Consider the following 110050-nt stretch of genomic DNA (forward strand, 5'->3'; position numbering starts at 1 on the left):
TGGTTAACATAAATGTTTTTCTCTCTGCGTTCAGTGGACAAACTGGACGGGGACGTGTTAGACTGGCACAACAGCTTGAGGTGAGGGAAGTGGTTAGCTTCCACCACTGTAACTCCATCCATCCTTTAGCTATAACCACTTATCCTTGAGGGCTGACGGAAGCTGGAACCGAACCCTGCTGACATTGCCAGAGAGGCAGGGAACACCCTGGACAACTTTCACGTCAGTCGATGTCAGTTGATGAGTGGAGAAGAACTGCTGGACCAAAAGAAGGACTGTGGTTTCAATCCATGCCTTTCTATGTGGTGTTTGTATGTTGTCTAAGTTCTCCAGCGTCCTCTCACAATCCAAAGCCATGCAGTTCGATTAATATGTGACTCTCGCCCCATGGGATTTGTCTTGTGCTTTAAGTGTGATGGCATTTCCTCAGAGATGATCATCTAATATCCATTTAACATGTTTATTAGCAGAGAACCAAACAGACAAACAATTGCACCATTGTAATGGCTCTAGTGTTGTGGGATGTGGGAGTTGGGGAGCAATATAAAGCCAATTCATCCAAGAGCTGAGACCTTTTGCTTCTATTTGTTAAATACAAAGGACTCAGCATGTGAATGTGGAGAACATGAATTGGTTCTTTGGTGAATAAAACATCTTCATGAGAGCAGAGAATATCAATACAGACAGAAAACATACAGTATTGGTGTAATCATCACGTGCTGCAACCACCACGTGGAAACTACAGTTTTATTTTTTCTTGTGTTGCTTATCTGCTTATGTTTTTATTCTTTAAATGTACTTTTCAGTGTTTCAGTTTTATATTTTTTTTATATTTTTCTTTATGGAGTGTGTTGGTTTCGTGCAGTGTCAAACAGTCATGACTTCATCTGCCTATATGTGCCTGTATCAAGCGCTCGCATACACCTGCATGTTTGGATCCACTTCTAAATAGGTCTGAGTAGAACCACTGTTATCTTGTGGCGTGTGAATATTATAGATGTTGTTATATACAAGCAGCCTCAAATCTAAAGATCATTTCTGCATTTCTGAGTTATTCACAACACATACAATACGTCCTGCTGAGCTTTAGCTTGCCTCATTGTATAACTATGCATGCACATACACAATCACCACATCCAAACAAAACACACGTACACTTTAAAGTCACACAAAGACACAGGTCTCTATCAGACAGGATCTCAAAAACCTCCAGTGAATGAGACAGTTTACATGAGTCCTTCCTGTCTTCAGCCCTGCAGATATCACAGACTGAGACTCAGGAAGACTCTGATTAGTTTCAATGCATTTCCTCACTACATCATACCCTTCCCCACCCATCTCGCCCCTTCCACATCCTCATACACACTTTGTCCCAATCATATGCTTCTTTCTACTGATAACAATGCATAGAGAGTAGTAATGGTGCTCTGTGTTTTCATATTCGACCCCTACCCAGTTTCCTCCCCTTCCTCGGTCCCCCGCCTTTCATCCTGACATACTATATTTTCATCTTGTAACCGTGTAAGTCTACTCTGATGTGTGTGATTCTCTCTCTCTTCCTTTAACTGTGTGTGTACATGCAGACAGGAAGAGAGCATTAAGAATCTACATGATAGGCTCTCTATCTAATGTCCCGAATGAATCAAAGGCATCTTTATTCAATTTCACAAATGCTTTATTTGAATAAATTACTCTGAAACAGTTCTCTTTAAACATTTAACCTTGTCTAGGTTGTTTTTTGTGGTGTAAAGCTCCACTTAGGTAATAAAGACAAAGAGTGCATCCCGAGGACAGCGAATCCCTTTTAAGTGAAGGAAATTAGCTTGGTTCATATAGTCTGACAGACAATATTTATTTTCAGAGTGGGTCAATCGTTGGGCCATGCTAAAACTAAACAGTAGACCCTCTTTTCCCAGTAACAACCTTTCCCCTCCAGTGGAAGCTACTTATAGTGAACATCTAAGGAATTTGTAATGTATACAGGAGGATAGTGCTTGTAAATGACAGATCACAGTAAACATATACTATGTATGGTATTCTCTGTTTCTGTCTTACCTTATGCTGTATACTGATTTGTCTTTGGCTTACACAAGATACATTAGATAAACAGATTAAAGCTTAATATGCCAATAGTAAAGATTACAGTAACTGATCTTATGATACAGTGAGTAAGAGGTCAAAGGAGCATTTAGCTGTTGCTTTATGATTGACTCACCAAAAACAGCCACTAGGTTCTGCTTTTATGGTGTATTTTCCAAATACTTTACCTTGTTACGACAAAGCTCCTCCAGAGCTACTGAAGATGTTTTATATTTTAACAGTCATCACTGGCCTCCCATGATCAGTAGGCAGACTTTAATGAGTATAATTGGTGGAGTGCCGCTTTAAAGAACTATTTTACAAGTTGTTTCTGTTACTGACGTAATGAGTTAATGAAATAGTTAAAATGTGTAGTTGGCATATTAATGTAAAGATAGAAGAAGAGTAGAGAGGTTTCTTCTCTACTGACTTTAACACAGTCAGAATAAGAACCTTCAGCCAGTTCTGCTTTCTATGATTGTCTCTGCAGGAACTAGATTCATGAGTGAGTAAATACTGCAGCTCATTGCTTTATAAGGACATGCTGCCTCTATACTGTTTGACTTAGTCTGCCTTTTGCTTCTGTTTTTTAATCCCTGCCAAACAGTTAAAGACAACAAATATTTAAGATAAAACTACTCTTTTGTGTGTATTGCTGCACGATGGGGAGCTGCTTGGATGGTGGCAACACCGATAGTTGCTTACAACCATAACTTAGGGAGAGACTGTAAGAAAATGAAGTCAGCTCTGTGTGAAAGAAAGCAGATCCATCCTCACTGATTCCTCTGTTCTCTCTCTGTCCTCTGATGAGAGCAACTTTTGACTTTGTTTTAAACTCTAACATTAACCAGAACAAGGAAACCAAATGGAAATACTCTTAAGTTGAAATCGCACATGGTCCTCCTCTTTTTTTTTTTTTTTTTTTTTGCTGTGTTCATTATTATATAATCTTTTATTTATTTGTTACAACTATATGAATGACAGTCAGCCCCAAATCGGAAACGACTCGTAATAAAAAACAGATGGAAACCAATGTGATAAGTGGATCTGGGCTTTATTTCCTGTGGATTAGATAGTGCCTGGTGTGGACACATGAGGCCTAATGGTGCATTTAATTCAAACTTTAACAAAACTTTACCTTCCATTTAAAGGCCTCAGCCCTTTTTTTTACTATCCATTACATATACACAAACACACACACCATCAAGATTTAGAGTTAACAGAAATTCCAACAATACTCAAAAAGTAAACATGAGAAAGTTGGATTATTGGTCAACAGATACTAAGATGGGAAATGAAAGCTGGTTGATCCCTTTCCTCTTAATTCCCAATTCCAACTCTGATGCTTCCACGGAGGCATGTGATGACAAATTATCACAGAGTCTTCAAAGTAACCTCCAATCCCCCCCCCGGGCATCTAAGAACAGCAATCTAACACATGTGGGGCTGCAATTAGAGGTCTCTTCAGTCGCTTCCTTCCTGGGGTTCTATCTCCCCTCTCTCTGTTTCTGAAAGGACCCGGAGCTTCATGTCACTCCTCACAGAACAGCAGTGGGTCTCGACCCTTTGACTCTGTCAACACAGAGAAGTTGGTTCCAGCCTGGTGTCAGACTCTGTCTCCTACAGACACACTAGGCTTCTCTGTCCTTCATTAATGCAGCAGTGAATCCTTTATCTCTGCTCAGTATAGTCATAAACACCTGTGTTATATATCATATATCATCTTATGTAAAATACTAGATGTTTACATCCATAACCTACTAGAAACATAAACACACCGTCTATCCTGAATTTTTCAGTTCAATATAATTCAATTATATTTCATATCACAATAGAAGCTATATCAATCTTAAGGCACTTTGCAGTGTAATGTTTAGGACCATACAAATATAACTGTATATAGAATTATGTAGAAAATCCAACAACCTCACTTGAGCAAGTACCAGGTGACAGTAGAGTAGAAAAACTCCCTTTAGAGAAAGAAACCTCCAGCAGAACCAGACTCAGGGTGGACGACCATCTGCCTCGACAGGTTAGAGTGACACTGGGCAGGTCTGTAGGACCAGTAACTGGACTCTGGAGATATACAGCTCCAAGGCCGAGGATACAACTGCACTCTGATAACAAAGTGTTCTGCTGGGAAAATATGAAACTACGAGGTCTTTAAGATAAGATGGAGCTTGATTAAGATAAGATGGAGCTTGATTATTAAGTCGTTTATATGGGGAGAAGTTTTTTAAACTATATTCTGAATTTTACAGGGAGCCAATGGAGAGAAGATAATGTAGGAGAAATATGATCTCTCTTGCTAATTACAGTCTGGACTCTGGCTGCAGTATTTTGGATTAACTGGAGGCTTTTTTAAGGAGTTACTGGGACATCCTATTAATAATGAATTACAACAGTCCATAGACAGGATGCTCCTACTTTTACCAATATTCCACAGGTAAGAGGTTCTATAGACATTTATGTATGATGTAAAGAAGATATTCTGGTCAAAGATACTGACTACAACTACTACTTTTAATTTAGTTTTCTGCCACAGCCCTGGTGGCTCCTACTCCAGGGAAGAGCTCATGAACATCAGAGCTACTACCCCTGTTGGCCTTTTTCCAACTTTTCTAGCTTCTACCGTGGATTTACTGGCTATTTTGATTAAGGACGGTGGTAACAAAGTGAGGCTCCGCAGTAGAGGTAAACGCTCAGGTGTGCTGAAGACAGAGACTTTTCTATGTCCTTTGTTTTGTGCTTCACAGAAACATGGTTGTGTGATCTTACAACGGACTCTGCACTCCACCAGAGTTGATTTCGTCTCTACAGGGCAGACAGATGGGGCTTTCGAGTAAAACAAAAGGATAAGCACCACCATCAGTGGCCCTGCACTGGGTCAATCAGAACACATCATGGTGCACTTGATCAGAAATTAAAACTGCAAACCTGCTATGAGTACGTACCACTGAGGCTGTGGGGGACCTGTAAGACTGTTTAGACTGCGTAAACTGGGATGTTTTCAGGTGTGCACGAGTACAGGAACACTGTGACATCCTACATTAACTTCTGTAAGGACAGCGTCATCCCAATACGCACCAGGGTGACTTAGAACAATGATAAACCTTGGTTCACAGCTGAACTCAGACAGCTACGTTCAGAATGGTGAGAGAATGGAGCAGCAACTCTCAGCCAGCGACTCTGCCTCTGTCAGTAAAGAGGCAATCACCAACTACAAGCTTAGAGCCTCCCACTCCGTGAATGACTTGAGTCTGGCCAACAGCCTGAATGAATCTGACTGCCGCTTTCAAAGACAATGGGACATACCTGATACCCCTCTCTCTATCAAAGAGGGAGATGTGAGTAGACTGTTTAAATGGCTGAACACCCTCAAAAGCCGCAGGCATTGACTCTGTCTCCCCGTTTACCCTGAAGCACTTTGCCAACCAGCTGTCTCCGATGTTCACAGACATTTTTATCACCTCACTGGAGACCTGCCATGTGCCAGCCTGTTTTAAAACCTCAGCCATTATTACAGCTTCTAAAAACAGCTTCACATGTGGACACCAGTCTGTCAAACTCCTGAAGTTTGCAGATGACACCACTCTCATCAGCCTCATCTCTGATGGAGACGAGGCAGCTTACAGAAGTCAGATGGACCAACAGTCTCCAGACAGTAGAGATGATAGTGCATTTCAGGAAGGACCCAGTCCCCCCTCCCACCAATCATCCTCTGTTGAGTTGTTCCACTTCCTGGAAACCACCATCACCCAGGAACTCAAGTGGGAGCAGAACATCAGCTCCCCACCATGTAGGCTGAGCAGAGGTTGTACTTCCACCTCCCTGTGAGGATGATGGTGCACCTTTACTCTGCCATCATCAAATTGATTCTCACTTCCTCCATCTCCCCTCTGACAAGAGGCTCCTCACATTTAAGACATGCTTGTAAAATGTGACTGTATCCTTTAAAATGTTTTTAAAAAGACCAAAGACATGTTCACCTGATCTCAGTATAAAAACACTTGCTCCAATGTCATCTGCAAAATGTGGTAATCTTCGTCTGATACACTTAACAAATATAATCCATTTAATTCTAAACTTATCAAACTTACTTTAGTATAGCGCAAAAAATAATAAATAAGAGTGAAGTGTGTTATAGAATATTATATTTATCTGTTTTGTAGGCAGCAGAATGTACGTGATGTATGAAAAATGGATAAATGCTAAATTTGGCAAGGAAAATATTAAGGGCAGCGTTCTTATGATACTGTCAGTTTATGAATTACATTCAACCTAAATAATATATAATTGCCATTTTCATATTTCAAGAAAATATAACAGGTATGTATTTAACAACTGCAGCGAGTAACACATTCTCCATTTCCAGTCGTTAGTAGCACATTCATGAAATAAAACTATGAGTTCAAGGTGTTTTCTCTCATGTTTCAGTGTAATATTATAGCAACTGTTTAAACCATATAAAGTATGTTCATGACTTATACTATATTGTATTTGGTCAGCTCAGTCTGATTTGTTTACCAGTTGGCTGTCACATATGGTAATGCTGAACAATGTCTGTGAAACGTCATTAAAACAAGAGATTCTATTGCTGTCTGACTAGAACACGTTGCCCTGCAGTGACAACATACAGCAGTCGAGGCGGTCAAGGGGCTTTAACTATACCTTTTGTTTTTCAATTCTTGTGTTAGAACTGTGAGGAAGTTTATTTTTGACAGATTTAGTTTCAGTCACTTTGACAGGTCCCTTATGGTGGATATGACTTCAAGGGCAGAGAAGGGCACAAATGAGTATCACATCTCCTCACGTTTATGCTGGCATGCAGCACTACTCTGCGCGAATATCACTGATGCGTGTGCTCTTGTGTTTGACCCCTCTGTACTCTACCTCACTTTGTGAAACCAGATGATGATTAAGATCATAAGGTCTCCATTCCCCCTCATCATGTTCACTTCGACTTGACTTTTTTAACCACAAATCCCATGTTTGGGGTGAACTGCTGGTTGGCCTCTGACCACGACCGGTGAGCAGTACAAGAAGTCATCTGGTCAAGATTGGCTGAATGTGCAGTGAACCATAATACATTATTTTAAGCAAAAGGACCCTTTACAAGTATTGGTTTTGCATTTAAAATCTTCTTTTAGTAGACTAGTATTATCAGAAAATACATAATATTTTACAGCACATTTCATTCTTTTTGTGCATGCAAATGGACCCATTGTTGTTTTGTTGTGTATATGGCTGCAACTAATGATCATTTGAATCAATTAAACACCTATAAATTTCAAATAAGAAAAAAAAGCACCCTCGCAATATCAAAGTCCAAGATGACATCTTTGAATTTTTTCAGAGACATCAAAAAAGTTTATTTCCTTCTGACCAACGATCCAAAACAGAAATACATTCAGTTCAACATGATGTCAAACAAGAATGTTTTGCATGACTAAAAAAAACCAACTAATCTGTCATCTTAACTTGCAGCTGCAGTCAATCAACAGAAGTAAATGTAAAAATAGCATGAAATCGTGTTCAAATAAAACATAAATACTATCACAACTGTAAGTACTTATTTAACACCACTGGTTATTTTGCCTTTAACCGAGCAGAGCTGTCTTGACTGCACCATCACTTCTGCCGAGCAAATAAACCAAAAGTTAAGCATGAGGTCATCTGTGCTGCTCACTCATCAGCTGTTCCTGGTCTCTAATCAGACGTCTTCTGTGTGAACAAAGTTGGTCTACTTTATACAAACAAGGGAAGGTCCTTTTTAACGTGTCGACTTTCTCTGTGCTGATTGTAAATGTGGGTGTACGTGCGTATGTAAAGGTCACGTGTAATTTTCTACTGTGTCTGTGTGTGTAGATTTTCTTACAGCTGGTTTTCAGAGCCCCGAGAGGGGTCCCATTGTTAAAGGTTTCCTGTAGGAAACATTACAAAATGAAGGATCCTATACACCCATGTACACCCACAACACTCTTTTTTACTCTTACAATAAAAAAAAAAAAAAAAAGAACAAGTGTGTTGCTGACAGGCTAACAGCGATCTGATGTGACCAGTCAATTAAAGGTGAATATTGCTGTTTAATATGACAATAATACATTTTAACCTAATACTAGTTAGCATTAACATCACTTGTAGTCACTCGTACTGCCATTTAACCTTATTATTTCTTCATTTTAGTTAGAAATCGAACACGGCAGGCACACAGACAGGTGCACTGGAGGAAAACATCAACTGATACAGAAATGTGAAATAAATCTATGTCCCTTCTGCCCACCTGAGATCAGGTAAACCGGATGAAGATCCTAGAGACTGAAACATTGTAAATGAATAAGTAAGACATTGTGCAGGAGATTTGTCATGTTTCTTTGTTAGATATAAATCCCTGGAAGCTCACAAACCGTTTTGGAAACCCAACATTTACAGTCCTCTAATTCTAGTTTTGGTTTCTTCCAACATCTGATGGAAACATCTGGCTCTTTAGTTGCTAAGTGCTGTTCACCAGCTGGTCATTAACTTTTACTGTCTGGTAGGGTAAGGTAGGTAGTTTATGTAGAGTGAATTGTTTGAGCCTTTTTGCTCTGTAAAGCCAACGGAGCAGCAGATAGTAATTCTCTCTGTCTTCATCACTGTATGAGACTTCTTTTATAAAACTATTCATTATAGCCACAGTAAACAACTTTACTGAACTGAGCCCAATAATCCTGCAGTTTTAACTCTACAGTAGTTTTAAATTTTAATTATGGGGATAATAAATGTTAAACAAGTCAGTCATTATGTTACATTTCCTCTGTTATTGTGATGTTTTCTGTTGTGATTTCGAGACAACAGGCTTCATTCAGCCAAACGCACGTGATCAGAGACTTCTTTAGTTCATCAGCTGATCTGTGACCTAGATATGAGACTTTCAATACATGTATTCAGGTCTGTGAATTACTCTTCGGTCAGATGCATTATACGCTGCAGATGTATTACCTCATTGTTGTGTTTATTATCCATGTCACTGTGAATGGGGTGAAGGCAAAGCAGTTCCACTAATTGTGTCGAGTTGGAGCAGATGTTGAGGCACTGCGCTGCTTTCTTTCTTTTACCTCATTATCCTTTCTCTTTCAGTGTCTTTTTATGTTTAGTATTCTTCCTGTTGTTGGCTGTGTGTGTATGGCACACAGCCTTTAGTCCCATCAGGCCCTGGAGCGAGTATGTCCTTGTGCTGCTGTCATCATTGCAGTAGAAATTGCACTTAGCTTCTGTTTCACTTTTCAGGTTCACAACAGCCCAAAACGGAGAAACAATTTTAAAATTTGGAGGCGTGACCTTTTACTCTACAATTATTCCAATACATATGAGCCTTTTTTCCTATCTTGTTTCTTATTATTGTAACAAGCTGGGGGACAATTGGCTTCATTTTCCAGCCCTTTCTTATATGATCCCAAAATTGTGATTCTGCTTTTTCTCAGCCATCTAGTATTCACTGGGGCTTTTGAATATCACAAGCTATTAAATATAATCATATTTTCTCAGCCATTATTCTCTAGTGAGACACAGTGTAGCGGGCAATTGAAGGATTCTGTAATTCACTTACTGCAGTGCAATAGAAAGTGACTCCCCTAGTTGTCTCTAAGGGAGTGTGTTCTTCTGCATTTATATAGAGGGGGCACTAAGGGTCAGCCCTTTGCCTACTCCAGAGGCAGGAAATGGCTCCAATATGGGTCTGAGTGTGGCCTCCATTAAAGCTCTGGGGAGTGATTTAGACTCCTTGTCAGGACTAGAACTGCAGGTTCAGAGCACAGAAATGTACAAAGTGAAAAATACAGATGTTTTGTTTGGTCCATTTAAAACCAAAGACCTCTGGTAGGCTTCACAGGGATCCAAAGGTTTATTAATAGTGTCAGTGGGGGTAGCAGATGATGAGCTGATACATCAAGTAGAATTCACGTCAAATGTTTGTGTATTTGAAATATGTTTTTTGACAGCAGATAAAGCTTTAACTTTCTTTTTATAAGATTTTATTTGAATTCAATGTCTTAGTTTGATCAGGTTGACGCTGAGTGTAATGTTAAACCTTTTTGTTTTCAGTTACATGTGATGAGACTTCAGCATGATGACATTTACTTTGAGATTTTTTCCAGGCCTAACACCCTAATGCCTGTACTTCTTGTCATCTTGGACTGCGTGCAAATATGTTACCTAAATGGTCAGAGTGTCGGCCGGCTGTCTTGGCTGTGATGGTAGCAGAGATGACTGTTTACACAAAGCATATTTCCAACCATCCGAGGAATCATCTCTCCAAGGAATTTGTAGAGCCACACTCGAGGGCTCCTTAACATCACAAAAGAAGACAGTGTTTGTTCTTGAAGCCTGTTTGGGATGTGTTATGACTTTTGAAAAAGCATGGGGTTTAATCCGTTTATATATTCATAATATTGTACAAACACAGCTATTAAAAGCTTTACTAATGAGTTACTTCAATATACAAATGTTTGTGTGTATTGTTTGATATACAACAGTACAGTATATAATGCACTTTAATTTCCACTAACCTATTCAGTAATTGAATACTACCATTGAACAGCTAAGTGGAACTATAACAAAGTGTGGTAATGCAAACAATAAATTGGAAAATATGCATTTGAAAAATCTGAATATATATACACCATAAACACCACAACGTCAGAAGTAAAGTCTCAACTATCTTTGAACAGAAGGAGGACTCCAGGAGTCTCACAAAGCAGGATCAATGTGTGAACTTTTTCTTGTTTTAAACTAAGGTCTGCTGCCCCCATTTAAAAGATGCTGCAAACCAAACCTAGAGCAGCAGCTGTATTCATGTTTCAGCTCTAAGTAAAAAGTGTCTTGTCACCCTTTAGCTGGGAGAAAAACTTAATCAGTCTTCATTTAAGTGTGGATGAAATGAGATTTTTGATACAGCGAAACAAAGTGTTATGTAGTATAAATGTCAGTGCCTCTGATAAATAACAGTTGGAAAACAAACTGTGTAATATAATGTTGTGAATGTAATTGGATAAAAATTTACACTGTGAATGCAGTGGTCCATATACCTCAGGCATATTACACCCAGAACAACTTGAGATGCCTCAACCACAAATAATTTTATAAAAAAATAGAAAAATACATATTTGAGATGTATTTCTTACATGCTTTTTATGCACAGGAATGTTGGGCATGCATTTCTTTTCCAAATGCTCTCTGATACACATTTTTTTTTGCATGTTAATTGTTCGGTTATTATTACTGTATGATACGTTTTTAAAACAATCAATGTAGGATAGCTCATTATGTTATGTTGTAGTTAATATTCATATAACAGATATAGTGCTGTGAGGCAGTTTGCAATATGCATAGGAAAACAGTGTAGTGAGGCAATGTGGTTTAGGTGAGGATGCAGAAAGTCTTAACCATGGATTGAAACAAGCTTTTGACCAAGTCAACTTGTTAATATGCAGATGCAAATGCAATATGCAAGAGATGCAATCACTGTGTTCCTGCAAGTGAATAAGCTTCAACTCGGTAATGGACCGAGCTGAAAAATGTGATATCTGCAAATAAATCATTGTTTCAGCGTTATTCCTGGCTCTGGACTCGTGAGTAGATTTTCTTTGTACAATAAAGTCAAATTTGGTATGTGTCAAAATAAGAGAATTGCAGACTGAAGAACTGGTCTTAGGGAACTGTTGTTGGGTTATGTCTGTATAGTGTATTAATCATCAATAGACTGTAGTTCTTTCACATTATTGTTGATTGCTGCACCTTTAACCTCACTGAAACGCTGCTTCCTACTGCAATTACTTAATTTCCCCACAGGGGACAACAGTGTGATCTGATCTCAGATTAAATCCTCTTGTTCTTCATGTGCTGTTGCTGCCTGCGATCATCTATTTGCTACAAACTTTAATCCTTTAAGGGAGTGTGAATACTTAAAGGATTCACCATTCCGGTGCTTTAGACATTCAGGTTATTGGGATGTGTTTTCTTCAACAGAATCTGAAATAAACCTGGTTGAACGTGATGCTTTGTTTGTCCTACTGAAAAGGCGTGTCGCAAATTGTCTGCTTTACTCATTACCACTCAGGAAATCTTGCTGATAATGACCATACTCTGGCTAATGAAAAGATCAACTTTTAACCACGTGGATCAAATGGAAAATCATCTCATTAATTTAACGTCAAACCAATCTGGTTATAACATCTTACTTTTTGGGGGGGAAATTCAAAAGCAGAATCATATACAACAGTTGAACACCTTTCTATGAGCTACAAATGTGACTGAACCAATTATATAGGACCTGCATGCAGCATCGTATTTGTACAGAGCGAAAAAGAAGAAAGTTCATTACAGTACAGGCTACAACTGCAGAATAAGGTGAAAGCACAGGATATACTTCACACAAATTTATCCAAAATTTGTCTAATTAAACTACAGAATAAATTCATATTAGATCTGTTACTCTGGGAATGAGGCATCATACAAAATGTATGTTGCTGTGTGTGCAAAGTAATGAGTTCACAATGTTGACAAGACTACACTGACCATTGCAAGCATGACAACTACAATGTCAGCAACAGTGCAGCCAACCAAACCTGTTCACGTCCAATTCACATATGTTACTGTTTCTCTTTTCAAAGCATCAGCCAGATCACATGGAGATGGAGATGATTTGATATTTTCTTAAATGTTTGATGTAATTTTGCGCAAGACATGTTCTAATTTTGGAAGTAAAGCACAAGCATATTATACATTACAATACAAAAACTAGATGTTTGTATTTACGAAGCTAAATGTCTTAAGAACATTTAAGATGTATTTTTCTTGTGGTGTGACCTTTTCAATAGATGGCATTTTCACAGCAGGAAAGGCAACCAATAACATCAATAACAGCTTTGCTCACACATACATTTAATTGTTCCAGTTCCAGGGCCCAGGTTTTGTGCATGCTTAACCTTTTCATGTTATTAGTTACCTGTGCCTTTCTTGACATAACAAGGCATGACAAACTCCAGACCCGTGTTCATGGACTTTCCTTCCATTTTTCACAACTAGTCTTGTTCGATATCACAAAGTAAGTCAGACACAATAGCACAATTTATTTAGTGGAGGTGACGGAAAAAAGGACAATGCAGTCTTACTGCACAACACTTTTCTGTACAAACATAATCAGTAATATTGGTTCATTTGCAGTTTTTCAAGGTTAGGTTTTTCCAGACCTCTCTGAGAGGTTACCACAGATATTCTCTGTATTTAGTCTGTTTCAGTGTATTGTCTCTTTTCATGTTATCTAAGGCTGACTCTGAGATTAGGGCTGTGTAGGCACCACCGCATCTGTTGCAGCATTCCTTGTTCTTCTTCTGTCTGAATATAGTTCTTTGTGACTCTCACTGTAGGATTGGGGTAATTAGCATACTGAAGAATTTATTTATTGGTGGAAAAATCTAAATATCTAAAGAGATGAAAATGTTTGCACAATACAGCACACTGTATGCACATACCAAGTTACGTGTGCCACTTTATTTAACAGTGGTGTGATGTAAAATTATACTATATAGCAACAAGCTTTCCCTCTGATGAGTTTATTTAAAGTCTGTCTGTAGACAATTATACATGAATGACTGAATGGATTCAATTTTAGTGAAGTGGCCAAGTTTCCTTCCCACAGAGACACTACTTCCAAGCCACAGTCACGATAATAATCAAAATAACTGTTCCAACTTAAAAAACTATCGAACAAATTGATGAATAAATCATCATAATCATTAGCGTCACACAGTTAGGTTCTCTTTCTGAGCTCCAATGCATTTATTAATGGTAATGTCTCTTTCTCATATAAACATTCTAGTTAGTGTTAATCATTCAGATTCAGCATATCTGTCAAATCCTTGATATGTTTATGGCAAATATGAGGATGTTTCCAGTGCAAAGGAGAATACTGATTTTCTGAAAGAGGACATCCAGGTACAGAGTAGGAAGGAAAAGAAGAGGAATTGCAGCAGAGTAGTTTCTATTTCTCATACAAAGCCTGCCACCTTGTGCTGACCGTCTATACTGCACTTATCAGTGTCTTTTAATTTGAAAAATAACACTGTTCCTGAAGCACACCTAGCTTTCTAATAATATGTTTGTCAGCTAAACATGTAGGCCTACCTAAATGATAAAAATAAATGTGAATGTGTGGTAGGCTATATTAAATTCCAACAACGCTCAAAAAAGTCCTGGTTGACACTTGGACACAGTTTTACTTTTTTGCAAAAAGTCTGAGCAGCTTCCATTAATTTCAATCGATCAATCAATTATCCATTCAAATGCATAGTATGAATATAATATGTAATATAATAGCATTACTGCATTTATGTTGTCTGTTACAGTTATTTACGTATCTATTGTGTTTTGTTTAAAATTACTTAAATCATTAATTACATTTTTATGTTTAGTTCTTCTATACGTCATGTTTAAGGTTTACTCACACATAAGGATACTGTGAGGGCTGTTTCAAACTCTTCGGCCTGTGGTGAACTTTGAGGTATGCTTTGGATTACTGTCCCGTTGCAGAAGTCAACATTTTTTCAGTTTTACTTTCTTGGCCGACTGCTCAACATGTGCCTCCAGAATATGCTGATATTTAATGAAATCCATTCTGCCTTCTATCTTAGCAGTGGTTTCAGTGCCACTGGCTGCCACGCAACCTCATAGGAGAATATTCCACCCTATTTTAATATGGAAAAGGGGATTTACTTTGTGCTAACCCAAAACCTAAACAGTTACATTTAATGAATTCTTATTGTTGTGTCATTGATATCGTAATTTATGTTCTTTTCAAATTAAATGAACAAAATATACCATACCTATACCATACCTTGTTTAACTTAAAAGGGACAATGAAATATCCTTTTCACCCTTTGCATAACTAATAACTGCTCTTAGTTTCATGTGCATGTATACACTGTCAGCTCTGTACTATATAGAATCATATTACGCTTTACTATCATCTTAGTTTTTTATTTACTCTAATTTTATTTACATCTATACCTGGTTTTATTTATCTACGTATATGCTTTTTAATCGTGTCCCCTTTCTGCTACTTTTATGTCCATATCTATGATATTACTATTACAAGGTATAATTAGTTGCATACAAATTACATATTTATTATTAGTATTGTGTTTATTATGATTGTCTGGTGTTTATGTTGTACTTTCTGTCTTCCTTTAAGTTGTACTTGACAAATAAATCAGCTTCTGTTGCCTTGGGTGCGTGTGTAACGGTTAAATTTCCGAGGATATGTGAAAGCAACACACGTGGTGCGTTCACGGTTCAGTTCGGACCACAGCCGACGTCACCGCCACCATGTTGGATCAGGAAATGGGCAGAGTCGAAGCAGGAGTCCCGAGAACCGCCGAGCGTTAACGGCTGTCTGTCCTCGACCCGTCCGCTGTTTCCCCATTTTCACCTTTAATAGTCGGGTTACATGCTGCCAACATTTCTGACTGGTCCAGCTCGGCGCTTTTCTCCGGATCTGATCGTTTTGCAGCAGCAGCAGCAGCAGCTATGACTTCTCTCACGCAGAGGACCTCGGGCCTCGTCCAGCGGAGGACCGAGGCCATTCGCAGCGCCGCCGCCGACAAGGAGAGGGAGTCGGGCGAGGAGGAGGACGAGGCGCGCCGCGGGGAAGAGGACGACGACGACAAGGCGGACTCGAAGGAAACTAGGCTCACACTGATGGAGGAAGTGTTGCTGTTGGGCCTAAAGGACCGAGAGGTGTGTGTGTCGACTTTAATCCGACGAGCTGCTAACTTCTTCGTTAAAGCTGTGTGTACGTCAGCAGACGAGAAGCTAACTTCGTTTGTTTAACTTGTTTATTGGGGTAAAATAAAATAAATAATACAAAAAAAAAAAACACAAAGTGGATGTTTGCTGGATTCACAGTTTAATGTTAGTGAAGCTGCATGTCATGTTATTTAACCTAGTGTCCAATTATAATATAAACGTTATATTTTATCGCTGCATATTTGTGGTTATTCGTAAACGTGAATGGAAATAATTATCCAGCCTGTGTTACCTGGATAATTTCCGGAACGACTCGAGCAGACGTGCCACACGTCAGCTAAGTGAACATACGCTGCACCTTGTCTGATTGTTTGGTTTTCCTCCACCTCCTCCACCTCCTCCTCAGGGTTACACGTCTTTCTGGAACGACTGTATTTCTTCCGGGCTTCGAGGCTGCATGCTGGTCGAGCTGGCTCTGAGGGGGAGGCTACAGCTGGAGGCCTGCGGGGTGAGGAGGAAAGGCCTGCTCTCCAGGAAGGTGAGACCCACGCTGATGCGCTCGCCTCTTCTCGGGAACAACAAACAACATACAGGGCTGCGTGTAGTCTGCAAAACCGAACAGTGCAGTGGAGGACATTTGACACCCAGACATTATGATCCTATGACACAAGGATGCTTTTCAGCTGTAGGGACCCGTAGCATTCAAGGTAGTTCTGTTTGTGCAACAGAGAGCCAAAACAAAGTGCTGTCCATAAATGCATAACATGGTCAAATAAGATGAGATGAAATAGAATAACTGATCATGAGAATATAAATTAAAGTACAGAGTAAGGTCAAATGAAATATGAGAAGTCCCCTAATTCTTATTGTATTCTTAAAGTGATGGTGTACTCAATTTGTAATTCTAATTTGTTTGTGGTCTTTATCGTTAGTGAATCATTCTTAATCACTCTACTTTATGCTCCATGACTCTTCTTCTAGTTATTGACTGGGGAAGGGTTTGGGACATCTAGTTATTGATTTGCTTTGTAGACCTATCTTTGATTAGGATCATCGTCACCTGGTATTTCAATTGTATAAATATTTCTGTCTATAAGATTTTGTGTTGTTTAATTTGAGCTAGTGGAAGAAAGAAAGGCCCAAGAATGGAGCCTTGGGAAACACCACGTCATTTTTGTATGCTCATCATGTGTGTGTGCAATTTCTGGATACACAAAGTAGTCCCTGGAGTTCAGATGGGATTAAAACCAGCTAACCACTGTGCTACTTTTCCAGAATGTCAGGTAAAATGCTGCAGTGGAGCACTAACATAGAATATTACAACTGTATTTATGTAAAGCTGTTCGAGACGTTAGTAAGACAAAATTAATTCCTGACTGGAATTTAGAAAGGCGTTCAGCTGCTGAAAGACATCTAGACGTTTTCTTAAAAAGCACATAATGCACCAGAGTCTCTTGATCGTACATGATTTAGGTCTAGGTATAAATGAGACGCACTGTAAATCAACATCCTAGTTCAAATATGATTGCTTTTGTTTGCTAAGGTGATCTGCAAGTCAGATGCCCCGACGGGAGATGTGTTGCTGGATGAGGCCTTGAAACACATTAAAGAAACGCAGCCTGCAGAGACCGTCCAGAGCTGGATAGAGCTGCTGAGTGGTAAGATAAACCCTGCCCTGATCGATTTATTTTTTTCATAGCATTTGTTATTTCCATCACTATCTTTAGCTATAACCTTTCAGTCGGTTAGTCTGGACAGTAAGTGCAGAAGCTCTTTTGAGAATGGAACGGTTTTAGTAATTTTACAAGAACTAACGTCACCTGTGCAAATGTGAACGCCTGCAGCTTTTCTTGATTGTACATAATTGTAAACAGAATATCTTTGGGTGTTACTGGTGGTTGGATAAAACAAGATTTTTTACAATCTGATATGTAAAGATAATGAAAGTAACTGTTAGTTGAAGCTCTAGTAATATCTCAGTTGTCACTTTTATTTAATTTAGTGTATATTTTATTTTATTCTTACATTGCATTAAATGACACTAATTATCATATAAATATTAATTATCAAGAACAGTTTCGTAATAAGGTGAAACTTATTTTTTGTAAATTTTACATATAATTACCCAGTATTAGTCATTTTCTCCGACGTCTTCATAAAATTATACGACTAGTATTTTTAAAGTGATAAAATTAAAATAATACACACAGTAAGTGTTTAATGTCTTCAAATGCCTCTCGCGCTGTCCATTAGGGGAGACCTGGAACCCCCTGAAGCTGCACTACCAGCTGAGGAATGTTAGAGAACGTTTGGCAAAAAACCTTGTGGAGAAAGGCGTCCTCACCACAGAGAAACAGAACTTCCTGCTTTTTGACATGACCACACATCCGCTTACCAACAGCACCATTAAACAGGTAAGGCTTTACGTAAAATAGTTCAAAAAGGTGCTGGAAAGTTTTGACTGAGAAGTAAAAGCTTTACATTGCCAGCAGTATTTTTATTCTTAGTTTGGAATCATGAGGATTTATCTTTTTATGAGACAAGAGTCACACTCATCGTAATTGTATGCAAGTTCAACATGCAATGTAACATTTGTGAATCATGTTCAAGTTCACCAGGAATTACCAGGGGTGCATGTTTTTCCTGCTGCAGCACAGATAAGTGATCTGGCTTTGAAGAAAAAAAAATGTAACCCGACAAGTAGAAATTTCCATTTTAGATTTTTGTTTGATAATAGCTCCCTTTATCTTCACCAACCAATCCGAAATCCATGAGCTCATTAACCAAAAATAGAGATCTGGTTCTCATACAGGCAATCCAACTATTTGATGTATAAACTATGGACATAACTGTGTCTTAACTAATGTACAAAACATTAGTTACCTGTAAATATCACTTTGGGCAGTTCCCTCCACTACTAACAAAACCCTTTCTGCTTGTGTACTTTTTTTTCCTCTCATTTCTCTGCCTGCTGAGTGGGCTGAGCTCACCAGCTGCTGTCAATTAAATCCAGACGATCTGACAGAAAATGGAGCATTTCTGATATTTCTTTCAATACTTTTTATTAATAACTTTAAAATATCAACAGTAAAATTAAAGACAAGAAAATTTTAATTGTATTGAAATACAGATGAACTACAGTCTGAACTGTCGTCGAACACCTCACTAGAGCTGAAGTTCACAGCTCATGCTACATTCCGATATCACAGACAAAGCAAGTGTTAAATCTTCAACAAAGAAAATAAACAAGAAATACAAGTTTTCCAAGATTTCCCATTGAAAGTGGAACTGTCATTGTTCCTACTGAAACTCAGATGACATACACTCGTATCTTCCCGAATCAAGGCACAAGGTCGTGGACATTTGTGCTGCAGCTTCTCACTTTCAGAACCATAACAGCCCGAGTGTTGAGTTAACTGTAGATGTTCTGGTTGCTAACCTTTGGACAGAGCTATAGTCGTAGGTGGAGTCTTTCTTGATAAATCACGCTGCCTGTCGGCTAGGCTTCAGTATTTAATAGCGAACTGGGAAAGTGAATATGTTTTCACTTAGTTGAATGTATGTATGACTTAAAAATGACCCATGTGTGAATAATGGCTAAAAACATATATTCCTCTTGTTTCCTACAGCGCCTCGTCAAGAAGGTCCAGGACTCCGTTTTGGAGAAGTGGGTCAACGATCCTCACCGCATGGACAAGAGAGTTCTTGCTTTAATCCTTCTGGCCCATTCATCCGACGTTCTTGAGAATGCCTTCGCCCCTCTCCAAGACGATCAGTACGACCTGGCCATGAAGAGAGTCCACACTCTGCTAGAGCTGGAGCCGGAGAAAGAGAGCGCAAAGCCCAACGTCAATGAACTTATGTGGGCTGTAGTGGCTGCATTTACTAAATGAAAACACCTGATTGGTTGGACTGGATGATCTGGCTGTGGTCTGTGTTATTTAATTGGTTGAAGGACTTCACTTAATGAGACAGACTTCACTTTAATGAGACAATCTGTTTTGGTTGGGGAGTCTGTATGTCTATTCCGGATGACATTTTGGTGGTAGTCCATATTAAAACAGTGCAATCCAATTGGTGGTGGGGTTCACCAACATTTGATTGGTTTGAAAAGGTCTTCAAATGGAAAATGACCGGCTGCTATACTTCTTAACATCAACACTACGAACTGATGGGCTGTTGTTAATGTTGGGTGACGTCAAAGAACAAAGCAGGTAGCAGCAGTAGTCATGGTGAATATGAAGATTATGACTGGGGCCAAGTTTCCCTTCTACACTAAGGAAACCTCATCTCTTCATTACTACAAGATCTCAAGTCTTGGTCTCGTCTCCATATTGTCCCACAAGCTTATGCAAGGATAAAGGAAAGCAAATCACCCAGCTCTTTATGCTCCACGCACTCATGCAGGTTTCCTGCTTCCACCGAGTAAAGCCCACCTGTATTGGGAGTTCATATTTACGTTCATGTTGGAACACACTACTTGAATGTGTTACTGATTCATTCCGTCATCTTGTTGAGTTCACAGTTCTCCTTTCTTCTTCAATGCGTTTTTGGGGAGGAAAGAGAGGACTCTTTGTAGTCATTAACAGCGAGCTGGGTAATTTGGCCCTTAAAGACTCGCACCTAAATGAAGAAGCAAACCTTGAGTCTAACAAAACTTTTATCTTACTTTTCTGTTTCTGCAATGGTCTGTTCAATGTTTATAGAATGAGACTAGTCTTCCATTTCTCTTTATGTTGTTAATCAATGCTTGGAGTAGTCTGCCATTTATTGAATATTTTGCACACTTGGTAGCCCTGTTGATAGGCTAGTATTTATAGGGATTTTACATGGGTTAAGTAACCCGCTTGTGAAGATGAGATTGAAAATTATTAACCTTAACCATGGTGAACCATGGCCTTTAAATATTTTAAAGTAATTTTAAAAAAGTACACTCTTATTCTTCAGATAATATCTATTCGGATCTCTGTGACCAGCCTAAACAAGCTTTATGGCATGATCGTTAGCAGATTGTTATACAGAAGGCGGGGGCCATTCTTCTAAATTATGTTGAATTAATTTCCTTTTCTCACATAACACTAGTGATATCTGAGTTTGCAGGCAGATATGGTTTTATTTCAGTTTTAAGATAAATGCCTGTAAATGAGGGTGAGAGGAAATTCTTTTTATTTGTTGTGCAGAAGTTTCCTTGTGACTAATTCACAGACTTTACAGTAAATATTTTCTTTTGGAACTTCTTTCAGCTGAAGGAATTACCCATGAAAACTGTCATCAGAATATTCAGTGGATTACACCACTAGAGACCTGTGGGTAAATGACGAAATATTCTTTGTCATTAGGGTGAACCGATCCTTTACGCTTCCTTCTTTTAATTTGTCATGTCGTGTCACTATCAGATGTTATTTCTAACCAATAGGCCAATATGGGCGTGTTGTATTGGTTCATATATTCAGATGATGGGAGCGTTACCTGACAAGTCCTTTTTAATGACTGAAACTTAACCAAGATGCAGTTTACTGGAGCAAAAACTAGTTTCAAATATGCTTTGGTGCAGGTCTGGGAAAAATGTCTGTTTCCGTATATTTTTATGATTGTAAACATTCTGGTCAGATCAGTGTGATCTATTTACGAAGTCACCCGTTGTGTCATGGCATTATTATAATTTTTTTTTTTAACTACAATAAACCTGTAGGTGTGAAGGACTGTTGGGTTCCAGTTACAGCAGACAGACCATGCATGCAACTATCGGTGGAGGGCTGAGGTACTCGTGGTTGTAGCTGCAGAGAAAAGCTTGTATGTAATTATTAGTCATTTTATGTGTATGATCTAATGGAATTCAATGAAAGGGATCTTCTCTCCTATCCTCTATAATTCTGTATGCTTTTGTATTACCACACAAAATAAAATAAGGATCCTTTAAGTGCCTGAATTTAGCACTGTTTTGCTGTTGTCTTTTTTTTAATTTCATATATATTTGTGAATTAATTGAGATGTGAGAATTAATTTAACAATTACTGTCACCAGTTAATCAACTATTTTGGAAATGTTAGTTATAATTACAGCAAAAACACCAAATGTTTGATAGTTATAGATTCTATATCATGTTTCTCCTGTTAAGTCTTCTGCATTTTGCTTAGACATGTTTCTATTATTCCAGCTCTCCTCTTTGATCTAAATGTCAGTATGAGACGCCTATCTAAAACAGCTTCTGCAAAAACTGAACAGAATCATGTTCATGAAAGAGGATTTGATGTGGCACTGTTGTGTAGACAGATTTTGTTTTACTCTAAGATGACTCTGTGACTCTCAACTGCCATCTGTGTTTTACTTGCAAATCAAAGAAAATTAATTGATCTCTCTTGCAGTGACAGTGAACAAGGTCTCAGTCTTCACAACCCCCTCCCTTAAAGTCATTCATTGAAAACACAACTGTGCACCTACAGCTCTTTGATATTTACTAAAATAGAACCTCAGTAATAGGGAAAATGCTGATCCAGAACAGAGCTGCCAAAAGATCCAGACACTAGACTGACTGAATATCTTTTATTAACAAGTCTTTCAGAACTTCCCACAACGAAGACATTTTTAAAAGATATTTCAGTAGATAACTAACTGAATCATACATCTTGTCGGTTAAACTTAAACGTGACAGCCCTTAGAGAGCACACCATGAAAAACAATTCACATATACAGTAGTAAGAATAGACTACATGTGACAGTCAACACGTTCAGCAGAGTACTTCTGTTCATTTGATCCCCGTGGGTCCAGTCACCACATCGGTTACATATTCATGGATATGAATCTGAATCAGCATCCTACACGTCTGGGCTCCAGCTCTTGTACAGTACGTGACAGCAGTCCACTGACAGCTTATGTACAGCAACCATATGAAGGGACTTCCTTACGCTTATGTACATCCAGAGCCAACATTTTGGCAACAGTGGTGAGTCTTAAATCAAAACTCATCAGCTCTTACTGTGAATACCTTCTAGTGAAGCAAAATCTCGTTCATCTTGACGTACTTTGGCGTCGCGTCTCACTTGATTTGCGTAACAGTCTTGTAGTTCTTGATCAGTATTTCCAGCAGTTTGTATTTCCAGTAAAGTCTGTCTCCAGCTTGACGTAACTCATGCGCACATAGATCAATAGTGGCAGCAAAGTCTGTGGGCGAAAGAAACCCGTCAGGTGAGATGAGTTCAGTATCTAAGTCTAATACATGTTATAGTATATGAATTTAATTAAAAGCAGTTCAAGTTCATAGACACTCACCTTGGCTGGCCATTTTCAAAGTGCTCCTGTCTGTCTGGGACTGAGAAGAAAGATTGAAAGGCTCAGTGTTTCCTTTCCCTCGGCGCTTTTAAAGCTCTGTAGCGTCGGCTTGACAAGAAGGAACAGGTTTGAACTAAGGATAGAAGGGCAGGCTTAAATACCCTGTCTCTGCTACTAGTGATGACGTCACTTTGATGCGGAATCCCCAACAGTCTCAGCCAAGTTCCTCCCACTTGTTTGGCCACTATTAATTTACAACGTTGTTATTGCACCTTTATCAGTGCCATTACATAAAACATGTATCTTTTGGTAGAGCACAACACATACCGTATTGTCTGTGCCCGATAGAGGTGCTTTGTACTTTGAATCAACATGTACATGCTTAATTATATACATAAGTACAGTACATTCAAAGCGTATGACGTATTGAACGCAGTCACGAGTAGTCTTGCTTAGAAAGTGAAACAAACATCGCATACACTTACAACGTGTCACATGAAGCAAGATTTCATCATGGGGGGGGGTTGTTTGAGGCTTAGAACTTAGGCTTGCACTCATAGATTTACTGCGTTTTTCTAGTAGTAGTGTGGTTTGACTGAACAACAGTTCTCAGAAGCACTAGTGAATTTCCATTATTACCACTCTGTCTCTCCTAAATTATAACACGGTAGATGAACCGTCTGGTCTAGCAACACCAGAATGGACAACTTTCAGTGCCTGCATTCATTCTACAACAAAGAGGCATTTCAGTCAACCAACACCACCTCGAATTAAATTACACACAACAGCACCAGTGTTGTGACCTACATACAACACAAACTGGCAAAAAAGCCTTCAATAGAATATGTATACATGTATTTCATTTCATTAACATTCCAGTGATTCTCCCACTTATTAAGATGTGGCCTCAAGTCTCAATACTGTACACCAGGTATCATGAACAAGTTAGGGCTTGCCTTGTAGCTCTCTGTGTCCTTATGCGGAAATGGGGAAGTTAGTAAAGTACCACAGTCTGCAGGCAGATCCGAACGCTTTTGAGCAATACGTCACTGTTGTTGTTATACGACTGCAAAAATTATGGAAAACGTATAATCACAGTTGTGACAAATTTAACTGTTTTGTAGTAAAGAGCCAAATAGAGAAGCAGATTTACTTTTAGTTTCTGTATTGTCTGTCTTTGTTTGACGCAAAAGTTAGACCTCTTAAACTGAATACATTTATTAAATTAACTCTAAATCTTTAAATAACTGGTCAATAAAGCTGTCAGAGTATCCGGCTGAATGTCATGTGTACATATAATCATATTCCATCATGGGCCATGATGTTCAATAGATAGAATTTGAATTTTGAGAACTCACCATTAAGATAAACTCACCACAAAGACCAGTTATGTTTTTCCAGTAGTACAGTTTGTCCTGAATGTACAGTACAGTACAACAACAGTTCACAGGAGAATCAATGACTGAGACTGTGTCTTAACGGACTCAAAGTGATAAGATACAGTATTTAAACAACACTAATGTTATTTCAGGTATTATATAATATAGATAAAACACTGAATAGTCAGTGAAACCACTATGTCATGGGATCCAAACAAGTGCTAATACCACACTGAAAATATTCAATTAAAGCCCTGCTTTGACAAATCTAATGTAAAAGTTTATAGGTATATTTTACAAGCAGTTCATGCAAAAGCACATGATGTCCCTCTGAAATCTAATAGAGTAGAAACATAAAGTCTGAAAACTTAAGTATAAGTAGGCTACAAGTACATTCAAATTGCATTTTAATACAGATTAAAGTCATTTTAAGCACAGTCTTGTTCGTCTAGAGGAGACAGTTGTCACATGGTTGCAAAAGACAGAAGCTCTACAGATAACAGCGCTGTAAAACATTTAACCCTGCACACTTAAATGTTTTAGTGCCACGTCCTGAGGGTTCGACAGAGCGAGAGACAGATACCGAGAGGGTGGTTTAACTTTAAATATACACTATCGCTCAAACCAATTGTATCTATTTCACAAACAACGACAATTAATCAGATTGTTTTTTATGAATGATCTACATTTTTGCATAGAGGCCTATTATTAGCAATTGTCAGTCCTCTACATCAATCTCCTGGTATTGACTGTTGAAAGGCTTTTTGTTTTTGTTTTGTTTTTTTGATGAAGGAAAAGTTTGAAGAATGAATTGAGTGGTAGTGTATAACTTGACACAGTTACTGGCAGTCATGTCATGTCATGTGATGGTCTGTATGTCAACACATTTTTAGTTTTGTAATGAAAATATGTTGTGCAATATGTATAGATAAATAAATAACCCAGAAACTTCCCTGCTTCACATAAGTGAGACAGACAACAATGCGTTTGAGCATGCACATGTCTGTTCAATACTTCTCATTTTGTAAGCATTGTTTACATCTTTAAAGGTTTTTTTCAAGTTCTGCACTTGGTTTTAAAGTTTAGGTTTGGGTTAGGTTAGGGTCGGAGACTGAAAGATTATCTTTGTAAAGTAAAACGTTTAATAGAGTAATGTACCTAATAAGGTATATTGATGATGGATGAATTTGATACATTAATGTTATTAATAATGTAGATAATTACATTTTGTTACCTCTGTACAGACCTCCATCAATCACTAGATGGCAGCAAGCTCATAAGCAACACCAAGCCAAAGCTCTATCTATCTGCCCATCTACTAAAAAAATACACAGATAACTTTTTCTAAAGTTGTTTGGATTTAATTTTACAGTAGCCCTGTTCATTGTCATTTATTTGAAGAAGCAATGTGCAATTCATTTCAGGGTTCACACACAGCTGTATTATATTATTACAGATGATACTATCACCTCTCTATATTGCCTATACTTGTTCTATATTCTCCAGGCCTTATTTAAACAGCAGCCACGGTGTAACTATTGACCAGTATATAAATAAATATATTATTTACCGTAAACTTTCCATTTTTAGTCACAAACATCAAGTTCAAGTGCACACAGTGCTGACGTCAGAACGTTCACACTGCGCATGCGTCACCGTGGCAGGTAACTTTTTCGCCTTTTGTGAAAACTGCATTTTATTGGTGAATTAGTCTTAGACAGGTGTAGACAGGTGTAGACAGGTGTAGACAGGGATCCAATGGACTGCATGGTTCATCCTGCAGAGCACAGAGCACAAAAAGACAAATCCTCATGAGAACCTTCTCATTTTGTATGGTATCCCCAACAATAGTCTACTTTTAAGTAGACAGAAACAAAATATCAGACAGATGAAACACATTTTTGTGTTATATTGTTGATATAGTTCAAACGTCCTCAGTTTGCAGTTTTTGCATTTTATGACGCTTTGATAGCGAAATAATCAGCAGCAGTCACCAGGCTGTGCGCGCTCCCGCTTTTGCGCGACTCCGGCGGTCGCGCGTACCCGGCGCACTTTTAACGCGACAGTTGTCGTTTGAACGATCAGTCGGCGACAGAGCTCCTCCGTCCGAAACATCTCAGAGTTATGAAAAATCTACACTTCAAGGATCACTTCTGGGTGAGTTATGTGTTTATTTAGGTTTGTTATTGGTAATATTAACTCTTAACTGAAAACTGCCATCAGCCACTATCTCACAAAATCACGGAAAGATGCGTGGGGTCAAACGAAGTAACGTTAATTTCTGTTTCTATAACATTTGGGGCTGTGCTGGAAATTATATTGTATATGTTTGGTTTTATCGTCAGATTTTATACATTAAAGTGGCAATACCTGTTGAGCATTAGTACAGTTTCACTGTAATAGCGTTAAATGAAACGTATTCGTTGTGTTAGTTAGAGAACAGCCACAGTTTACTGTAGCTAGCTTGTCTGTTCTACACAAAACACCAAAAACACATCACAAAAACAACAAATAGTCCTTCATAAGCTGTGATGATTACCCAAGAATGGACTGCTAATGTTGTCTCTAATTATGTGTTGATATTAAATTTGTTTTACACCTTCCTCGAAAAACTGTGGTTGAAACATTGGTCACATTAATAAATTCCCTAACTTTAGCTTGTGGTCATGTTTTCATATTTTTGCAGTAAGTTGTTATGACCACCTCCTACATGTTGGTGTCCATCCCCCTGAACTATCCAAATAAAAACTCAAGACTGTTAATATATATATATATATATATATATATATATATATATATATATATATATATATATATATATATATATATATATATATAATTTCAATGCATGTTCACAGTTGCTGTTGTCCTCAGATATGGGATGACATGATACACCTTCTTCTTTTCAAAATCTAGCTTACTTTGCTCTATAGACATATTTGGATAATCTGCTTACAGATAAAGGTTTATTATATTAAAACTGTATCAGTATATCAGTCTGAGTAATTGAGCAACATGCAAAAAGTGTTGCAACTGCCCACAGTTTGACGTGACGTCTTGGTTTCTTATGCTTTAGCTAGTGTTTGAGTAGCATCTTACTCCGTTAGTCGGAGGAGAGCCAAATTTAACTTAGTTTAGAATAGATTTATCTATTAACCAAAACAGTTAGTCTTTTTTGTATGAAAAATGAAGTACACAATGTACAAAGTACAGTAACTAGTTAATATTGGCCATATACATATAGTGGAACAAATAGTTCAAAATCTTCATCTGATGTGTGCAAAAATGTGTAAAGCAAAGAACAAGTACCTCAAATTTGTACTTAGTTGAGTATGTTACTTGAGTAAATGCATAATAATGCTAACTTCCCTGAATAACTGAATTAGCAATATTTGACTTTTTATGTGGTTTAATTCTCATTTACACACACTGAGAACATATTTATAGCACACGTTGACATTCACATGGTTTGGGTTTGGATAATTACAGGCTTTTACCCTGAGCTTACCTAAAGTATGGAGGTGTGCAGTTCAAAACATCAATTTATACTCAGTGTAAGAGATTCTAATGTTAAAGTGGGTATTTGTGCCTGTGTTGTCTTAGGAGTTTTATTGTTTGAATTTAGAATAAACCTAGAATTAGGTGTTAGTAAGAGAAGTGGGTATATTCAAAGTATCTATTTTGAAATAATAATATGTGTATAATGTATTATTTATCTGTAAACTGACATTACAGTATAATCTAAATAAAGAACCCCAACATATAAAGATATAAGCAATTCTGTAACAAAAAACAATCAACAGCTATATTTTCCACTTTGTTGACAGAACTCAGAACTGACCTGTACTGGTGGCTATGATGCCATCATTCAGTACCTCAATGATGGAAAGAAGACATGCAAAGAGGTGGAGGATTTCATGAAAGCCAGGTACAGTTATGCTCTGTATATGCAATGATGCAAAATATCTGCATAGTAATTTTGCTCTAGCCCAGTTGTGCAGTACTTTACTGTACCAGGGTCCTAGTGTCCAGCTTTGCCAGTCTAGTAACTAGCTGTGGTAGTTGTAGGCAGCAAGACAGGTTGTAACAAATTGTTAAGGCCACACGTGAGAAAATCATAGGTCATCAGGTTTATAATACTTCATTATTTCATATTTTATCTGAAAAACAGTTAATTTTACTTAGTAGGTTTAGCAAAGTATGGGAATGTGATTTTCATGAAAAGATATGGAAGGGGGAGTTGAAAGTGATAAAGTGGAGCAACATCACCTGTACACTCTGTAGTTGTACTGTGGGAAGTTACAGTACAAAGTTTATCAGTAAGAAGAGTGGAGTTAGTTCTGTAGTCATTACATATAACAATGGCTGTTAAGGTGGTGGACATTGAGCAGGCGACGCCTATGGTGAAATGAGGGTTGAACATAACTTTGCAAGGCTGAAGTTGCTAAGAGTAGAATAATTAATTTGCTAGTATTCAAACTTAAAATACACACAGCATCATGTCATTTGTTATACATTGACTTAAACTTAATTAAAGATGATAAAATATATTGACATGTAAAATTAGCCTACATTGTAAATTAAGACACTAGGAAACCATTTGTTCCTATAGACTACAGCCTGGAAGACCAGCAGAAAACCTTCGTACTTGGAGCAGAAGACCTACAGTATAGTGCTGCAGCAGTCATTTAAATAGTCACATTTGAATTCTACTTCCTCAGTAATTAATCATCTTTCCAAGTTAGACAAAAACACACAAACACAGGTTGCCAGTCAAAGATACTGGATAAACTTCATCTGGGTAGATGACAGTACAAGAATTCAAAAATGATGCAAATAAACTTTATGATTCAGTGAAGAACCATGTCATTGTGGCGGCATAATAAAAACATAAACCCATAATGGAGGAGAGTACTACATGCAGTAATAGCTGAAAAATTCACTAATGTAAGAATGAGAACATTTTTAAAACCACAAAAGTTTTCCAAATAACAGTACTAACATTTCCAGAAATAAAAAAAAAAACCTTATAATAAAACAGAAAGTTAGAAATACAGTATGCAGTATAAAAACATGCATGTATTTGCACCAAACGACCTTCACTCTGTGAGGTCTGTAGCTTTGCCTATATATTTATTTATTTATTTTATTTTATATCTATTTATATGTTATATTTATATTATTTAATCTGTGTGTATATCTTGTCATTTAAAATCTGTTTACAACAGCCTCCACTTACGGTGTCCACAAGAAGAATAAAAAATCTTGTTAAATGCCTTGTTACACTTCAAAATAGAGTTTGAAGTGAAGTGTTTCCCATTTTCCAAAGCATCTTGGTACATTTCTTACATTGTACAAGAGTATGACAAAAGTCCTGTCTATTTCCTGTTAGTCCTAACAAATTCTCATGACTTAGGTTTCTAAATATGTACACTCACTGATGGTGCTGACTCTGTTGGATGTACGTGCAAAATAAGGGTGGACTCATTTTTTTATTGTTTCTTTAAGGGCATCGATTGAAGAAAAGTATGCCAAAGATCTCCTTGGTTTGTCCAAGAAAGTGTGTGGACACAGTGAAATGAAGTAAGCCATCTTTGTGTTGAGCTGTGTTTGACCATATTTTTTTTACAAGCAGTCTCAAATATTAAAATGAATGACGCTATTTCTACTGTTTCTAGTGCCTCTTAGTTTGCATTCAAGTGCAATCCTATCTACCTAAGCAAACATGGGAGACTCTGAAAAGTGCAAATGAGGATTAAATTATTCAACACATTTAAATTACTGTTTGCTTGGTGTTTCTCAACAAGCAAGTTTGGTTTCCATGTGGTTAGTGGTCACATTATTTGTGCTGTCTTTGTTTAAAGGTGTTAAGGTGGCAAGAGGAAGCAAGACAGGGGTGAAATAGAGGGAGAGAAAACAACAATGGCCATAATTAGCCACTGTGAACTGTGTAGTAAATGAGTTTTACATTGTTTGATGTATTGCTCGAAACCCTGCTTGGTCAAAAAGTCAAGTGTAGCTTTAATTTTCTTTTTGTGTGCTGTGTGGTGGATAGTAAAATGCCCTAATGATGCATTTAGGTTATAATATTGCAAAATGCATTAAGTACTTTTCTTCTTATAGCACACTAAAAAGATCACTGGACATGTTCAAATTACGTAAGTATGCTCAATGAGAGTCTCAATAATGTCTTTCAGACACCTTTTACTTTTATGTTTTAGGCCATGTTTTCTGTGCATGCAACAAATTAAACTGCTTTTTTGTGCAGAGACTGAACATATTAGTCTGTCACACTTACAACTGGCTCAGAGCATGAGGGAAGAGGCCAAGAAGCTGGAAGAATTCCGAGAAAAACAAAAAGAAGCAAGAAAAAAGGTTTGTGGTTTCATCAGTACTGTGGTGCAATGAGGTCACAGAGGCATCTTGTTAACACATAGCTATATGACCTTGTAATTTCAGATTGAACAACAGATGGATAGTCTGCATAAACAGAAGTCTTTACAATTCAAAAGGTCAATGGATGTAAGTAATAATATTAAGGGGTTATACACTTTCCCTCAAATTTTCCTTGTATTGTGTTATTGATAACTTAAGCAGATTATCATGTGGACTGAGTAAAATGCAAAATTAATGCTAAACCTAATCCTATCTGCCTTAACTTAATCATAATACATGTGTTGTAACTGGCTACATTTAAGGTAAGAAAAAATAGACTTATTTTAAATAAAGTGGGTCCCAGTCTATTATGATTTCATGTCAGATGAATTTCTGACTGAAAATGCCAGTCTTATCCTGTATTTGTTCTTCCTCTTTGGTGGAGGAAGTTGGGTTGTACATGTTGGGAAGTGAAGCAGAGGGCATCATTTAACACCACTGATATAATAAACAAAAGAAGAAGTACTGGAAGAGACCTAAAAATAGCGTGAGAGGCCTCAAACTCTACTGTTTTGATGTCCCCAGTCAAAAAAGACATATGAACAGAAGTGCAGAGATAAAGAAGAAGCCGATCAGAATGTGAACCGAAACACCAACACCAACACCAACAACACCAAGCAGATGGAAAAGGTACAGGGGCTTCCCACTAATGTTTTATGTTTTAAGATGAAGTATAATTGTTAATCATTTAATTTTAAATGTTAGAATTTGCAACTTTCTATACTTTCATACTGTATCATTGTAAAAAAAATTACATTGGGCCCTGAAGATGTTCACATCGTGGCTAAAATGGGTGGGAGACACTAAATGGACAAATTGTTGGGATAATGTGATAATGGCCTGAGTAGCTTTTGTTCAGCTTTGCGTCGTCTCATGTCCCACTTAAGGCAAAGTTGTATTTGTTCCATTATGGCCTATAATAATTTATTAACAGACCTAATATTTTCTTTTGATTAGTGTAGGTTTGTGCTCTAATTGTGTTAAATAATTAGTATTGGCACGATAAATGTACCATGATATCTCAGGGCTTTGTGTATTGTTCATTTACTGTCTTGGCCCACTTTGAGGAACCAGCTGACAGTGTTGAAAAGACCTTGTGAGCCGTAATTTCTGTAGACGACTTAAAAGTCACATGTTGTTTTTTCCTGCCGTTCTCTTTCAGCTCTTAGCAAAAGCACAGCAAGCCAAACAGAATGCAGAAGAAGCAGGTAAGTTAGCACAAAGCCTACAGACATGTTCACTGCATCACGTCCTAGGTGAACTTGAGGGGTGGATGGACTACAAAGCATTTATATAATATTTTATCCAAAGAGCTTTACATTCAGTTCTTTTTTTAAACTCTTGAAGACACTACAAACGTGAGGTTCATTTTTGTTGTTTTAATTGATATTACTCAACCACTATTGGAAGGATTACAATGTAATTTGGTACACGCTTGTTCCCTGTACTGTAGTGGTTATAGTACTGTATGTTGCTTGTTAATACCGATGTATGGGTTTCATTCGCAGACAGGTTATACCACCAGAATGTGACAGCACTGGGAAAGATTAGAGATGATTGGCTAAAGGAACATGTCAAGTCCTGTGAGGTAATACATGGAACAAATCCATATTCCTTGTGTTTGCATACAGCATACGTACTTTAAATAAGCTGAATGTTTTCCTTCACAGATGTTTGAAAAACTGTCATTGGAACGCATCAACTTTCTGAGAAACACAGTTTGGACTCACCTCAACCAGCTGTCGCAGCAATGTGTTACCAGTGATGAGGTAGTGTTTAGATCGTTACCACAGGGTGCTGCAATCTATTTTAGCAGCTTTAAGTCAGAAAAATCATAAACTTTGCAGTCCGCTACAGCTCTAGGTCTACACAAATTTGCTGTTTTGGTCAGTCAACCATGCAGCAGGCAGCTATTGTGAAAAAACAAACTCTCCACACACTCATTAACACTCACAGTAACATCAGTGTGATATTTGCTTGATATTTATTTAACGTGTTCTGCTGATTGCAAGTGGAAACAAAAATCTTTGCATATTTAATTCAATTCAATTCAGTTTTATTTGTATAGCACCAAATCATAACAGATGTCATCGCAAGGTACTTTGGAGTGTTAAAGGTTTAAAATCTTACAAAATATAACTCTACAAAATCCCAACATCATTTGCACAAACCCACTAAACAAACCCATGTATGTCTAAAAAGAAATGGCTTAACTGGACTCTGACCTTGTTTTTACTGCCTTTCTATGCATGTGTTTTTGTGTGTAGCTGTATGAGGAAGTGAGAAAGTCACTGGAACAGTGTGACGTATGGGAAGACATTGAACACTTTGTGAACCTCAGACAAACCGGAGATAAGCCACCAGGTATGAATGCAGAAGTACTCATTGATAATACTAATACTGTAATTAACAATTAACCAAAGCTGGAATGCTGTGCACAAATAGAGGAAGGTAGTTTTCAGACAACACACAAGCACACACAGTGTCATCAGTGCTCTTCTCCAACAGCTCCGATTGGGTATGAGAACTTCTACAGTGGTCAGAAGTCTCCAACTGTACCTTTGGCTTCTCGACTAATACCATCAGTCATCAGGTAAGCAAGAGATAAATTCTAGGAGAGGCTGCCACCTGACTTAACTTTTAGAACACTAGCTGCTTAACATTATTGTTTACTCTGCTTTGTGAATTTGCAGGAGGGGGGCATTACCTGATCCAACACCCAGCAGTGAAGGTATGACTTTCTTCTTTATTAAATAGAGTGTATGGTGTGTTGCTAGGATGAGGTAGCTGAATAGGCTTGGCTGCATTGGTCTAACCATAGTCCATCTGAGGAATCCATGTATGTGAGCCAATGGGAAAGAGTGGAGTACCCACGTGAAAAAAATATATAAAAGCAAATACAGAGCCAAAGTCTTGTGTCCCCTCTGTTTCACTAGCATCACAGACTTTATTACATTATAGTATCTCCGTCACTTGTGTCTTCTGGCAGTGTGTGTGTGGGTTTTATAAACTGAGTGGTTGCTGCACGCTTCTGTTTTTCAAAGTTAACAATGTTTTCAATGTTTGCTTCAATTACAGATAACGCAGTCTACTCGACAGTGCAGGATTCAGAGTACAGTGTTATCCATTACTAAAACATGGGTCAGGTGGAGGAATTATTGCACGGTGATAGAGCTTTCTAATGGACATGAACCCATCATTTCTACATTTGTGTTTTTTGGAAAATATGTGTCATTACTGTGTCCATACTAAGTATGTTATGATTCTTAAGAGGAGGCTGAAACTCCTCTCACTTTGTTAATAATGTACCAAAACTAATTTTATAGACAATTACAAAGTATTTAGTTAGGACAAGGAGTGCTTGGTAAAAGGCTGGTTTAATTCACTTCAGATGGATTTTAACTCTGAGACTGTGAACCTCTTGAGCACAATGAAGTATGAACATTTTGGTTCTCAGCCACCCACCCAAACTGGTAAACCTGAGGTATGAACTGAACCATGGATATGGAGAATCATTTCTCCACTTGTTCATACATGTTTTTAGGCGAGGTTGTTTGGGATTTTGAACTTATCACTATGTTAGAAACCATAAACATTATTGTATTTTCAGGTTTGTGTGCGGTTTTGAAATGGGGACTAGTTAAAGTGAGGATTTCTGCTTTCATTCTGTACAATATAAGACAATATAGAAGCTGATGAGATAAAAAAATGAACACATAAAACAGTTGTGTCTACTTTTTCAGACACAGAACCTATTTATTACTCACATGTAAATTTCTGTTTCCTATAAATAATGTAATTTTGTGGGTCTTGACTCGTCCAAATTTCAAAACTTTAGAGGTTCACAAAATAGGATAATGAGTCATTTTGCTACTTGATTTCATTTCCTCTCTGATGTGAAAGTAGTATGTCAGCTGACCGTGATCCTGTGATTGGAACCTTAAAGCTCTCACACTTCACAGTTAGTTAGTATAAGTGCTGTGTACACAACCATATTTAAACAAAGTTAAACATAGAAGAAAGCTGACCTTTAACTTAAACAGTTTGACTGCATCTGTATGTGTTAAAATGTTTTCTGTCTGCAATCACACCTGCTATTTAATATTTAAGGTAGTATTTTATTTTTACTAGCAAGCATGACACAATGACAGTTTGAAATAAAAACAAAATCAGAACAGCTTTACTTCACATTTGGCAATGCTGTTATCTCATTATTCGTTTTTCTTCTTCAGACGACAACATTTTATAGATTTTCTCAATGTGAGTAAGAGCTCATTGTAACCATCAGTCCACCTTTAGGATGTATCTGTCTCTGGGGTGCTGTGTGTCTTAAGGTGTTAACCCTGAATACCAGACTTGAAATGGGAAGCACTTTGTCAGCACAAGACAGAGACGGCTGTTGACGGTGTATGAAAAGTTACTGGTGTCAAGGTTCTTAGTAGGAAATTGCTTTGGTGGTCTGATAATCACAGAGCATGCTCAGATTTGATCAGATCTAGAATCACCTGGATGGTCCTCTCACCTGAAATAGAAACAGAGAGGTGGGATGAGATCAAATCATTCCCCTGTAAAAAAAAAAAATGAAAATGGGCGGTGTAGAAGGTTTTCATTTGAATTGTTCCTTTAAAAAAACGGTTCCTCTTAATTAATGTGGAACTATTTTGCCTGAGGAGGATCAAACTCCCATTAATGATAACTCTAACTCTCGTTAGAAAGATCAACTTATTGTTGGTTTTGATGTGATTTGTCAGCCAGAAAGAAAGCGCGGCCATGTTTGTGCTGCCTAACCACAGGCACAGAGTCACTTTTTTTTTTTTATTATTATTTTTTTTTTATACATACTGTGGAGCCTGATTTACCTTCCAGATTCATTTTAGGATTCTCCAGCTTCTTTTCAAGCAAAGAGTCCATCAGCCGCCTCAGGTGTTTGAAGATAACACCGATCCGTACAGGAGCCTTTAAAGAGGAACACATAAAACTGAATAATAATAAACACATGCTGGTTCTGAAAATAAATGCCTACATTATGTATGGTTAACTCTGAGCCCAGAGCAGGCTGGTCGACCTCTGACCTGAAAGTGAATCCATCCATCTAGTGAGATGAGCCTCTCTCTATGCTGGATGTCGATGTCACCTCCAAACAGCAGCAGAGGGAAAGGAGATATCAGAGTGGTGTCTCGCAGGTAGATCTTAGTGTACTTCACCTGTGGATAAACATCTATTAGGACAAGAGAGACTAAAAAATATTATTCACGTATACACACAGACTCTTCAGCTTTACCTTCTCCTGGTACAGCAGCCAGCCGTGCGTCTGCAGGTTGCGGTTAACAGATGAGGGATGGACCTGAGCCTTGCCTTGAGCAGTTTCCACTGTGCAGGCCACTCGCTCGAGCACATCCACAGAGGGGGTGCACAGTACCCGAGCCACGCTGTCGTAGAGGCCTGCTGTCAATACTGAGTTCGCAACAGAAATCTGCTGCTTGGAGAATGGAGCCGCCTGCAGCTTTGAGTGGGAAGACGAGGAGCGAGTTGAGCAGAAGCCTGCCTGCTCCATCATCTTCATCAGCTCATGCTTCACTTCCTGGGTGGGAAATGCCCACATACGCATGGTGTAAGACAAAATGAGGTAGAGGAAACTGTTTGCCAAAAGTAGCTAAGATGCAAATACATGTGTCGCACCTCTATTGTGATGAGAGCTGTTCGATTGAGGAAATGTTTTCTACAGTAGGACATTTCTACTCTCAGTCCCTCAGCCTGCGAGTTCTTCCACCTAAGTGTAAAAACACAAGAAAATAGATCCAAATGAATTCAAATGTTTTTCAGTGGTTTTGTCAAGCATAAAAACATAGATTTTAGTTTACATTTTCACACAGAAAAAGAGTAAGGACACTGAGGCCTAAAATTATTTAGCCTCATTAGCCGTTTATAACAATAATTTACATCCATATAATTAATCAATAAAGCTGACCCAGATCCAAATTAGAGAAAGAAAATGCATAACTGATTTGTTACTGCACAAAGCAGGCAAGAAAAACCTTACAGACCTTTTTAAATAAAAAAAAACTGTGTGCTTGAGGCTTATAAAATCTCAATCAAACCCTTAGAGAAAAATGCACAGCCTGTGTTTGAAGTCAAGCCTTAAAAACATCTTAATATATTTCATACCCCAGATATGCATTGTATATGGTGAGGTGGTCAGAGTTTGCTAATGCCAGTGCAGCTTTGGCCAAGTTAGCTTCATCCTTTCTATTCATTGGTGTGGAGAAGGGAGACTTCTCAGTCATGGCTGCAGCGATGGTCGCCTGCAACAAATATTTTATTAACATTCGTGGTATATATGAAACCATTCAAGTAGAATTATGACATAAAATATGAAGGTATAATAGTAGTTGTAGTAGTTCAAATGTTTGTTTTCTGAATAATTAGGCAGTGGGACGTACTATAGGCTCCAAGCAGCCAAAGATGGCTCCATAAATGAGCATCTTTCCAATCTTTACGTTGACGGGCAGACTCGCCAGGTGGTGTCCCAGAGGGGTAAGGAGATGATTGTTGAGGTGACACGCACCAATCTTCCTCAGCAGGTTGACAGCGTTACTGACCGACTGTGGCTGAGGAGCATCCAGGGCGCGGCTCAGGAAGTCTTCCGGAGAGCCATACTGACATTTCTGTCAGCGAGGAGAGTTAAGAGAGAGGTGTGAAGGACACCTCAAACAGAAGATTCAATAATGTTTGTGAGAGTCTGCTCATATACGTGCTACTGTGTGTGGTTCATATACCATAATATGAAGACAGAGCTCCTCCAGTGGGACCCGTAGTATCTCTGGAATGGAGTAATCCATGAAAGCATCAAATCTGAGGTCAAAGAGATTAAACAAGAGCAGAACTGATCAGCACATGACTTCGAACAGCAATATAATTTCTGTGCACAGTGAATGATGAGTTCCATAACCTGCCTGTATTTTGGGTAGAGTCTGAAGCAGAAGCCATTTCGGACACGTCCCGCTCTGCCCTGCCTCTGGAGGGCGCTGGCTTTGGAAACAAATGTTTCCACTAGAGAACTCATCTGGCTGCTTTCATGATACCTGAACAACACAGCAGACTGGATTCAAGTATTTTAAACACTGAGGTTTTGCCATTTATCATGCTCATGTGCTTTGACATGGAACAGACATTCATGGCTGCTGAATGACTTTCGGGAACCTCTGACGTCTCGTCTTGCACCACCATGAGGCTGATATTTGTGGTTTCATTGTGGTCTTAACATTAAGCTGTTTTAACTTAATACTATAACACAACTTGTTCATAATCCCTTACTTATTTTCTTTGGTCTTCCCGGTGTCGATGACAAACACAACATCAGGAATAGTCACACCTGTCTCAGCAATGTTAGTCGACAACACAATCTAAAACAGAGACAACAAAGAAAGAACCACCGGATGTGTGAAAACACCCTTCCTGAGTCATATTACATCTTGAATGTGCTCTATATTATGCTGCGTGTAATTTTTAACACTTCAACAGTTTAACACATTTGGCAGTACCTTCCTAACTCCAGCAGGTGGCACTGTGAAGGCGGCAGCTTGGTCCTTTGATGAGAGAGTTGAATGGAGAGCAACTAACCGGTACCTAATGAGGAAAATAGGTTAAATTTAATGTACAGTTTAAATGGGTTAGATTGAATTACAGTAAACTGGATTAGTGTGTGTCACCTGTTTTTGTCCCTGAATCTTTTGTCTGAGGACAACAGGTCATAAAGCTGCTGGATGTGAGCCAGACCTGGGAGGAACACAAGAACGGCTCCATCCACCTCTGTAAATTGTGGGGATTTGTCTGAAGAGAAGGATACCAGAAAGATTACACACATGGAGCCACCACAACACGTAGAAGCATCTATCTGAAATCATGATATGTTGTACCTAGGTAGTCAATGAGGTCAACCAGCAAGTCCATGTTGATCTTGTTAGGGTTCATGTACTGCAGCACCTGACGGGTCCTGCTACTGAAGTGGTCGAGGTCAGGACCTAGGTCCCAGCCTGAGGACGAGTCCCTCAATATCACCTCCTGGAACAGATAGACGCATACAGATTGACACACACTACACTGTAAATGACCAGTAAGTAAAACTGCTGCCGAGAGCCAATATTACCTGGTGTTGTAAAGACTTGCCACCTTTCTGTGTGACAGAGATGCTGACTTCCTCTTCTTCTTCAAGAATTTTCTGGCTGTACTCCGAGTCCTTCTCCAGGATGTAACCCTGTCTGCTCCACTATGTCTTCTAAGTGAAACACCTGGGAACAGTATCACAGGAGCTTAACAACAATAAATTCTGTTCTCTGCCTCAGGTTAATTCTTATTTAGCTTCAAGTTCTTGATTGAATATCAAAAATGCTTCAGCAGTATGAGTAAACAGATGCAGCTCTCCAATGATTTCCACTTTCAAAGAACTTCAATCACACTATGCAGACAAGTAAACACATGAACTTCTAAAGCTCTGCCCACCTCAACAGGAAAAGTCCGGCCAGGAATGGTGATCACTGGGCAGCGGTTGAAGTAGTTTGAGAACTTGTCACAGTCCACTGTGGCGCTCATGAGAATCAGCTGCAGGTCTGACCTCCTCATGACAACATCTTTCAGGATGGTTAGCAGGAAGTCTGAGTGGACGCTGCGCTCATGGACCTGAGAAGAAGGTGAGGTGAAATGGAGTACAGACTTTCCACCTTGCTGCCTCGTTGGTCACATGCACTTGATTAGTGGATGAGGTGGATTAAACTGCAAACTGTTAGTACCTCGTCTACGATGATGTGCGTCAGCGAGTTGAGGTGTCTGTCGTGCTGGAGTTTCCTGAGCAGAACTCCAGTAGTACAGTACAGCAGGCGGGTCCACTCCCCAGATCGATTCTCCATTCGCATCTGATATCCACACAGTGACGACTAAAACATGATTTAAACATAATCATTAAAGCAGGTGGCAGCCTAGATGTACACATATATATGAGGGTTCTCAGGTCTAAAACCATGTTTGAGTAAAAATGTTTTTTTACCTTAGATCCTGGTCCATCCTCGCAGCCAAGCTCCTGACTGACTCTGCAGGCCAGGCTCATGGCAGATATCCTGCGGGGCTGGGTCACCACGATGTTGCAGGGCTGTGGCACTTTGCCCCCAGTCAAAAGCTCCTCCAGCAGGAACTGAGGAATCTGAGTACTCTTCCCACTGCCTGTCTCACCTGCCACGACCACCACAGGGTGGCGCTGCAAAGCCTCCAAGACACGATGCCGATGTTGGAAGACAGGAAGCTGCTCTCGCTCTGCCTTAAAGGTAGGACACTCGTTGAATGACTTGGTTTATATAATGCATGTGTGGCTCAGCCTGTCTCTAATGTGGTAAACTCTGATGTGCTTCTGTGTGTTTACCTGCAGTTTGCGGGCCAACGAGGACTTCTTCAGCTTCTTTAAAAGCTCTCTGGATGCCTCAAGTGCGCCTGCCCCCTCTTTTCTCCCTCCTCTTTTCTCACTCTTGTCATCCAGTTCTCCTCCTCCCTCCCCAATCTCAAGCTCTGCCAGGTTCTCCCAGGACTCTTCAGGATCCTCATCCCCAGCTTTATCCAGTCCCACCTGGCCTTTGGATCCAGACCCCTGCACTTGACTCTGGTTTTGCTGCTGTTTGAGCCTGGTCAGAAGCCGGGAGATAAATTGGTCTCGAGGTTTGTTAGCAGCAGTGCGGCTCTCTTCCTGTTGCTGCTGCTCACTGTCTCTCCACTCCAGCCACACTTCTCTGTAGGTGGGAGGAAGGAGCTGGTGGACTGACTGAGAACCAAACAATCAGAGAAAGGGAAATCAGAGCCGAAATGTAATTCTAAACATGCCAAACAAGTACAAACAAGAGTATCCTCTGCTAGGTTAGCTATAGTACCTGTCCTTTCACTAGGTTGTAGAGTGCCAGTGTGGCTGCCAGATGTTGAGCCTGCATGCTGTCCTCTGTCAGAATCGTTGGACAGACTTCCATCACGTCATCTGGCCTCTGAACACGCACCCTAATAAGCGTGAAGACACAAAACATAATGCAAACTCAAATATAACAAGATTTAATAGGTTTAAGAATCTCAATCTCCTCAGGTTATAGACACACACTTACTTGCATCTCCAATATCTCCCAGCAGCAACTTTGTGAAAAGCCGGTGGTGGGCTCTTGGGCAGGTTCTTTCTCACCCAGTCAATTAGGAACTGTTTGGGAGACTTTCCTGTCCAGCTGCGAGCTGTGTAGTCAAAATTGCGAATGTCCTTTGGCTCGTTCTTTTTCACAACTACAAATGAAAATGAAATAAAATTATAAAATGGCTGCATCTCACTCTGTCTTTGTTACTGTCAATTTCAGCAGCCTCCTATTACAGTGATACTGCATTTACTATAACCTATGTAGTTCAAGTCCCTTGATGAATGAAATTAACTTGGCTGAAGGTATTAATTTAAAATGAACCTTTCTCAGCAGGCGGATCCTTTTCAGCTTGTTCAAATAAGTTAAAGGCGATATCCTCTTTGTCTTCATTCACAGGAAGGGTTTTCTTTTCCTTTTGAGGCACATCCACCACTTTTATAGCAGGATTAAACATGGGGTGGGACTCGAGTTGCTTCATCTCTAGAAAGAGAAAATATCAGGTTAGATGAGGGGAAGAAATGTTGATAAAAATACTAAATATGAAGTTGCAATGAAAGAAAATACATGTGTTCCAGAAAAGTCCTAAGTAAATTAAGAAATAAACTGAGTTAAGTCATGCACCTTGCTGTATGATGCGTACTCTGTCCTGTGCCATCCGTTGGCCAGCCTTGTCTCCTTTGGCTTTTGCAGCAGCTGCCATTTCTTTAGTGTCATACAGTTGAGCAGTAAGGATCAAATATCTGTCATTCTACATGGTAAGAAATAATACAAACTATTAGAGAACAGGGATATGATGCTATGTACTTAATGACATTAATTAAACTATACCATCACAATTTCCTAACCCCACACAAATGCAAAAAAGACAAGTACGGAGGAAAGTAAAACAAGTAAAAAAATAAATAAATGAAGATAAAAAACAAAAGGTTAAAACAATCTGCAACTAGCAGCTTAGCTTAGCTCAGCTGACTGGAAACAGGGGCCTTTAACTTTTTAGAAATATATAGAACTTTACTGGGTCAAACTTTTCCTCCAGTTCAGGATTGCGAGCAGTCTTCCCTTCTTCCTCATCCTCCTCTTCTTCACTGCTCTGCTCCGCATACCTCAAGATCCAGTCTTTCACGCTTGCAGCCTCCTCCTTCTCTGTGGTCTGTCAAACACCACACGCACTTATGAGATATTATGTAGTGTGACAGCACATATTAGTTTAGTGTTTACACACACAAACCTTGGCTGTCTCTTTGCGGGTGTTGTTGGGTGCTTTGGGGCTCAGGGCTGCAGGTTTCTTCTGGGCAGGAGGCTGGAACCTGGGCCTGCTCCTCTGGCTCTCCTCCTGCATCTGCTGGCTGAACCCTTCGGGCAGTTCCTCTGTGAAACATGCAACACATTTAAGTTTAAAGTCGCTGTCTTGACAGCCTCATGTCCTGCTGAACTATATGGTGATTATACAAATGACCTCATTACCATCTTCAAGGTTGAGGCAGAGCCAGTCGAGAGCAGAGTGGAGATCACCTCCATAAAGCACACTGCTCTTCATCGCCTCCTCGATGTGTTCTTTCTTAAAGTTGAACTTCTGCAGAGCCGTATACAGGTCCTGCAGGAACATCAAGAGAAAGGCAACCTGAATACAGCAATGCAAGAAAATCTACTAATCAAAATCAGAGAAAAAGTTTTCTTTACCAGCAATTTCTTGCTGGTAAGTCTGCCTGATATGGGCCCTTTATCCCCATTCTCCTGCCTGAAGTCATTGATCAGCTTGATGATCTTCTTCTCCAGATCAGCTTGAATTGCAACCTGTATAAAAATGAGACATTATGGTCACAGACTTTCTTTAAGCACAACAGGTTCTTTGATAATACACTGAAATACTTCAGACAGTCCGTATCTGTTAGAAGCAGCTGACTCACTTTGAGAATGGACTTGTCCGAGACCCCACCTGTGTCAACCTGGGCAGCATTGGCAAGACTGTAGGTCTTTGGAGCTGTAGTAAGGACAAGACAGAGCACGTGTTAATTATGAGGCAGATTTCCTGTAAGTTCAACGATCAATTTCACTGACATACATATATAATATACATATAATTTATATGCATACATTACTAATCCATTGATACATATTTGTATACAGACCATGTAACAACTATTAACAACTTCATTAATGATTAATATGACATTTTAGAGGATATGACCATTTTTCTAAACTGACAAATGTCTTATTTGCTGTGCAGGTAAATGCCCACCACAGGGTTAAATGCACCACAAGTTATAGATTAGGAAAAAGTTTAATCACCTTTAAAACAACCACACATAAACAGATTTTAAGCTCTAAATGTTTACTATACTGTTTACCATCCCTGCAAGAAGGATTTTTTGCAGTGAATGTGCACAACACTGCACTGATCACAGCACAAACTTAGGATATCACATATATTTATAATATATGTATTATTATATATATAATATGTATTATTATTTCGTACATGTCACTTCAGAGTGAAGTGATCACATCTACACTCGTTCACCTTTTGATCAGTAGCCTACAGGAAACGTCGCACCGTCGATATCTGACTGCACAGTGATGTTTTTAAAACATAGCAACACCTGCTGGCAGGTCATACCACCTTTTGACGTGCTCTCTTTGGATGGTTTTGTCGGCTTGTTGCTGGCCGGTTGTTTCCTCGGCTCCTCCGACACGCTGTTCCCCGCTGCTGCTGCTGCTGTGGCCGGGGCCACTGGAGCTGGAGCAGCCGCTGGCGCCGCCGACTTCTTCTTCTTTCCACCCATTAAGTCACCAAAACACCTGTCTGTGTATGAGTCTGTTATGTGGCTAGGTAGAGACAACTCATCAATTAGGTGCGAAAATGTGGTGATGACACACAGAAAACAAAATAAACGCTAGTTCGTGTTCCTCTTCGCACTCTTGACGCGTTGGCTGATTTGTGGACAACACGGCCGCCGTAGAGGATACATGTTACATTCACGCATATCGGAAGAGTGAGGACTTTAAGAGGCCTCCTTATTCCGCATAAATTAGCAGCTTTATTACATATATCTCATTGTCTATTATCAAGTGGAAGTAGACGCAAACAAACTGTGTAAATTCTGTAAAATGAGTTTCGAATTGTTGTATTTATGACATATGCTGTTGTTTGTATGATGTCGTTCCAGTGAGTTGTCAGAATTACGAGTTAAACATCATGACCTGAATGTGGCATCTCGGTCGGACCCTCGTGTTGGATTGTGGGAAGTGTGGCCCTAACAATCATGGCAGACGCGTTTGGAGACGGTTTGTTCAGCGTGTTTGACGATGAACAACAAACCACCACAAGCAAAAAGATACCTCCCTCTGTGGCTCCAGAAACGGGGTAAGCCTTTGTGTTTTTACGTGGTCATGTTTGGCGTTTTAAACCAATAAGTACCGGGATTTACCGGACTGCGAGCATCATGTGCGTTGGTACCAGACAGTGAAACAGTCCGAGCATTAGCTGACTGGTGAGCTAAGTTAGCTAGCGTTAGTTAACTTGTGAATTAACTCGTTAGTGAAACAGCAGATAACGTGTACGATGTAGCTTATAGCTGTTAACTTAAAGACATTATGTGATTCAGTGTCACTGAGTTATAATTGACATTTAAGTTAACGTTAACACAGTTTCTTTGTAATGGACATATGCCTATTGATGGCTATATCACTATTTACAGTAGAGTTGCAGCAGTTAATTGAGTGATCAATTGAAACAAACTTACTTGGCTAAATCTTGGCTACTACCTGCTAAGGTATGAATCTGATGTTGTAAATCTTTAGTAAAGTATGATTAATATATGATTGTCAAGTGTGTTTTATGTAAAATGTTTTGGAATCTGAAATCTGAAAATAACTTTAACAGTCAGTTAAACACATGTATATCTGAAGTAGAAGAAAATGGGAAAACGTCAACAAAATATGTCAACATTTTACTTAAGTTCAGTTTCCTGTGAGATTGGGATGTTCAAGGTTACAGACTGTTTAGATAACTGTTGGTACAAATTACATCTGCCTGTGGTTTTCTCTTTTCCAGCAAAGCTTCTGGTAAAAATGGCAGCGACAAGGATGCTGGTCCATCTGCTCGCGTTAAGAGGGAAGCAGACAGTGATGGTGGAGAGGAGGTGGTGTTCGGGAAGAAACCTCGATATGAAGCAGTCTCCGCTAATGACCTGAAGTAGGATGAAGTACATTTGAATACTGTACACTGCCTGTAACTGTCTGTTAAGCTCATGCACTCAGTGACACTAGTTTATTAGGTATACCGCTTACTTATTCATCAGGCTTTTACTGCTGTAGACTGTTATAAAGTACCAACCACAGTGTTGGAGGGTAGCAGAAATACATGCATGTGCATTTAGTTTTGGTGGACAGTGCAGAGGAGCTTGTACATAAGTTGTCGCTCCACAACAGCCCCACAATAAATCCTCCCCTTGTGAAGGTTATGGTGTTCAAGGCATGATGTACCTAATAAACTGGCAACTGAGTGCAAATCTTTACTTTCTGCCCTTTAAAGTAAGAGAAAGTAAGTAACAGATTGTTTCTTTGCTTCAGTCTCACCGAATTTATGCCACAAGTGAAAGTGGAGCAAGTCGAGACAGTGGAAGGATGCTCGCACGAGGTAAAAACAAAAAATGCACCTCAAATAAAGTCTATTTTTCTATTTCAGTTCAAAACTTTATTAAAGTCTGGGTCTTTCCCTGACAGGTTGCGCTGCCTGTCAGTGATGAATATAAACCACTGAAACCTCGAGTGGGTAAAGCAGCCAAGGTATGATGAGTTCTTCACTTGGGATTTATTCAGTTTGTTTCCTCAGTACAGTGAATATGGCTTTAATAAACATGCATGTTTGCTAAGCGTTTGGCTTGAAGACTAAAAATAAGTTTACTTTTAACAATTTTATAAAAGGAAGATTGAGTTTTGGGATAATCATTTTGTTTTCATTATGCTCGTTTTGCAGGAGTACCCTTTTATTCTTGACCCTTTCCAGCGTGAGGCTATCTTATGTATTGACAACAATGAGTCTGTGCTTGTGTCTGCACACACTTCTGCTGGCAAGACTGTCTGTGCTGAGTGAGTATCCTCAACAAACCCATCACTGTGTAAATTTGTAGCTTTCACTACAGTTTTCAGTGCATTTTCCTTTATTTGGAATAAAGGTGATTGTAATCGTCTTGGGTAACACAGTGGTAACTTTGAGTTTAATTTTATTAGTTTGTTAATGTCATATATGCGATTTCATCTACATTCATATCCTCCTCTTGCAGATATGCCATTGCTCTGGCTCTCAGAGAGAAACAGAGAGTGATCTTCACCAGCCCCATCAAGGCTCTGTCCAACCAGAAATACAGAGAAATGTACGAAGAGTTTCAAGACGTGGGTCTGATGACTGGAGACGTCACCATCAACCCCACTGCATCCTGCCTGGTCATGACAACAGAGGTTAGAGACATTAACATCCGAAAGAGTCATCAATAGAGCTATTAGATCGCATAATTGTCGTAATGATTAGTATTAGATTGGTCTAATGATGATGCAAATTTCCTTTTTTTTCTCACAGATTCTGAGGAGCATGCTGTACCGAGGCTCTGAGATCATGAGGGAAGTGGCGTGGGTCATCTTTGATGAGATCCACTACATGAGAGATGCAGGTGTGTACACAATATAAACGACACAGACATGATTTCGATTGATTGATTATTTATTTATTTATTTATTCATCATTCATTTGTTTTTTGATTAATATATGCCCACCCCCTCACTTTAAAAACAAGAAAAGTCACTACTATGTTTTTGTATTGCTAACCAATCGACTTTTTGTGTTTTACAGAACGAGGTGTGGTATGGGAGGAGACTATCATTCTTCTTCCCGACAATGTGCATTACGTCTTCCTGTCGGCCACCATCCCAAATGCCAGACAGTTTGCAGAATGGATTTGTCACCTACATAAGCAGGTGGGATATTGTTAGCAGATATTATATTTCTATGTGTTTGTTAATTTATATGGGAGTATTAGTTCACTGTCCTTGATTTATTTATTTCTCTTTTAGCCCTGCCATGTGGTGTACACAGACTACCGCCCCACTCCACTGCAACACTACATCTTTCCAGCAGGGGGAGATGGACTCCACCTGGTGGTTGATGAGAACGTAAGAACACCAACAAACTGCACATAACTAGACAGTTTGGCAGAGTAATGAAAGAATACAGATAATTAACTGCTGTTTTCATCCTATGGAGGTGGAATTGGATGAGAAATGTCAATTGTGACCTGACTGCACTTGACTGGTCTGTTCTAATGAGTCTGTTTCCTTCAGGGAGACTTCAGAGAGGACAATTTCAACACAGCTATGCAGGTGCTAAGAGACACGGGGGATTCTGGGAGTAGCAGCGGTGGCAAGTGGGATCCGAGAGGACGGAAAGGAGGCACTAAAGGTGTGTGTCTAAGTTAAAACCTTTAAACATCTTCGCTTTAGTAATTCATATCAGAGGTCATGTCTGTGTGCTCACATATGTGATCTCCTCAGGTCCATCCAGTGTGTTCAAGATAGTGAAGATGATCATGGAGAGGAACTTCCAGCCTGTCATAATTTTCAGCTTCAGCAAGAAAGAGTGTGAGGCCTACGCTCTGCAGGTGGCCAAACTGGACTTTAACAGAGGTATAATTAGTTTCTCTACAACCCTACACTTGACCTGTCACTCTGGGCAGATTTACAACATGAGTAGTAATTCAGCAACTTCAACTGGACTGATTGTTTGTACTTTGTAATACTCAGTTTGAATAGCTATATATAGCAAAGTAGTCTTGGTGGTTTTGTAAGATGTGTGCATAGTAAAAGGTTTACGTCAGACCTTTGAACTTGTATATTATTAGCAGGTGATGTGTTATTGCGTGAGATCGCATCCATTTTCCTTTTTTTTCCCTCTCCAGAGTGAACTCAAACTGTGTGTGTTTCAGATTAAGATGACTTATAGCTTAATTATTTAAATTTTTTCAGGAGCTGAAACAACATAATTGTTGATTAGTGGGTAAAAAGAAAATCAACATAAATTTTTCAAAGAAGAAAATATTTGACATTTTTGAATCAAGATGCCAGACATCTTAATTCAGTTCAATTCAAGATACAATTATACATGAATAGTCAATTTGTGACAGCAAGTCTGTAAACAAAGCACTCAGACAGCTCACCTTCACACTTTAAAACAGTCCAGTACAAAACCTGCTTCTCTAACTTGAGAATTTTTTCCTTTTTTACATCTATGATATTAAACTAAGTAAGCTAACTAAGTAAACAGAGACCGACTACCATTGAATGTTGCAAACGAGATGCATCTGCCAGTTATAAGCATATTAAACAATGAGCATATTTTGGTTCAATGGTGAGCAGATTGTCTTTGCACAGTCAAATGCCAAAACAGAAACATTTTTGTGACAAATTGCTGAGATACTTGGGGAGGTATTGACACTAGCCAAGTGAAACCTCTCACCAAAATGTTAAATTGTTGGCGGGCTGAGCTGAATGAATCATCCCCACTGAGCAAGTGCCATGAATATGGCTTATTGTGCTGGCACAGCTGGTGGATAAGTAAAGTTGCTTCATGAGGACAAATCTCTGCATGATGGGAGATAATCCAGCAGTGGACTGAGTTTGGCTCCCATCCTCCTGCTTCAGGCTTCTCTCACTGAAATACAACATATTTATAAAGTCGTAGTTGGGAAACATTCTCTTCCCTCATCCTGGTTTGTTTTTCCTGTATTGTGACATTTTTAAAAATGAGGAGGTTTGTTTTAATGCTGAACTCTTCCAAAACTCAAGGCCTTTCTTCTGTTAATGCAGCCAAAATCTTCATCCACATAGCAAAAAAAGAAAAACAAATGTAAAAACCCTGCCAAAGATAATTTCTCATTTCCCACAGTTTCATGTGTTCTGAGAATTTTATTGAACAAACTGACATTCTTATAAAATGAGGCAGATGTTGTAGAGTAAAAGCAGCCGTAAAGGTCAAGAAAAACATGATATAATGTGACTGACAGGAAAAGTTTCACAAATTTAGTTGAAATAGCTACTTGAAATGAACAATGGGACAAATCTAACCTTTAGTATAAGTTTCTTATTGTCTCAGTCTAAAAGTCAAGTGGCCAATTGCTGATGTGGAGGTCATTATCATGAGGAGATGGACTACTCTCTTTCTACTATTTCTGCTTGGTGCTGCCATCCCTCCATTCAAATTGATTTGGAGTACTAAGGACAGAGTCCTCTCTCTCTCTGTCCCGGCTGTGACAAATTGTTTCTAGGCAGCATTTGTGTTGTGGCAGAGCTGCGTTGGAGTCAGGGGACCGACTGGTGCTGAACCACAGACAGAGTGAAGAACTTATAGAAGTACTGGTTTTGGTTCCTTCAAAGACTCGCAGGCCCACATTGTGTTGTTGTGATGCAGTCCGAGTAGTTTTTGGCTGTGCAGCTGTGTAATTTTATGGTATTTGATCCTTAATGACACACCTTATTGTTTAACAGCTCTTTTCCTTTGAACAGAATGAATAAATTGGCCAAATACACTCAAAATCGGAGCTTGTAGGAGGATGTTTTCTTTTGGGATATGCTAGGATTTGTTGTGGCTTCATACTAATTTGAGATTCATGGCCCTCTCATGGTATGGCTTTAAAATAGCAAAAGTATGTGTGGTATGCTGTCACTCATTGGGGTGTAATTAAGTTCTCAGCCTTAAGGGTCAACAAGTAGAGCTCTTAAACTCGACTCAACTATGAGTTGAGATCCTGGCTATTGCTTGTTTTTATTTCAGTGCAGATGTTAGCATGGACTTACTTTGCTTTTCATTGGCATTAATGTCTTTGTCTGTGGCATTGCTTTATTAATAAACCCAAGTCTCTTTGTCAGATAGGTCATTTGGCCTTAACCATGAATACTGAGCCTGCCAAGTCTAGGTTTGTGACAAGCACGGGCACATGAGAAGGAACGTTTCCCAGAATGGTTTCATGAATAAAGAAAGTCCTGTGACTAAGTTTCCACATAAAAAGAAATGCCCAGAAGCACAATGTGATCACCACAATAAGTCGTTAGTTGGATGTGGGGGATGAGCTGGTGGATTATTAACACAAGTAAGAAATTAGATTTAGATTAGATTAGATTTCAATAGTTGTGTTGAAATGTCTTCAGAAGAAAATAAATTTGAGTTGACACAGATTCTAAACAAACTAATTACATTTGAAATATTTAGAAATTCCCTAAAGTGTGTGCGAGTTGGAGAAACTAACATTTACATGTTCAGGATGTAAGGAATGCCCATTGTGCTGTTATTTAGAACATGTTCAGAGCTGCTGAGAGAAGGTGTTAACACGATTTGTTTGTTCCAGATGATGAGAAACGTCTGGTGGAGGAAGTGTTCAACAACGCAGTGGACTGTCTTTCAGACGAAGACAAGAAACTCCCCCAGGTGAGGAGGACTGGACACTCTCACTCTGCTCTCACAACTCGCGTGATGGTCTCATAAACATCCACGTTGTTCTCACTCCAGAGGTTTAACCCAGAGCTGCCAAAAAAAAAGTTTCACCATTTCCTTCAGAGTCATTTTCTCCCAGGAGCAGACAATAAAGCAGCCTTAATGTAGCTGCACACATAATGTCAACACAGGCTTTAAATGCTGTGCTCCTGTTACGCTGCTCTGTTGTGTTGAGTCACATTAGGAAAACCTGTCGAGGTAATAGTTGGGTAAACCACTACAGTACGTGCAACAGCAAACCCAGCCAAGCATCACCTTTTTCCACTATGAGAATTGAATTTCTTTACCACTCTCTGTTTTTTTAGATGCTGTAATTTTATGAACTGGAGAATTTGCACCAGTCTGCAAACCTTTAATAAACAACTGCTAATAAAACAAATTTGCTTGTTGTTCCTCAGGTGGAGCATGTGCTGCCATTGTTGAAGAGGGGCATAGGCATCCACCACGGAGGCCTGCTGCCCATCCTGAAAGAGACCATAGAGATCCTTTTCTCTGAAGGCCTTCTCAAGGTACCGTGCTAGTTTAGCACAACTAAAAACACATGATGCAGACTCAAACAAAGTGAAGGCACATCCAGGACAGCATGATTATAAAGGATTATTATCTGCAGCAAGTGTGTGAGAAATGGGGAGACTTCAGAGATAACTAGATAACATTAACGTCTGAATAAGACTGGGATCCTGTTGAGCATAACAATGTTCAGCTTGTTCGGCTGTGGCACCAAAAAACCTGACCACCTGCCTTTATCCAAATGCTTTCACATCACAATTGTTACCATGCCAACTCTGCTTGAGTTCAACTGAGAGAATATCTCAGGAAAAACAACCACAGTAGCTCATTTCTATTACTCATAAACAAGATTTCACAACACTTATAAGTCCTCATGATAGCAGCTTTTTAGTCATCTCACTGTCATGTACTGATGTGCTGAGGTTACTGAATTATTATTATTATTATTATTATTATTAACAGAAATATGAACTTCCTGTCTTTGATTTGCCCCTTCAGCATCTTTAAGGATGAGGTCACATTGCTTTGCAGCAATAGTTAAGCCAGGTTCAACCATTTCTGCTGAGTTACCTTATTTATTTGGAGACTTTTGCAGACACTCCTGCTGCCCCAACATGTGAATTCATGCATGGCTAAAGTCAGTCGGACTGCCACCTGACATGCCAAGAAATATGTTGCTGTGCCTCAGTTACTTTAAACATTAGAAACTTTAAACACTCACATGTAGATGATCAGGTGTATGTATAAATATATACATGGCTTCTGAGTCCTGAGACTTAACCAAGTCACATAAGTACACTACAAAAGTAGTAAAGGTTTTATTAAAACTAAACAGACTCCCGATCATCTGTATGCGAGTACCTGGCGTTTGCATGTCTAAAGATTTTAACCCTTTTTCTTTAAGCACCCCTATTTGCTTATTGAGTGTATCTCAAGATTTATCCAATGAATAAATCACCATTGTTTAAAATAGCTTTTTAATGAAGAACAAAACTCATTCAACAGATTTTCAACATGCATTTTTGTTTACAATAGAGCTCCACGCATCATGTAATTTCATTGTCACAATATCGAGATAAGATTTTAAATGCTTCCTGTTTTCATTTCAGGCCCTGTTTGCCACAGAAACATTCGCCATGGGCATTAATATGCCAGCTCGCACTGTACTCTTCACAAGCGCACGCAAGTTTGATGGCAAGAATCATCGCTTTGTAAGAGCGCGCATGCACACACACACACACACACACACACACACACACACACACACACACACACACACACACACACACACACATGCACTCACAGTTTTTATCATGTGATTCAGGAAAGACAAATTATCAGGAGAAAAAATTATTTTGATTGTTGTCACATTGGCTCCTACAAACTACAGCTGTGCTCCTCTCCAAAACGGAGACTTTCATAGTTTGTACTGTCAATGTTTTTTCTTTCTATACACTTTTCACATCTCTCATAGCTGCAACCTTAATTCTTGCACCTACACCTAACATATACCAGTCAGTTATTTGTATTTGAGAAGTTTAAAGTGCTGCTTTTTCCTACACAGTTTTAAATAGAGCAGATTATTATCCCATTAACATCCAGTTAGTGAACTAAATGTGGTGAATCTCCCACTTCTATACTGTTAGTGCAACAAATGATTTCTGGTAGTAAAGCTCCTCCTCTACCATCTCTTAAAAACAACAGCTCCAGCATGCAGCGTGGAGCTGTGTTGCTCTGAGGTCTTTATAAGGACTTCACTGGTGCTGCAGCCTGCATCGCCACATAAACAGCCACGTATTGTTTATAAGAGCTGGGGGCTGTGTGTAGAGCTGCCATCACTTAGAAGCACCCTTCATCTTTATTTTATACACATAAGCGTCCAGCTCTCTCTCTCTCATGCACACATACACACATTTTTGTATTGCAGTCAGTGTGAGGACACTCATTGACATAATTCACTTTTTAACCCCACAATTGCTCTTTAAACACCCTTCTCATTGTGAGGACTGGCTAAAATGTCCTCACTTTGAAAAAATTTCATCAGTCTAATGGTTAAAAATTCGTGCTGGTCCTCACAATGATAGCCATACAAACACACACACAGAGGTTCTGAAGAGACTAAAGGAAATTACATCTGGTGCCTCTGACGGTGCCAAAGCTCCACGCAGGCACTCGCACACTTCATTTGACACAACTCTTATTCCTGAAGCACAGTGTGTTTCAAATCAAGAGCTGATCTCAGGGCATGCCTGTAATACTGATCAGATCACTTCAACACAAAAATAATCATGTCTTCCTTATGTTGCATTTTTTTATTGCTGAAAGACTAGTAGATATGCAGTTTAATCAGAGCCACGTGAAACAGTCCTCAGAGCATTGTGGAGAACGGATTGAATCTCTTCCCCATGAGGCAGTTTCATCACTTACATTTCTCTGTTAGTAGTAGTTCTTGGCTAAGAATAATTATAGAACATTTAGTCAGTACTCTGTACATTTAGATATTTGAAATCACCTTTTTTTTTAGTAGTAAATTTTTTGTATAAATCACAGGTATAGAAAAATCATTCACTAACATGTCTTTCTTCTTGATGTCTGGTGGGGTTGCATGTGGAGTAGATTACTTCAGGTGAGTACATCCAGATGTCAGGACGTGCTGGGAGGAGAGGAATGGACGACAGGGGAATAGTTATTTTCATGGTGGATGAAAAGATGAGTCCAGCTGTGGGCAAACAGCTACTCAAGGTACTGTACTGTTCTACAGTGCAAGATCATATAATTTTTCATTTATCATATCTTTGCAAACCTCTTAACTGCTGTCTGCATGTTCTTGTGCTACATGAATGGTCCCCCTGTTCCATCATTAAACTCTGCTGATAATTTGTTAGAACGATTAAATGGAAATTGTCATAAGTGACTTGTAAGTTTTGTGGATCATCAGGACATTTGGTGCTCTGTCAAAACCTGACACATACAGTCACAGAGAAGCCACAGAGTCTCAGTCTCAGGTCTTTGATTTGACACATTTATAGTTGTGCTGCTATAAATATGTAGATGTAGATTTTGAAAGGAGGTTGTGCTAATGTAGAACTGTTACTTGGAGCTGTCACAGTGCTCAACTCCCCAGAGTGTCTTGTGGAATGATGTCGAACACATATCTGTAGTTCTAGAGTTTCAGAGGTTGCAATTGCTAAATCTTCCTTGGAGTTTATGCAGACCTCAGCCTGTGTTTAAACAGACCTCATACCTTCTTGGCACCTTTAGCAAAATTGCAACAGAATTGTGAAAACACCTAATTAACCACAGCTGTGTATCATTATGATTAAAGTGTTTTCATGTTTGTTCTTAACCAGTCTGTTCTTTTTATTATTGTGCTGTGCAGGGATCAGCAGACCCCTTGAACAGTGCGTTCCATCTGACCTACAACATGGTTCTCAACCTGCTGCGTGTGGAGGAGATTAACCCAGAGTATATGCTGGAGAAATCTTTCTACCAGTTCCAGCACTACAGAGCTTTGCCCGGTGTAGTGGAAAGTGAGTTTACATCTGCACACTCCAGGCTGTAGGGGTTGTAAAGTCTAAATAAACTCTACTCTTGCAGTCATATCTGCATTTTAGGTGTCTGGATTGTGCTGTGGCAGTAAGCTCCTAAAGATAATCAATCTAATCTTGTTAGAAAGCTTTAGTGAATGCAAGTTTACAATGATTGCATTACTATAATGTCATTGTCTGGGATGATTTTATTAGAGCTTCAGCTAATGCCGATTATTTTTTTACTTAATTGATTCATATTTTTAAGTAAAGTAAAATGTCAAGGTAAACAACAGTGAAACATCTGTTACAATTTAACACAGCCCAAGGAGACATCTTGAGTCTAAAAGATATTTAATTTACTGTAATGTGCACCAGATAAAGCTACACTATTCCCATTTTGTTTAGAAAGGGGCGCCTTGTTCAAAAATTTGTAGAAGTAATTATCTGCATTTGAAAAAAGTTGGAACAAGCTTTAATTTTGCATACTTTTCTCTCAATTGCCTGATGCACCAATTACTGCAGCTCAACATTTCTTTGTAAAGTTTAATGGGCACAAAGTGTTTAAGAAATTCTTTTACATAAAGGTGCTGTTCTGTTATGGCCTAATTCTAGGTCGCATTGTAATCCTGTTGCTGTTCTTTCTGTTCAGAAATTAAAAAGTTGGAGGAGCAGTATCACACCATTGAGATACCTAATGAAGAGAGCGTTGTTACTTACTATAAAATCAGACAGCAGCTGGCCAAACTAGGCAAAGAGATACTGGAGTTCATCCTTAAACCCAAGTACTGCTTGCCGTTCTTGCAACCTGGGCGACTTGTTAAGGTACAGCTTCACACGCTTCATGACTGATGATGTGATAGTAATTATGGATTTTTATACGTCTCTTAACGACTCTTTATTGCAATGTATCAGGTTAAAAATGAAGATGCTGACTTTGGCTGGGGAGTTGTTGTAAACTTTAGTAAGAAGTCAAACGTAAAGGTAAGTGAGTGATACTGTCACACATGTGCATGTATTAAAACTTGGCTGTGACTAATGTGTATTTCCCCCATTCAGGCGAGCACAGATTCAGAGATGCTTTATGTTGTGGAGGTTTTGCTTCACTGTAGTAAAGACAGTGTAAAAGATTCTGCGACTGAGGCTGCTAAACCTGCTGCTCCAGGGGAGACTGGAGAGATGCAGGTCGGTGAAACAAACACGAAAAGACACATCACACACAAACACAAATACAGCCTTTTCCTGTTTCATGGACATTTTCAATAATAAATAATCAAGTGGAAATTTCAGTGAAAGAATTAAAAGAAGTATGCCAAAAAAGCTTTTACTCTTGGCCGAGGTGACGTTGGTGCATTGATTAAAAAAAAATATGCAACAAAGATGTAACAAATGATTATATTATGACGTACATGAAGCTTGTTGCTCAGTTTTCATCACTTCATCTTTGTGCAGTGATGAGAAGTAGACATTAAACAAAACAGTTTTCATTACAGTTTCTAGATCAGTTTTGTTCACTTGAGGTTTAACAGGTTCCTTTTTTTTGTCCAGGTCGTGCCAGTGATGCTGCATCTGCTGACTGCCATTAGCTCAGTTCGTCTTTACATCCCCAAAGACCTGAGACCCTTTGACAACAGACAGCTCATGCTCAAGTCTATACAGGTACAAGATCAGACTAAATGAACCTGGCAAACCTCAAATGAAACCACTGTCTAAATTGTTGCTCTATGCTTCCAAACATTTTGTCCTCAGGAGGTGCAGAAACGTTTCCCAGATGGTGTTCCTCTTCTCGATCCCATAGATGACATGGGCATCAAAGACCCTGCTCTAAAGAAAGTAATTCAGAAGGTGGAGGCCTTTGAGCACCGCATGTACTCTCACTCCCTCCACAGTGACCCCAACTTGGAATCTGTTTATTCTCTCTGTGAGAAGAAAGCTCTGGTAAGAAATAGTTTTAGTCACATGAAACCAGTTAAATGTCAACAACATTCACCCACAGGTTACAGGTTTTATTATTACTTAAATATTAATAACTTATCTTTCCTTTTTATCAATGTTGGCTACGTTTTTTTTTTTTTAGATAACATTCAGTGACCTTTCATTGTGTTTTCCTGCCAGACAGCTTGACTTTGGTCATATACACTTATACAGACAAACACAGGAAGAAAGCAAAGACGTCACTCCTACAGGGCCTCAGTTATAGCTCAGAACAGAAAACCTCACAATATCACATAGAGCAAGGGATTAAGAAGCTCAAAGGGTCACATTTTTGTTTTGTTTAGTGGGTGTAAGTCTGTGCACAGAGGTCTTTCAGCACAGCTCTGTAGAGAAGCAAATAATTCAGTCCTGTATGGTAGAGTCACATTTAGAATGAGCAAAGGGAGCAATGCACAATCTAACAAGAACTGCCAAACAGTGTCCAAAAACTTTAATCAGTTCATCTAACCCTAACCTACAGGAAACGGTATAAATTCATAGTACAAAGTCTATAGTCAATTTTATTAGGTAAATCAAGCTAAGGCTAAGATGATCTAATACAGCAGTCCTGCAGTAAATCACCCTTAATGAAGACCATCATTTTTAGATTAAGTTTAGTTTTAGAGATGTATATTTATATGTAATAAACTGCCAAATGAGTTTTTAGTGTCAGTCTTATAATAACATATCAGAAACCCTTTAACACAGCAAACCTGACCACGTCAGTTGCATCTCTCTGTGCTCATGTGTGCAAGGCCGTTTGGTTCACCTGTGTAAACTTTGCTCCCTCTTTCACGTGCAAACAGTGGCTCTGAGAAATGTGTAGAAATTAGTGTTGCCTTGAGCAATGAAGCATGCTGGTAAAACCTCTGATTGTGATTGCTTCTTTGGCTCCGAGTTTCCCAGCAAGGGGGAAATGTTGTATGTATAAAGGACATTGTTATGGACAGATGAGCAGGCAGATGAACATTTGTTGGCAGACTCAAATATTCCACTGCATCAACAGGGAGTGTTTGAAATGAGCTCAAACACAAAGCAGCTAGTAGTTTTCAGAGTGCTTTTAGTAATCAAGTCTTTTCTGGAAACCCTGAAGGTGCTTTTCTAATTTGCATATGGTGGTGGTTTCATGGTTTAACAGCATGTCTGGTTTTCTGTTGTAGATTGCAGCAGATGTTCGAACAGCCAAGCGGGAGTTGAAGAAAGCTCGGACCGTCTTACATATGGACAAACTGAAGTGCAGGAAGAGAGTTCTGCGACGCCTCGGCTTTGCCAGCCCCTCTGATGTGATTGAAATGAAAGGTCGAGTGGCCTGTGAAATTAGCAGGTACGAAAGCACAGACACCGAGCACAGAGCAGACAAGTTATTGGAACAGATACACAAATAGTCATAAAATCAATTTCATAAACTTCTTCAATATTAAGAGTTGTATAACCTGTGTAAAAGTGGAAGTAATTCATGTCTAGTGAATTATTCTGTGGCTTCGAGGAATGTTTAAATGCTGTGTGAAGTAGCTAATTAAAACCAGCAGGAATTACTTTCTAGTTTATTATTTAATTCACCAAACTCCACCATTCCTTTGACTCTTAACAGAACAAATGTGTCATTTAAAAAAAATCAGAGATGGGACACTGGCCATCAACCCTTGTATAATCACATTAGTGGATATTTTCTGCATTGTTATGTGTTCTAGTTGATTTATTATGTGGGACAGCTGGTCTCCATCCTGGTGCCTGTGTCCACATAGACTGTTTAACATCGACAATACATAATGAGAACACAACTTTACACCACAGGTTTCACATATCCATTCGATGAACTGATTAGATTTTAGTTTGCCTTGCACCATTGCTTGTCATGACGCTTGTCATCCTTTTTCATGCTGTACTGCATGTCAGTGTGCTTCTTTGTCTTTTCTAATTAGCCACTATAAATCTGAGTCATATATGTTGTATCCACATCTTTGCTCAATAAGGCTAATTGTGATCATGACTATGATGAATGTGATAAGGCCTTAGGGTCAGTAAGCTCCTCAAAATATGATTGGAACAGGGGGAATTCATAATTAAGAAGATATGGGAATGTAAAACGGCAAATAATGGAGCTGTTGTAACTGGGTTAGATTTAGTGGATACGTTTAAGATTTGTAAATTACTGCCTTTTTATTCTCATCATTTTAAATTGTTAACATGTTTAGTGTAGTTCTGCAGAATCTGCTTAAATAGATGCCGGATGGTGTTTAGTTACTTCCTAAATGTTAATCTCACCAGGGCTGAAATATGAGATGTGAGATGTCGCCTACGTTTTGTTTCTGCATAGCTGTTAAAGTGTAAAGTAATTAAATATTTTCTAATATTTCACTTGTGTGTTGATCTTTACAGTGGTGATGAGCTCCTGCTGACGGAGATGATGTTCAACGGCCTCTTCAATGACCTGACAGTTGAACAAGCCACCGCCCTGCTGTCCTGCTTCGTGTTCCAGGAGAACGTACGAACACACACATACAACTAATTCCTCTAATTCTTCATACAAACAGATGTTAAGCCTTTTCTGAACACTGAGATAAACAGCTGATTCCCGCACTTTGAAGCTCAAGTCACATTCATGACCTCTTCCCATGCACTGCAACCAAAACAGAAACCTGAGGTCTGTGTGTGTTTGTCTTTCCTAATGAAGCTTGGTCTCAAGCAACGAGGCAATCGAGCGTCAGATGATTTATTTTAAAAACTTCTCTTTGGTTCCACAACAGCTCAGTCTTCTGTACTGAACAAATTTTAGTTTAATCTCCGTCCTCCCCTATCATTGTCACTCTTTTGTCTTATTTGCTCCGTCAGAGAGGGAGCAACGACATACAGCTGTCTCGTTTTAAAGACTGAACTATTGTTTGTACATGTGCAGCTGTTCCTGTCATTAAACGGCACCTGCTGCCAGTACACTAAATTATCCAGTCTGTGTGCTGTTCTGACAGCAAAGTGCTCCAGTAAGAGTTTAAAGTGACCTTTAATGATTTAGCAGCGTTAACCAGGCTAAATACAATTCATGAGAATTACTATTTTAGATAATTGTGTTTTATTTAAGCAGCATGCTTATGTTATATTAAATGAAATAGTTATAAAATTGATAATTTTAGTAAAATTTCCAAACATAGTAGTTAACTATGACTAGTTAAAGATGCTTAAATGTGATATTTGTCAGCATTGTGTCATTATTTTATAGGCAAAATAATTTCTAAGCATTAGAAAGTTCATCTTCCATATAGTAAGATGTCCAAATATCATCATCAGCAGTGACACCTCAATTTCAGTCTGCCTCACATCTTAGTGTTGATCAGTGCTCAGATCATCTGGCATTGAAAACAATATGATATGACAATAGGATATCTGCAGCTACAGGGCAGTATTTGGCCTTGCAAATGCCAAAGCTGCCTTAAAGAAGGGTTGACTTAACAGCATAACGCTGCAGGGTCAGTCTAAAAATGATTAATATTTCATATTGTCACTAACGACCTATGAATTTGACAGTGCAGCTTGGTGGTGTCTTGTTTCTAGTCTTTTCTTTGAGCTAAGTGTCTGCTGGCTGTCTGCTGTCCACCCACCTCTTCATGAGAAGCAAAGTGAATTAGGACACACGTTCCCCTGTTTGTCAAAAGCTTGTGCTCACACTGGGATGTTGAAACAGCCACTAACACTGAGGTTAATGTTGATGTAGACAAGCTGACCACTGGGGTGACTTGTGGTCATTTCTACAGATTAACAATTGTATTGAAGTTTATTATAGACGACCAACAGAATATTTTAACTTTGATATTACAGCATTAATCATGTCATCATACCTTTTAGGCCAGTGAGATGCCAAAACTCACAGAACAGCTGGCTGCACCTCTGAGACAAATGCAGGTGGGTTAAGAAATAAAAATACCAAGGTTTTTTAGTTTTGGGTAGAAATATAAAAAAAAAAAAAAAAAAACGTGAACACTGTTGTTTCTCTGTGCAGGAGTGTGCAAAGCGCATAGCCAAAGTGTCTGCAGACGCCAAGCTGGAGGTGGACGAGGAGACGTATCTAGGCCAATTTAAGCCCCACCTGATGGATGTGGTCTACGCCTGGGCCAACGGCGCCACGTTTGCTCAAATCTGCAAGATGACCGACGTCTTTGAAGGTGTTATTTATAATTAATACATTGTACTAGTTTGTTTTTGTTAGATGTATTAACAGTTTTCAGAAGTAATTATAGCGAAGAAAGCGCACTGGTAGTCAGATTGCTATTATGCACGCCATGAAACATCGTTGGTTTGAGTCCAGATGGGACCTTTTGGTGTAAAAACACACATGTAATGGTGTTAACAGCAACTAAACACAAGAGAAGAGGAAATGCTCAGAGGAACTCAAACCAGAACTTGACCACCTTTTAGGCCAAATTCATAGTCGCTCGCAGATGAATCTGCACTTTTGTTTTGGTTTTATCTTAGTGAACAAAATGAAAACGGTACAGAATCTAATTTCTGTCTTCCGTCACAGCGTGGCCTTTACGAAACCATTTCACCTTTGATTTATCCACTATCACGTGCACAGCCACTTGGAGGCCTGGGAGGCTTATTATTGATTTATTATTTGATTTAAACTGGTCTAAGTCCACCTCTTTCCCCATAGTTTCGATCTCTTACTCCCAACAATGACTTCAGATGTAAAATATTGGATGTCAACACAATAAAGTAGTGCTCAGTTGGGAAACTTTAGGGAGTTTTCAGCATGCTTGTGTGTGTTGGTGAATGAGCGAAAAAAAGAAATGGGATATTTCCAGAACTATTATTTCAATGTATTTATTTATGTACCACATACCTATATTATAAACTGAAAAGGCTAAAAGAGTTTCATTTTATAGGCTTTCAATTTTAGAAGTGTGAACAAACTCTAGATTATAGAAACAAAATTTGATTTATAGTTCAGTGTGTTAAACATCTCCACTCACTTTGTGTATTTGTATCCGTTTTGTGTAGGAAGCATCATCCGCTGCATGCGTCGTCTGGAGGAGGTACTGAGACAAATGTGCTCGGCTGCTAAAGCCATTGGCAACACTGAACTGGAGAACAAGTTTGCAGAAGGTAAGAAACATCAGTGTTCCTAATCGATTAGTCATTGAAAATAAATGTGCTTAAAAAACATGATTGACCTTATACTACTTTAATGCAGTCCAATAAACCTGTCCACTTATGTTACCTACAATGTTAAGTTATTTATTTAATTTAAAGATCACATGTAGCATTATGAGCTTCAATGTGTATGTACTTCATAAAGTGCCCACTACGTGTACAACCATTCTACATGTTGTGAACCATTTAAAAAGTACTTTAATACTGTAATTGTGTGAATTCTTTTTTACTGACAAGGTGACACACTCCTGAAACTAATCTTTGTATTTGTGTCTCTGCAGGCATAACAAAGATCAAGAGAGACATTGTTTTTGCTGCTAGTCTCTACCTATAACACCTCTCCAGCACAACAGGCTGCAGCCACTACAGGATAAAGTCTGTTTATCTTAACTTATGATGTCCCCAACAGCATAGATCATTTGGATAAGGTATTTTGCAATTTGTTCCCAAAATGCTGAATTAGCTCTCAGATCTCCTCTGATCAGTTTTTTTTCCCCTTCAAGACAACGTACGTGAACTTTAATGTGTTCTTTTGACTCATGTTACAACAGGATCCAGCTGAATTTAGAGTGAGGTGATTTTGTCTGAGGATGTAAACACTTTCCATTTAGGGTGAATATATTTGTGGCCAGAGTACATTGAACATTCATGCTTTATTGAGTAAAATGCATTATGACATAAATTCGATATATCTGGCTGAGTAGGTAAACAAGGCATACTTCTGTGACAGCTCATGACGACATTTATTTTCTTTATGTTAAGTAAAATGGCTTTATGTTTCCTTATTTTAGACATTTGTACATATTTGTAACTTTTCAATAAAAGTCTGTATGATGATTATTTTAACATACAGATTATACAAAAACACTGTTGTCTTCACTTGATGTTTATATTAGTTCTTTGATACACAGGGAGCTGTAATAGCAGCAGCAGTCCAGCAAAGGCAACACAGGACTTAAACTGGCCGTCGACTCTTCAACTCTCTAACAACATGATTCAAGTCGAGTGTCCTCCTCGACCGTCTGAGTTAGATGGCTGGAGAATGAGAGGGCTGTGGCCTGGAGTCAGCAGTTCCAGATGTGAAGGGCTTTTGCTGGTCTAGGATCAGATTTAGCTTCCAGTTGACTCTAGCTTTGAAAAACATTCTTCTTATAATTAAGCCCTTTAATTAACAATGGACAAAAGGCAGCAATGCTGTGACTCGAACATACGTTTGCTGGAGTCGACTTAAAACTGGTCCTAAATCAGATCTTTGAGCAGACTGACTCCAGGTCACAAAAAGCAGAAAGCAGGGTTACATTCACAGGTTTCCAACCCTCCTCTCTCCTAGCAGTGGTCAGACCCTTTAGTGGGTGCATGCAGGTCAGTTTTCTCACCAGCTCAGTAGGTCGATACGTTCCTTACAGAATCTTCAGCCCCTAACCCAACAAGGGTTAGACAGGCCGTTTCTGTTCCTTCCAGAAGGGGAATCGGTGGGCAAGACATCAGGTTGCCTAGAATTTTGAAGTCCTAAAATCTGAACAGGCTTGAGTTGTAGTTTACAAATGTGCTGTGGGACACACAGAAGTATTGGATAAAAAATTGCATGAGCTGAAAGGCTGGAGAGCTGGGATCCTGGGTGTTCATACAGAAAGAGCCGATGAAACATCCTCTTAAATTGTCTTAGTTGGGGCTCTCAAAGTGGTTTCCATTTGTTGGGGTCTCCTGCAGGGTTGTGTGGGGGATGTCCGACTTTTTATGGGAATCCGCATGTGGCTTAAAGAAGTCAGACACAAAGAAGACCTGCAGGGTACAGAGAAACCTTTAAAACGGCATCAATGGAAAAGGAGGCTAATTGTTTTCATCAGTCCTCGTTAAACAACTTGCAGTCTAGCTAAGATTTTGGAAAACATTTTCTGCTTTCTTGACAAGACTGAAACGGAAAGTTGGGAACACAAACATCTACGTTAACAATGAAGCTACACCCAAGATGTTTGTTGTCTTATTAAACATTAGAAAGCAAACCCCAAACTAAGTAAATTAAAATGCTGCCTCGACCAGCTGGATTGAGTAATCTGGGTCATTAGTCATTTCTCATTATGCATTACAGATGCTTCAGGTATAAACATTTTGTGCACTGAATGCAGGATTGATGCCGTGTACACTACTGTGAAGGTACTACAGTGCCTTCATCAAAATCAGTGTTTGCATTAATATTCACCCCCTAATCCAACAGAGTTCAGATATTTGGTGCTAGTAGTCCCACAGTTAGGGAAGGAGGATGAGGATCATCCAAGTGCAGTATAAAGAAACTTGTGTCTGGAAAGTCCAGTCACTAGTGTTTCAGTAGTGGTGTAGCTACCATTACACCACAAAGACCAAAGAACACTCCCAGCGAACAGGTCACTGAAAAGCATAAGTTGTGATGGATACGGAAAAACCTCCAAGGCACTGAACATCCCCCTGATCAGACAATCTTATTCAGTCGGCAAGACAACTACGGCTCGGGAGAAGATTTGTTTTTCCAGCAAGACAATGACCCAAAGCCTACAGCAAAAGCTAAACAGAAATTGCTTACTGACAACAAGGTGAATGTTCTTGAGTGGCTGAGTCAAAGCCCAGACCTCAGTCCAATAGAGAATTTGTGGATGGACTTGAAAAGGGCTGTTCACACCCAATCCCCATGGAACCTGACAGAGCTTGAGCAGTTTTACAAAGAACAATGGCATAAAATTCCAGTGTCTATCCACCTAGACTCCAAGCTGTGACTGCAGCCAAAGGTGCATCTACTACTACTAATACTGACCTGAAGGGGGTGAATATTAATGCAAACACTGATTTCACCTTATATATTTATTTAACTGACATTACTTTGTAGAAACCCGTTTTAACTTTAATGAGGATTTTCTTTTGTCAAAGTCGCCAACTTTAATTGACCATGATTGATTTATAATGACAATAAAAAGATGAAACATCCAAGGGTTTTTTTAAGCACTGTATATAGTGGATACATTTCTACAAAAGCTATGTTAAATTGTGGTGCAACAGGGAGTGGTTTCTTTGGACAGAGCCAGACTAGCTGCTTCCAGTCTTAACACTTCACTAACAGGGTCCTCACTTGTTGTAGCTTCATATTTGATGGACACACGTGGAAGAGTTAATCTTCCTTTCATTATGAAGGTAAATTAAAATTGATAAAGAAAATCTAAATAAGATCAAAGCACTTACCACCAATATAGCCATAATGGCCCCCTGCAGGAGTCCAGTCAGCACATCACTCCAGTGATGTTTATAATCGGACACCCTCGACAGTCCCGTAAACACAGAGGCGGCAATCAGGAAAAACTGGATCGTGGGTCTCAGCAGTCTCGCCCATTCGGTCTGGAGTCGAGCCTGCAGGTAGAGCTGAGAAAGAAATGGCATTTATTAAAACACACACCGGCTATTAGCGTCATCATCACTAAGTGTCATGGAACATTACTGTAGGTTTGGCAGTTCAGTGGATGATTGCAATAGTTGGCAGCATTCCTGCAGGAGTGGCAGGAAAATGATCTGCAGACGACTCTGTGAATGTCCAGTTCCACTTCATTACTAGAGACAAATCTATGATACTGGAAAACGTTCTAAAAATGTTTGGGGTTCTCTTCTTTTATAGTCCACATTACCAGCTCTACAATTTACTCTCCTCTGTCTTAAAGATGAGAAATCTACAGAAAATCTCACATCTTCAATCTAAGTGTATATTATGATCTGATAACTCATTATCACACCACCTCGGCCAGGAATTATAGTGTGAGAATCTTTGGACAGCTGAACGTCATGTTCCACTGTACCATAAACCAGATGACTAAATGTGTTTGGATTTTTAAACAGGGCACGTTTGTTCTTTGTTAGAATCAAGGACAAACATGTTTAGCTGCATAATCCAGATGTCAGTTTTTGTTAAACTACAATGACACAAACGCTGCCATTTAATTGGCCGTGAGAGAAAAGAACCGCAGGACTTGAAGGTAAATGTTTAAATGTCCGTTGCCATTTCTCATACTTTAACTTGCACTTGATGCTGAGAGAGAGCTTTATGTTGGTGCCAGGACTTTGTCCCTGTGTCTATTTATATCTGCTGGTGTTGAATGAATCAGCAGCCTACTGCGTAAAGTTTATCAGGGCTGGGCAGTAAAATAAATCTCACACAAACAAAGAACAGAGAAGGAGCTCATCAAAGATACTGCAATTTTCTGAGCAGTGCTACTGATAACATTTACAAGGTCACCGAGATGGATGAAGGTAACAGCAATTAGATTTTTCAAATTTGACATTTTAAACTTTAAAGTATTTCACTTTACTAAACAGAGATGAAGATAAACAAAATCAAAACAAAATCAACTTGGCAAAAGAAGAACAGTTGGCCAAGCTTTGTCCAAAAGATAAAAACAGAATTAAATTAAAAGAAAAAACTGGCTGCATTAGGAATATAAGTTAAAATGAAAATTAGTATGTGCCTCAGATTAATAACAAAGGAATATTTTTTTTAAATACATTTTATTAAAAACAATTCCATCTATCCATCCACCCATCTCCTGATCTTTACCCTTACCTTCCTTTATTTAAATTATTATTGTATATTTCCTTAAAAACCCATAAAGTAGAAAGAAATCCATTCATTTATTTCCCCTTTTAAATGCCCTAATCCTTTTATCCCATCAACAGGTAAATTAATGATTTTTTTAAGGTAAAGCTTCTGAGTAAACAGCTTTGAAGATGTTTGGATTTCTCTTTTTTTATTATTATTATTTCCAGGAGAAAATTATAGATTTAAAATTTATATAACAATATAAATATATATATATATAAAAATGTCCAAATAAATATAAAGGCTATAGAGAGTTTAGCTTAGCACAAAGACTGGAAATAAAGTTAACAACTAGCCTGACTCAACTCAAACGAAATCCACCTACCAACACATCTACAACTCACCAACACCACACAGTAGATTTTATTAGTTCAATCTGTACAAAAATATAAAAGTGTAAAAATTACTGTTTGCCTGTTTCTTCACTTAGCTGACGTCAAGATAAGACCCCAAACAGACATTTCAGTTTGTGTTCCTATTAAAAGTGATATATTTGCACGCAGGTTTAGGTACTTACCGCCAAGAACAGCATGCAGTACATGGAGAAAGAGGAGTGGCCAGAGTAAAAGGACAGCCTGCAACAAAAAAACAAAAGCCAGGTTTAACACTTTGCACAATACGTGCATCAACAAACACCACATAGAAACACTGGGATGTCATTCGTATGGACCGATTACACAGAGACAAACCCAAACTAACTGGTTCCATTATATTATATCATATTAGGGGTGTATCGTGGAGTCGGTGTTCACTGCAATTAAGTGCATTTGTTAGATTTTAGACAAGTGATACTTGAGTAATCATACTCTGCCTGTTACTTATAATAGTGCAGTGATTTTACACTGTTGTCAGGACATCTACGGCAACAGTACACACATTACACAGTAATATTACTGTATTGTACACAGTGTAATAGTACTGTTTAAGATCATTTTGGCAGTAGAAACAAGGAAATGTATTTACAATATGGAAAGAGTATAAACTGAAATAAGTGTATGTTTACATTTTGTGACTGAACTTTAATCATTTGAGCACCAACAGCGTCTGTTAGTGGACACCCGGGTGGATTAAGTCGTCTTTCGTAACAATATCTAACTGGTCAATGCAATAATAATGAACTCCATACATTCCCTGTGGTGTCAGATTAAAACTGCAATGACTGATTTTTAAAATAAAAATGTTTTATAAACCTTACAAAAGAACAGTTCATCTTTTGAGTACTTGGAGCATCTTTCTCTTATCTGAAAACAACAGCAGCTCTAACTAAAGGCCTCCTCTCCCCTGTGGAAGTTAGGCTAAGCTAAGCTAAGGAGGAGTCATATTGCTGTAAGATGACCTGCACAGACTACCACACCTGCTCTTTCCAGCTCTATTAGTGGCTGACAGACCAGCTCATACACAAAGATGAGCTGGAAATTTGATGTCTCCTGACATTAAATGTAAAAGCCTCACATATGTCAATGCTTCTAATCAAGCAATCCTTGTTCCACTGTTACAGCATACATACGTGCATTTAAAAATGAACCGCCTGTATGGTAATAATGTTGAGGATACAGGAAATGTTAACAATTGTGTGCCACACCTTGGTACAGCAGACAATCCAGAGCACAGAAAGCTGGGTGGGCACATTTCCACTTTTTACTCAAGAGGAAGTAGGAAAATATATGTATACACTAATGTTCAAGTAGAATCCCCAAACCTTTGAGTTAAGTTCAGCAACAAGACTAGAAAGGTTTCTTGGATCAATCTCTCAGCACTGACACATCGGCACAGCTGATCACCATCCAGGCCTGTGCTTCTACAATTACAGCTGCTCTCGGTGGATGCTTCTACACACAAAGATGAGTGGATATCCGCTCCTCCTTATGCTTCCTTCTGCTCTGAACTGATAATGGACCTTAATCAAAACAAGCTTTACATTCCTGTGATATTGCTCAATCCTATCTCTGGTCTCGTGCTTTGAATGGTTAAACTACAAACACTGCTCGATTATCATCTGTGTGCATATAACAAATTATTTGCTGGTTCATCAGTTCCTTAGAAGTTCTTATGAGTCAAGCAGCTTAATTGTCATTCAACAATATGTACAGATCCACAGTACAACTTAAATGAACATGTAAAAATAAAAATAAAATTGCAACAAATCTTGCAGCAATCTCGATATCTACTGTTACACAATTATTACAGCTCTCTTTTGAAGCAAGAAAACTAGATTTTTTTTTTGCTAGGACTACTGAACTACAGTATCCAATAAGTTAGCTCATAATTACAACAAAACTCATGTCGGTTAACAATGTTGAAAAGCAAAGAAGCCGATTTGGCTTTCCAGAATAATAAAATCCCAAATGTACGTTTTCTATGCTTGTTTCTTTTTTACGGGGGGCTAAAACAAACTGCAAATTTGCCCACTAACCAAGTAAACATGATTTTGATAACTGCCATGTGTCCAACTCATCCTCCTCCAATATGTTTCTACCACAGAATTATTTGTTGGGCACTCGGATTGTTTCTTTCCTCCATTTTAGTTTTTTTAATTTGTTGACTGCAGACTGCATGTACTACATTGTACAATAATATTAATATTGGTTCATTTTTCATTTCAGGTTAATTTTCTGTCAATTATTTGTTGCAGACCTTTTAATCCACTCTTTTCTGTCTGCTGTAAACGATGTGTTTTGAGTTAAAATACCTACCTGCCCTCGTTGACCTTGGTTAGGTCTCCAGTGCAATTGAAGTTTTCAATATACGCCCCTGATGTACAGTTGATGAGTTTCCAGTCAGGCCGGCAAATATCCAGGAAGTGTGGCCTGAGTCGGCCAATAGAATATTTGGCTATGTCGGTCAGAGACTGGCTCATTGCAGCACCAAAGAGGAAGGTGCCCACAGCTTTGTAAACATAGGCAACATAGCTGCCAAAAGAGGACTTGGATTGGATGCGTTTTAGGTAGACTAAAAGGCACTCGCCAAAGATCATCTGTAGGACGAGGAAGGAAAAGATACAGAGTTAAGGTTTGTACAGAGATTATGTCAAATGACAATGAACATTTAACTGAAAAAAATAACATCTATGTACAACATCAGAGCTAGAATAGTTGACTTGAGAAATGTGTATTCACTTTCTTGCCAAATATGAAGCCAACACCAGCAGTTTAGTTAGTTTAGCTTAAAGACTGAAAACTGGGAGGGGTTTTAGGGTCTGGCTTTGTCAGGTAACAAAACAAGTGTAGTAGCATACTTCCTTAACCTAACCGTCTCCTGGCAGTAGCTTCATATTCTAATAAAGAAAAGGAATAGAGAAGGTATTAAATCTTCCCCATAAAAGTCAAGGCAAGAAAGGACATTTCCCAAAATGCTAAACTATTCCTTTAAACACACGCTTGATAACATTATTGATTAATGCTCATCCAACAGACCTGGCATCTGTTCTATCATACTGACATAGTAATGTTGAAACTATCATGGCCACAGGATGATGTCCACTTATTTGTGTCATTTTAAGATTTAAAAGTTTAAATCATGTCTGTTATCTTAGTAAAACGTGTATTTGAGCTTGTACATGTGTACATGGTGACAGTGACGCGTCACAGGAATGACTCCTGAATTCCATTTGTTGCAGTTCAGGTAAATGTGCATGTTTTGGGGGACGCTGCTATAACAGGTCCAGAGAGCTTACAGTCATTTAACAAATATTTCAAAGCTGCAGACAGGTGCTTGCTATGGCTCTGCTTTATTTTTAATCAGATTAAATGCATTTTCTCATTCTGTTTGATATGTACATTAGTTTACATTTTAATTTCTGTTTCATTTGTGTCATTTTAAGTTTTTGTTTCAGTTCTGTTTTTATCGTACAGCACTTTGTTCCTTGTTTGATAAGGGATCTATAAATAAAGGTATTATCTAAAGAGCTAACAACTACGTTTTTTAAAGATGTTTTATTTTGAATTATTGTTAAATTTTGTATATTTAAACTGGATGTTCTCTCCATCTCTCTCTCTCTCTCTGTGCTAACATGTTTTAAATTCCACAACAGGGTTACTACACTAGTGAAGAGGTTCACATATGACAGTATCTTGCAAACTGCTGCAGCAGATTTACTGAAGCCTGGTCAGTTTCAAAGTAGAACCTCGGGTTATATTTCCATTGCATCCTCAAATATTAGAGATTTGAAAAATATGTGATATTACACAGGTTAGTTAATTTACTTATAGTAAAGGGTAGTTGTGCAAACAATTAGAAATCACTCACATACATTACAGAAACATGTATTTAGCAGTCACAATGAATTAAGACCATAGAAGTTAATCATGCATAAGTGTATCAAGAAAGGTACATAACGACGAAAGATGAAAAAAATATCACCAGAGGGGAAAAAAGAAAAACCACACACAAAAAACAGATGCACTTACAGTGAGCATTGTGACAGGGACCATAACACCTCCTAACAACTGATAGGAAATGGTGTCTTCCTTAAAGGGGTACTTGAGTGAATCATCATTACAGAAAAACCCTCGGCGGAAAGGCCTGTGCTGCACATTGAGTATTACAAATGGGATTCCAACTAGCAGAGAAGCAACGAGAGAAAAACAAGGAAAAACAAAGTACAGGTTACAAGATGTTACTGGGGCTCGGGCCCCTACCCATGTGGGTATATGTGCAAAGCAGGCCACAGCAGTCATGTGAGAGGGTCAAGTGAAGCATTAAAGTCTCTGAAGGTAGCAGCATCCTAAGTTTCATCTAAATTTCAGACACCAAATGCAAACATTAATGGTTAAAGTGTTGGCACAGTGACAAGACAGTTAAATACTGGCGAGGAATGGATATTAGGGTAAGTAAAACTTAAGGAAATAAAAATATATAAATAAATAAATACTGTTGCAGAAGGTTGCTGAGCTGTAAAGAATTGAACCCCAATTTCTTCATCTTGGACGCTGTCATCACTGCAGCAGGTGTACTTTTTAAAAATCAGCATTTGCATTTATATATGAATGAATGGCTGAATTGTTGCAAAATGATCTGCAGTTCAACTGTGGTCTAATGTACACATTTACGTGCCTTCTGACTCATTCCACTTAATTATTCACTTCCCCTCAAAACAAATTCACACGTTTCTTTGCAATGCATCTTACCACAAATGGGCTTTAGTCCTTCCTGAGATGGACTCTCCAGTTCTACCTCTGACAGTGAACAATTACTGGTATTAAAATTTAAAAAATTTACGAGATGTGTGGTACAGATTGAAGTTATTACTCATGATACGTAAAAGACTTCAAATAGAAATGGAAGAGATGAATTACTTTCACCACAGAAATAACAGAAGGCGTGCATACACACAACCACAACTCCTACAGCAGCAGCACTTTCTGCCTCTGTCATCCTCCAAAAACAAATCGCTCCGTTTCGGAGGAGCATTCCAGCTATTTTAAGGACACTGCTCGCAGCCTTCATGTCTGTTGAACTAATTAACAACAGCCATAGAAAGTTCACCCAGTGGATTAATAATAAAAATAAATATTAAATAAAAATGCAAAAATAGCCTGGCCTAACTTGGTTTTATATTTTTGGAAGAAGAAACAGAGTTTACCACTGCAGCGAGTAAATTAATTTAGTGTTTGGGGTATTTTGAGACCGTTTGGCTGAACCATCTGTTTAATTCTGGACAACTAACTGAATACATTAGAGATGTCAGGAAACTAAAAACTGACCTAACTGAGATTAAAATCACCATACTTGTACTTGTTTAGCAGAAATCTTCATAGGTTGACAAAGAAATTTGTTCTATGACGGTGTGTGCGAGTAAGAGAAAGATTTTTCAGTGGACATCCTCCTTGGACTTTTTGTACACAATTGTAAGAGCCATTGCGGGTGAGCATCTCCAGTAATGTCACAAGCCTCATGCTGGAATACAAAGCTATAGCAAAATTAAAAAAAAACAAACAAACAAACAAAAACTAACTATGATTTCGAAAACCGGTGGCTGTGCTATTATATCAGCAACTGATCAAAGTAGATTGTAGTATCAAACAGGAAAGTAGTTGTTGTAAATATACCTTTAAAATGTGTCTAATCTTTCTTTAAAGGGGTCATATTGTGCTTTTTATATCAGGAAGTTACATAAGTAAGCCATCCCACCCATGTTAGCTATCGCAGCTCTACTCCCAGCTGGCACTAGTTCGAGTGTTCATGTAAAGATTCATATATCTCAAGTGTTTTTTGACTGTGAATAAAAATCATCTTCATTTACTTTTCCTAAAGACTAAGCCATAAAAACAATGGATACAGTTACAAGCCAGCAACAGACTTTGAGCAATGTTTTATTATGGACGACACAACCTGGCTAGGTTGTTGCTGATGTTCCAACTGGGCATAATTTGGCCCTCAGGAAGACGTCCACAAGCTGGCTAATCAGAACAGAGGGGGATGGGTTGAAGGTCTTAAAAACAGAACTCAAGGCCAGAAATGCTGCTCTATGAACAGGCGTTATTACATGTATTTCCAAATAAAAAAACCCTAAATCAAGCATAATACACTTGAATGGACTGGCCCCTATCAGTCCTAACGTCTTTTCCACAGCAGACATTATGACTTGCCAATGCAGGAAAAGCACATGTTGCTGATAACAACAATAATGGCTGATTTCCATGTAGGCCTGCCAGTAAACCATCATGCAAAATATCACAGGCACTAGCACCTAGGAGTGCATTACAGTTGACATGTCAACATAAATTCTTAGACACATCATGTGTTGAACCTGCCTTGATTTAATCCTACTTACGCAGCTAATGGGCAGAGTGAGGCCCACAGTGTAGAGTACTTTGGAGGTGATTGTGCTGTCGTGGTAAGGGTACTTGATGCTGTCGTCGTTACAGAAAAAGCCCCTCTGGTAGGGGCGCACCTTACCCAGGTTAAAGGCTGCCAGAGGCAGACCTCCTGTGGATGGAGAAATCAGGAGGAGTTACCACTAGAAAAGGCCAGTTGGGGTGAGGGGACAGAGAAAGTGAGGGTGTTGTGGTGAACTTGATGATAGTCAAGTTACGATGACGTTTATTCTCATCAAACTGCAGAAAGGTTTGTATATGTGAGAAATAATTTTTTTTTAATCTTTGTAACAGAAATGAGAAGCCAACTCTTCTGGTAGTCTAGTTAAATGATAAGGCTGGATTCATTCTTTAAGATTCCTACTGCCATCGAACAACAACAACAACAACAACGTGTGAATCCATGTCTCATTATGTCCAATCCCACTGCCAGTAGCCCACTGGTTCCTAAACCTTATAAGAATGAGAAGCAGCTTCATTACTTTTCCATTACTTGTTCGTAATAAGGAAACATAAATACTGACTGATTTTTAGGCTTAAAATGTGCCTCACTGAGCTCCGTCAGACACTCTACAAAGTGATATGTTACGCAGTAAAAAACACTTGACAGCAGTGACTTAAGCATAAAAGAGTTTTCTTCGGGGAGTTTTTAAGCAGGGGGATTGAAAGGTTTTTGGCTGAAGCACAGAGTCATACTGTTGTCACAGGAGCTGCGGACATATCTAAGCATTCCCTACAGATAAAATACCATAAAGATAACAGATTGTGTTAATAGGATCTGACAGAACAAAGTCTGAATGTAGTGCGGCTGTCATTTCTCTGGCTGTTTGTGAAAGAGGGAAACTACACTGTTTATCAGCACATAAAAAAAAAATCAGGTCAACAAATGGCAGAATACACACAAACCTATAATATTATACCCACACATGTTCAAAATGTCTGGGAATTACCTTCCAACTATGCCCTTTTTGTCACTTCTGCAGCTGTTTACATTGTTAGCTGTGCCACAGTTGATTGTCTACAACAGCTGTGAATGCCTGTGAGTTGAGACAAACCCTCAAGTCACTTTCTAACTAAAGCAATCAGCAGGGTTTTACTTTCATCTGTTCTCATATCTATCCTCTATAACTAAAAGGTTTCTGAATACAAAGGAAGAAAGAAATGTGGATATTTTAACCATTTAAGCGTATTAAGACTTGTTGGCCTGCTCAGTAATTGTATTTACAAGCAAACAAAATCAGTTGTACCAGAACAAATATTCTAACTCCTCTCCTTGTGCCCTTTAGAAGTTAAATGTATATATGCATGCAGGCAAGATGCAGCTGCCAGTAAGAGGGATAAAGCCTCTTGTGCATGCCTGGTTGTAATTCAATAGTCTGTGCCATTAGCAGAATAATTAAGTTTGCTCCTGAACCAGTCATCCAAACAGTATTACTGAGACTGTACAGTCATACTGTTTCTCAATGCACATGTGCTATGTTGTAAGGCACAAAATTATGCAGCAGAAAAACCTGTAGTCCCGGAGGTTTGCCTAACCTGCTGCAGAATGTCCACCTTATAGCTTAGTCACGGTACAGATCAATCATTCATAATAGAATAGAAACAGCACCAGAGACTGTGTCTTTGCCTACACAGCAAACAGTACAGCCATGTGAGATTTAAGTGGAAAGACTTTCAGACTGGCCAAGAAGAAAAATACTGAACACAGAACAGAACAATGAAAAGTAGCTAAAAAGTAGTAGTAACTGTAGTACAGTATAGTTTTATGTGCTTAACATGAGCTGTGTCAATAGCAGTAAATGGGGAAAATAAAAGACAGTAGAGCTGGTCAATGTGATGTGTGAGTAACACACATAAAGACTTAATTATGTTTGACTAAGGGAGTAGAAACCAGTTTATGTACAGGCAGAACTTGAATATCCAAACAAATTAACCAGTAGCCAATGAGCTAATAATAATAATAATAATAATAATAATAATAATAATAATAATAATAATACATACATACATACATACATACAAATGTGCAGTTTCTAGCCCTCACCTGTGAGGGTTAGACACTTTTCTTTGCCATAAATGATCACAAACTGAATCTCTTTGGATTTTAGACTGAATATTTGAAAACATAACCTTGGGATTAATATTTTATTAAACATCTTATTGGCCAAACTAATAAATCGATACAATACTCACTAGAGTATTATTTTTTTTAAATAAAACTTATTAGTTTACAACACTAACTCATAAATGAATTCTAGAAGAAATATTTAAGTCATGTTTACAGACTTTTAAAGACAAAATGCAAATTGTAACAGTGCATATAACTTTAAACTATGAAAACATAACATAATAAGCAAAGTATTATACTAATGAATAGTAGCAGTGACAATGCATTATTATTGCACTGTACAAAGCAGGTTCATTAACCATAAGATGGACCTATCTGAAGCGGCAGTGCCAGTAATTTGCATATAGCGAAAATGTAAAGGAAATTCAACAGAACAACCCTTTAACCTGCTGAAACAAATACTAAATAAAACAACAAACAAGTGGCAGGAATATCTCACTTCGTTAGTGGTGTCATTAGAGATTAAAACAGGTAGTAAATACATTAAAGTCTCAGTAAAACAAACTGGACCTTCACCACTCCCTTCACATGATGGCAAGCTGTTAAATATCCGAACAGAGGGATTATATTAGATCACAAATCGGCTTATATCAACAATAGCTGCAGCAAAACAGTAAAATACATTTAAACGCATACCTAAAACCAGACAAGCCAAGTCCAGCAGGACAAAGGGGATCCCCCTGATCTCGAACATGTTTGCTCTCGTCTGTCTCAGCGTCGACTCTTGTGTCTTGTGGTGCGTCCTCTCCTATAATAAACACGGCGGGACGCTCCTCCTTTGGTCGCTGCTGCTTCTGCTGCTGCTGCTGCTGCTGCTGTTGTTTCCGATTTCCTATCGGAAAATCGCAATATCGCACGCTACAAAACACGATTCAACGTCGACGCCCTAGTGAGAGGGGAACGAGCCGCAGGAAGACGCATCAGGAGCAGCTCGTCTTGTTGTTGTTTAGTGGCGGTGAAGCGCAGCACAGCCGAACACGACACCGGCCTGTCATGGTGATCTGAAAGCGGTTATGACATTTTAAAACGAGCTGCACACTCGCTCTCATGGAGGCTCGGTCATTAGTACGAACACACGAGCAGTGGCGGCGATTTTAGCCGGTTTAACACGAGCCGAACAACGTACACGACAACAACCGAGAGGTCTGCACGGTAGGCCCGGTGCTGCCTTCATGTACTGGCATGAATGTCGGACATACGAGTTTCTCTTCACCTTCTCATGTTATACAAGAGGGGTACGACAGGCGCGACGTTAAAGTTGGTTTCCACTTATCAGGTGTCACAAATCTGAAACTGTTTTTATATAGCCTGAAGCTTTCCTGGGTGTGGTCCAGACTTGACAAATGATGATTTTGACCTAGTCTGGTCTCGTCTGGTTACTACAAATAAAAACTAACACTTAAAATAGCATTTATGTTTTTATTTATGTGAGGTTTTTATCTAGATCTCGTCTAATGCAGACCAAAAGTTATATAAATCTATATCATTACTAAGGCTCCAGCTGCAGCGCCACCACAATAACTGTGTCCAAAAACTGGGAATCGGTTCTGTTCACTTTATACTGAAAGCTAAAGTCAACATTGGGGGTTGTGTCCTAAAAGGAACAATTGAGCAAATACACTTATTCACTTTGATGCAAATATTTATTTTATTTTGATTTAAATGTTTATACAAATCTCTTGCATACATGTAAAGTACTGTGCAGAAGTTTAGGGTAATTTAGAATTTATCTACAATGCACTAACATCAAACACCCATTTGATCTGTCCCAAATTAAGTCGTACAGAAAAGACTGAGGACAATTTTCATATATTTAGTCTGGGATTACACAAAAGGACAGAAGACACCAAGACAGACGAAAGGCATCTGAGAGGCCCATATTTCAAAGGATATCTAGGATGTTAAATTCAAGCTACATTCTTTGTCTAATATGTCATGATGGCTGTTTAGGTTCAGCCCAGGAAAATCCACAACACTGTCGAAATGAGATTTAATCTGCTAAACACAGAAAACATTTTGCACCTAGAGAAGAGGATAGAGGACATTTATCAATAAGAATCTAGGCTAAAGAAACAGGTCTGCATAGTTTCACAATATCTAACCCATATATACACACTAATGTAGTGTGATAGACTGGATTAATAATTAATTAATGTACATTAATCTCAGTGTTATAAATTAAATTTGTGATGATACCATAACACAAGCACGACCGGTTTTGTTTTTAGCCGACTGTCGCCATCTAGCGCTCTGGAGGTTAAGCGACACAAAATAAAAAACAAATCTGAAAATTGTTGTAAAGACTAATAAATAAATAAAAGATAAAATAGATAGGGAATATGAATTCTGTACTATTATCAGTGACTTTATCGCTTGTGTCGATTCATGGTTTGGGATCAGAGGAGTAACAGTAACTAAAGTTATGTTGACTGACGTTTATTTACATTATTTTGCGTTAAGTTTTCAAATCTGTAAACCACGTTTGAATTTCACCAAAAAAACAGAATAAACGCCATTAAGCGTGATAACAGGAGAAATATAATTCGTCAAATTCCCTAAAAAACATTTAGACTACACCCACCAGGTTATTTTTTTTAATAAGAAATGAGAAACAAAAACACAGACCTATTAGTGGTTCTGCTTAATTAATTTTTATTATTTGTATGCTGTGCATCATTAGCTTTATAGTGCTGTAGTGTGTGATGTAATGTTAAACTACAGTCAGCCTCCACACTGCTGAGATGAGGTGTAATTAGTTAATTTAACACCTGTACATGTGAAGCACTGAGGTTTGACATGACAGAAAATCATCATCTCACTATCACTGGTGTTTATGATAAAGGTTTGATGGTAGTGCATTGTAGACTGAACTCTAATCATTAAACCGTTTAGACGCTGACATAATTTTGCAATGATACCATTGATAATAATTTTAATGTTGTCTTATTGCTGTTTTAAGTTTCACATTATAGCAACCACATTGGAATGAGATATACACAATGCACACATGTTTTATTGAATTCATTAACATGAAGTGAAAAAACAACTTGAAATGTGAAGAAAGTCATTTGATAAACTATTACAAGGAATGTTTTAATGGCAAACAGTAAAAACATGACACTCTTCATATCTTTGGTCATTAACCAAAAATGCATTGCATGTTGCATGTAATGCATTGCTTTGATTGCCTCCTGTCATTACTGTGCTAGAGCAAGATTTCAACAACAGTATCTCTGCAGGCAAATAAAAAAAGAAAACATCGAGGTGGTTGGTGAATATGGTTTTACCCCTCTACATTTCCTGCTCAGTGATACACATCACATATTATCTTTATCATTGCACTTGTGACTCTTTTTCCAGCCTGGTATGTTTTATAACACAGTCACATGTGATTAACAGAAACCAAAATATTGAAATTGAAATTCTGACTTGTTAAGTCATCGTCAGTGTCGGGACATTTTTCTTCTACCTATTTATTATGTTTCAGCAAATTATTATAACACAAATTAACTTATATCATGGTTTATCATTTTAATTAAACACTTAAATACATATGTTTCATATTTAGAAGGCACCTGGCAAAGCCGCCTTCTGGTTAATGTAACATGTGGCAGGTTTTTTCTTTGACTCACTTCATTAAAGAGGTGAGCGGCCCACAAATAATACTGTTGAGGCAACAACCGCATTTGAAATGAGTGGTGGTGGCAATTACATTTAAAATAACATCAAACAAAAGTAAAGGAATAATGATTAATGATCAATAATTTATATATATATATATAAAAATAAAAAATAAAGTTTTACAAGGCCATTCTAGTCTTTCAACAAGTCCTTCATTGTTTCTTCACCAACATGCTGTTCACTTTGAGTCCAACAGGTGGCGTTGTTTCCTTAAAAATAAAAACCTGTGAGTCGATTTATATTTCACAGGCCATCCTGAAGAGACTGTTAAAGCTGTATTCACAGAAGGCACATGGTCCAGAGAGATGTTACAGCTCAAAACGATGCTCTGGGTTGTAGAGGAATTTACCAATGTACAGTAAATTACGGATGGATGTATAAGACAAAAGTAAAGTCCACCGCAGAGGAGAAGATGACCTCAAGCAGTTTGTTTTATTTTTATTGTAATTTTATGCTGTCCTTCCCACAGCAACAGAGTCTTTCAAACGTAGGTCTCAGGGTGTTTTTTAAATTAAATTAATAGTTTGACATTTTGGGAAATACCCTTATTCACTCTCTTGTTCAGATTTAGATGAGAAGATTAACACCACTCTTAAATCTGCAGGCGCCATAAAAAGGTCAGCTCACAGCTGGTTGGCCCATCTCAGCATGTAAACTAGCAGTGGTGAAATGTAACTAAGTACATTTACTCAAGTACCGTACTGTTGAAATGAAATGCTCTTTTCATGCCACTTTGTAGTTTTATACTGTTGTTGTTTGGACAGAGAAAGTGCGTGACCTGCTGTTCTATTTTCACTTTTAGTGCACAGATATGAGAGTGGTATCGATCTTGTCATCTACCGCTTCACACGAAAGCTTATAACCCAAAATGTTGAACTCTTCTTCTGAAACCTCATGCAGTTTCACTGCATGCTGTTTGTACTTTAACAGTCTGGAGTCATTGCAATGTCTATAATCCAACCTGTGAATATTCATGTCTTCTTAGGGTTTGAGTTTTGTTGTTGTTTCTGTTTGAGGAGATGAGCTTCGATCTCATGCCTGAAGAACAGCATCCCCAGCTGGCCGTGCGACGCCTCGTTCAAGGCCTTAGACTGCATGCACATGCGGTATTGGTCTGGAGGGAGCTCGTCTGCACAGTGCTTCTCGTGCCACAGGTGGAACAAACCTCGTGATGGTGCTCGAACCACCAGAAGGTTGCTGTGGAGGTACTTTCTGTACAGGTGGACGTCTTCACCACCCCAGCCTTTGATGTCGATGTCAAAACCTCCTGGAGATAAGAGAACAGGAGAGAATATCATGTAACGTTTTCATTATATCATCACTGAATGTGTTAATATAGTTATTTAAAACCTTTTTATAATTAAACATTTCAAAGTAATGAGTGTCTTCAGTGCTGCATTCACTGTCTCTGAAAGGAATGCTGATTATAAATCCTGATTAGAGTTTACAGCATGTGATCATAATCAGTTTAGTCTCCACACTGGCTGGTCTGTAATTTTGTGAGGGGGCAGCAAGGACATTCTGGACTGAACAGTTCTTGATCAGGCCTGTTTAAACCTGCATCTTTAGATGTCTGAACCACTCGTGTCTGCTTTAGCTCATACTTTATGTCTGTCTGCAGCTTTATTTTGATTATTCTGTCCGTCTCTGTCTTTTTCCATGTCTCCCTTTTTAACAAATGCTCCAGGGCTAAACAGAGATAAGACAGGAATTTGAACCCAGTAGATAAATTGTTCATTTGTTTATGTGTATGTGGTCATGGCCTAAACAACATATCCCACTGTACTTAAATTACACTTTTAACATTATAATTTAACATTTTGGGAAACTGAAATTAAATTAAATTGAAGATGGATACTACTACAACTATTATATGTCTCTAAAATAAAATGGGACATTGCAACCAGCAGTTTACTAGCTCAGTATGAAGACTAGGGTAAAACAGGGGTTCCTGTGAGCCACTAACCAGTCCACCAACCAGCACCACTAAAAGCCGCTGATAAACACATTTAGACTGCATTAAATTATGGGAAATCACCGAGCCTGGTCAAGATATTTTGTGGCACATAATTCAGAAACAGATGACTGTACACTAACGTAATATAATATGTATTAGCGTGACCAACGCTTGGACCACAACTGAAGCTCTGGAGGTTTTTTCATCTGATGTGATTATTTACACTGTTAGTGTCACAAATCACAGCAAACAGTTTTCTCTAAGGTTTAAGTACAAAAACAATTTTAGTTAGGTTAGGGTTAGTGAAAAGTCATGGTTCTGATTAAAATAACGACTTTATTAATGTTAAGGACGTTGTCATGGTTAAGAGAGGCTAAGCTAAGTTAACCCACTACTGGCTGTAGCTACTGTATATATTTACTGTACATCACACATAACATTTGTGTATTTATTTGAATCCCCATTAACTCTAATACTAAAACACAACAATGCAACAGCTACTCATACAGTTGCAAATCATATGGGTAGATATGCAGAATCATAAATGCATGTATTTAGCCATAACTCACAGCTGAAAAGTGAAGCATTTCCCCCCTAAATGTCAAACCAATCCTTTAAAGCAGACTCTTGGCTCAATCTGGGTCTTGCTTTACACTTTGGCACAGTTAAGTAAAAGCATTTGTAAGCCTGTGTGTGTGTGTGTTTGGGTCCCTAAACAATAAAACACTGTGAGTTTCACCCTTGCCTCTAATTGATTTCACTTCGGAGGAAAACTAAATTGATGTAAAACTGTCTTGAGAGGCAATATTCCTCAGATCAATATACAGATGGAGAGGACATGGGGCTATGAAATATGCTAATATATCCTGCTGCTGCTCAGAGCTGTTTCATCCAGAGTAATATAATAAAATTCCTCCCTAGTTAAGGAAAGTAATGTAATGCTGAACCATTTGAGGTCTGATGTTTTTCATATCCATTAAGTTACAGCACCTATAGCATAACAGAGCATTATTTTTATTATGTGGCGTCTATTATGTAATGTTTCTGCACTAATAATTAACCCCCAGAAATGATTGTTTCTACATCCTTGCATTGCTAAAATGTAATAATGAGCATGACTGCAACACTATGCAATATTTACCGATATTGATGAAGTCGGATCTGTATTGACAGGTCATGCCGAAACCGAAATCCCTCCAGAAACCTGTGTCCTTCTTGATCACCTGTCGAGAGAAAAAGTGCAAGTCTTACAGAACTTATGAAGAAAATCAGCTTAGCACTCACAGGGGGCACTTGAACATGAGTCCTTCTCTATTCTTTGGATTTGTACACCTAGCAGCTGGAGAGGGGAAATATTTCTAAACCTCCTCCAGCAATGTAGCACCACACTGAGAATGATCTTTTCCACAAGTGGCTTGCAGACTTTTCAAGAGAGGAAAGGGAGAAGAAAGACTTGACTAGAGTGTTACCAGCTGCTGCTCCACAGGTGGGATGTGTTCGATGCTTCCATAGATCAAAGTAGGATTGTACTGGCTGAATAACACCGGGTAGAACACCTTTTTACCTGAGAGAGAGGGAAAAATAGTGGTTTCAGGATATAATTTGATGGTAATGTGTGTTTATGGAAAGCCCTACTAACATTTAATAGGTTTTCACCATGTCTAACAACATTTGAGACGTCTATACAGCTGTAATTATGATTTAGGATATCTGCATCAGGATCCTGGCTAGTAAGAACTAGCAAAAACGAATTAGAAATCGTTACACTGTTTTGTTATTTATTAGAGACATTGCAGACATGAACAGCGCAGTAATCTAAACTTAAATTCAAGATATTTGTAATTACATTTTGGGGAATCTAATTAGACATAGCCATAATTCAATTTTGCCTGAAATTTGCCTAAAACTCAAACTGAAAAAGTTATAAACCCCAGTGTAGTTTTGCCTTGTCATAATTCAATAATTAAGCACATTTAAAGATGGATGGATATGGTTTGGCTAAGTTTCCCCTAGTCAAAACCTTGGAGATATCCTGAATTTGAGGTATTGCTATTTACAGTCTGCTTGTATATTTTGATATCTACAAATAGTCAACTCATAAAGGCGTTGTACAACGTGCCATTCTTTTATCTGTTTAAGGTGCTTGGGATTGTTTGCATGTGTGCGTGTGTGTGTGTGTGTCTCACCCGGCTGTGTGTTGAGTCGACAGGTGTTGAGGAAGTCAGCTGTGAAGTAGATGTCCACATCACAGAAGAAAAGCAGCACGTTTCCTCCTTTCCAGGCTCGGGCCCCAACATCTAGACCTCGCCCCCGAGAAAACTCCTCGTCTAGCTGCAGCAGGGTGTAGTTCTTAAAATTCGCTTCCCTGTAGGGACAGAAAGAAAAATTGAGAATCAGAAAAAGTTTTCTTAAAGGATATATGCAGAATGAAAAATGAGACACTACAATTCTTTTCATAGATAATTATAAGTCTAATTTTGTTGTTTTATTTTATTGTTATTGGGTTCTGGTTAATTAATGGATAATATTGATTTGCATCAGAAACTGAAGTTACAAGATAAATACGAACAACTAACACATTCAACAGATAATCTTGCAGGTCTGGTGCTGGCAGACGTCTCCATGCACCAGTTTTTAACTCAGCTGTCAAATATTTCCATATTTAGTCAGCAGCCAAACAGTTTGGAAGAATATTCCAGGGCCTCAGATTCACTTTGTGACAATTTATGGGCAATGTTTGTGGTACTTGCACAATCCTCAGTTAGTTTGCTTGAGAATATGCAAAATCCTGAGACCCTGTATTGTAGAAACCTATGTGCTGAAATCATCTGTGTTCAATGGAAGAAAATGACTACTGCCACACGTTCCAGGATTCCAGACAAAAGTATAATGAAGCTGCCTTGTGCAAGGCAACAGTGTGGGAAGAACTTGAGGGTCAACGGAGGCCCATAGAACAATTATTCCCCCAGCTCCTGTGGTCGGTTAATGTGGGTAATCATCTGTTTTCTGCCTTCAGTATTTTCCACTTCTACTTCCAAAGTAGAAAACACAATGACCTCATGAATTTGCTAAAAAGTTCTCATCAGCACAAACTGACTCCACTCCACTCATCCAACATGTTCATGACCCCCTGCTGTTCTCGCTCGGATTATGGTCATCATTCAAACGAGCTTTAACTGGAACCAAAAATTAATTGCGTGTGATACCAAAGCGTCCTCCATCGCCAGCCAGACGTGTTTTAAGGATGTGGTGAGGGTAAAGAGAAACAGCTGGATCCAGATGTACACAGCTGTGGTTTTTTTCCTTAACCATAACAATTCATATTGTTAGTGACTAATGCTTTACTCATGCATGCAGACACTGACACACACACACACACACACTTGCATCAACTTTAGATCGTGGATATGGTGGAAAAACTGGTTCGCATGTCGCTGTCCAAAGCAGAACAAACAGGTTCAAACATCCTCCTTCATGCTGGGTGACAAAACCCATGGTAAACAGAAGACAGAGAGAGCAGGTAGACAGAAGTAAAAGTAGACATACACAGGAAACATGGTTAGTTTGTTTTTGCCTGAGGTTGCTTGAATCATCCCACCTTTCCATCTCACTGCTGTACTGTATGTGCTTATGTCTGCGAATAGTGTGTATCAGTATTTTATTAATGTGTATTCCCATGCAAAAATCTGACTGCCATGTTTTCAGCTTTGATCACAAAATTCCCAGAGAAACATAAATACGACATCACTTATAAGCATCTTATTTGTCTGAACATTAACTGCAGTCAGCCAGAACAACAGTGTCTTTACATCTCAAAAATGTCTGTTTGTTGTCATGTTGTGTGAATTTTTTAGCTAACTATCAAGATATCCTCGCGTATGTGTTTATGTGCTGGAGTTGAAGCTGCACGTCTGTTTGCAGTTCATGAATCTAAACAGAGTCGATCTGTTTCACAGTCTACGGACTCCCAGGAGAGGGGGAACCACCCGCTGGCACTAAACTGTCCACAGATGGCAGAGACAGAGCACAATACCTCAGTGTGTCTCAAACAATGTTAATGCACAAGCTAAATTCACATGTTAACTTAGTGTCAACTAATGGAAAGGGAAACAGTAAATTTTCAAAAGGAACATCTGAAATACTGAAAAGCCAAATGTTCTGATTACATGAGGCAAATTAACCAAAAAATATGTTTAAACAAAAACTGTGTGACTCTTTTAAAGGCACAGTGTAACATTTCAGGGGATATGCTTGCTTACCGTCTTTCTAAGTGTCAAATGAGACTGTTAAATCTTGGATCTGAATGCTTAGTGTGAAACTACAGCAACCTTTTAGCCTAGCTTAGCAAAAACAGGGCTTTTTAAGATCCAGTCCAGAAAATCCACAGCTAGAGCCACTGAATGGACTGCTTTCAGTCCAGGTCTCATTAAACTTCCCACTACACTACACTGCATGGATGTTGTGAATAACTACAACTCCAAAATTCTGTAGGCTGACAAGAAAGTTTTGAGTGGCTGCCCAACTGATATTCATAACCTGCAGCTACAACTTAAAACCGAGATCAGACTGAAATTAATTCATTCTCAAAGAAATGTTTGTGACTAATGCTCAGCACATGGGAGAATTTACTGAATATAATAAGATAGCAGAAGATGTAAAAATGGCGATCAAACATTTAAATGTCTAAATTATCGCATTAAGGGAGGACAGCGTGACATTACAATAATAAAATTAACCTTAACATGATCAGTACTTTGACTTGTACGAAGACATGTTTAAGACCTGCAGCATCATAATTAGTTACAGACATGACTACAGTATGATCTTCACAAACTTCAGCAAATAAGTATATTTTCAAAATGCTATTCCTTTAAAACAGATATCTGGTCATCTTGGAGCCTTACTTCGGCACAGTTGAGTGCACAATTTTAAATTCACTGTAGCCTGTAATGGATTTCACTTTAGAGGGAAATAAAATTGAGGTCGAAGCTGTCTGGAGAGTCAATATTGTTCACCTAATATACAGTTGGAGGCTACACAGGACTATGAAATATGCTAAACAAGTGCTGCTTAAACATTGAAAGAGAAGGAAAAACAGTTACCCTGCCTCTGTACAAAGGAACAAAAACAGACTATTAGAAAATGTGCGTTTGCATTTCAGATTTTATGGATTAAACACACACACCACTGAATAATGTGTTAATTTATGAGCTTTAGAATTGCTGCCGGTGGATTTTGTTACCTTTGTTTAAATCCAGGCTAGATTTTCCCTGCATGTTTCCTGTCTTCATGCTAATCCTACAGTCTCCTGGCAGCAGCTTCATATTAAGAATATAAACACAAATCTCCCGCTATGATTTATAAATGTACTGTGTGTACTAATAATGTTTCAAGCCGCGTGTAATTATAAATAAATAAGTCATAAATTGTTTATGGTGGTGATACGTTCTTGATTGCTATTATAGTAACAGTAAATGTCTATTTCAAGAGAGACCACGTTAATCTATTATTCATCTTAGTAAGTGCATTATGTGTGCTGCTTGGGTGCAGCAACTGTTTAAATAATTCTCACAGACAGACAGGCACCACTATTGTGTGTCAAATTGAAAAGAGCACTTAAATCCTGCAATATCCTTGTTCTCTAAATTACTTTTTATATTGTGCTCTTTTTCTTCCCTTTTCCCCACAGGCATCAGCACCCTTATTATGGCCCAAAATAGTCAATTTGTTTACTGTAGGCGTGATGGCTGGTACCTAGTAGCAGCTAAATTGTTGAAATTGTGTCAGGGTGAGAAGCCTGTAAAGAGCTGTCATGTTGTGTCTCAGCTGCAGGCCTGATCCTGTTAGTTCTGCTCAGGACAGCAAAGGGAGACCAGATTTTCTCTCTGTCTGTTTCTTTCTCTGTGAATCTGTGCCTCTGTGTAAACACTTTTATGTATTTGCTTGTGTGTGTGATTATAACTAGAGAACTCGCTACAAACATGGTGCTTACTGAATGTGAAAACTCTCAAGTGTAAACCTCTTCATGCGGCAACATCCAGGCTTCCTTTCATTCTCAACAAATGTCTGAGATAATGGAGGAATGGTGGCTTTTTAGCCATGCTAGAGGCTCTTCTACAACTGAATTGGTCCAAAGAGAAATATCTCAACCATCTAAAACTATTAGGATTACCGTTAAATTTTGTATGCCCATGTTCCCAGAGGATAAATCCTAATGATGACTTTTGTTGTAGTAGCACAACAGCAAACGTCACCTGCCCAGTGAAATATCCTAACATCTATGGTGATTTACTTTGGTCCAGGTGATGATGTCTCATCTCTACCCTGGATATTGTACAGACATTCCAGCATTTTCTATAGCAATAAACTTCTATTGTTAGTGTGTTAGCGGCAGAACTAAAATCATTATCAATGGATGTTGATAATGCAACGACTGGTTGCCTCATAAAAACATTTAAACTAAAGAAGCTTCCACTTCCTCATCATCTCAGTTTCTCTGCCTACCTGCCAACGACGGACAGTATGTTTTGGGTTTGTCCGTCCATTTATCCCGTTCTTGTGAAAGTGATGTCTAAGCAACATCTGGCAGTGTCTTATGGAGTCAAGGATGAATGATTTGATTTTGGGACTTGAAGGTCAAAGGTCAAAGATACAGTGACCTCATATCTCATATCTCAATATCACACAAACACCCAGAGGGACTTTCATTACATTTGGAACAAAGTTACACTTGATTTGACAAACAGATTAGAAAGTGATCCTGTACAGACATGCATATAAACTGCCACTTGTCTGGTTGGCAGATAAAATCAAGAGCAGGTAGTTCTACCAGTCATAGTTCTGCAGTAGTGTTTGTCAGTGAGTTCTCTTTCACCTACTGTGAGTAATTTTTATGTCAGCAATAAATGTGAAACACATTTTTCCTGTTTGTCATGTCTGCTGTCAGAGAAGTGAGACTGCTGCATGCTCTCTGGGCTATTGTGCAGGTTAAAAAAACCTTGCAGTTTACTGTGAGCTGGAGAATCAACAGTCTGCACATGTAATGGAGAGGTAAGTGGAAGCGATAAAAAATTTAGAGTTGTTGTAATCACTCTCAGGCTAAGCCCACAGGCAAGACAGCTACATAAGATATTAAGACATAGCAATTTGCAGAATGGATCTGTATTGGCAATCTGTAAAGACTCTCTTTAATCTAAATATTGAACAGCCTTCTAACTGGTTTATGTTTGTTTATCATTTCATCCGCTCATAATCTCTCACTTATCTTCTGCTCAACAATATCTTCTCGCTTTCTCAGAGTTGTCAGAGGCTCTTGAGAGAGTTGTTGACCCTTCTGTGAACTGAATGAAAAACCACAATAACATGAAGTAAGAGGCTGCTGCAAGTTGGTACAACAGAAAATGAGGAAAAAGACTGTAGTTTTTCAACTTCTGGCCCTTCTCATTTATCTTCATGCCCAATTTCCCTCAAGATCCCTGTTGATCTCTTGTTCTGTCCACAGAAAATCGCTTTATTTCCAAGTTAGTTTTGTTCAGCTCTGAATATAATCTTCACACCTGTCCTGTGTCTTCCTTTTTCACAGTTTTCCCCTCAGCAATGACCTGCTCTCTACTTCTGAAGCACAGTAATTATTCATACATATCGACTGATATTTCTTTCAGAGATCACTCCATCTTTTCTCTGCTTTACACATTATTGCACATCCTCTCTCTCTTTCTCTCTGCATCTCTTCCTCTTTATCACACGCTGTTTTCAATCACTATTCTTAGGAATGTAAGACTCAGAAACGTACATGCTCCCCGATGGTTTGAGCCTGCACACAGGCTTTGAAGTATGGATGTGTAAGTGATAAACTTAAAAGTTCGGTAGATGAGCCTTCTATTTTCAACAATATCCCCAGAGTGCTTGGAGATAGAGGGTCTGGATTTGCTATAGGATCCCCTTCTATCTGCTTTATTTAGCTTGATTTAGTTGGCTTAGTTACAGTAGAAGTGGTTTAGCCGTTGTTGTAAACACACAACTGCAATAGAACAACTATCTATTCTCATTTGAACCCAGTAGAGAAGTTTTTGATCTGCTAAGACTCTAGGGGAATTATGCCTCAAATAGTTTACATCCACTGTTGACAGTGATGTAAATGCTTTGATGGAGGAATTTGAGAATAGACATGCTGCTACTAAAATGCAGGGAGTGTGAATGAAGGTAATTTTACAGAAAAAAAAGGATAAATAGCTCAAGGTTATTTGGGAGCACAAACCAACCTAGTTTGTAGAGGTGCAGTACAGTACACAGGAGGGGCAGTGGAGATTAAAATCAGCTACTAATGATGCCTTCACTGCTGGCAACACAGGAGTCTTGACCCAACTTCAACTGTTCATTTACTTGACCTTCTTTTTTAAGGCTACATTTTATGATTATTTTAACTCAAAGGATGAATTCTACCGAATCTGGTGATCCCCTGATCTCATCACTAGCAGATTCAAATGTTCACTTATCCTGTAAAATATATCATGAGCGCCTACCAGCTGGATTTGTGCAAAAATTTGTCCGGACATTCAGGGATCCCAGATTCTGAATATAAATGACTTTGGTGATACTTTGACATTTCCTCTGGTCCCAACATGAGGTTGACATTTATAGCTTTCACTGAATAGTCTCAACAACAACACAATTGATTGCCATATAATGTGGAACAACCATTAGTGCCCCCTCAGGATCATCTGTAATAAGTAATTCCTTGACTTTTTCTTCAGTGCCAACACCCGATCAAAATGTTCACTGGTCTATTAGCCTCAGCTGTACTTTCTGTTTACTGATATTATTTGCATATTAGCATACAAACTATAATAGTGAACATTGCCATTATGCACATGTTAGCATATTAACACCAGCATTTAGCTTAATAGAGCATCACATAGCTGTTTGCATGGCTGTTGACTATTGTTCTATTACATTTTATTGTTATTATTATTCTTATTATTTAGACTAAAACCATGTTTTGACTGTTATTTTGACAAAATCATTTTGCTTTTGTTAACTTATGATGGACTGCTCTTCTTATTCTTGGCAATTAAGTGCTTAAGCTATTCAGTTATCCATAAAAAAAATCAATACATGATCATCCTCACTTTCTGCTCAATTGCACATGTACACGCAGAGAGTTTGTGATGATATCTATTTGTATACTTGTGTGCTGTCTGCCTGGAGCCCAGATAACAGCACTACAGGTAGTCATCTTCCAATGACCGCAGTCTGAAAGCAAGATAAAAGAAAAGAGGAGTACAGAGTTGATTACAGGCACAGATTCAGAACCAGATAAGCTGCTATATAACTGATGAATGCATTGTTAGACTGTGAGAAGAATATAAAAAGCCTAAAGGAGTTCAAGGCAGAGCTGCTGCTCAGGGAGAAAAATTACAGGACAGTGTCCTTTATTCAACACTCTTCTTTCACTGATTGTACCCCCACTTACTTCCACCACAGCTGTTTTCCATTCAGCTTGTTTCTCTTACAAACCCTTTCAATCACTTCTTTAATCAGGTTTGTTATATGTTTCTGGTTCCTCTTTCCAAAGTCACAGATTTTGCCTTCTTTTACGCTTCATGTGACACTTCAAGAGTATTTAATGCTGCCTTTTTTTAAAATCTCCACTGTTCCCCTCAGCGACAGCAGAAAGAAGCGACACAAAGAGACAAAGAGACACTGTGTAACACTGGAGATAGTTCGACTGATTCAAGGCCACACAAAAACCTTCAGGGCTGGGAAATTGACAAGCATCACCATAGCAACCCCCTCCGGGAATCTCTGGCCCAATCCACAGTGAATCTGACTCCTGATCAGCCACACAGTGACTGTCTCCAGAGGTGTGGGTGGTGAGGTCCATGTGAGAGGGTAGCGTGAGTCAGGGATGATCACAGACCTGTTGTAATTTATCTGTGTTGGCTGGTAGCTCTCAGCTCGTCAGCATGGGTGGCACACTGCTCCATTATTCATGAGACAGATGACTGGCTGTGGCAGGTCGCCGAGCCAGGAGGTGTGTGTGTGTGTGTGTGTGTGTGTGTTGCGTCTCGTGAGAAAAAGGAACAAATTACAAAATGTAAAAGAGAGGGATTTCTGGTGCATGTGTGCTAATAACAAAAATATTTTTACAGCTTCTGCCCCTTGAGTGCGGGTGCATGACTACAGCAGCATTCATTTCATTACATAAATTGCATTACATATTCTGCATTTGGCTCCTGATTCAAAGATCTGAGCTTGGCTGTACTTCTAACCCACCTGGACGTGTTCTCCAGAGTGCTGCGGACTTCGCTCATCTGCTCTTTCCCAAAATACACCACTGTCAGATGGACCCGGCCATCCTGACGCACACAAACTTCCCTGTGCAGACACACAAACACACAAAGGAAGGGATATGAAAGCATTCTCAAACTGGAGGGGGGGGAGGGAAGGAACAGCACAGTGATCAAAAGGTTTAGGTGTTTTTAAAGTGTTGCACCATTTTGTCCAACAGCAACTGAGGCAGCTGATTGATTCATCCTTTAAACAATGCATCACAAAAAAAGCTTAGTGTGAACATTTGCTGCTTGTCTGTGTTTTATCCCATTGTGCACCAGATTTCTCTGGTTTTGTAAAATATGGTGAGGTAAAATATGCATTAAAAGTCTCCTTTGGATAAAGCATTAAAATGAGAAACTAATGCACTAAAGGATTAAGTAATTGACCAAAAAAATCATATGCAACATTGACTGTGCTCATTCTGACACTCTGCTAAAATACAGAGAGGAAGAGACTGTGTGCAAGTAAAAGAGACCAGGTGGGAGATGCCTGCAGACACTTTGATGGAGACATGTCAAATATATCACACACATGCTGAAGATACATTCACCTACACTCTGTCACAAGACACACACACACACACACAAACACACACACACATATTCTCCAGAAGCACGACTGCATTTAAAAACGTTTTCTTCATTTTGTCCATCTGTGCTATTTTTTTTATTATGTTGCAAAAGTGACATGTTCTGCAAATGTTTCTGTGTTTGTGTAAATTCAAAGTCTACGTCTGTATTTTGTGGAATCGTATCACAAAGAATCAGATGTTCTGGGGTTCTTTTCCTGTCTCAAACTGAATTGAGAACGTCTGATACATCTTGCAGTTACTCATCATTATCACTCTGTAAACATGCACATGTACGTAATCACACACACAGGCACACTACACACAAACACACACAATTCTGCCTAGCGCACTTTTAATATGGATGAGGGTAAAGTGTTTGCTCAGCGACTCGCCAGGTCTTTCAAGTAAGTACACTCACACTTACCATGTTGTATATCAACCACTGCTGGTCTGCCCAGGGGGGCATTTTAATGGGCTGCAACACTACTACTAAGCAGGATTTACCATGTAAAAAGCGCTGTGATAAGCAGCAGCAAAAGCAGCAAAAATAAATCACAGACATTAAGGAGGATATTTCCTTCGTGTTTTGCTGATGGCTGATGAGATGTGCCTGCCACTAAAAATATGAATGTAACTCTTTTAAGGGACAGTCATTCATTTTAATTTTACTTTACAGGGATCCATTTACAGGAAAAACAGAAGTTCATACTTTTTAAAATCTGGATCTATTTGTGATAATTATGTGATATATTGGAAATGTTTATTAGTTATATGCATCAATATGTATGAAATTAGATTTCCTTTGGTCATATGATAAAAACTGAGCTAGGGCCATTAAGGTCTTCTTGTCACAGTAATTTTAATTTCCTTTAGACTGTTTACATTCTTATGCTCACACAACGAGCACCTAAATAAATGAACTAAATAAAACCTAAATGTGCAATTTTATAAATGTTATTTACTCATTCCTGAGAGAACAAGAAAACAGTCTCTCTCATGTTAATTGTCTTTCCTCTAATCCCCTCACTTTGTGTGTGTGTGCTACTGGAAATGTGAAATTGGAGTTAGTTACTCGTGAATTTAGTTTATTGTGGTGATTTGTTTGCATGTGTCTCACCTTGTTTATGTGACTTTGCAATTAACAGCTAAATGCAAAATAAAGAAATCAATAATTTGAGACAATGTTCAATCAATGCTATTTACCTGAAGTTCTGCATGAACTGTTTGAACTTGTCTGTGCGTCTCGACAGCGGGACGATGATGTTTATCAGGATGGTGGCTGTGTCCACCTTGTCATTTTTCACCTTCATCAGAGGTCCAAACGGACGGAAGAGGACCAGGCGTCTGAACTCATTACTTGTCTCTCCCCTGAAGGTCAGCTCGTACAGTGTCCCTTTGTCCCTCTCTGTCCGAGTGATGCCTGATAGGTGGGACACAGACATGAACTCATGATAAAATACAATCATATTGTTCCTGTAAAGAGATGTAAAGTGTCATTAAGGAGGCACTAATAATGCAAAACAACTACAATGAAGCAGAACATATAGTGACATTCAAAACAACACATAACAATATGTCATCAAAACACACAGAATGGCCAAAGCAAAACACAAAATGCCCTCAAATAACAAGGCTGCATGTATTGCGTCTTACTCAGTGTGGGAGATTTTGCTCCTGGGGGGCCTTTTATACATGTATGTCTGTGCCTACTGTGTCATAATCTGTCTATGACTGTTTACCATGTTTAATTTATTACTATTACTATTACTATTACTTCATTACTAATTACTGTAGCACTACATCCCATTGTACATTTGAGCCTGATGGGCGTGTCATTAGTTTTGCAGATATTTGGTCATAAACCAAATGGCAAGTAAGTTAAAATTTCAAATGCATGAATAAAGGAAAAATGCAGGGTATAAAATGTAACCTTGGGAGGAGGAAACAGCCTGACTAGATTCAGCTGTATACATATAGTCAGTTTTAATGTCAGATGTTAGTTTTCTCTGTCTCTTTGTCGCAGTGAAGGTTGTTTTTCCACTTTCCTCCGCAGTGAGGCATTTGTTTAAATCCCTTGAGATTTCTGTGTTTCTGAGTGCAAAGGATCAAGGCTTTCCCAGTTAGTCTAATTTTAAAAAATGACACAAAAATAAACTATTTTATCATGAGCTGCATCATTATTTGTCTGCATAGCTGTCATTAATTCTTTGTGGCAGGCTAATAGTGTGTGTATATGCGGGAAAGGAAAGAGAGGGAAAAAGAGGGCAAATGAGGCCACATGAGAAATTGTCTATGCACTTTGCTGCTGCTGGGCAAAAAGCCATAACTTTACATACGCATATGTTACACACACACACTGAATGAGAGACTATTCCGGTCATCCAAACGCTTTCTTCTTGTAGGCTTTACGTCAGCTTGCTCCTCCAAGAATAAGCTTTTTATTTCAATTACTCTGCTATTACTTGCAAATTGACATACTGACCCCAGTATGTCAATACAGTTGGGGTTCAAAGAAAACAGAAATAGGACACAGAAAGTGAGAAATATGACAAGAGAGAAAAACAGACAGGGAGACATAGGAAGAAAACGCTGGAAGCTGGAAGGGACACGGTCTTTAAAGATCTGCAGCTTTAAATAAGGCCTTCCTGTTAATTTGGCCAGCTTCCTGAGACGGGAGGTCTCATTTTCCAGAGGGACATAATAAGTTTCATTTGTTAAACATGTTGAGCATATAGTATCTTTGCTTCCCGTCTCTGTCTGTCTGTGTAACTGCACTCAGTATTTGGTGAGTTCATTTTGCATACCTCCACTGTTTGTGTGCAGTTTCAGCTCACTAGTTTGCCAATGCAGCCCTGAAAGCTCGCTGAAGATGCTTTTGCCAGTCTGCCCATCCAGACTGTCTGTGCTTGCTTATTCGAGGTTTGCTTAAAATCAATGTCTAAATCCATTAAGAAGCATTAAGTGCAAAATATGAGCAGGAGGGGGTCGCTATTTCATTAAGAGCATGGTTCTTTCTCCTCCAGTCTTATTAAGGATTTGTAGAGGCTCTGAATACACACAGATAGACACAAATGTATGCACATCTATTAAACTCACTGTCACGTAAACACACACAGGTTAGACCACACACAAGCTCATGCACATGTAAGAGGCTCCGTATAGTGACCTATAGCTCATTTCCTCCAAGCCAGGTGCCCCCTGTTACTCACTTTAAAACCTCCACCCACTCACACCAAAGACGGTGTTCACACACAGCATATATAGACAAAAAACACACTAAAATACCTTTAAAGAGATACTCTGCTGTGAATGAGGAGCAGTTGTGTTCATTTCCTTAAGTTGAACGGCGAGGATATCCTGGCTTTAAACAACATACATATTTCCGACCTTCCAGGAATTCATGTACCAAATAAAGATCAAGGTAGCAGAAGAACCTGTAGTCTGCAGCCTAGTGCTCTGACATAATAATAGAAATAGAGTGGACTGGAGTAGTAAATTACATTTATATTGCACTAAAATGTTTTCTCAATTACCTTGTGATGACAAATGTTACGTTATTATCTGCAAGACGGTGGCAGAGATTGAGGAAGCCAATAACACACTTTACTCAGAGCTATCTGTAGTCTTAACAAAAACATCAACGTGCTCTGCTTGGCAAAGGCATCAAGCCCGAAGACAATGACTTTGTAATCACTGCCTGGATTACAGCACTGGCTTGTGTACAAAGCACAGGACTTGGAGTCTGATTTATATTCTGACTGGACATTTGGTTTAAATCATTCACACTTTTTGATATTTTGTCTTTGTTATTTAAGGTTGTTTTTTTGCTTATTGATGAGAGGTAACCCCTTGAAATTTGATTTGAATTTATTTTTCTTATGATTTATCGCTGTACTGTTCACAATATTGTTATTTTGTGTGGTTTAATTTTTTATGCCAGGTCTCTCTTGCACACAGTAAGTGGTTCAATGGGCCTTACCTGTTTAAATAAAGGTTTAATAAATAAAAATCAATAAATCTATGTTAAGATTTAGGCAACAGACACATTATGGCTAAGGGAAAAGATTGTGGCTTCAGTTAAATTAAATGTTCAGCATCTGTGTTAAATCAAGGTTATGAAAAGCAAATAAAACAAAGTTGTCATATTGTTTATTAATACCACATCCTCTTGACTAAATATATAAACTACACTGCATTATACTCCCTTCCAGATGTAGTTAATGTGTTCTTTATGTAAACATATTTTCTAGGAGACATGGTTGATTGCATTTGTGTTCTCACCTTCTATGAAGTCAGATGGTGTGTACACTTTGCTAGTTTGAGTCTTTTCAGCTCCTCCGTTGCTGTCCTGTTGAGATGAAGGTGTGTTGAGACTGTGCAGAGCCATCTCCAGCACTTCTCCCAGTTCCTCTCTCTTGTCCTTCCTCACTGGTTTCTCTTCGGGGTGACGTGTCAGTCCCATCTCCAGCTGGTACACCCTCTGCAGGGTGAAACTCTCAAATGGCACCACTGCATACTCACTGGGCAGCCTAATGCCGGCAGTCACCTCGGCCTTTGAGAGCTGGCTCCTCAGGAACTCCTGGAGATCTGCCTGCTGGCTCTTGGTTACCTGAGCCTCCCCTGGACCACCTCTCTTCAAACTCTCCTGCACTCCCTTCAGCTGCTGGCTGCGCTCCTGCAAAGCCTCTTTCAGCTGAGCAATCTGCTTCTTCAAAGAGGAGATATGGAGGCGGTGCTGCTCTTCACGCTCTTGTAGGAGCACCTGGTATGACTGGGCCCCCGGTGGTCCACCGCTTTGAGAAGCCCTGGCGCCTCTTGTCCCACCAGCCCCTGCTCCAATGCCTGGCCCTGTGCCCCCCAAGCTGGGGTGATTGGCTCCAGCACGGGGTAAAGCATGACTAAGAGGAGGGTCATCAGACTGTGGAGGGCTGCATGTCATCACATAGAGCAGTGACAGGGAGCAGCAGAGAAGCACTAACACAACTCCAACACGGGACACCCAGGCTAGTAGTCCACGCCGCAGCATCACTACATATAGCATTAAAATTCTCTCCTCTGAGTCAAACAGCCATCCACACACACAAACAGGAGTATCATGTAACCTCACACACTCCAGCCTCAATGATAAGAGTCCATTTGTGATTATGTTCCATCACCCAGTGAGGAGGCGGACGGCTTATCAGTGTGAGGTCATTTAATCTGAATTAGAGCATTGCCTCTCCTCTGCTTGCGACTGTAACTTGTTTGTCATGGGCAAAATAAATGTGTGAGGGTCAAAAGCCTTGAAGAAACGCTTTTTCCATTTCTGTTAGCTCCATGTTCCAATAGAAAATTCTGTCCTCAACATTGTTACATCATCTACCACTCATATGTGACTCATCTGTTTGCATGTACTCTGACTCTCCCAGTCACTCCATAATGTCTTCTTCCTGTCTGCCCGTCTGTGTTTGTAAGCTTGAACATTCAGCCACATCAGCCTGCATGATGACGACTGAAGAAAAGCTCCATTCCATGAGAAAATAAAACCTCTGAGGTCTGCAGTGGTTTCTTCATGTTGTTTATCTGACAGAGAAAACAGAAAGCAGAGAGAGGTTTTCCATTAGACAAATAGTCATTCTGAAACACCTTGACCTCCATCAATTCTGGCTACGTTACTGTTAGTGTCATTTAAGAGTGTATCAGAAACATGCCAGATTGCTTTGACATGTTTGCTCAAGATGGCAAAGGGTTTGACTTCCTACGCCAAACTAAGCATTCCTCCAGGACTACAGCTCCTGGAAAACAATGTTGTCACTGATGGCTGTGAGTATAAAGCAGCGTGCAGGGGTGTGTGCTCAAAAGCGAGTGTGTGTTCAGCAAAGTAACTGAATTATATCTAGTTCCATATACATTTATATATTTATATCTGCAGTATATACAGTGCACAGTTGGCAAATATAGTGCTTTACTGCCAGACTGCTCTCTATTTAACTTTTATTTAATCTCAGTGTCTCTGGAGAGAGGTCCACAATGAAATACTTATGATGCAGATACTACACTGACATAATGATACAAGTACTTTTTGTTGTTGAATAACTGGTACAAAGGCATAATTTCTAATTAAAGTTTCTCTCATTGGTTATTTTAAGACCAGAGTGTAAACCTCTGGGTGCTCCAGGTTTCTCCTACATCAATCAATTTGGCCTCTCTAAATGATCGTCATCTATAAGGCTTGTGATAGACTGACTAAATGTTTAGATATACGCCACCTCTCACTTAATGTGGGTTGGGATAGCGGAACCAGTAATGAATATGCAAATCTAAATGATGTATATATTGAAGCATTACATAAAAAGGTATTTTTTCCAGCAGAATTTGCCATTAAAGACTAATGAGGGGTCACACTACATGACTACAAACAACATCCACGATTAGACTCCTGGTCGGGGGAATTTATTGCACGTTATGCCCCCACCTTACTCAATGTATTTGCTGGCTTTGTATTTTGACTGGTAAAAAAAATAAAGGAAAAAGAGGCCAAAAAATATCTTGTAAATCAGTATCAGTGGCACGCATTCTGGAGGCTGGTGATTCTCAAGGGCTATCAAGAAAAATGTGAGCAATCGCATACAGAGACTGGATATTTTAGCTTAACAGAAATAAAGTGTTTTCTATGTTTCTTTTTTTACGAATGAAACAAACAAGTAATTACATATTATAATTAGTTTTGAGAGCGTTGAGGGTGTTGGCTTGTGGATTTTGTTACCTACAGATACAGCAATGCTAACTGGTTCTGCTATGCACAGTGAATATACATGGGAGCAGTATTAAGAGAACAAAATATCCAACTCTTCTTTGGAACCCAATAAAATAAATTACACTATATTTCAAATATCTAATATGTTTTTTTCTTGGAAAATACATAATATTTTAATAAATTGAGGAATCTAAAAATCCTTCAAATCACATCTGACATGGAAAAACCTGTGATGCTGCTCCACAAACCAAAAAGAAGATGATAATGTAAATATACCAAAAAATTTATGAGAAGATTTTGTCTTATTTTTAGCGTCTTTGGGGAAAAGTGAGTGACACTGATGTGCGCTTCGATGTGAAAGTGAGTGAGCATATTTTTATGTTTTTTATGAGAAGGTGTTTCAGTGTTTGAGTTACTGTACATATCTGTAAATGTATCTCTGTGTATCAGTCTTGGTCTCTCGACTCCCCACACAGTCAGCTCTTTGACAGAGGTGCCTGAAGCCGAGCCTAATGAAAGGATTAGTATATGGCAGGAGTGAATGCTGGACTGTGCTCTAACAGAGGGCTGAATCAGGAGAGTCAGGGCGTCTGTCCAGAAGCAGATCCAGAAAATGTTTGAGGAGAAGGTGCTCAGGGAAAAGCTGGCGAGTGAGTGCAAAATATGGCTGCTGTGATGGAGTATCATCCTTCCAATTACAGGAAAACCCTCATGATGTTATTATAAGGAGCCCTAAATCCTCAGAAAAAATATGGCATGGCATTAATGGTGTGGCAGCAGTTTAATCACTTTCTGTGGTTACATAATGAGCAGCTCTCATTAGTTTTGTATCCATGTGATCACAAGCTGGGAACCTCCTTAAAATAATTACATCACTTCTCCCAGATGACTTCGACCTTCCTGGTTTACTACACTTGTACAAAATCCAATGAAAATGACCACAAACCACGGTCACAAATGACAGAGCACAAATATAATTCTGAAATTATCAAAGTCAATTTGCCTTTTTTTAATTGGGGAGTAGACGCACTGCTTTACTTTTTAAACTGCATACACCACCGATGTTTTCAGTTAGGAGCACAATATGAATGTCAGATCATCTAAAGTTTAACACAATCTCAAATAAAAATGATAATTACCTATAAATGAAAATATTTCTTTCAATTCCAATGTCATTTAATTTATAGCATGTGAGAAAATACCTCAAAGAAAGAACATAAAGGAATACTTCACATGCTTGTATGCTTATTCACGCTCTTGTGATAATTAGATGAGAAGATACATAATGTTTACACATATGTACAATTTATATGATAATTTACATTAGCTTAGCATAAAGACTGAAAACAAGAAGAAACAGCCAGTCTGACTCTGACAAAATGAGCTTTCCAGATCCGACCTTTCGTTAAAATACATCAACGAAAGGTCAGATCTGAAAGACACATTACCAAAAATATGCTACATAAAAGCAACACTAACTGATTATTTCTGAATTATGATTTTTAGAAACAACTACCACATCACACAACCACAACATAACAGGGAAACAGACCCTCTGTAGCAAAGCCATCAGTTCCTGCTGTAAAGTTATGAGAGAAAGATTCATCACTGAAAGGAAACTGGTGTGACTGAGATTTATGAGCGGATACTCACAGTCAAACCACTGGGTCTCAACGGGAATGAATGAGTTGATTCAGGCCTGGTTATTTGACTCCCCTTGGGGATAGGCATGGCTGCAACACTGCAACACTGGCAGCTAAATAATCATGTTTGATTTTATTGGTGTGTCTGATTTCCTGCTTTGTGTTACTGAACTTGTGCACACACAAAGCTCACTGGCAGAAATGTGATGTTGAACAGTGCTATTTATTTGGGTTTTGGACTTGAGCTTCTTTTGGAAGATAAATATCAACCACACTGGTGATCATCTGACTGCAGATGGAAACTTGTGGTTTTGACTAATGGATCAGTATATTCATGTTTCACTAGCGTTAACTGAAATATTAAAACTAAGCGCAGGATCTTGCACTGTCTCCCCATATCTAAATATGATAAGATACTGGATTCAAAGACACACAGTCACTTAGATGAAACTGCCTGCTTGGTGCATAAACCAAAGATGTTTTCTGGTTATTGGTTCTGCTTCTGCTTTGTGCGGGCCAAATAAATCTCCTTTAATAAAAAGAGTGCAACCGAACATTGTTTGCAGTTTAATGTACAATTTTACAGAAGTGTCTTCTATCTTTATAGTCAGGGGAGAATATAATTTTTGGGCCACAGCAGGATTTGTCGTTGCTATATCATGAGTGGCCACTGGACAGAAAAAAAAAGGGCTGAACGGCATTACACAGAGCTCTATTATTACATCCATGCTTTCACCACCCTCTATGACAAGTTTGCGTGTGTCTGCTTTGAACAACTAAAAACACTTTATTTCACGTCAGACAACATTATTTTAACTAGTTTAATTTGAGCATAACCAGAAACTAAGTGGTGTCAACACCTTGAAGCACATGAGCTGGGAATAACATCACACCCAGGGTGAGTGCATCATTTTAAACAATGCATTATGTTGTACACTGTAGTAGCATACTTACAGATGGACAGTACTGTGTGTATGACTGTGTTAATTAGTCACTGATAAGAGAGAGCTGCTAATTAACAGTATACCACTGGAGCTTTTACACAGTTGATATGCGGAACAGCCACCTTGGATACTGAGGTGGGTTCATCCAACTACCTGAGTCAGAAATCCAGTTTCAGGGGATGTTTTATTTGAAATTTTTGACTTCCCAGTTCAAAAATGAAAGCAGCAAAGGAAGCCAAGATTTCCAGTAAACTCAAACTGACACTATTTATCTGAGAGGAAATTACACAATTTCAATCTGTGCTGTGTTGCCCAGTACTCTCCACACTGATATGCAGTATTCTAATATTTTACAGTACATTGTCAGCATCAGCTCAATTTAACAGGAATAGATTTCACAGTGAGAAAGATAAAAAATTAACAGTTCCTGTTTTTGCTCTGTCTGGAGCTGCAACTTCCTTCTGTAAGCCGGCCTGGGGGGAACTGGCACCTGATAACAGTTTCCTGGTGTTTCTCAACCTTTCTCAACCAACCTCTCTAAAACAGCCTCAATCAAAGTTCACCTTGCACCAAATTTGCAGAAATCACCTTTGCAGAGATCTAAGAATTAATACATCTACACTTGGTATAAACACTGTTTTTTACCGACAGAGAAACAAAACAGATGATGCATTTCCTCCACTTCCTGAGACGACACAGTTGATGAATGTGCTTTCCCCATTATCAAATATTTCACTCTGCCTGCTAGAAATAAAAGCAGAATTGCAGGCAGAGATGCATAATCAGGCTGACATCGAGAAGAGAAAAAGAAAGAGGAGAGAAAGAATGATTTAGTATATTGTGGTCAGACATATTTCCAAAGCGGGGAGCTGCAGCATCTGGTTCAGCCTCCAAAATCACTTCCTCCCCTCCTGCTGCAGCTTTCTGCCCACAGGACATTTGTGTGTGCTTCAATTTGGGTGCATCTGTGTGGGAATATGTGTGTATCTGTTCCATTTGCAGCAAAAATATTGTTACCCTTTTAACACCTGTTAAAAGTGCTGTGTTTTTCATTGTGAAAACAATGGAAGAAAAAAAAAGAGTGTGAGAAAAGACAGTGAAGAGTGAGGAATAAGAACCTCAAGAGTTTGCTGTCAGAAAACAGAAAGGTTCATTTTTGGTTGATGGTCACACTAGTAAAGCAGAAGTCACACACAAGTGACATGTTATCTCTGTGTGTGCTCCTCTCTGTTCTACAACCTACACAGGTCAATCTATGAATGTCTGAGGCATTTGACAAGTCATCCTTTGACCCCACATCATGACAAATGTAGCATCTCAGTCCCACTGTCAGATTCAGAGATTTTCTTGGCTCTCTGCTGGTATTTAATATATTCAAGCCCACTCTTGAAGAATAATGTATGCACTGGGAACATACAGTATGGTCTTTTCAAAGGCAGAAGCAATTTGCAGAAGCATTAAATGAGAGAACGCGAGTGTGTGTTAGATTGTGAAAGAGAGTGTGAGTGAGAGAAATTACAGAAAAGAGAAAACAGACCACAGAGAATATACTGCGTGTCGACTTTAAGGATCTTATTAGTGTTTCTGAATGTTTCACCTCTTTAACTGCAAATTTTACCAGTCACATTGTTGCTTGTGATATTCCACTGTTGCTTGTGATTTTATCGCTTTTGTTTCTGGGACCCACTGTTTTCCATTCATAGCTGCAAAGGATTGCTTTACGTTTGACAGTACATAATTGTTGCATTATGTAGTACTGACATTAAAAGGAGACTGATTTGATTGTGCACTTTTATAATATCACAGCACTTGCAGGAGAAAATCTGAATATGAATGGTTCACTGCAAAACTGCAATCAGTGTTCTTTACCACAGTAAATGACACAACTGCACAGAACATGGCCTGATCATGTACCACACATTCATCTCATGATGTGCTTGTGCTGTCTATGCAAGAAATGTGATGCTGCTAAACATGCAGTACCAGGACCTTGAAACTTCCTCCCCTAGGTGGAATGCAGCCTTCATTCGTGTTACTAACTACACTTGTGCTCCTCTTCTCTGCTGAACAAATTCAATAGCAACTCTTTGTTACAACATCCATAAATGATAAACTCACAGACCCTTCAAATTCCAAACCTCTAGCGTGTTTATAACAGGCTTTCTGTTTTAAAGGTGCAGTCTTCAAACCCAAGTTGAAATAACCTCTAATGAATCATCACAGACTTAGCAAGACTCCTCCAGAGCCACAGAAGATGTTATACAGCTGTATTCACAGGGCGGAAGGTATTCAGCAATAGTGAGAAAACATATCTTGACATGTAAAATCAAAGGAGTTCCCCTTTAATAGTTTGCACCCTGTTACCTCGCCACAGTAATTTAGTGTAACTTTGACAAACAAAATGAGCTTAATGTTAACCAGAATGGGATTACACAACTAAAGGGGCATTTGAGAAACTGCTAACAGATCACTGATATGTAGAATATATATGTAATGGCTCCTAAAGGAAATTGTATACCAACTCTGTCTCTTTTATCTCATAGTTCAACCCAAATGTACACACATGCACACATGTTTATATGAGAGTGCATGGATCTGCATTAATCTTCTAAACGACACCTCTCCTCCCACATCCATCCAGTCATTCGACACAAGTGACCTCTGTGATTATTGCAAACCCGATAAACTGCAGGACCATGCAAGTTTAAAATCTGCTCTATAATGGGTGTCTATGTCTCTATATCCTGTCTTTACTAAGCCCCTAGTGAGTTGTGTATTTGTTACAGGTCAATGATGTAAATGCATTTATGTGCACGTTGACCTCAGTGAATGTCAGAGTGTCTGCTCAGAAGGCTCTGTCTGAACCTGCCCTCCAGCTATCTCACTGTTACAATGAGGAAGTCCTTCAGGGGGGGGAACAAGGACAGGAGAGGACAGATTAATTAAGATAAGTTTTAAAAATGAGTGGAAAAAGAAGGTTGGTGAGAAGATCAACCATAGCCTCAGATTACTTGAGGGGAAATATTAAGTGGGTAGATCAGATACATGGTGTGAGGAGAAAATTATGAGAGAAGTCAGAATAAAGTGAGCATGTGGGAGGGGAGAAGGAGAAGGAGAAGGAGAGAGAAGCAGAGAAAGGTTTCTTTGATGTCTCTTGTCCCCTCAGGTGATTCTCCCTCCCATTCATTAGGGGCCGGTTTCCCCGGATCCTTCCTGTCGACATGCCATCTGGAAGGCCCTTAAAAAAAAACCCAAAACACTACACTCCTCTACTTCACTACAAGCGTCCCGTGTTAACATTTGCCACACACCTTACCTCCCCCTTCTCCTCTGTTCCTTTCTTCACTTGCATGGTTAGGCTGTAGGAAAGTGTTAATAGAAAATGGGTCATTTACAGCAGAAAAGGAGAAAGATTGCGGTGGAGACCAAATCAGAGCTCAAAGGAGAGTGAATACTGGAGCTACGTTTGCCAGGTGGAAATAAAACATACGAATAATGGCAAATGTTGCACCAGGTCTGCCAGATGTGTAAACAATCAACCGGTTTCTAATCGTCATGGTGATAATTGGTGACTCGTCAACTTTACGTGTGTGTTCATGTTACCATTTTAACAGTCCTATATAATCTTATTATCCGTTTCGTTTTCAAATATAACACTATTGGCCTCAAAAAGTCGGTGCAAATGTGATTTGTTAGCATCTAAAAACGGAGCTTCTCTAAGCCGTGACAAACAAGTTATTCTCATTTGAATTCAGAGTGAACAGTGGGAGAACGAAAATTGATTTTAGCGCTTGTTGGAGTCCAAAACAATTTGAGATCCACACAAATCTCCTCCATAAACCAATGATACAATAACAACCAACACCCCATTCTACAATGTTCTATATATGACTGTGCAGAAAGTGGAAATTGGTCGGCACTCCCTCAATCACTAAAATGAAAACAATACAAGCCACAGTATAATTGTGAACGGCTCATGTCTGCGTAAGTGCGGTGCAAAATAATAAATCTTGGCATGGTGTATAGGACACTCTCTGTAGCATCCCTCACAATTGTTGACAGTGGTTGTACAAGTAGAAAATTATATACTGCTGCTGATAATAGAGACGGCAAGAGGGCAAACAATTGAGGTTGACACCAAATAACTGAATCCAATGTGTCCCTAAATAACATCTGTTCGTCTTGTAGACACTCATTGGTGACACAGCTTTATAATTGGACATGCTTACCTTTGCAATAGTGTTACTGAATGAAGTTAACAAATTTGATCTGCACAAGAGTGAAAAGTTCACTCGGGGCCAATCCTCATTACTTTCTTCTGCTTTCTAGCCAGTAAACCATCCGACTCCTGTGCACTTAAAGGTAAAGGCTTGTGGCTTAGCATTCACCAGTTAAAACAGGTCTTTGTAAGTAATATTTATGGCAATAACTGTATTTAAACGAGCTCCATCCTGTGCTGCTGAAAGTTCATACATGGTTTACAAGAGTGAAACTGACAGTCAGCCCTTGAGCCAATAGTGTATAACGCTGAGTGCCATTCATAAGCTCTCTATTTAATTTAATAGTTTCTTATAAACTGGCATCATCTAAATGAGCAAGGGCAACTATAATATCATCAGACGCAGTTTGTCAATATGCTGCAGGGACGTTACATCAGCACCATTAAAATGTCACTGGGTAAATGTCCTGAACGATTCTGTTATGTGATCTGTGAAACACGAGAACACATGTGGCCAGAAAGTGAGGGCACACACGCTCATATACACACACTGAACACACACGTAGCACAGACGCATTCATGTACTAAGCATCTCAGAGAGGTAAGTTATCTTCCAGGCACATCAATTTTGATCAGTCTTTGGTATAAGAGAAGTCATATGCTAAAATAAACCAAGCATACAGTATGTGTAAACTCTCTAAAGTCCTTCTCTTTTCTGCTAGCCAAACAACATCACTTTCCATATAATCTCCAGTTTCATTCTTCCAATATGAGAAAAACAACTCTGCCAAATATTTCAGGGGCGCTAGGTGCCTGTTAGTAAATGCACTAAGCAGGATTAGAGCCGTTTCCCTGATAAAACCTCCAGCTCACTCAATATGCTGTGTGTACTGTATGCCTGAGTGTGTGTTTGTGTGCGAGTGAAATGCAGAGAGGAACACCGCAGAAAAGAAGCCAGCACTTTCATCGAGTGCATGTAATTTTATTATCTGGGTCTACCCACTACAAATCACTGAGGGCGTTTTAATTCCTATGCAATATTGCTTTCAAGTGACCTAAAGCATGACTCACAGATCTGCAGTTTCATTTATATTAAATATATCAGATTAAATGTCCATGTGCACTGTGGAGTGGATGAAGGGAAAACAACAAAAGCACAAACAAACAAACAAAAAACTAATTATGGTCATATTTAAACACATTTTGCCTACGCCTGCATCCCTAGAAGTAGTCTGTGTGGAAAATATGACCTGATTTAATAACAGCTGATAGCTGTTTTGTGCAGAAAGTGGCTGAATGCCTACTATAAATACAGCTAAATTAAAGTTTACATTGACCACTATGATAATTATGACCGCAAACTCACCATCTGCACACTATAAAGATATGATTTTACATTATGGCTATCGACAGGCTAAATCCCAGTTTACAGTGTGATCATGCTCTCTCACCGGGTGAACTTACCTCTTGTTCTTTCTTAGTTCAGTCCATGCTGAGGTTGGAGGTTTTGTCCCGGTGCTGCGGTCCCGCTCCCGGTGCTGTTCTGCAGCCTAACACCGCTCCACAGCCGACACTTGCGGAGCGTAGGTGCGGGACTGACCATCAGTGCGGGCGACAGAGGCGGAGTGCCACCGGAACACGAGAGCAGCTGCCTTCAAAATAAAACCAACACAAACTACTAACACCAATAAAAAAGTTTGGAAATAAAGAAATTGGCCCAGGACCGAACTGAACTAGCTTCATCTACACGCAAAAACAGATCTAACAACACATCTAAACCTCTTTAACAAGTTGTAGTTAGTGTTTAATTAAAATGGGCAAATACAAATTAAAGCACTTAATACATAAAGTGAAAAGATAATAAATTAGTAACTTTTTTATGGGCTTTAATTGCTGGAATATTTCTTGTTGTCATGTTGAAGTTGCCATGCAACTAGTGAAAACTCCACTTACGGTAGTTACAGGAAGCTGTTTCCAGTCTTTATGCTAAGCTAACTAGCTGCCAGCTGCATACTTAGTTTAATACAAACATTTTTTTTTAACTAGTTTACATTGCAATTAAAATTGCAAATTATAAAATTGTGTATCTTGCTCACTTTGTAATAATATTTAAAGAAATTTAACATAAGAGGGAGAAAGCAGAAAAATCTAATCATGAGAAAGGCTATAAAAAACTAAACTGTCCAGATAAGATGCTGTCTGGTCAAACATATAGCTTGAGTATGGATTTCTTTTATTTGCCAATAAGTCAATCACAGATATAAAAACCTAGATGTATTATTGTGTATGTTTCAGGTTATAAATTGTCCAGATTTAGACTTGTTAGGCACAAACCTTTATGAAACTACAATACCATAAGTCTCCATACAAGTAAACCGCCTGTCCAAAAAAAACAAAAAACAAAAACGTCACGTAATAGATAATAGGATTATGTTTTAACTGGCAACAAGCAAGGAAAGGCCATTTACCCTGTTCCGGAGTGATGGGAGCATCATGCCTACTATGTACTGTACAAACCTTTGGGGGGAGTGTTATGATCTGGGGCTGCTGCAGTTGGTCAGGTCCAGAAAAAAGTGACAGTGTAGAGGCTCATCAAAACGATGCCACAGTGAATGCGTGGCGTAATCAAACCTTAAGGTGTGACTTATTCTATGTTCTTTTTTTCTGGACTAGCAGTGTATAATTTTAGTATAGAACGGGGTAAACTAGAAATGTAGTTTGTAATGTAGTATCTTATTTTGAAGGATGTTAGCGGAAGCCGGGCTCTCTCTCTCGTCTCTAACTAACTCTACCTTTACACCGGCGCTCTCTCTCCGTGCAGGTCCGCCGGGCCACCCAGCTCCCCGCCTCCTTCCCTTCAGGCTCTCACATAAAGACAGCCTTGTTAGTTGATTCAAGACACCGTTACAGCAGCAGGAAACACTACTGCCTTTCATTTGTAAAGCCAACAAGGAGTCCGACTGACCCTGATGTGAAGTCGACATAAATATCTGTCTTAATCCGACCTGGCCCGAGGGCCATCCTCTGCACCCCGGGGTGTCAGTGAGGCGGCGGGCAGGAAGCAAATAGCCTACAAAACATCAGAGCAGCTGGGGTTTCTTCATCACACAGACACATATGGACACAATCTGTGGGGTGACTCATGTTAGACCATAAATCACACTATTCATCCCCCGCCTGTGATGACAGAGAGCAAGACCTCAGTCACTCATTAGCAGATAAGTAGAAATGTGCATGAGACAGAGTTAAGAGGTACAAAAAGGTACAGATCAAAATAGAGACTTTAAAAAGAAGTATTCACTGTGAAGAACAGAAACGATCTTTTATAAAATATTGAGCCACATTTTATTTTCTCTATAGATCCTGAATAACAGGATTAAATGTGAACTTTAAAGTAAGACACATTGTTGGAGCTAATTTAAAGATACAATCACACACACATCCTTAGAGCTACAGTATAATGACCTTTTTAGTCATATCATAACTGAACTTATACTATATGTGGTTTCAAATTTTACTTATCCCTCAAATAAAAATCCAGAATCTGTGAAAATAGTTTTCATTAAACAGTTTAACTGCTGGAACTGGTTTCCTGTGTGCACTGCAGCGTTCAAGTTTCCACATCCCACTTGTGTAAGTTGGCACATTAGGCCATGATTGGCTTTCTACATGCGATTTCTTAAAATCAGCTTGTACACACACGTTAAACTTAGATTTACACGTGACAGATAAAATGAGACCTTGATCACAGACTTTCTAAAAGCCCCCCACTCTGCATAAAACCCAGACCCCCAGACTAAAAGACAGGTTCCTGTCATTTCTCTTTCAATTACAAGCCTTTTGTGTGTCTTTGAAACCATTCTGCATCTCTTTGTGAGGTGTTCCTCTTTGTCTTGTATATTTTTGTGCTTCTATTTGTGGTCATTTGATGAACTCTAACTAGAAATGGTTGCGTTCACTTGATACTGAGGCTTTGATCCAGGACCCTCTGATCCCTTGGAGCTTTCTGTGAATTGACAATAATGTGAGCACAGAGAAACAAATAAATACAAACAATACATTTGACAATAAATGTGTTTAACTGATATTTGCTGATTTAAATGTAAGATGTTTGATGGTACACAGTTTTACCTGTTGGTGAAATTAATAGAATTTAACACCATATTATTATTAGAATATATTAACATACAGCGACCCCATATGGTAGACTACAAAACTGCAACCTCCACTATTCTGACAGGAAACACCAGAGGGACAATGATGCAAACTAGATCAATAAAGTTCAGTTTCTACTTGATGTCACATTCACTTTGAAGTGCAGCAGACGTCTGTAGGTTTTCTCTGTCTCTTCCTGACAGGCCAATTTGAGTCCAGTGCTTCGTTTTCCGTCTTTCTTCTTTACCTCGAGGAGTTGCATCATTTCATTCCGTGATAGACTGTGAGATCTAAGACGCCTCTTTCTCTGTACAGTCCCTCTGGGACATGCCTGTAATGAAGGGTGGCATGAACACTCCTTACCTGACTTGAGGAGCACAACAGTGCAGGGTCAAATTTATTCCTGTATGAAGCTTTGGTCCTTGGGGCATTACTTGCTGTGATGTCCTTTGAAGATTTGTGCCATT

The 110050-nt window shown here is 38.9% G+C and overlaps 6 protein-coding genes and 1 long non-coding RNA gene across 8 annotated transcripts; 3 read left to right on the forward strand and 4 right to left on the reverse strand.

Annotated features, from left to right (window-relative positions):
* Positions 1-15433: 15433 nt before the first annotated feature.
* LOC113159104 (Golgi phosphoprotein 3-like) lies at positions 15434-21794 on the forward strand. Its single transcript, XM_026355618.1, has 5 exons — positions 15434-15852; positions 16268-16399; positions 17405-17519; positions 18115-18275; positions 19491-21794. The coding sequence occupies exons 1-5, from the start codon at positions 15643-15645 to the stop codon at positions 19752-19754; spliced, it is 882 nt and encodes a 293-aa protein (XP_026211403.1). The 5' UTR covers positions 15434-15642; the 3' UTR covers positions 19755-21794.
* A 596-nt stretch (positions 21795-22390) lies between these two features.
* On the reverse strand, positions 22391-23251 carry LOC113159290. Its single transcript, XR_003298610.1, has 2 exons — positions 23132-23251; positions 22391-23023 (listed from the first exon to the last, which is right to left on the reverse strand). It is a non-coding gene; the product is annotated as an uncharacterized LOC113159290 (long non-coding RNA).
* A 3336-nt stretch (positions 23252-26587) lies between these two features.
* Positions 26588-34906, forward strand: pstpip2 (proline-serine-threonine phosphatase interacting protein 2). The gene is made up of 14 exons (XM_026355569.1): positions 26588-26667; positions 28338-28438; positions 30019-30093; positions 30634-30668; positions 30779-30885; positions 30970-31032; positions 31471-31575; positions 32108-32153; positions 32454-32533; positions 32616-32714; positions 33213-33309; positions 33454-33538; positions 33639-33676; positions 34024-34906. Exons 1-14 carry the CDS (start codon positions 26635-26637, stop codon positions 34077-34079), a joined length of 1020 nt encoding a protein of 339 aa, XP_026211354.1. The 5' UTR covers positions 26588-26634; the 3' UTR covers positions 34080-34906.
* Positions 34907-35042: 136 nt separating this feature from the next.
* dhx29 (DEAH (Asp-Glu-Ala-His) box polypeptide 29) lies at positions 35043-44037 on the reverse strand. The gene is given in 29 exon segments (XM_026355568.1): positions 35043-35467; positions 35805-35901; positions 36018-36149; positions 36227-36526; positions 36625-36715; positions 37111-37247; positions 37386-37610; positions 37722-37797; positions 37899-38027; positions 38260-38348; positions 38487-38571; positions 38655-38775; positions 38862-39006; positions 39092-39199; positions 39201-39233; positions 39445-39621; positions 39732-39875; positions 39986-40252; positions 40355-40747; positions 40854-40974; positions 41076-41244; positions 41418-41576; positions 41718-41844; positions 42112-42246; positions 42325-42464; positions 42561-42690; positions 42777-42890; positions 43004-43077; positions 43717-44037. Coding segments are annotated over 29 exon segments (4137 nt in total). The 5' UTR covers positions 43880-44037; the 3' UTR covers positions 35043-35411.
* A 289-nt stretch (positions 44038-44326) lies between these two features.
* Positions 44327-62657, forward strand: mtrex (Mtr4 exosome RNA helicase). The gene is made up of 27 exons (XM_026353865.1): positions 44327-44460; positions 45151-45291; positions 45669-45735; positions 45822-45884; positions 46075-46187; positions 46382-46556; positions 46675-46765; positions 46945-47069; positions 47166-47264; positions 47433-47550; positions 47643-47774; positions 50489-50568; positions 51033-51143; positions 52254-52355; positions 53761-53886; positions 54524-54674; positions 55324-55496; positions 55587-55655; positions 55731-55856; positions 56220-56330; positions 56421-56609; positions 57806-57969; positions 59025-59130; positions 60483-60539; positions 60637-60799; positions 61638-61742; positions 62072-62657. Exons 1-27 carry the CDS (start codon positions 44360-44362, stop codon positions 62122-62124), a joined length of 3111 nt encoding a protein of 1036 aa, XP_026209650.1. The 5' UTR covers positions 44327-44359; the 3' UTR covers positions 62125-62657.
* plpp1a (phospholipid phosphatase 1a) lies at positions 62425-76531 on the reverse strand. 2 transcript variants are annotated; one of them, XM_026353867.1, is made up of 6 exons: positions 75979-76531; positions 70806-70957; positions 69093-69373; positions 66917-66974; positions 64998-65174; positions 62425-63572 (listed from the first exon to the last, which is right to left on the reverse strand). In XM_026353867.1, the coding sequence occupies exons 1-6, from the start codon at positions 76034-76036 to the stop codon at positions 63453-63455; spliced, it is 846 nt and encodes a 281-aa protein (XP_026209652.1). In that variant the 5' UTR covers positions 76037-76531; the 3' UTR covers positions 62425-63452. The 2 variants fall into 2 exon arrangements, with proteins under 2 accessions (XP_026209652.1, XP_026209651.1); XM_026353866.1 differs by lacking the exon at positions 70806-70957 and adding an exon at positions 73172-73326 and having other exon boundaries at positions 75979-76522.
* A 1797-nt stretch (positions 76532-78328) lies between these two features.
* csgalnact1a (chondroitin sulfate N-acetylgalactosaminyltransferase 1a) lies at positions 78329-107041 on the reverse strand. Its single transcript, XM_026355719.1, has 8 exons — positions 106893-107041; positions 96168-97448; positions 93090-93306; positions 91256-91357; positions 83167-83345; positions 82450-82544; positions 82122-82203; positions 78329-80290 (listed from the first exon to the last, which is right to left on the reverse strand). Exons 2-8 carry the CDS (start codon positions 96925-96927, stop codon positions 79995-79997), a joined length of 1731 nt encoding a protein of 576 aa, XP_026211504.1. The 5' UTR covers positions 96928-97448; positions 106893-107041; the 3' UTR covers positions 78329-79994.
* Between the last annotated feature and the right edge of the window lie 3009 nt (positions 107042-110050).

Source organism: Anabas testudineus, chromosome 12 (assembly GCF_900324465.2).
Source record: "Anabas testudineus chromosome 12, fAnaTes1.2, whole genome shotgun sequence".
Classification (NCBI taxonomy): Eukaryota; Metazoa; Chordata; class Actinopteri; order Anabantiformes; family Anabantidae; genus Anabas; species Anabas testudineus.

Excerpts from the sequence above, each read along its gene's own strand:
- LOC113159104 (XM_026355618.1), top strand. The coding sequence starts at position 15,643 with ATGACTTCTCTCACGCAGAGGACCTCGGGCCTCGTCCAGCGGAGGACC. Across the intron at positions 16,400-17,404 it reads AAGGCCTGCTCTCCAGGAAG|GTGATCTGCAAGTCAGATGC; the intron begins GTGAGACCCACG and ends TTGTTTGCTAAG. Across the intron at positions 18,276-19,490 it reads CCAACAGCACCATTAAACAG|CGCCTCGTCAAGAAGGTCCA; the intron begins GTAAGGCTTTAC and ends TGTTTCCTACAG.
- csgalnact1a (XM_026355719.1), bottom strand. The coding sequence starts at position 96,927 with ATGCTATATGTAGTGATGCTGCGGCGTGGACTACTAGCCTGGGTGTCC. Across the intron at positions 91,358-93,089 it reads CAGTTCATGCAGAACTTCAG|GGAAGTTTGTGTGCGTCAGG; the intron begins GTAAATAGCATT and ends GTGTCTGCACAG. Across the intron at positions 82,545-83,166 it reads TCGACTCAACACACAGCCGG|GTAAAAAGGTGTTCTACCCG; the intron begins GTGAGACACACA and ends CCTCTCTCTCAG.
- pstpip2 (XM_026355569.1), top strand. The coding sequence starts at position 26,635 with ATGAAAAATCTACACTTCAAGGATCACTTCTGG. Across the intron at positions 32,154-32,453 it reads ACAGAATGCAGAAGAAGCAG|ACAGGTTATACCACCAGAAT; the intron begins GTAAGTTAGCAC and ends TTTCATTCGCAG. Across the intron at positions 33,310-33,453 it reads AACCGGAGATAAGCCACCAG|CTCCGATTGGGTATGAGAAC; the intron begins GTATGAATGCAG and ends CTTCTCCAACAG.
- plpp1a (XM_026353866.1), bottom strand. The coding sequence starts at position 76,036 with ATGTTCGAGATCAGGGGGATCCCCTTTGTCCTGCTGGACTTGGCTTGT. Across the intron at positions 65,175-66,916 it reads ACTGCATGCTGTTCTTGGCG|CTCTACCTGCAGGCTCGACT; the intron begins GTAAGTACCTAA and ends TTTCTTTCTCAG. Across the intron at positions 63,573-64,997 it reads CCATTATGGCTATATTGGTG|GTCTTCTTTGTGTCTGACTT; the intron begins GTAAGTGCTTTG and ends TGTACCCTGCAG.
- mtrex (XM_026353865.1), top strand. The coding sequence starts at position 44,360 with ATGGCAGACGCGTTTGGAGACGGTTTGTTCAGCGTGTTTGACGATGAA. Across the intron at positions 45,736-45,821 it reads TGGAAGGATGCTCGCACGAG|GTTGCGCTGCCTGTCAGTGA; the intron begins GTAAAAACAAAA and ends TTTCCCTGACAG. Across the intron at positions 47,070-47,165 it reads TTTGTCACCTACATAAGCAG|CCCTGCCATGTGGTGTACAC; the intron begins GTGGGATATTGT and ends TTTCTCTTTTAG.